At 43.7% G+C, this 144,179-nt stretch overlaps 3 protein-coding genes across 12 annotated transcripts in view; 1 reads left to right on the plus strand and 2 right to left on the minus strand.

Moving 5' to 3' along the window:
- Positions 1-24,001: 24,001 nt before the first annotated feature.
- On the minus strand, positions 24,002-67,231 carry ZNF318 (zinc finger protein 318). 5 transcript variants are annotated; one of them, XM_053304031.1, is made up of 10 exons: positions 66,888-67,220; positions 61,482-61,816; positions 37,632-38,238; positions 34,475-35,950; positions 33,193-33,292; positions 32,580-32,863; positions 30,055-30,255; positions 29,343-29,442; positions 28,838-28,956; positions 24,002-28,427 (listed from the first exon to the last, which is right to left on the minus strand). In XM_053304031.1, exons 1-10 carry the CDS (start codon positions 67,113-67,115, stop codon positions 24,234-24,236), a joined length of 7,644 nt encoding a protein of 2,547 aa, XP_053160006.1. In that variant the 5' UTR covers positions 67,116-67,220; the 3' UTR covers positions 24,002-24,233. The 5 variants fall into 5 exon arrangements, with proteins under 5 accessions (XP_053160006.1, XP_053160016.1, XP_053160024.1 ...); XM_053304041.1 differs by lacking the exon at positions 66,888-67,220 and adding an exon at positions 66,537-66,834; XM_053304049.1 differs by lacking the exons at positions 61,482-61,816; positions 66,888-67,220 and adding an exon at positions 50,742-50,776.
- A 113-nt stretch (positions 67,232-67,344) lies between these two features.
- On the plus strand, positions 67,345-118,747 carry ABCC10 (ATP binding cassette subfamily C member 10). 6 transcript variants are annotated; one of them, XM_053304082.1, is made up of 23 exons: positions 67,345-67,593; positions 68,292-68,389; positions 81,584-81,773; positions 83,589-84,951; positions 85,642-85,869; positions 87,497-87,653; positions 88,882-89,021; positions 89,185-89,264; positions 93,797-93,968; positions 94,780-94,878; positions 95,075-95,264; positions 101,948-102,025; positions 102,517-102,708; positions 103,961-104,093; positions 105,040-105,223; positions 107,037-107,380; positions 107,521-107,690; positions 108,745-108,905; positions 109,952-110,205; positions 110,410-110,555; positions 110,994-111,091; positions 112,595-112,707; positions 117,728-118,747. In XM_053304082.1, the coding sequence occupies exons 3-23, from the start codon at positions 81,613-81,615 to the stop codon at positions 117,861-117,863; spliced, it is 4,599 nt and encodes a 1,532-aa protein (XP_053160057.1). In that variant the 5' UTR covers positions 67,345-67,593; positions 68,292-68,389; positions 81,584-81,612; the 3' UTR covers positions 117,864-118,747. The 6 variants fall into 6 exon arrangements, 5 of the variants coding, with proteins under 5 accessions (XP_053160057.1, XP_053160049.1, XP_053160066.1 ...); XM_053304074.1 differs by lacking the exons at positions 67,345-67,593; positions 68,292-68,389 and adding an exon at positions 78,192-78,393; XM_053304091.1 differs by lacking the exons at positions 67,345-67,593; positions 68,292-68,389 and adding an exon at positions 78,370-78,490.
- Positions 118,748-126,656: 7,909 nt separating this feature from the next.
- DLK2 (delta like non-canonical Notch ligand 2) overlaps positions 126,657-144,179 on the minus strand; it is a 74,235-nt gene continuing 56,712 nt past the window's right edge. Inside the window, exons 7-10 of the mRNA XM_053283120.1 lie at positions 140,438-140,501; positions 133,277-133,407; positions 130,391-130,535; positions 126,657-128,056 (exon numbers count right to left, since the gene is read on the minus strand). Of these exons, the coding sequence (XP_053139095.1) occupies positions 127,288-128,056; positions 130,391-130,535; positions 133,277-133,407; positions 140,438-140,501 (1,109 nt within the window). The 3' untranslated portion in view covers positions 126,657-127,287. The remainder of the gene's footprint in view (positions 128,057-130,390; positions 130,536-133,276; positions 133,408-140,437; positions 140,502-144,179) is intronic.

Genomic DNA, 144,179 nt, shown 5'->3' on the forward strand with positions numbered 1-144,179 from the left:
AGAAATTTAAACTGCTGTATCTAAACAGTTTTTCCACAGATCTGCACCAAACTGCGGGTGCTGAAGCGGCGAGGCAGACGACTAGAGCGCAAGTGGAGGAAGTCTTGGCATGAATCTGACAGATTGCAACACAGAGCTCATTTGAGGATCTATGCTCTGGCAGTGCAGACAGCAAAGAAGCAGTTCTTCTCTGCCTGCATTGCTTCTGCAAATTCACGTCCAGATGAGTTGTCTAGGGTTGTGAGGGAGCTAGTTCATGCCCCCTCTGCCTTGAATTTGAATCTAGAACCATCTGTCACTCACTGTGATATGTTTAACAACTTTTTTGCAGATAAAATATCTTGTATTCACACTGAACTAGACTCCACAGTTACTGCAGTCTATCACGGAGGTGCCCAGCAAATCCTCTTGTAGGATTGAACTGGATCATTTTCAGTTTGTTACTTCTGATGTGGACAAACTACTTCGGACTGTATGCCTTACCACCTGTTCTATGAACCCTTGCCCAACTTGGCTTATTTCATCTGATAGTCATATTATCAGAGGGGGTCTGGTAAATATCATAAATGCTTCTCTGAGGGAGGACAGGATGCCTCGTCTCAAGGAGGCTATTATTAGACCTTATTTGAAGAAACCTGCATTGGATCCCTCTGAGTTAGCTAATTGCAGACCCATCTCTAATCTTCCTTGGTTGGGTAAGGTGATTGAGCGAGTGGGTTGCTTCTCAGCTCCAGGCAGTTTTGGATGACACAGATTATTTAGATCCTTACCAGACTGGCTTTCAGGAGGGCTTTGGGGTTGAGACTGCCTTGGTCAGCCTGATGGATGATCTCCAATTGGCTCTCGACAGGAGTGTGACTCTGCTGATCCTTTTGGATCTCTCAGTGGCTTTCAGTACCATTGACCATGGTATCCTGCTGGGTCGTTTGAGGGAGGTGGGATTGGGTGGCACTGTTTTACAGTGGTTCTGCTGCTACCTCTCTGGCAGATTCCAGATGGTGTTGCTTGGAGACTATTGCTCTGAAAAGCGAGAGCTGAAGTGTGGGGTTCCACAAGGCTCCATGCTGTCTCCAGTGCTTTTTAACATCTACATGAAACTGCTGGGAGAGATTGTCAGGAAGTTTGGTCTGGGATGCTATCAATATGCTGATGACACCCAAATCTAATTTTCCATACCACCCCCTAAGTGCCTGCCTCGAGACGATATTGGGCTGGATGAGGGATAACAGACTTAAGTTAGATCCAAGCAAGATGGAGCTACTGTATGTAGGGGGTCGGGATCCAAGAGATGGCTTAGATCTACCTGTTCTGGATGGGGTTACACGCACCCTAAAAGACCAGATTCATAGTCTGGGAGTGCTCCTGGATCCCTAACTCTCCCTGGTCTCTCAGGCTGAGGCTGTGGCCAGGAGTGCTTTTTATGAGCTTCGGCTGATACGCCAGATATGTCCACTCTTGGAGATTAGTGACCTTAAAACGGTGGTACATATGCTGGTAACCTCTAGGCTTGACTACTGTAATGTGCTCTATGTGGGGCTGCCTTTGTACGTAGTTTGGAAACTACAATTGGTACAGAATGCAGCAGCCAGATTGGTCTCTGGGTTTACCTGAAGGGACCATATAACACCAATTCTAAAAGAACTGCTCTGGCTGCTGATAGGTTTCTGAACAAAATACAAAGTACTAGTTATTACCTATAAGGCCCTTAACGGCTTAGGTCCAGGGTATTTAAGAGAGCGCCTTCTCTGTCATGAACCCTGTCGCCTATTAAGATCATCTGGAGAGGTCTGACTACAGGTGCCGCAAACTCGTTTGGTGGCAACTCAGGACCGGGCCTTTTCTTTGGCTGCCCCAGGGCTTTGGAACATGCTCTCTGCTGAAATAAGAGCATCTCCTCTGTTTTTAGGAGGACCCTGAAGACTCACCTGTTTTCCCAGGCCTTCAACTGAGATTGTATTTTAAAATGTTAATGTGTTTTTAACATGTTTTCAGCTATAATTTTTATCTATTTATGAATTTTAAATGTGTTATATTGTATGTTTTAATTCTGTAAACCACCTAGAGATTTTTATACTAGGCGGTATATAAATTGAATGAATGAATGAATGAATGAATTTTGGAGGACAACTCCCTATTGTGACCTAGCTGATGTGTGCAAATGATCATGCAGACTGGACAAGTGATTTTTATTTTGTAAGCAATGTAATATTCAGGGCTTATAATGGTGGAATGTTGAATTTACTCTGCATCTTAACTATACTGGTGCTACTGCATGTGTCTGTCTGTCTGAGTGCAGCCTTACCCAAACAACCACACATTCAACATTTGGATTTATTTTCTTTTTTTAAAGGAAGATTTCACTTAGCAATTATGAGTGATTATGAGTAAGACACTTATTGCTATGTGATTCCAGAATTACATTGAACTTGTCAAAACATCAAAGTTAGAGCATGGGTCTGCAACCTGCTGTTTCTGAGCTATACATGGCTCTTTGCAATATATCTCATAGTAATAAATCAAGATTTAACTTGACTTATCCATAACATTAAGTAATCATACTTTATTTACATCTTTATATTTTTCTTTATATTTTAAAATGAACTACATGAACCAACTGAAAGATGGAAGTCTTCAGTCCTGCCTGAAAATGAAGATCATAGCATATTCACCAAATATTTTTAAACTCTAAAGTTGTCCAAAAGCATAAGTTCCATTAAAAGGGGTAAATACACAAAAACGCATACAGAACATATAAACTGTTTTGGTAACCAGCACCAGAATAATAAGGTTATTAATGTAGCTATGAGCTACATTAAATTCCCTCACATTTTTCCCTCTCTTGTGTCAATCATAATTAATATTGAGTCATTTTTGTGCATGTATGTTACATGCATGTGAAGTGTCTCCTGAAATATTTTGAAAAGACAAAATGTAAAAAATTGGCTTTTCTTTGAAAAGTTGCAGACTCCTGGTATATGTGTGTGTGTGTGTGTGTGTGTATGTATGTATATGTATTCTCTAAGGCGTACCCATGGTTAATCCCATGCGTGGCAGCACTCGTGAGAGTTCCAACAAGAGAGAGTTGCTGGAAGGGTTGCTACAGCCGAAGAGGGAGGGAGGTCGAAGAGACATTGCGCAACGGCATCTGTTGCCGCCAAGTCTCGTGAGGACAACGGTTGAGCCGGGGCGTAAGAGTGCACCCAGGGCCATCTATGCAGGCTGGAAGGGAAGCCCCAGCTCGGCCATCCTCACATTGAGACTCTATGCTGACAGATGTCATTGCTCAAGGTCTGAGGGGAGACGACTGGCCGAGCAATTAAGTCCTAGAGCGCAGATGTTCTGCGCGGGATAAGCTAGTACTAGTTAATTGTGTAATTGTTGAAATATCCTGCCACAGCATACAAATGCCATTGCTATAACTTTACATTCTGAAGAAAAACTGCTGAAGTATCCAGTGGCTATTGGCAATTATGAAATCCTTAGACTCTCATACAGTTTCTACTTAGACTAAAATGAATTAGATTTCCACTTAGATTATAATCTTTACAATAGTTTCTCACTCACACACACAGTAACAGAACAGCCAGAAACCAGAGTAACAGTATAATAACCATTTTAATATACATGTTTAGAAACAATGATATACACATTTCTAAGATGGCACAAAAGATGCATGAGTACATACAGATAATGGCCTAGAACACATTAATCTTCACATTTATTAGCTGAATCGGTTTCTTTTACAATAAGCAATTAGCTTACTATTGTATACTTTTATACCAAGGAAAAAAACTTCACTCAATCCAAAAGAAGTCATACAACCCAATACTCACCTTGATAAAGTAGGAGTCCATCAATTCAAACAGTCTCAGGTAACCTCAGGATAGCTTCAGAGATAGAAAACTAGACAGAAATGACAGGGGCAGGCCACCTCAAGAATGCAATTCTTGTGGGTACATCGCATCATATTTGCTGTGCAGTTTGCATATGTCAAACCACACTCCATTTTTTGTGTTATCACTATTTTTGTTTCATTTACCAAGCCACATTGGAAAATTTTGATATGCAGTCCTTCCCAAGGGCTATCCTAAAGTAAACAACCCAGGTCTGTTCTACAGATTTGAGACATGAGAGATGTTCTATCACCCAGAGACATGTTTTGGGCAGTATATAAACGTATTAAATAAATAAATAAATAAATAAATGTTGTCTGGTCACAGAATGCTAGTTATCCTGCTCCTGCTTTGGAAACATCACTGCATGTATCCGTTATTGAGGATGGAAATGTAACAACTGTCAGCTGAACTGAAAGAGCTCTAGACTGCATATAAGGCTGCTACCTTTCTTTTGCTAGTAGGAACAAGCAGCCTGACAAAGCAGTGAAGCAGGTCAATCTTTTCCAGGCACAGAGAGAAGGAATAGGAAAATGACCTGTTTGCTTTTCCTGTCAGGCAGAGTTGGTATAAAGGGCAACATCTTAAGTACATAGAGGTATTTCATACAAGTTTATTGAAGTTAAGTGCAAATGACTTCTGGGAGTGACAGAATTAACAGCTAAGATACCTACCTTCTGTAGGATTAAAGTAAAGCATGATATCAGTAGTTACTTCAAGTAGTTTCTCATTCTGTTCAACATTCCTAGATATTTTTACAACTTGTCTTTGTCTGTTTCACCAACCTCTGCGGTGTTAACTGCTGATATTCAAGCTCTTGCAGATACAGAATCTCTCAAGGGCCTAAACAAATCTCTATGTGATCCTAATATGATTAAATCCTTGTCTAGAAAAGCCCTAGATGTCCTTTGGAGCAGAAAATCATTTCCATGCTAAAAACATCTAGTAGTATCTGCATTTAAACTACTTGTTAATCCAAGTACTGTATCAATCCTACTACCACCTTGTTCCTAAATACTTAACATGTGGTTGAAAATAAGTCATGATCAATGGTCCCTCTAATTTTTCTCATCTCTGTGCAGAATGAGTTTTGTTCTGGGTGGCAGTATCAAGACACTGTGTGTGCAGATGCATTCAGAGTGGGGCCTTCCTGATTCAGCCTGGGCGGGATCTAAAATGAACTAAGAGGACATCAGAAAACTTATGAGTGCATGCACGTGAGCACGCCTTAGAAGAAACAGTGGTCATTATTAAATACTTCTGACAGCAGTTCTCAAAGTTTAAGTAACATTTGCCATTTCTTGACAGGTGGTTGCTAAACTCAAAGTAACACAACACAAGGCAGATGACAAACATGATTATGTGATAATGTCCTATGGTCTTTATGCATATCCATACAGAATTGAGCCTGGGAACTGCATGCACACTAGTGAGGAAGTCTGGAAAGTTTGTGCATTGCCTCACTGCAGCCCGAGTACCAGCGTCAATATCCCCTAGGTTTGGCGTTACTGGGTATCCTTATTTTTCCCCTTTTTACATTGTCCTTAAACCTGACAGTTACAAGACACCACAGAGGGAGATGCCTTAGAAATTGTATAGATTTCTTTGAATCAAACGAAGTAATTTGCTCAATTGTTGTACTATGCAGAAAGATACTATTATACTAACAGCACAAACATACTTTAACTAGAAATAGAAAAAAGCGAACTTGAATTTACACAATTGTTAGACGAGGGGAAATCATCAAAAGGTGATTTCCCTTCCATCCTTATTAATATGAGGCTTTCTTGTGTACATGTCCCTTATAGGGTCACTTCACCTTCAGATTCTAATTAACTCATTCCCTGAAAAACAATAATATATATCTTTTCTTTTCACAGTCTATTAAATACAGGTATAACTCCCCACAAGGAGAAATGTTCCCAAAAATATTTCAGCACAGTATAATTATGGAAATGTTACCTTCTGATGACTTTCTCCAACATAAATGATTATATCAATTCATCCTCAGTTATTCTATTTGTGACAAAACAGACCCAAAACTATTCGCTAGGATTTTAATTCCCAAAAAGTGTAAGCTTAATGCACTTACAATGGGATCCAAGACAGCATTTATGCTACTGTTGTCACAGAACAGCTTTCCCCTCATCATTTGTTCTTTTAATAAGCTTTTCACTCAATTATTTGTTGTATCACCAATAATTTGTCTGTGAGCCACCCTGTTATGGGACAGCCAATAAATCATCATCATCATCATGAGGAAATGCATTAATATCAAACATAGATACAGGATACTAGATTTACACTATCACATTCTTAATCTAAAAAATAAATTTAGCTTACAAAATACTGAATGTATTTCTTTGTAAAACAAGAATTAAAAAATGGTTTCACTAAAAGGATTCATCTAAGATTTCCTTCCTTTTAAATCTTGCCACTCAGTAGCTCCACTAATACTATATCAACCTACCCCTAAAGGCTTCTTTTCCATTGATAACAAATGTGTAGTGACAGATAACCTAGCAGTCCTAATGGCTGCTGCATGTGTGCGCACATGTATGTACATGAAAGAGGAGTGTAGAAACACAAATCTTTTATTTTTATTACAATGTAGAATATAACATAGCTTTATATGAACTAATACTGGAGAATTTTCTAAATGTTCTTAGTGATTCCCTCCACCACCCTATGACAGGTTTTCTACTGCAAGGAAGTCTACTATTTAGACCTTTTGTGTATTTCATTATTTAAATCAGGTGATCCACCAGATGTGTCCCATGGACTTAACCTAGGCAGCAGGATATTTTGTTTCTGTTCCTCATTACACAAAATGCATCCATTAGTCTAGGAACAGGACAGAGATATCCTAGGAAACAGTCTAAAGTAAGAGAGAACATGAGAGATTTGAGATGAACAGGCAGAGACTGAAATGGCTTGGGTATTTTATTTATTACTAGTGTTTTCAGGCCCATTGTAATAACGGGCGCTAGCACCTTCCCCAACCCCCCCACTTGCCTCCGCGTCCGGCCCCGCAACCAACAACTGTCGCCGCCGCCAGCCTCCATGCTGCGGCCGGTCTCCCCGGCTGGGCAAGGGCCCCAAATTTCCCCCCCCCCCTGGCTCCAGCAATGCTGCCAGGCCTCGGTGGCAGCTCCGCCACCACCTCGGCCAGCTTCCCCCGCCGCCTCTTCCCCCCCGCCCAGCTTCGGCGGCGTGGCCAGGCCTCGGCCATGGCTCTGCCGCCACCTCGGCAGCGCCTCGGCCAGTTTCCCCCGCCGCCGCATACCCGGCTTTTTCGGGATGGCCGCTTCTGGCCACCCAGGATGGCTGCCGGGTGCTGGCGGTCGTGTCTCCCTTGCTCTGTTCTGGGCATGCGCTTTGCGCATGCCCAGAACAGCCCAGGGAGGCACGAACACACGCCTTGGTGTCCGTCCACGGACAGACACCAAGGCTTTTATTAGAGATGATATTTGTACACTGCCCCAAACGTCCACATCCAGGCAGATTAAAGATAAAGAGTGCCGTTGAGTCGGTGTTGACTCCTGGTGACCACAGAGCCCTGTGGTTGCCTTTGGTAGAATACAGCAGGGGATTACCATTGCCATATCCTGTGCAGTATGAGATGATGCCTTTCAGCATGTTCCTATATTGCTTTTGCCCGATATAGGTGTTTCCCTAGTCTGGGAAACATACCAGTGGGGATTCAAACTGGCAACCTCTGGCTTGCTAGTCACATAAAACAAATTAAAACAGAAATTAAAGCTTTAAAATAATTTTAAAACCTCAAGTCTAGTTAAAAGGCTTGGGTGAATAAATGTATCTTTAAAGATTTCTTAAAAGTTTTCAGAGATGGTGAGGCTTTTATTTCAGCAGGAAGTGCATTCCAGAGCCCCAGGGCGACAACAGAGAAGGCCTGTCCCTGTGTAGCCACTAGACAAGCTGTGGAAACTGCAGAAAAACCTCTCTGGATGATCTCAGTGGGCAATGGTGCTCACGGTGAAGTCAACATTCTCTTAAATACCCTTGGCCTAAGCTGTTTAGGGCTTTATAGGTAATAACCAGCACCTTGTATTTTGCCCAGAAACTTACTGGTAGCCAGTGTAGTTTTTTTTTAAATATAGGAATAATATGGTCTCTGAGATTACCCTGAGACCAACCTGGCTGCCACATTCTGTAGCTGAGACCATTCTGGCTGCCACCAACTGCAGATTCCAGACTACGTACAAAGGAGAAGCCCTACAGAGGGTGCATTACAGTATTTAAGTCTGGAGATTACCAGCATATGTACTACTGTTCTGAGGTCATTTATCTCAAGAAATGGAGGCAGCTGGTGTATCAGCTGAAGCTGACAGAAAGCACCTCTGACCACTGCCTCAACCTGAGACACCAGGGAGAAGTTTGGGTCCAAAAGCACTCCCAGACTGCATACCTGTTCCTTTTGGGGAAGTGTGAACACATCCCATGACCAATCCAATACATATTGTATTTCATACACTGTTAAGCAAGTTAATATTCTGTGATCCAAACATGAATTGTGATTTTAAAGTATTCCAAGTATCACAGTAGCTAGATATCAAAAGGTAACACAAGATAATGCAATGCTTCTATCCCTGCCTTTGATATATATGATCCTGGGTACTACACATCTAGAGATGAGAAAGCCTGGCCGGGGGGGGGGGGGACAGGAGGTTTTTTCCTCCCCCCACCCTTCACATTTCTATACGCATCTATTATGTATTTTGAATAATTGGTTGGTTGGTTGATACCAAATAATAGTCATACTTCCCTATGACTTATAGATACCAAATTTTGCATACACCATCCTGCCACTGAAATTAGTGGTGGAATGCACTACTTTTTATTTTGGAATATGCTCTGTGAATTTTTTTTTTAAAAAGCAATCTAAATACCATATTTCCTGATTATCTACAGATACCAAATTTTACATGAACAATTCTGCAACTTAAATTAGCTGAGTTTACTGCGTATCACACCAGAATGTGCTGAGGGTAATGTTTAAATGACAGGGAAGGGGGAGAACTTTTGCTTCCCTTGTGCAATAAGAACAATTCTATGACAAATACAAGTGGCCCTCAAACAGGAGTTTTGCCTATTTGCAGACCACCTCCCTATATACCTATCTCGTTAGTGTGGGAGATAATGTAGAAGATCACAGAGGTTTCTAATAAATTGGATACAATTAAAAAGATTTTAGAGGATCAATAGGAAAAAGCATCTAATGAGCCTATTGACTTAACTTACAAACAGACACAGTTGCTTCAGGGGGATGATATCTCTCCCTTAAGGCTGTCAGTGTCTAAAGAACAGAAAAATAATAGAAACCAAAGCTCAAAACAACATTCCACGAGAGTACTACATAGTAGGCAAATTACCCTTACAATTCTGGAAAACTCCTTAAACATGGGACGTTGGCAAAATAAGTAGATAATCACACGCCCTTTAACATAAGAACAGCCCTGCTGGATCAGGCCCAAGGCCCATCTAGTCCAGCATCCTGTTTCACACAGTGGCCTACCAGATGCCACTGGAAGCCTACAGGCAGGAGTTGAAAGCATGCCCTCCTGCCTTTGAGGCTGGAGGTGGCCTATAGCCCTCTGACTAGTAGCCGTTGATAGATCTCTCCTCCATGAAGTTATTCAAGCCCCTCTTAAAGCCATCCATGTTGTTCGCTGTCACCACATCTCATAGCAGAGAATTTCACAAGTTGATTATGCATTGTATGAAAAAGTACTCCCATTTGTTGGTCCAAGATTTCCCGGCAATCAATTTCATGGGACGATCCCTGGTTCTAGTGTTATGAGAGACGGAGAAGAATTTCTCTCTCCACTTTCTCCACACCATGCAAGATTTTATAGACCTCTATCATATCTCCCCACAGTCTTTTTTCTAAACTAACTAACCCCAGGTGTTGTAGCCTTGCCTCATAAGAAAGGTGCTCTAGGCCCCTGATCATCTTGGTTGCCCTCTTCTGCATCTTTTCCACTTCTACAGTGTCCTTTTTTAGATGTGGTGACCAGAATTGTACGCAGTACTCCAAGTGTGCTCACACCATAGTTTTGTATAAGGGCATTATAATATTAGCCGTTTTATTTTCAGTCCCCTTCCTAATGATCCCTAGCATGGAATTGGCCTTTTTCACAGCTGCCACACATTAAGTCAACATTTTCAATGAGTTTTTGGGCAGTCATTATGCTGGCACATTCAATATGTCGCTTTATCTTCATATGAAGTATTGCCCAGCCATCCAGATGTCAGAAGGCTTCTGTTAACCTTCTATCAGCCATTAGTCCCCACCATTTTAATTCGGGGGAAATGTTAGTTAGAATCATTAAATATCTTTGTACGAAGAGATTTTGTGGATATAACTCTTGGGTCCTTGCCACCACAGAACTGTTCTGTTCAATCAGCCTCCCTTGCTGTAGATAGAAAGAGATGGGCAAACAAACTTAGCAGCAATGAGTTACATGAAAACTCACAAAAAAATGTTAGAGCCAGGTGTGCTGGAGAATGACCAGATACAAACTGTGTTTGGTGGTGGAGACAAGAAGCACTTCAAAGAAATAACTCTGGGCATATAGCCAAGCCACTAGATAAGAACAACCCTGTTGGATAGAACGCAAGGCTGGATGATCTTCTGATAACTTTGCTGAAGTGGAAAACACTGTTGCTTTTGTCCAAGATGCAGTGTGTAACTTAACCAAGCAAAATAAAAGAGGCAATGAAAAACCAAAGAGTCTTAAATAGTGATGCTTAAAGAAGGAATTGACACTATTAAGGATACCCTGAAGCAAGACCCCAAGTTAATTACCCTGAATGGGTCTAAAGTCTCATTGGCCATAACTGAACATAATTTTCGAAACTGGGATAAATTGGATTCCATCCATGAGCACCATAAAGTGATTCTTGACTCGGAGTTTATAAAACAGGAAACATTACTACTACTTGAAAATGATTTTGAGGGCCCAGACTTTAGACTGATTGAAGGTGAAGAAGCTACAGAGCAAGAAAGCCAGACAGACTAAATTAGTAGGTCACGCTGTAGTGGAAATTGGTGACCAAAATCTGTGTCTTCCAAATTCATCTATCTTAATTGAACCCTTAACATCAACACAATTCGAAAGATAGCCCTTGTGGTCTCATTCTTTGTTAGAGGTAATGGAGGTGCCACAGAGAGATTCTGCTGGAACGAATGGACTACCTCCGTCAATTACAAGTTTAGAAGAACCAGCATCAAATAGAGAAGAAACTGTAATTCATCATTTGGAAGTAACTGACATTTAACTACTTTGAGGACTTTATCTTTTATAACATGGAATGTGGCTGGTTCGATGTCCAAGGTTAAGGATGTCTCCTTTATTGAATATATATCAGATTTTGATTTTGTGATGCTGTAGGAAACATGGTTTGATGAAGAGCTTAGTTTAGAGGGTTATATTTATTTCTCCCTGAATGCAGTTCCAAGCTTGGGGAGAGGTAGATTATGTGAAACATTTAGTGATGGCTGTTGAGATCAAACTTGACAGTGCCAGCATATCATTGGTAAATGTTTCTTTTCCACCAGGGCCGACCCACACACAAAATGATGAAATATGGGGGAAATGTATTATTTGATTGGACTGTTAAATTCCTTTCCTCATGCCCATTCTCCTGCCAGGATATTCTGTAGAGGAGCAGGTGAGGGGACGTGGGCGGGGATGTGGAGTGGCTGTGGTCTATAAGGATAACATCTCCCTTACCAGGGTCCCTGTTAGGGTGTCGGACCATATCGAATGTGTGTACTTGTGTTTGGGGACCAGGGATAGATTGGGACTTCTGTTGGTGTACTGATCGCCCCGCTGCCCAGCGGAATCCCTTACTGAGCTCATGGACTTGATCGCGGAACTTGCGTTGGAGTCTCCCAGACTTTTGGTGCTGGGGGACTTCAATGTTCATTTTGGGACCAATTTATCTGGGGCAGCTCAGGAGTTCATAGCGGCCATGACGACTATGGGCCTATCCCAAGCGGTCTCTGGATCGACGCATATTGCAGGTCACATGCTTGATTTGGTCTTTTATTCTGATCAGGGTGGTGTTCCATGGGTGGGGACTCCTACGATCTCCCCATTGTCATGGACGGACCACCATCTGGTTAAGGTTGGACTTACAACCACTTTCCACTTTTGCAGGGGCGAGGGGCCTATTAGAATGGTCCGCCCGAAGAGGTTACTGCATCCGGTAGGATTCCAAAAAGCCTTGGAGGGATTTAATGTTGGCTCTGCTGGTGATCCTGTTGTGCCCTGGTTGAGAACTGGAACAACTTGCTCACCAGGGCAGTAGACACGATTGCTCCTACACTGAGGGAAATAAGTATTTGATCCCCTGCTGATTTTGTCCGTTTGCCCTCTGACACAGAAATGACCAGGCTATAATTGGAATGGTAGGTTTATTGTAGCTGTGAGAGACAGAATAACAACAAACAAACCCTCAAAAGCCCAGTGCCCAAAAGTCAGCGATGGATTTGCATTGTAGTGAAGGAAATAAGTATTCGATCCCCTATCAACTAGCAAGATTTCAGGCTCCCAGGTGTCTTTTCACTATATGCAGGTAACGAGCTGAGATGAGGAACACCCTCTGTAAGGGAGTGCTCCTAATCCCAGCTTGTTACAGTACCTGTATAAAAGACACCTGTCCATAGAAGCAAGCAATCACTCAGCTTCCAAACTCACCACCATGCCCAAGACCAAAGAGCTGTCAAAGGATGTCAGGGACAAGGTTGTAGACCTGCACAAGGCTGGACTGGGCTACAAGACTATCGCCAAGCAGCTTGGTGAGAAGGTGACTACAGTTGGCACGATAACTCGCAAATGGAAGAAACACAAAATAACTGTCAATCTCCCTCGGTCTGGGGCTCCATGCAAGATCTCACCTCGTGGAGTTGCAATGATCATGAGAACGGTGACAAAGCAGCCCAGAACTACACGGGGGGAACTTGTCAATGATCTCAGGGCAGCTGGAACCATAGTCACCAAGAAAACAATTGGTAACACATTACGCCGTGAAGGACTGAAATCTTGCAGTGCCCGCAAGGTCCCCCTGCTCAAGGCAGCACATGTACAGGCCCGTCTGCAGTTTGCCAATGCACATCTGAATGATCCAGAGGAGAACTGGGCAAAAGTGTTGTGGTCAGATGAGACCAAAATCGAGCTCTTTGGCATCAACTCAACTCGCCGTGTGTGGAGGAGGAGGAATGCTGCCTATGAGCCCAAGAACACCATCCCCACCGTCAAACATGGAGGTGGACACATTATGCTTTGGGGTGTTTTTCTGCTAAGGGGACAGGACACCTTCACCGCATCGAAGGGACGATGGACGGGACCATGTACCGTCAGATCTTGGGTGAGCACCTCCTTCCCTCAGCCAGGGCATTGAGAATGGGTCGTGGATGGGTATTCCAGCATGACAATGACCCAAAACACACAGCCAAGGCAACAAAGGAGTGGCTCAAGAAGAAGCACATGAAGGTCCTGGAGTGGCCCAGCCAGTCTCCAGACCTTAATCCCATAGAAAATCTGTGGAGGGAGCTGAAGGTTCGGGTTGCCAAACATCAGCCTCGAAACCTTTCTGACTTGGAGAGGATCTGCAAAGAGGAGTGGGACAACATCCCTCCTGGGTTGTGTGCAAACCTGGTGGCCAACTACAAGAAACGTCTGACCTCTGTGATTGCCAACAAGGGTTTTGCCACCAAGTACTAAGACATCTTTTGTGAAGGGATCGAATACTTATTTCCCTCACTACAATGCAAATCCATCGCTGACTTTTGGGCACTGGGCTTTTGAGGGTTTGTTTGTTGTTATTCTGTCTCTCACAGCTACAATAAACCTACCATTCCAATTATAGCCTGGTCATTTCTGTGTCAGAGGGCAAATGGACAAAATCAGCAGGGGATCAAATACTTATTTCCCTCACTGTCCCCTCCGACCTGCTTCAAAATTGGCCCCTTGGTATATGGAAGATCTACGGGGGCTGAAGCGGCAAGGTAGGCGACTGGAGCGCAAGTGGAGGAAAACTCGACTCGAATCCGACAGATTACGACATGGAGCACATTTAAAGATCTATGCTCAGGCAATACGTGTGGCAAAGAAGCGGTTCTTTTCTGCCCGTATTGCCTCTGCGAGTTCACGTCCGGCGGAGTTGTTCAGGGTTGTGAGGTGACTAGTATCTGCTCCCTCTCCCTTGAACCAGAATTTGGAGGTATCAGTTACCCGCTGTGGTGTGTTTAATGAATTTTTCGCAGACAAAATCTCTCGGATTCGGGCTGACCTAGATGGAGACTCAACAATTAATTTGATGTCTGAACTGGAGGTGTCCGACAACTCCTCTTATACGATTCGGCTGGATCAATTTCCGTTTGTGACTCCTGATGATGTGGACAAGCTGCTTGGAGCGGTGAGGCCTACCACTTGTCCTCTTGATCCTTGTCCAACATGGCTTGTTCTATCTAGCAGGGAGGCTGTAGTAGGTGGCTTGGTAGAAATCATAAATGCTTCTCTGAGGGAGGGCAGGATGCCTCCTTGTCTTAAGGAGGCAATTATTAGACCTCTTCTAAAGAAGCCTGCATTAGATCCCTCAGAGTTGAACAATTATAGGCCAATTTCCAATCTCCCATGGCTGGGCAAGGTAATTGAGAGGGTGGTGGCCTCTCAGTTCCACGCGGTCTTGGAGAAAACTGATTATCTAAACCCATTTCAAACTGGTTTTTGGGCGGCCTATGGGGTGGAGACTGCCTTGGTCGGCCTGATGGATGATCTCCAATTGGCAATTGGCAGAGGAAGTGTGACTCTGTTGGTCCTCTTGGATCTCTTGGCAGCTTTCGATACTATCGACCATAGTATCCTTCTGGAACGTCTGAGGGGGATGGGGGTGGGAGGCACTGTTTTACAGTGGTTCCGCTCCTACCTCTCGGATAGATTCCAGATGGTGTCGATTGGAGATTGTTGCTCTTCAAAATCTGAGCTTAAGTATGGTGTTCCTCAAGGCTCCATACTCTCTCCAATGCTTTTTAACATCTACATGAAACCGCTGGGAGAGATCATCAGGGGATTTGGAGCTGGGTGTTACCAGTATACTGATGACACCCAGATCTACTTCTCCATGTCAACTTCTTCAGGAGTTGGCATATCCTCCCTAAATGCCTGCCTGGAAGCAGTAATGGGCTGGATGAGGGAGAATAAACTGAAATTGAATCCAGATAAGACGGAGGTACATATTGTGCGGGGTCAGAACTCTAGAGACGATTTTGATCTACCTGTTCTAGATGGGGTCACACTTCCCAAAAGGAACAGGTTCGCAGTCTGGGAGTACTTCTGGATCAACGTCTCTCCTTGGTTTCTCAGGTTGAAGTGGTGGCCAGGGGTGCTTTCTATCAGCTCCGGCTGATACACCAGCTGCACCTGTTTCTCGAGATCAATGATCTCAAAACAGTAGTACATTTGTTGGTAACCTCCAGACTGGACTTCTGTAATGCGCTCTACGTGGGGCTGCCTTTGTACATAGTCCGGAAACTTCAGTTGGTTCAGAATGCGGCAGCCAGGTTGGTCTCTGGGTCATCTCGGAGAGACCACATTACTCCTTTGTTGATGGAGTTACACTGGCTGCCAATAGGTTTCCGGGCAAAATACAAAGTGCTAGTTATAACTTATAAAGCCCTAAACGTCTTAGGCCCTGGGTATTTAAGAGAGCGTCTTCTTCGCTATGAGCCCCACCGGCCGTTGAGATCACTTGAGAAGGTCTGTCTCCAGTTGCCACCCACTCGTTTGGTGGCTACACAGAGACGGGCCTTCTCGGCTGCTGCCCCAAGATTGTAGAGTGCGCTCCCCGCTGAGATACGATCCTCCCCATCTCTGGCAATTTTCAGAAAGCACCTGAAAACACATCTCTTCAACCAGGCTTTCTAAGCTTTCTAATACTTGTTTTTAAATTGTTCTGATTATTTAATTGTTTTATGATGTTTTTAATGGTTTATGCTTTATAATTTTTGTTTTAATTGTTAACTGATTTTAATGGTGTTTTAATGTAAACCGCCCTGAGCCTTTTGGAAGGGCGGTATAAAAGTTTTAATAATAAATAAAATAAATAAATATATTGTGATTTTTATAGGGACATTCAAGATTACTATTTGTTACTCCTAATAAAAGAATTTCCTGGCCATTCATATAATTTTTATCTTAATTTGCTTTTAGCTGATATATCTGATGAAATTTCTTCAAATGTTGCCAAATTTTGTTCAAAAGCTGGGAAAGCCCACCAGAAGCTGGTATCAGTTTAATGTATAGTTTTAATGGTGGTGTTACTATTAATTCAATCTTTAATTGAATTGTGGATTTAAAGTGATTCCCCCCCCCTTTTGTTTTTCTTTATTGGGATTCTGTGTAATTCTGATCAGCGATAGAAATAAACAGTTCATTCCGCATATGTTCAGCATATAAGCTGAATAAATAAGGAAAAAGTATAGCTCCTTGTCTTACTCCTTTGCCGATCTGGAACCAGTCTGTTTCACCATGTTCCGTCTGGACTGTGGTTTCCTGTCCTGTGTATAGGTTTCTCATGAGAACTATGAAATGTTCTGGGATGCCCATTTTCCTAAGGGTATTCCACAACTTGACATGGTCGACTCAATCAAAGGCTTTTTTGTAGTCAATGAAGCACATATTGACTCTATTATCACGTATTGAAGCACATATTGGCCCTAATCTGCATTGGATGATCCTGAACATTATTTTGCTAGCATGTGAAATTAACGATATTGTGCGATGGTTTGCATAATCTATTAAGTCTCAATTCTTTGGTATGGGTATTTAGACTGACCTCTTCCAATCTGTTGGCCACTCAGTCTCCAAATTTGCTGGCATAGTTTGGTTAGAGCCTTGATTGATTCTTCTTCTGTTACCTGCCACATTTCTATAGCTATTCCATCGATTGCTGTAGTCTTCCAACTTGGTAATGACCAGAGTGCTGATCTAATGTCATCTTCCCATACTAGAGGTTCTTTCAGATAGGGAATATTTTCTAGAGTGACTTGGATGTTGAACGTCCCTGCTTTACAGATTTTCATATACTCCTTCCATCTCTGTTTGATCTCCTCTGAATCAGTTATTTATTTATTTATTAGAAACATTTGATATACTGCCCACTCCAAAGACTCTGGGCGGTGTACAAAAACATGCAAAACAAGAAAGTTACTATCTCTCCTTTGACATCCCTTAACATACCAATTTGAGGTTGGAACCTCCCTCTGAGTTCAGAGATCTTTTGGAAAACTTGCCTTGTTTTCCCATATCTATTTCCATTCTCAAGGTCTTTACAGATGTCGTTGTAGTACTGCTCCTTGTCTTTTCTAACAGCTTTCTGAAATTACCTTTTAAGTTCCTTCACAAGGTATTTATCTTGCTTGACTTTGGCTTCTGTCCTCCTCTTGGCAATTTCCGTCTGTTCTGACATCTCTTCTGCTTTATTCTGTTTCTTGGTCTTTGGCAGTCACTTTTCATATCCGTCCTTAACAACTTCTTAGATTTCGTTCCACAGTTCCTCTGGTTCCCTATCAATGAGGTTCAGAACTTCAAAGCGGTTCCTGATGTTTTCCTTGAAAATAGTGGGTACATTCTCAAGATCATATCGTGGAAACTGGATAGCTTTGTTTTTCCACTTTAGCTTGACTTGGAACTTGCACACGAGCAGTTTGTGATCTTTTCCACAATCAGCCCCCGGCGATGTCTTTGCTATTATAACTAAGCTCATCCACCACCTTGCACCAATAATGAAATCAATTTGATTTCTGTGTACTCCATCTGGTGATGTCCATGTGTATAGGCGTCAGTTTGGTTGTTTGAAGTAAGTGTTGGCAATGAAGAGATCATTGGGTTCACAGAAACAAATAAGTCATTCTCTTGCTTCATTTCTGTTTCCTAGGCTATACAGTCTGTGTTTTCCTCCTTACCATTTCCAACTTTGGCATTCCAGTCTCCAGTTACCAGCAGCACATCTTGCTTGCATGTTCTGTCAATTTCAGACTGAACTTGAGCATAAAACTCATCAACTTCCTCTTCTTCTGCATCAGTCGTTGGAGCATAGACTTGAACAGTCATGTTAAAGGGTTTTCCGTGAAATCTAATTGATATTAGTCGGTCACTGACTGTATTATACTCAAGTACTACTCGTGTCCTGAGTAGTAAATGGAAGGATTTTCTGACTGAAGATGTCCTATTCCAGTTCATTTTAATTCACCGATACCCAAGATGTCAACCTGTAGTCAATTCATTTCATCTTTCACTAGGCCAAGCTTTCCCATATTCATGTTTCTTACATTCCACATACCCACTATAATTCTGTCTTTGCAGTTTCAGTTTCTCTTTTCTCACATGGCAACATCAGCAGCTAGATGTCCAAAAGGCTTTAACATAACCGCATCATAAACACCATTAGTACTCGGAAAGATCCTCAGTTCTTCCTCAGTAGCATGTTGAGTACCTGAGGGGCCCATCATCCGGCACTAAATCAACAATCATTCTATCTCATCTATCCATGTGGTTTACCATTGCCTTATCCCATGCAATATGAAATGATGCCTTTGTCGTTGTCACTAAAGTGACCATCCACCTCCAGTACCTTCCTATATCGCTACTGCCCAATAAAGGTGCCTGCTTGCTTTAGCTGGGCAGCTAAAGGCAAGGCACCTACCTTCATGCCTTGAATGACCCTACTGGGAGTATACCTCTCAGCATACTTCGCTCATCCCTCCCAGGAAACCCCACCACCACCACCACGATGAGGCAGCATAGCAGGACTTGGGGGTGTCACGAATGTTACATCCATTATATTAGAGGGCCTGCTGGATTTCATTTATTGAACTTTCCTAGCAGTGTAATTTATGCAAAATGACTTTGCCCAGTTAACAATGGACTTTGCTCAGTCAACACCTAATAGTTGTGTAAAAAAATTAAAAGCTATACTAGTTAAGAGTGAATACAGAGAGAAAGCGCATAATACACCAAATATTTTGGATGGCAATATGATGGCAAGGGCCATCACCCTTGTGGCCATTGTGTTTATTGCTTATACTTGTACAATTACCAGTTTTAAGAATCATTTTTATCACAAATGTTATAAGCAGAAATTATTTACCACATGCAATTCATCCAGTGTGATTTATTTTATTCAATGCCCTTGCATGAAAATGTATGTTGTTAAGACATCTAGACCATCGAAAAAACATACTGGTGAGCAGCTGAGTACTGTAAAATGTAGAAGAAAAAGAGGGTGCCCCTTTGGTAGCTCATTTTTTCTGGAGAAAAGTCATAGGGATTTAGTTTGGGGCAATTGAAAAAAATACATATGGAAATGATAAAACTTCGAGAGAAGCATGGTGAATTTTGGAATTGAACACTTCAGCTCCACAGGGGTTATAATATAGGGCTTGGTTTTATATTTTTATATAGGGCTTGATTTTTTGGCCATGCTTAAAGGAAGGGTGTGATATTCCTTTAAGTTCAAGTTTGTGGTGCTAATGAATTACAGCCAGGTTGATTGGTTATAGTATAAATTTGTTTCTCTAGATGGTAGTGTCATATGCTTGTGAGAAGGCAAAGGATTCTTTGTAGAATGCTCTTTGGAACATTATAAATATAAGTTGTTATGAGTATGATGTTATTGGTGGTTCTATTTTTAATTTTCAATTTATTTTCATGAAGCAGTTTAAATGCATTTTTAAATGTCATTTTAGTGTTGCCCCTGAAGAAATCCTTTTGTGGCTGTTAACGCATTGGGCTCAAATAAATGCTTTACAGCCCCTTGCAATTTTGTCTCATTTTGCTTTTTGGCTGGGTGCTTCCTGTTTTTATTTATGTCTACTTACAGATGAGCAGACATGCAGCAGAGAAGTTGATGGAGATTTAGAAATTGCTCACCACTGGCACCCACTCCCTTTCCCAGCTCTTTCTCACTTTTCCATGGAAGGGAGTTAACTGGATAGCTCACCTTCATTCCCTGCACCTCCCTGTTCAACAGGGAAGAAAAGAGATTGGGCAGAAGTAGGAGGTAGGCTAGGAACGGGCTGAGCTGTCATCCTCTGCCAGTGCAGCACAGTAACTGTGTCTGCACAGCAGTGGTGGCGGTGGCAAGAGCCCCTTGGACAGGTATGTCAACCAATCCCACCATAGCCTCAGATGCAGCAGTAGATGCATGCCACCAGGACTGCCAGTCATGATGGCAATGCGCCCCCGAGCCACCACTCTTCCCGTCCATATACTAGCAACCATCCAGCAGAATCTCCCCTCCCACAGCAAGTGTTGTAAAGCTGAAACAAGGTGGCAAATTTGCAAATGTTTTAAGTGATGTTTGTCTTAACTCAGAACGTCTCAAGTCAAGGATTGCCTCTTCGGATGGGCAATGAGACTGTGACAAAAAGAAAAAAAATGCTGAGTGAAAGGCTTCTTGTTTTTAGCACAGTCACTTGCACTGCTAGACAGTAAGTAATATTTCCTCTAGCAAAGAGTCCAACATGCTGCTTACTCATTTGCCAGGGCATGGAAACTTCAGACATCTTTTCCTTCAGCACTTTCCTCCATTTTCTGCCCTGACAACCACCACAATGATTGAAAAAATGTGGAAACAGCTACCCATTACCCCCTCCCATGTTTTCTTTTTTTGTGGGGGAGGGCTGGAGTCTGCAGTACATCTGCATGACAGTATAGAATTAATTTTAATTCAGAAGCCTTTCAGGACACCACCCGCGCAGTGGCCATAATGTAAGGTATGTGGTGGTCCATTGTATACAAGCAAACCAGAATAGTGATCCTCAATGCAGAAAAAAAGAAAGAAAGAAAAAAGAAATTAAAGCGTTTTTGCCTTTGTGACCTTTGCCACAAAGGTTTTAGAAGTATAGGTGTGTCTACTTGCTCTTTGAAAATCTGTTTATATTACCTATACTGCTTGTGTGTAAATCATGCATGTATGTTTGCTCCAGTGTTTCATGGAGTCACCAACACCAGACTAAAGTTTGTCATGACTAAGTCTCATTGATGGGAATTAAGTAATCATGACTAACTTCTCTCATTGATTCAATGGCTCTTAGTCATGACTAACTAGTCTGGATGTTGCCCTGTCTATGTAAACTATGTAAACTACAACTTGCAAGATCCATGAATAAGGACTTTGCAAATCTGCCTCACCTTCAGTCATTTCAAAATGCAAGTTATACAAGACTGAACTGTAACAATTATAATTCAATTTCCAGATTGCAATTATTTTAGGTAAATATCATGAAAGAGGCACATTAGCTTCAAATGAATCATATCAGCACATCAATACAAGGAAAGCGGCAAAAAGAATAGTAAGCATTAACATTTTTCCAGAAGGAGCACAAAACAAGCAGATTAGGACGACTAAAAAGCAAAGTAGCAGTAACAGCCAATTTGCAACATCATACTTCTTACCTCAACAAAACCTTGTGGGCTTTAAATATCTCATTGTATACTGACAAATTACTGACAAATAATTTGTACAGTTCAGAACAAATGCTGAAGTACATTTAATGCAAAGGATACAGCCCAGAACATATGCCAAACACTCTTTTGACTTATACAGCCGCATCATTCAATTTTATGTACACCTTCACATAACAGTATGTGCAGCTTCTTACTATCCTATTATGCAGTATTTTTTACATAAGAATACAGGAACAGCCCTGCTGGATCAGGCCCAAGGCCCATCTAGTCCAGCATCCCATTTCGCACAGTGGCCTACCAGATGCCGCTGGAAGCCACAGGCAGGAGTTGAGGGCGTGCCCTCTCTCCTGCCATTACTCCCCTGCAACTGGTACTCAGAGGATCATGCCTTTGAGGCTGGAGGTGGCCCACAGCCCTCCGACTGGTAGCCATTGATAGACCTCTCCTCCATGAAGTTATCCAAACCCCTCTTAAAGCTACCCAGGTTGTTGGCTGTCACCACATCCTGTAGCAGAGAGTTCCACAAGTGGATCACACGTTGTGTGAAAAAGTACTTCCGTTTGTTGGTCCTAGACCTCCTGGCAATCAATTTCATGGAGTGACCCCTGGTTCTTGTGTTTTGTGAGAGAGATTATCTGTGTGTGTATCCATGCGCACATGAATTTGAATGTCAAAAGTTATGAGACAGGCTACTCTAGTCACTGGCTAACATCCAGACTACATTAGTCATGAGTACTCCCATTGAAATAAACTTTTTGAAGTTACTCCCACTTGAAGTAAACTTGTCCCATTAACTTCAAGAAGGCTGCTTATGAGCAGCGCGGGGAGACAGGAGGGCTTGGAGTGGCTCCTAGGAGCCCTTCAAGTACCACTAGAGCTACTAGTACCTTCTGTTGTGAGCCCATTCTGTACTGTCTGCCAGTTACAATCCTGCTTAAGTTGCTACCAAGCATGAAGAGTGTAGAACTGCACTAACACAGCAGGCTTTAAATTCACTTCCAACCACAAAATGTTATAAAGGCAAATCAATCCCAGGCAATTCCCTGCTTTTATGCAATGCTGCACCTGGCACAGTTTTACCTCCAACTTACATACTTATTTTCAGTGCAGCAACTCATGAACCATATTGCTAATTATTTCCACACTGGGGAGGAAATTCAAAAAACCTAAACCTAAGAAACTCCATGGCGGGGGGACCCAGACCTATCCCAAACATATCAGCATAATTTTCTCTTAAACTGAAAGGGCACAAATTTTCCACAAGAAATGTAAACACAGACATATAAACTGTTGAAATAATATAATTTAACTGTTAGTCTCGCCCCACCCTCCACTGTACTAGAACAACAGGAACTCTCACAAGGGAATTTCTAGTTCCTGCGAAAGCAAAGGCAATACTGGCTGCTGCTCTGTCTCTATGGCAACAGGAACAAGCAGCAAAGCTCTTCCTGCAAGCGGCATCTCGGCTGCTCGCCAACATGCATCTCCCAGGTTTCACTGGCCACCATTTTGTTCCCTCGTCTCATTTTCCAAATCCTTTTAAAATGTTTAATTCCATTTTTTACTGGCAAGCCCAATTTCAACAGTTAAACATTTACAGTATTTTACATCCCTATTTTTCACCATCTATAACTCACCCAATAAGTAATATTTCTCCAAATGTTGGAGAAAGCTTGACTACACTCCCAATCGAGTTAGCTGGAATGGAAACATGGTTTTAAGTGGTCAGATGCTCTCTATGGGAAGGCTAATTGATGAGTCCCTTCACTAGTATGAATTGTTCAATCTCCAACAGCAGAATTAAAAAACTGGTCACAGAAGCACGTGCTTGGAATAGAAACAAAGAAGGAAAGTGGACTGTGTTGTTTTTTTTAATCATCATGAGTTTATTTTAGATTTACAGATTAAACCCTTTAGATAAATCCAAGCAAACATTTACTGCATTTATCTTGACAAGCTGTGTAAGTTAAAACCTTCACATAACAGTATTTTGTGGCTCAAGGGGTCATTCAGGCATGTAACATCTGGGTACATGAAGGCAGTCCAATCCTGAGAGCAAAGTTCAGATCTTCCATTTCTTCTGAGTTGGGGAACTGCTAAATGATTCAACAAAAACAGTTACTATATCACAAAACAATGAAAGGAAATGTGATTCGAAATCACATAAATGAGCTCAATAAGCAGAGTCCAGGTGTCAGGCCACAACCTTACCAAATAGTTTTCTTTTCCAAAAGCTGGTTGGTAGATGAATCCTTTGCTCAGTGAGTTGGCATCCACACAGGTTTTATACAAAATGGCATTACAATCTTGATTACAGGTGCAATTCAACAATGTAATTATAAGTCAAAAGACAAAAAATGCAGAACACTCTTCATACAGTTTGTGCAATGAAACATGCATAATATTTCAAATTCTGCTTAAATGCTTCAGCAAGAGCCTCCATTTTCTCAACAGGTGTCCTTGCGCTTGTCAGTGTTGCACTTGGAATGTTATTTACAAAAGCTGTGTAAATCAGAAACTATTAAAAAGACAAAGAAAATCAACCACCATCCCCAAACAAAAAAACAAAAAAACAAAAACAAAAAAACCACAGCCCAAAAACACACAGTATAAGTGAGAAATCCCATTTTAATAGCAGGAGATAGAAAGTAAATGGTCAAAAATGGACAAAATTTTTTTTTACACAATCCAGTATGTACAATGGAGTCTACCCTTTTGGGCAAAGCAAGTTTACATGCTTTAGCCAATGTTCAACATGTTACAGCTTAAAGAAATATTTATAAAATTCAAGAAATAGCTATTCAAACATTAGGAGCAATTCTAGAACGCAAGCAATAGATGTTTAAACACTAGGGTCAATTTTGTATGAACTTACCAGGTGCTCTGCAGAACTTCTAATTTCATCTGATGCCCTCTTACTGTTAACTTCACATCTACCATCATTACCTTCCACCTCTGACTTGGTTATGTCCCCTGCAGATGTCTGCATCTCATTTTTAACAACATATAATTCACTGTCACCTGAGCCCCCCATTTCTACATATATTTCCTTTGGATTTGGAAGGAAGGATTCCAAGCACTCTGGAGCTTGGCTCTGCACATTTTTTCCACTACAACTCAATGATGGCATATCAGAAGTGCCACCTCTTATATCATCTCCTTGCAGTAGGACCTCAGAAACTATAGACATATCCTGTATTTCGAGGAGTGGCATACCAGTTTCTGCAGTCCCACCATTTGATGCAGGAGATACCACATCAGAAACCAAGGAACAAAGCTTGTCCTCTTGATCACGAGAAGTTAATGCATCAAAATCAATTATTTCCGGTTCCACCCCTGGTTGGTCAATGTCTACCTCACTAACCTTTTTGGAATTTAAACAAATGGGTGCTATAGTTTCTAACTTTGGGCTTTCTACAATGTCCTCATTTAGAATTTCAGATGGTAGGATACCCAAGTGTCCACGTTCTACTTCAATATCGCCCAGACTAAAATCAATGGTTTCTAATACCAGATCTGCTTTCAGTGTGGAAGGATCAGAAGGCGTAACTTGGTCAGATTTTGGAGAATCTCTCTCATTTTCTACATTTAAATTCAGAGTAAGGGTTGCAGACTGATCAAAATTAAGTTCTGAATAAGTGGTGTTCAAGTCAAAATCACCAGCTTCTGAGGTATTTAAGTCACCAGTGTTCATGCTTGTGAAGTTCAGGTTTTCTTCTTCAAGATGCCCAACACTGAATTCTGTTGGAAGAGCATCTAATGGCTCTTGAACAATCTCTGGATGAGCACTGGAAAAATTAATGTTGTCCTTATCTAGAGAAACTCTCTTTTCAATGTAACTTTGTTCCTTATCAGATTCAGAAGGCCCTTGTGTGCCATTTTTAATAAACATTAATTCGACTCTGGTACTAGGTTCAACATCAATTGTAGAAGAGATTTCTCCCAGATCTTCAGTTCCCTGTACTTGCAGATCCTTAGTTTCACAGCTTGATGTCTGCTGACTAATTTCTCTCTCTAGTATGCTGCTTAGCACTGTTACATTAGCAAGGCACTTATTTGGCATCTTTCCTGGTTCTGGGACACAGACATCAAAATCCCCACCACCTTTTGGTTGAGAATTAACGAACACTTCTTGTTCCTTATTGTTAATATGGAAGGAGCCTAATTCACCATTATTTAAAGGCCTCAGTTCTGGATCTATGCTCTGTACCTCTGAAGTTGGAGGAACTTCATCACTGATTGCTGACTTAAGCCCATCAAAGCCTACACTTTCCACTTTTAGATCCAATGGTGAATCTTTAGAACAACTACAAACTGTCATTACTACTTGAGGATTTTCCTCCTTCATTTTTGATAAGTCTATTGGCTCCAAAGTTGGTTGACTCTGAACACACATCTCTGAAACACAAGTAGAAATTGGCAGTTCAGAGCTGTCATCACTTTGCTTCTCTTCTGTTAAAGTAGGCCCTCTTCCCTTGTGGGTTTCAATCTGCATCTCAAGTAATTGAGACTTTGTGTCTCTCTGACTAATTGCAAAATGATGTCCTAATTCCAAGTGTTCTCCTTTTACATCTCTCTCATCTAAACCAGTCATATATTCTTTCATCTCCACATCACTCTGACTCTCTTTTAACTTGGATTTATCATGCATCTCCATTTTCTGCTGGTTTTGTGGCACATGACTGATGTCTTCAACACCTGTCACACTAACACGCTTGCTAAAGTCATCTTCTGGCAATTGCATTGCTAATTCTTTATCCTCAGGAGATTTAAACTCTGCTGTCTCAAGTTCCGATGGGTTTCTGCTAACTTCTTCTAAAAGAGCAACACTGTCTTCTGGCAGTTTTATCAGTAACTTATTCTCATCATGAGATTTAATGTCTGCTGTCTCAACTTCTAATGAATCCTTGCAAACTTCATCCAAAGGAAGAGCGCTGCTTTCTGGCACATACACGGCCAACTCTCCTAACTCAAGCTCCGCTGAGTTTTTCTTAATGTCTTTTAAAGGAGAAACATAGTCTTTTGACAACTGTATAGGTAATTTTTTATCATCAGCTGATTTAAACTCTGCTGAATCGAGTTCTGATGGAGTCTTACTAATTTCATCCAAATGAGCAGCTGCTGAATTGCTTTCTGACAATGGCATGGCTGAGAACTCCAATTCTAATGGCTTCTTGGTAAGATATTCTAAAGGAGCAACGCTGCTTTCCAATAACTCTCCATCATCAGAAGGTTTAAACTCTGCCTTATCAAGTTCTGATGACCTCTTGCTGACTTCATCAAAAGGAAGAGCACTGCTTTCTGGCAACTGCGGCGCAAGCCCTGATGGATTATTGCCAAATTCTGTTGGGTCTCCCATTTCTACCACATTCTGAATGGAAACAGAGGTATTTGTTGGAAGCTTGTCTGCCATTTCCTTATTTGTTAATGTACAACATTCCCTCTCAGCACTAGAGTCAATTTCAACGTTTTCTTCACAAGCTGTGAAAACTTTTATTGCCTCAGTTTCTGGAGTCTTATTACCTAAAGCAATTTCGCGGACACCTGAAGAATTGCCTATATTCTCGAGAGATTCTTGTGTAGAAGAGCTGCTACTTGATTTTGAATCTGACAGCATGTCTGTGCTTCTTTCTCTCTCAGCAGGGCTTAATTTAAAGGAAAATTTAGCTAAAGCTGCAGAACTTGCAGATCTCCCAATGCTGTTGTAGAAAATGCCATATAGATCTTTAGCATTACCTGCAGCCAGGCAAGGGTTCTTTTTCTCTAGTTTTTTAGCCTGGTCCCTAAAAACAGTTGGAGGCGGTAAGGGACGGGGACACATGGCCAATGTCAATATGTTTTTATCAACTTCAGATACACCTGGAGCCATGTCATCTGCCAGAATGGCAACTGGTTTTGGTGACGGCAAAGGTGGTGGTGGAGGAAACAGCACTGAAAATGGTCGTGGTACTGGTGGTGCTAGTGACAGGGGTAGTCCTGGTGGCAGTGGTAGTACAGGAGTACAGCAGGATGATCTCTCAAAAAGCTGAGTTTGCTCATTTGTCTTTGCTGTTCTTGTAACCTCCTGCTCCTTTGCCATAGTTGCAAGTTCTTGTGCCTTCACTTGTGCTTTTGCCACAGTCACTGCCTGCTCCTGTGTCTTTGCCGCACTGGCTTTTGCGAGTTCTACAGCCTTTGCATGTTCCAGGGTCCTTGCCAGGCTTTTGTCCTCCTGTCCCTCTGCCTGCTCTGGCATCTTTGTATTCTCCTGCGAGCTCTTTAAGACGACTACTTCTCCTCCAAATGCTTTTGAAATAATATCTGGAGGTAGAACAAGTTCAGGATTACTCTCTTTAACAACTGGGAGTGGCTTGGTGGTGGCACCAGAAGACTTTATAGACAAGAAAGTGTTTAAAGGTGCTGGCTTGCTTACTGTTGCAGTTGCATTCTTTCTGAGAACCATAATGGGGACTGGTAAATTGGGCCTGATTTTTGCTTGTGATGAAGTTGTAACCACTGGTGTCCAAGGACTAGTATGTGGTATAACTGTTTTCCCAGACAACTTAATTGCAATGGGCTTTGAATTTGATTTTCCAGATTGAGACTTACTTTCTTTTTCTGTACCTTCTTCAGCACTCTCCTCCTTAGAGACAGCTACATCTTTGCTTTGATTTTTTTCCTCTTTCTCAGTCTTCCTCCAGCTGAACTTTCCAAAAGATGATTGCTTTGATTCTTTTTGTGGTTCCTCTTTTTTTTCTTCATTTTTCTCAGCCTCGTTTCCATCTTTCTTCAATTTAAGCTTAACCCCAAATTTCTGGCCATTAGAATTCTCTTTCTTTTTACTAATCTCATTTTCATTACCAACTTCTTCTAGTTCTTTGGTACCCTTTGGTTCCTCTTTCCTTGTCACTTTTGCAGTTTTTTCATCTCTTTCCTCTTTTTGTTTTTCACACTGTTTCCGTTTCAGCCTGCGCTCTGTTTCTTGAATAACAGACAATCCTGCCTGATGGTCTAGGTTTCTCCTCTCTTCATAGAGTGGATTCTCATCCATATGTTTCTGTCGGAAGAAAATGAAAACATTTCAATACAGAATTCCACTAGTGGAACAGATCTGACTAGCTCTTTCCCTCAGCAAAATCAATTAAACCTGCCAAGAAACAGAAAAAGGGATAGTTTTCACAGTCTTAAGACTTGAAATCTCAACATTAGGAAAGCATTAAAAACCTCCTGTTCTACCAAAATAAACTATTTGAGATAAAGTTTCATTTTAATACAATGCAAATAGCAACGATCCTAGCATAACAGAATAAAGCTAGTATATATAATGGTGTGGATCCATAATCAAAATATCAAGTAGTGCTGAAGAATATCAAAAATGTGGTAAAAGAAACTTTCTTTGCTTTTTTAAAAAAGGCTACGATATCTATCCAAGGAATGATTCACAACTAGAAACTCATGAGTACTAACCTTGTATTTCTCATTATGCGAGTGACTTTTCACATGTTGTTCTGCTGAAATCTGGTCTCCAAAAAATTCATGGCAGAGCTGGCAGAAATATCCAGTGACTGGGATTAGAAATTCAGAACCTGAAATGCCCCCCCACAAAACAAAACATCACATGAAAGCCCACTGTTTTTAACCAAACGCAATTGCAACAAAAAATTGTATCACTTACACAAGCTATTTAGCTATTTAAGTCATGTCCTCCTTAACACAGTGTTTTTGCAACATTTCTTACAGTTCAAATATGAATTGCTACTGTTGCTTTTTCATTCATATGCAGAACAATTTATGCCAACCAATACAATAACTGTTGGAAACTTGCTGCAAAATGAGGTGGCCTTTTTGCCCAATGTCACAATCTCATCAGTGAGGCTAATGATCTGGTGTCTTTACTACAAGCTACCTAGCATCATAATCGCCTTCAGGAAGTTTGTTTTGAGAAGCTAAAGGAAGGAAAATGACAACATACCTTTGGCAGGAAGAGGTATTTTATCAGTGCGTTTCATCAGGTCCTGCTTTGCTTCAGTTTGAGTCTTTGTAGCCCAAGGTCTATTGTATGGATCCAGAGTCTATTTGCAGAATAACAGAAGATCAGAGACTGATATATTAAGAAGAGTTATGCTTTCCTATCAGTGTTTTATATCAGTTCAAACAACTGAGAAACCAACATATATTCAATAACTATTCTTTTTTCTACTTTAGCTTACTATAAAAATACATCTGAAAAGCTAACAATATACCAATTAGGCATGAGACTCAAGTGTCTCACACATGGATAATCAAACCAAAATGAAGCTGTGATTTAAAAGTACTTTGTCTCAGACGGGCAACCAACCAACCAGGTTTGAGACAATTACTCCAAAAATAAATTATTAGTGAGCCTCCAAAGTGCTTTTTTGCTCTTAGGAGCAACTGATTTTGTACATCACAAAACAGGCCACACAACCTCTAATTTCTCAAAGTTTTAGACTTTGTGAGAGAGTTCATTATTCCAAAGTGAGAATAGTGTGTCTCTGGTCAGAGACAGCGTTTATATTTATAAATTCAGTTTATTTTAAATTACAACACGCTTGGTGGCCAGAGTCAAAACTTTAGACCTGTGCTTTGAAAATACTTGATTATTATAGCTTATACTAGCAAATGAAAGCTGCTTAATGGGAAACTGATGGCTGGACACATACCTGTCTGTGCTTCTTATTATGCATGTGCGTGAAGAAATCAAACATGGTTCCGCAGGTAGCATTACAATCCTTGCACCAATGATTCCCTGTGTCGTAATAGTCATAAATATTGGCCAATTGGAAATGTTGTTTGGATGGTTGTAAAGATTCTGTAGGTTTGGGGCTCTTACCCTTGGGCTTGTCATTAGATGTTTTTGGTTCCTAAGTTGAACAAAAGGAAACATTTCTAAGCCAGAGAATGACTGTCAATGCCTCAGAACCAGCCTCTAGTAGAGACCTCACAAAATATATGTAACTATATATCACCTGCTTGTCAATGCCCAGGATAATTCCACCGTTTCAGTGAGCTGGCATTGCCGACTCAGATGTTGTTCAGTCAACAGGAAAGAGCTTCCAATGAGACTCAGATGCGTTGGCTAGACAGCAGGTATGTAAGTGATCAAGGAATGGAATGTACATCCCATAAAGTACATGTAGGGGTGTGCGCATGTATGTGTGTTCCCAATCCCCTGCCATACTGCGGACAACCCTCAAAGTAAATTTAACAGAAGATGGAGTAAGAAGAACCCACTGCTTAACATAACTAGCATATAATATGTTTTAGAGGGCTGCTCTTCAATGTCTGCTCACAAATTCTTTAATACATCACAAATCTTCTGAAAAGCCATTCGGTATGCACCCTATTTCCAGTGTATTCGTTATGTCTTGACAAAAGACAAGTGCTTTAAGTTCCAAGCTATCTCTGAAGGAAGCATGCAGCAGAATAATCCGGGTACCAAACCTTGAAACTGGTTTTAGAAGTGCCAGAACATTACACTTCCCATGTATAAGAAACAGGATCAGCTTTATCATGCTGTTCACACTTTTGGTTCCATAGAAACTTAATATATGTGATTCAAAAGCACCCTGTATTAGATCACATCCCTCTAGCACAGGGTTTTCTCATTCACTGCAGAGGGAGGAGAAGGACTGGCACAAGAGGGAGGTGCCTCCCAGTTTAGCTGGTAGCTAAAATCTTTCTGCAAAGTGAGACTGCCTCCTAGAGGATAGATTGGAGAGCACCAGAGTGCCTGGACCATGGGAGAGACCAAGAAAGGAGAATGAGAGTGTGCAGTGTTCAAGATAGGTCTCCCTACAGCAGGAGTGCACAAACTTGGCCCTCCAGATGTTGCTGAACTACAACTCCCATCATCATCAGCCACATTATGGCTGTGTATGATGGGAGTAGCAGTTCCACAACCTCTGGAGGGCCAAGTTTGCCCACCCCTGTCCTAGAGAGACAAAATAGCTGTAGGGGAAGCATGTACTGTTCCACAACCTTTCAATTCATTGTAAAAACTTACTGGATCAGAGGACAAAGTATCAACATACATTCCCTAAATACCAATCAACATACAGTGCATGGCTTTCTGATGAATGTTTGGGCCAGTGAAGATCTCTGTGTTTGTCTTAGGTGGTGTGGACACATCCCACTGGGACCTCTTCCTTGAGAATGTTTAAAAATGCCATGACATAATCTTCAGAATAACTTTGCTTTCTATCATTTAAGAGGTCACACCTCTAGCCTTTTCCATCCTGTCTCACTTTAAGTACAAGAAAATATGCATCTTAAGAAATACCATTTCCATGCCAAAATGTTGTGGGGGAAGAAAAAGAACATCCTTATGTGAATATACTTCTACTCCCCTTAAGTGTTCACTTTTAGAATGCAATAAAGATTAGCACCTCATTTCCATTATAGTTTTATGACTTCCCTGTTGTAGCTGTAGAGTGTGTGCCACTACATGCTTGGGATCAGCAACAAGAAATACATGCAATTTGTCTCATTCTAGATATCAAATCAGAAAAAGCCACAACTCCTTCCCTTTTTAATTTATTTTTATTAAAAAATTCAAGTGAAATAATCCTACACTTGCAGGATTTTGCAGGTCCATATGAAAATTCTGATACCAGAACCTGCCTCCTAAAGCAGAAAATTCCAACTCAAAGGGGAAAAGAAAACCATAGTATTGTATAATACAGAATACAAACAACAAAACAGATTGGAATGTATCACATTCTACACTTCAGCACTATGTAGAATTTCTCTCTCTTATGCATTTTCTTAGTCTAAAGAGGAGACTAAGGTTATATTATGAAAATCCAGTTTTCAGTAACTTCTATTACTGAATTTCTGAGGATTTCTAAGCCTAGACTATACAGAAAAGAACCTGAAATGAACAATACAACCTACATGCAACACTGTATGGCCTTTGTAAAATGCTTGGCATCCGAGTTATAGACATATTCTGAAACTCTATCACCTCCTTGCAGGAGGTCAGAAAGAGTAAGAACACCCTTAAAATCAACCCTTAAAATGTGGAGAAATGTTTGAAGGTCAAAGGTCCTCAAAGTCACATCAACATGAATGATGTCAAGCAAATGACAGTTTAATAAGTTTAATTTATAAGGAGTGCATAGTAATAAATGTCTTCTGAACACCCTCCTTTTTCCTACAGTGTTAGCATCAGCACCTAGAATTTTACCTTGATTGAGCTGGAAGTTTTCTCCTGACTTTTTGCATTTTCTGACTTGTTTTTTTCTGAAGTGTCTTTATTTTCTGTAGATTGTTTCCTGGATTTCTCAAAAATGTTAATCCCCAGGATCTGAGCTACTTTGTCTAGCTCGGATTGTTTTTTCTCTGCTGCTTCAGCATTTGTCTGCAGCTGAGCAATTTCCTTCACAATGTTCTCTTGCAGTCGGTTCACTTCCACTAGCAAGGGGTCTTTGTGTCCATCCTTCTCCCTACGTTTCTTCCGCAGCATCTCTCCTGAGCCAGTCAAAGTGGTGAAGGAGAAGCACAAGAAAATCATGTCAGCCCATGAAAGACTATTTTAGGTAAATAAAATGATTAAAAATACCATTTTGTTAGACCCACATGACAGAAGCTGCATGTATATGGCCAAATGCAGAAATCAGTAGATCTGTCTACAGTGGTATAGACATACATTAACTATTTAGGACAACACTGTAGGATGCCTAGGATAGAAAAGGTGCAAAAAATAATCCCACTCTTTTTATCAGATGGTGCAGCACCCAACATCACCACTAGAGAGCATCCCAGGGAAAGGGGAAACCTAAAATGAGAGAAAGCAGTACCTTGTTGTTTGGAAAGTCTATCTAACTCTGTCTTAAGATACTGCAGTTTCTTCTGTCGTGCTTCTTGTTCAGCCTTCAATTTCTCTCTTTCTTCTATTACCTAGAAAGGGTGTGAAGGGGGGGGAAAGGCATTAAAATGCTCCCTTTCACCAACAGTCAAAGCAACCCTGCAAGAACCACTGTCACTTCCAATCCACCTTCCAGAATCCAAATCACTCCAACCATCATTTCTCCATACTCTTTGGATTAATATTTAATGCACTCTTAACAGAGCAGAACTCATTTCTTCTGTGCTGTATCTGTGTTGATTTTTCAAACAAAAAGCACAACCAATTCCTTTTACAGTAAACTATACACTTCTGTGAAAAAATTGTCCTCTGTTCTTTAAACTGTTCTTTAAACTGTGTTGTAACTAACCCTAAGTATGTGTAAATGAAATGATCATATATTATTCTCCAGTTTATCCCTGCCTCCATTTCCCTCCCCTTCCTTGGTTGTTGCTCTTACGTCAGTGTGTAAATAGTGAACTTTTCAGGACAGAGACTTGTCTTCTAATTCTTTGTAAAATGCCATGCATGCAGATGGCACTATATAAATAAATAAGTCATAATAAATTCTATAGCTCAAATAATAAGAGGAGGAGACAGGCATCACTTGACAGACCAATTAGATTGAAGTGCGCCTAATTGTTGGATTATGGCCAGGTGAACTTTAAGTATCCTTTAGTCTAGAAGTATTTTCCTTTTTCCTTGGTAAATTTAGTAGTTTACAATTGATTACATGTTTCTCCTAACTCTTTAATGGAGTTAATGCATGTTACTCCTTAAAATGCAGTAGTATAAGATATTAGAGGTACATCCTAGTAAAAAAAAACTACAATGGCAAATACAAAATATGCTCTGAAAGCCTGTATTAACATCAACATTGTAAAATGGCAAAATTCTACATGAAGTAGTATAATCCTAAACCAGGGATCAATTACACTTACACACACACCCCTACCTAATTATGGGTCAGAGAAATTATAGGTTATAGCAAATGTATTATGTATTTTTAAACTACTACTGTACTTACTACTCTACTAAGCATGTTTATAAGGAGATAATTCAATTATCCACCTCACTAGCCACATTACAGGCAAATGTTCTGATACACTGAAAGGAGTAATGTCATCAGAATGAAAAATAGACACAGATATTCAGCACTGTTATGCCTTTAGATTATGCTACAATATTTTAGTGTTGTAAGGAAATAATTATCAAAACAAGTTTAAACTACTCACCTTTTGCTTCTGCGAAGCTCGGTTTTTTTCATCAGATATTCTTTCTGTGCTACTTTTGAAAGAAGGCTGAGGATGCTGAGGGGGCAATCTGGAGTAAGCAGTTATAGTGGGAATTTGCATGTGTACAGAGTCTTCTTTTTTGGATTCAGGAGCTTGTCTGTGGAAACTGTCCACAACTGGGATCTTTTCTGTGGAAACTGTCTCAATAACTCTGAGGTTTGGTCGTTTAGAATTTGGTGGCATTGTCAGCGTGACAAGCCCTTGTACATCTGAAAGTGCAGGCTCAGCCTGCTGGGGAGGAGCATACATGGGCCAGCCAGAAGCTGCATAAGCTATATAGTGTCTATATGCATCATAGCCAGAAGGGGGCATTGTGGGAGTTGGATAGTTTTGTGGTAACTGAGTAGTAGTGAATGGTGAAAAGCGTGAAACTGAATACTGAGAAACTGAAGTGGGAGGCAAATTAGGAAGAGAAGGTGGTGCTGATGGGATTAGAGATACTGATGGAACAGATCGTTCTGGTGTGTCAGCAGAATTATCTTGCCCCACAGTTTTGCTTTTAATGCGCTCAGATTTTGAAACAGAGGAAGTATCTTTAGATGATGGGTAAGAACCAGAAGGTGAAAGAGAGCGCTTCTGGCTTGACTCTGGAGAACGAGTGTCACTTCGACTACGGCGCAGCTCCCGAGAGTCTGTTTTACGAGAAACTACTGAATGACGATCAGGAGAACGAGATCTTTTTTTCCCATGGAGCCGTTCCTGTGTGCGGGCAGCGAGCTTACCAATTTCAGCCACCCCAATGTCAAGACCAATAGTTTTGAGCAAGTCATGGATCTTCTCATATTCTGGTCTGAACTCCTCTGAAGTGTCTGGTTTTACAGAGGGAGTAGGAGAAGATGGGGAGCTTACTTTCTGACTTAGAGGTTCTTTCACACTAGTCATCGTTAGCTTTTGAATAGAGGGTGAGTTGATCTTTTGAGAAGGGGGGGAGCTGATGTTCTGAGTAGAAAGGGAGTCATCCTCATCATCACCATAAAGAAATTTCTCTTCATCCTCAATGTCAGGAAAGCTGCGTCTTCTCTTTTCTTGAGTGCTAGTCGAATCTGCCATCATGCCCAGAATGCGTGAAAAGCCACTCCCATCCTGGCTAGCTCTTTCATGAGGAAGCAAGAAGTCACTATGCCGGTCAACAGGCTCTGATGTAGACTCATTACACTCTTTTTGTTTTAAAAAGCTTTCAAAATTCTGTTCACCAGGGAAAGTGTTTTGTTGTAGGCCAGAATATGGTCTCCAATCACACACATTCCCTTGAGACTCCGTGCTTGCAGATTCTGCAACTGCATTTTTGTTAAATTGTTTGAGGAAATTTTCCACCTCAGATGAAAAAGGGGTAATGCAGCTACGCTGGGGCAAAGAAGGATGACTTGAAAGAGCAGGTTCTTTGACAGAGGCAGAACTGCAAGGAAATACTTCAGGCTAAAAAAAAAAAAGAATAGTCACTTGTTACTACATTTTAGAAGGAGGCTAATCAGTATTCAATCAATGTTAACACAAATGTTTTCATATATAAAGTTATTACAACAAACCATTTAGAAAATGAGCATAAAATTGTAAGGAGATAAATAAGGGACTGAAGGAGACACAGTAGATGCCAAGTATGATGCTGCTATTTTTACATATTGTGGACAAGGTATGACTGTAGATGAGACAAAAGTAGGCGGAGGGGCTCTGTGTATGTGTGTGTGTTTGTGTGTATCAGTTTCAGTTCTTTAAAATTTTAAGGTTTTAATTTGTAGGTGATTTTTAAATTGTTAAATTGTTTTAAGTTTTTGTAAATATTTTAACTTGTTTAAATAAATAAATAAATAAACAAACAAACAAACCAAACAAACCAATAAATCTCCATCCATGTTTCCACCCATACCGATTCAGAATGAAGGAAAGGCAAAGGCTTTGTGGTGACATTGACACTGGAACAGTCAAATCTGATTGGCTATCCAGCACCATGATGTCATTACACTCACTCCATGAATAGCTGGGATCACAAAACAAAGAGTGTGGGGGGAGAGGCTCTGAAAGAACAGTGGAAAATGGGGGGAGGGGAGAAAAGATAGCAGCTATAGTGCAAACATCCACAAACTGATACCAAAAAAAAGTATATTTAGAAGTTTTGTGGAAATATTTTAAGCTTCCCCAAAATGGTTCACAAGCCAACATTCTGCACAGTTGTAGTTATGATAGCTGCACGAGAAACATTTATACAAGCGCACACTACAGTTTTTAGCAATCTCCTGGACCAATATTTTTGTCTGTGTTGAGCTCTAAGGCAGTAAGAGAGATGGCCAAGAGAGATGCCAAATAAAGCAACATGGACCAACACCATATTTTTTGAAAGGCGATTTGTAACACTAATATTGGGCTAACCTTAGCTTCAAGCAGATAAATGTTCTGTGCTAAAAAGCCCAAGCCTGCAAAACAAAGCTGAGAACTCTTTTGTTCACCATAACCCATATATAACCTACTGCTTTTTAATGTACATTGTACCAAGTGCAGCTATGCAGAGTTAACCCTTAGTAGTAGTGTACAACATTCAGAGATGCCAATATAGTGCTCCAATTCATCTACTATTCGTTATTCGGCTATAAAGTACAAAATATAATGTTCAGATTTAATATCCTGTTGAACAGGATAAGCACTCTGCCATTTAGGTGAAGTAGGATGTTTGAAGCTTCATGTAAAAAACTGAACTAATTTTGCATCCATCAGAAAATATGGATTTTGTTGTAAAATTTAATCCACTACATGTCACTTAACCAATTCATTTCATTCTTCTCTGAGAAACCTCTAGCTCACAACAGTCAAAATACAACTGAGGAATTCTGATATTCTGAATTTTAAAACTAGCAAAATGTGCTGATTCCGAAACAATGTGATCTAAAATGCTGGTTATACTATGAACTGTGCAAGTTCAACTCTATAACAGTGCAGGGTACCCTGGATATTGTTTTGAGAACATTTGTCCCATCATGGGTGGGTGGGTGGGGGGGGGGAGTCTGAAAAACAGACTTACATTCTATATTAAAATTTCAGATTAAATAAGCAGCAGCAAAATGCAAACTGTCAGTTTAACAAGCAGTGAGAAGAACAAAGATCAAACCTGCACAGAAGAATCATCCACTCTTTTCTTCAGGATAGATTTTTTGGGCATTGCTGGTGCTTCATCTGGTCTATAGAGGTATCGTGGTTCAGGAGACTGTACTGGGTTAGTCAAGCCAGGGATCACACAGCCACTGCCAGTCAGTTCTCGACTCAAATTTCTGCTCTGTTCCTCCTTCTCTCTTTTTCTCCTAGCACTTTCAAGTTCACGGAAATCTTCATCCAGGTATGTTGGGCTTGGGCTCCTACTACGTTTACGGTAATTTCGTGTTCCTGGCAAGAAACCCTGAGGATCTATGCTCACATCAAGCAGTCTGTCATCTCTGTCGTATCGAGGGCGTTTTATTTCTCTCCCTCTCTCCTCTGATGAATATAAGGACTTCCTAAGGACTTCACCATCCCTGTCACGTTCTCTTGATAGATCCTGTAGATTGTCATATTTCATGCCATAGTCTGATTGGTGGAGGAAAATATCCCTATTGCGATAGTCCTCATCATGTCTCATACTGAAAGGACTAGAAGGGCTTTCCTCATGAGACGGATACCGCTCAGGGCTTCGAGGATGTGAAAGACCTCTGCTAAATATTGGACCATCAGCCAAATCATCCCTGATGAGAGAAGCACATAGGTTACAACGAAATCAGAAACTTGAATAATATGCTGAGCTTGGCACAAAGTGAACTGCCAAGCTTCCAAAACCAACAAATACTACTTGCTATGAACTCAACATAGTTGGGTCTGGAGACCAGGGAGGAGAGCTGGTCTTGTGGTAGCAAGCATGACTTGTCCCCTTAGCTAAGCAGGGTCTGCCCTGGTTGCATATGAAAGGGAGACTAGAAGTGTGAGCACTGCAAGATATTCCCCTCAGGGGATGGAGCCGCTCTGGGAAGAGCAGAAGGTTTCAAGTTCCCTCCCTGGCTTCTCCAAGATAGGACTGAGAGAGATTCCTGCCTGCAACCTTGGAGATGCCGCTGCCAGTCTGTGAAGACAAGACTGAGCTGGATAGACCAATGGTATGACTCAGTATATGGCAGCTTCCTATGTTCCTATGCATATTCAGCAACAGCATCATCCCCACTTTCTGAAATATTTGAGGCAGGAGTAACCTCCCCCCCAAAGAAATTATTATTATGGCTGTCATTAGAATATAATTATTTATATCATTTTAATATGCAGTACTATATAATTTTACTCACCTAGACCCCGATCATCAGGATCTCTGCTTTATCCAAGAACTAACTCCAAAACTCTGAATGGTAACTGTTGCTGTAGGATCGCCATAGCTTCCATACTAGCAAAGGCAGAACTCTTTCCAACCTTCAGATCTCTTCTACTGAACCTGCCCAACTTATCCCTTCTGTTATCCAGATGTCTCAGATATTATTTTACACATAGTTAAATTAATGCCACCCAGTGAAGAACTTATTTAAATTAAGAATTTAAATAATTTTAATAATACCATTCAAATATTTATTCATATATATTTTTATTTTTTTATGAGAAAAAACAGGTTGCTTACCTGTAACTTATGATCTGGATGTGATCCGTTGTATTCATAAGAACTGGGTTTCTGCGCCTGCGCAGGGACCTCCTGGGCTGACTAGCTAGCTCCTCTTTGCGCCCCGCCCGTCTGCACGTGCCTTGCAGCTTCCGTTAGAATCGATGGTTGGGGCGCCTCTCCTTCAGATTTCTCGCAGACCGCCATATAAATGACGATCCACACACCAGCATCCACTAGTCCAGGCATTCTGCAGCGGGGCCGGCTGGGAGGGACTTATGAATACAACGGATCACATCCAGATCATAAGTTACAGGTAAGCAACCTGTTTATCTGGATTGTGATCCATTGTATCCATAAGAACTGGGTGTTTAGCAAGCTACCCCATAAGGAGGCGGGTGCAGATGACCCCCAGCTATGCCAACACACGTTTCAACACTGATCTTCCAAAATTCGCCTCCCTAGCCATCCGCAGATCCAAAGCATAATGCTTCACGAATGGTAGATGCGATGACCATGTCGCCGCCAGGCAGACATCTGCCATTTTAATGCCTGACAGATGTGCCGCAGACATTGCGTAGGCCCTAGTAGAGTGAGCCCGAACCGTCTTTGGCGGTGTTATCTTCTGGCTTTTATAGGCGAGGAAAATCAGTTCCACTAGCCAGTGAGCAAGTCTCTGGCGAGAGATTGGACGGCCCTTGCTACGCCCCCGGAAGGAGAGAAAAAGCTTTTTACTCTTCCTAAAGTCATGAGTTCTCTCCAAATAGTATAGGAGTGATCTACGCACGTCCAACATGTGGAGGGCCTTCTCTAAGTCTGTCTCCGGACTACTGAAAAAAGTTGGCAGCACTATGTCTTGATTTAAGTGGAAATCTGTCACCACCTTCGGCAGGAATCTCGGATCGAGACGCATCACAACCTTGTGTGGATAGAATTGAGTGTAGGGTCTATCCATCCGCAGGGCCGTCATCTCGCTCACTCTCTTAGCCAATGTAATGGCTACCAAGAATGCCACCTTCAAAGTCAGAAACTTCAGCGGAATAGTCGCCAGTGGCTCAAAGGGTGCCTCCGTTAGGGCGGAGAGTACTAAAGACAGACTCCACTGCTCCATTGGGCTGCGCACAGGAGGGTAAAGGTTATTAACACCTTTCAGGAAACGTTTACATTCCGGGTGGGAGAAAACCGTGGACCCATCCCATCCCCTGTGCTTTGACGAGATTGCAGCCAAATGCAGCTTAATGGAGACATTCGCCAATCCACTCAGTTTGAGCGATGTCAGGTAACGTAGCACATCCCGAGGGGTCGCACGCAATGGCATGACACTCTTCCCCCTCATATAATTCTTGAAGCGGTTCCACTTGCAGGCATAACTGCGTCTTGTCGACGCACGCCTACTGTTTAGTAAGATGTTGTTTAATAGTTGATTCTCCAAGCGGTCAGCTTGAGAGAGTGCACATCGGGGTGTAACACCTTTCCGTGTTCTCTTTGCAACAGGTTTGGAGCCCTGGGGAACTTGTGGAACACTGAATGAGACATTTCCAGAAGTGTGGCAAACCACGGCTGGCGCGGCCACCATGGGGCCAGAAGTATGCATTTCGTTTGGTCCCGCAATATCTGCGCAACCACACGGCCCATTAACGGCAGCGGGGGGAAAAGATATAACAGCCCCGTCTTCCAGGCCCGTTGAAAAGCATCCCCCAGGGATCCCTGGCCTATGCCCGCACGCGAACAATAATTGGCACACTTTTTGTTGGCAACCGTGGCAAATAAGTCTATCGATGGGACCCCCCAGATCTCGAACACCCTGTCGAGATACATCGGGTTGATTTCCCACTCGTGTCTTTGGTTGAAACTGATGTCCCTGCTGAGCCTGTCGGCCAAGCAGTTGTCTACACCCTTTATATGTATTGCCACTGGGTGAATTGAATGTTGAATGCACCAGTCCCATATTTTTCTCGCAAGTAGGCAAAGAGACAGTGACACTGTCCCCCCTTGATGGTTGAGGTAGGCAATCGCCGTCGTGTTGTCCAACTCCAGCTGTACTGACCGTCCCCTTATCATAGGTTCGAATGCCCTTAGGCCCTGAAACACAGCCAATAGCTCCAAGTAATTTATATGCTGAAGTCTCTGCAACTGGGTCCATGTCCCCTGCACGCATACGCTGGCGCAATGCGCACCCCAGCCCGCCATCGAGGCATCTGTCGTTATCCGGGAGGTGGGCTCCTTGGACACAAACTCGACTCCTTTGCCCAAATTGTCCATGTCTAGCCACCACCCCAGGCTGGCGAGGACATGTTGTGGTAGTGTCAAGTGCATATTCTGGCCATCCACATTGGGTCGGAAGTTGTGGAGAAACCAATGCTGCAATGTGCGCATGCGGAGGCGCGTGTGTGACACCGTTGCGGTGCATGATGCCATCAAACCCAACATCCGCTGGATTCGAACCGCTGGCTGCCGTGGAGTCCTCTGAAAGTGACGTATGAGTTCGTGCATTTGGGTAATTCTTTCCGCAGGTAAGAACGCCCTGGCCAATTTCAAGTCCAGCATCGCTCCGATGAAGTTCACTCGAGTCATGGGTTCGAGTCTCGACTTTTTCCAATTCACATTGATGCCGAGGCACTCCAACAAGGCTAGCAGCATCTGCACTTGGCGGGTCAGTAAACTCCTGTCGTGGCTCACCACGAGCCAATTGTCTAAATACGGATACAGCCTCAAGCCCTGAGTTCGCAGGTGGGCTACAACCACCGCCATCACCTTTGTGAACACTCTGGGCGCAGTAGAAAGTCCAAATGGAAGCACCACATATTGATAGATCTGTGCCCCTACTGTAAACCGGAGGAACTTGCGGTGACTCTCCTGTATCCCGATATGAAAATAAGCGTCCTTGAGATCCAGAGTAACTGCCCACTGTTCGTTCACCAGCAGAGGCAGAATTCCCTGCAGCGTCACCATCCTGAATTTCCTGGTCAGAATGAAGAGGTTGAGCCCCCTCAGGTCCATTATGGCTCTTATTCCACCGTCTCTCTTTGGTATCTGAAAATACCGGGAATAGTAGCCGGTCAGTCTGTTCGCCCATTGCACCCGCGTGATCGCCTGTTTCTCCAGCAGCACCTTGACCTCCTCCCGCAACACCTCCGTGGCCGGCGTATAGACCAGTCCAGAGAAGGGAGGCCTTGTCTCGAACTCCAACGCATATCCAGTCTGCACTATTCTCAGTACCCACCGGTCGGATGTTATGTTGTGCCATGCTGGCGCACGGCTTGCCAGTTTGATGTTGATCCTGGCAACTACAGGGCCGATGTAGTGGGTCCTGGATTGTAGCGTTGGACTTAATTGGCTGCTGCAAAACTGATGCAGTGGACGAACAGTCCCGTCAAAAGCTCTTGCTGGAAGCGTCTTTGTCGCCTTGACGAGCTGTTTTTCCTTTTTGTTTTTGGTTAAAGCCCTTACCGCGTTGGTAAGGTCTGAATTGTTTTCGGTATTCTTTGCGGTCCCGATACCGATCACTCTTTCTCTGATAATAAGTGCGGCTCCTTGCGGTTGAGCTGGAACCGCTCGAAGGCACCATAAAGGTGCGGGCAGTGAATTTAGATTTTTTTAACGTCTCCATTGACGTGTCCGTGTCCTCATGGAATAAACCTTTGCCGTCAAATGGCAAGGACTCGACTTTCTCCTTCATGTCTGTCTGCAGGGTTGCTGAGCGAAGCCACGCATGCCTGCGCAAGCTCACTGCCGTCACCATTGCTCTCGATTCCGTCTCCGACAAGTGTTTGAATGCGCTCAGTTGTTGGCGCGTTATTGCCGTTGTTCTTTCGTACACATCATTAAATCTCCATTGGAAGTCCTCCGGAGACAAAGAGGATGAATCCTGTAAAAGCGCATCCCAAAGTAAATGGTTATAGCGTGCCATACACGCCGCATAATTAGCAATACGAATTGCTAAACTGGAGGTGCTATAGATCTTTCGACCCATAACGTCCATTTTCCTCCCCTCTTTGTCAGCAGGCGTGGAATGACGGTGTCCACTCTTGGTGGATGAAGCGCAACTGACAACCAAGGAGTTCGGTATAGGATGACGTAACAGGTAAGAGTTCTCTCCTTCAGTCACCCTATACAAATTTTCAATGCGCTTGGAAGTTGGAGCCCCGACCCCCACTGAGTCCCATGCCACCTTCGCAGCCTTGTCTATCCCAGGAATCATGGTGAGGGCAACAGGATGCGAAGTCTTAGATCGCTTCATCATATTATAGACCGGGTCAGCAACGTCCGCATCCGGAGAGCTTACGTCCATGCCCAGGGCTTCAGCGATGTCCCTTATGAGGATATGGTAAGCTTTCAATTCCTCAGTTGGCGAGGTGGATAGTTTTGGTGGCACATCCGAAGGGGGGTCAGACCTACGACTGATATCATCTCTGTCAGAGGCCGGTCCCGACTCATCGTCCTCACTGTCATCAGAGGGTGAAGATGATGGTTCAGAAGGAGGAGGTGTTGCTTTCCTCTTTCTTTTCCCAGCAGGTTTTTCTGGCATCCTCGTCTGGACCACAGGTAATTGTGAATTCTCTGGAAGGTAGGTTTGAACTTGCACCAATGGTGTTTGTATAGGCAAGTTCACAGACGGCCCCTGATGGTCTGCATGCTCTGACTGCAGCAGCGGCTGAGCCAGTTGTCCAGCCTGCACAAAATTCCGCAGCCCTTGCACTGGTTGCATTTCTACCTGTGCCGCTTTCCAACGCAAGAACTCTGCATAATCATCCGGCACCCCATGGCGGAAACCGCAGGAATGGGTTGGCTGCAGCATCGTAGAGCACCCGACATCGGTTCTTGGATCCTGGACCACTGCTGGTGTCAGTGAGGCAACATGAGGCAGATCAGCCAGCTCTCCACCTCCAGGACCCTCGTCCAAGCCTGTCGACAGGAAGCCGCGAAACGTCGCACCCGAGGGTGTACTCGAACTCGACTCCAGCAGTTCTCTAAGTCCGTCCCCGTGTGTAGCCAGACTCGGAGTCCTCGGCGTCGAGGGGGACTGAGCCGGCGTCAATGCCGGTGACAAAAGATGAGGAATCCTCCTCAATGTCGAAGCCGTCAACACCGACGAAGGAGCAGTGTTCACATTCAATATCTGCTCCGGCACCGTGGACGCCGACGGAGGAATGGCATACACCGCCTGGGCAGTTATGGGAGGCTCCGATGCCGAGACTTGCAAATGCCTCGACGCCGATATCGACGTCGGCGTCGATGTCGATTCCAATGTCGACGCCTGTCCCAGACTGCCTTGGTCCAATCTCGATGTCGGCGCTGGTGTCGACGTCGAGACTAACGTCGATGTCGAAGCCGGAACCATCCTGACCGTCGATACCGGAGGTGTCGACGTCGAGGCTGTAGGGGACTCAGCCGAGTCCACGTCGTAAATCTGTGCTGCCGTCGGTGAGGGAGTTCGATGTCGAGACTCCTCACGATGGCGACCTTCCCTCTCAGAAGCATGACGATCTCTATCCTTATGCTTCCGTTTTTTGGAAACCTCCTTTGGTTTCTTAAACAGAGTGTCAACAGTGGTTTTAGACTGCTTATCAGCAGACCCACTGGAACCCAATCCCGGGGAGCTTGACGCACCGCACTCCTTCGACATCGAAGCTCCCGATGTTGAACCGGAACTCATCGACGCCGACGGACGAGGAGTTGGCGGCCGAAGTGCCTCCTCGTATAACGCAGCTCGAAGCCTGAGAGCTCTATTTTGTCTAGTTTGTTTTGAAAACGAGCAGCATATCTTACATGCCGCTGTGTTATGATTCTCTCCTAGGCACATCAAACAGGCGTCGTGATAATCAGTCGAAGGCAACTTTGCTCGACACTTTTCACACCGTTTGAATGTCTTCTTAGCTTCCATTGTCCAAATGCCGTTCCGAGTCAAATTCAGTAAACAATCTTAGGAACAAACAAAGCAGAGTCCGTAATCAAGTCCGTTCGCCGTTCCGAGTCAAAACCGTCCTGTACAAACTTCGAAGTTAGAATCAGAGTCCCAAATCAAGTCCGTTGTTCGTTCTGAAGTCAAACCAATTAATCCGCTCAGTAGAGAATAGTCAAACAGTCCGAAGTCAAAATTTTTGATAATAATTGAGGAGCAACAGCCAAGAGGTGTAAGCGCTTTGGCGGTCAAGAGAAAACTGAAGGAGAGGCGCCCCAACCGTCGATTCTAACGGAAGCTGCAAGGCACGTGCAGACGGGCGGGGCGCAAAGAGGAGCTAGCTAGTCAGCCCGGGAGGTCCCTGCGCAGGCGCAGAAACCCAGTTCTTATGAATACAATGGATCACAATCCAGATCCTAAGTATGTAGTATACCGCTCTGGGCTCCTTGGAGAAATAGCGGAATATAAAATGTTTTTTAAAAACCCATATATCCAGGGTTGATTTGATTTAAATCAAATCAGTTTAAATTGTAGTTTAAATAACTTCTCCAGAAGCCTCAATTTTAATGATTTAAATTACAACTTAAATCACTGATCAGGAAGATTCTATTCTATTTAATTATCATTTTCTAGTAAATGTGCATTCTTGTTGTCTGATGTAACCTTAATATATATTCATCACTACTCAGAGATAGATGTAGGTTTTATTTTTAGAAAGAAGGTACATGCCATGCATTATAAAGCAGGTGAGGCCTGACATTGATGAAGCAAAGTCATTTTGCGTAGAATACACTTATACGCAAGTTCAAGAAATTAAATAGATCTATTAGTACTTTTATTAATGTGCTTGCAAAAGGGAAGTAAAAGAATGGTCTGAAATGTGTAGGATTTCAACTTCAAACATTATTCATTTTATGAATAATGACCATATATGGTAAGTTTGAATTATTTTTTTCAAATTAATGGTAAATTTGAATCATAGTAGATCTGAATCTAAGAAACATTGGGCATAATGTCATGTTATAATTTTTGATTTGACTGAGTGTTAATCTGTTGAGAACAATAACAGTTAAAATATTATATTCAGGTTTTTCTCTAAAAAATACAAAAAAAGTTATTTAAACCTTTCCCAAAGCATATATTGGTGTAAAAAGTAGTGCATTCAGCTAATTTCAGTGGCAGGATTGTGTATGCAAAATTTGGTATATGTAGATCAGTAAGCATTACATCATTTTGCACAAATTCTTCAAAATATACATAACATATTTATTCTGATTTTTTAAAATTAATTTTTCATTTTAAAAAATTGGATGATTTGGTGATTTTATTTAGTACCAAAGCAGATGCCAACTTGTGAAGTCATTAGGAGGTGAACCAGCTGCAGTTCAATTAGTCATGGATATTTGGAATTTCTCATGATGTGCTAGGAGAGCCACTACCATCACCAAACAGGCTTTTAAGTTGTACTTATGTTTATTCCAGTTAGTTTTCTTCAACAAACCACCAACAAAATATTTAAACAAAACAAGCACATTTTTCTTTGAATTAACAACTATATTAGTTCTACATGTAAAGCTTTTTTAAAAAAATAAACATTAAACAGGCAATGTCAGCAAAGTCAACATGGAAAACTTAAAATATTGGGCAGTACAGCTAAGTCAGTTTCCTTCACCTTCGTCTACCTGTTTGTTCATCGTCTGGAAAAGAAAACTGCTTTTTTTTTAGTTCCCAAATTATTTCTCAATTTAGAATGAATTAATCCAAAGGGGGTGGGAATTCTCTCTACACCTGCAGAAGAGGATACCGCTGGATTACCATTTCAGGGGTCTCCAAGTCCAAATGTTTAAGTGACTTCCTCCAACTCACTGGTGTGACTTCCTTTAAGACTTTATCAACAGACATATTTCTTGAACTGGCCACTTGTAGCCCTGAAATGTACTCTCAGAATATGGTTTCTCATGATTGCATAAATGACTCCTGAGGATGTGGAAAAGCTGCTCGGAGCGGTGAGGCCTACCACTTGTTCTATTGACCCTTGTCCAACATGGCTTGTTCTATCTAGCAGGGAGGTTGTTGTAGACAGCCTGGTAGAAATCATAAATGCTTATCCGATGGAGGGCAGAATGCCTCCTTGTCTTAAGGAGGCAATCATTAGACCTTTTCTAAAGAAGCCTGCATTAGATCCCTCAGAGTTGGGCAATTATAGGCCTGTTTCCAACCTCCCATGGCTGGGCAAGGTAATCGAGAAGGTGGTGGTCTCTCAGCTCCAGGTGGTCTTGGTTGAAACTGATTATCTAGACCCATTTCAAACTGGTTTTCGGGCAGGCTACGGGGTGGTGACTGCCTTGGTCGGCCTGAAGGATGATCTCCAATTGGCAATGGACAAAGGAAGTGTGACTCTGTTGGTCCTTTTGGATCTCTCGGCAGTTTTCGATACAATTAACCATAGTATCCTTCTGGAACGTCTGAGGGTGTTGGGGGTGGGAGGCACTGTTTTACAGTGGTTCCGCTTCTACCTCTCAAATAGATTCCAGATGGTGTCGATTTGAGACTGTTGATCTAAATACTTGCCTGGAAGCAGTAATGGGCTGGATGAGGGAGAATAAACAAGCTGAATCCAGATAAGACAGAGGTACTTATTGTGCGGGGCCAGAACTCTAGAGACAATTTTGACTTGACTTCTGTAATGCGCTCTCTGTGGGGCTGCCTTTGTACATAGTCCGGAAACTTCAGTTGGTTCAGAATCCAGCAACCAGGTTGGTCTCTGGGTCATCTCGAAGAGACCGAGTTACTTCTTTACTGATGGAGCTACACTGGCTGCCAATAGGTTTCCAGACAAAATACAAAGTGCTAGTTATAACTTATAAAGCCCTAAACGGCTTAGGCCCTGGGTATCTAAGAGAGTTCTTCACTACGAGCCCCACCGCCCATTGAGGTCATCTGAGGAGGTCCATCTCCAGTTACCGCCAGCTCATTTGGTGGCTGCACAGAGACAGGCCTTCTCGGTCGCTGCCCCGAGATTGTGGAATGTGCTCCCTGCTGAGATACAATCCTCCCCATCTCTGACAATTTTCAAAAAACACCTGAAAACCCATCTTTTCGCCCAAGCTTTCTCAGCTTCCTAAATTTTTTGGGTTTTAATCTCTGGTTTATTTTTAAATTGTTTTAAGTTTTTTGTATATGTTTTTAACTGGTTTTATGCTATTGTTAACCACTCAGAGATGAAAGTTTGGGGCGGTGTACAAATTCGATAAATAAATATATTAAATGAATGAATGAATGAATGTATTCTGCTGACTTTTTGTTTCACTTTCTATTCCTCTCCCTTGCATTCATATCCATACCCCTCCTCGCTCAGATCATCCCGCAAATACATTCATTGACTTCTTTGTCTGTGCTTTTAGAAAGAGAAGTAAAGGCTTGACTGTATGCATGTAAACCAACTGCAAAATAGGACTGATCGTTATTATCTCACATCTCCATACACTCCTGTTAAGTATGTTTATAGAATATAATTAGAAGTTATGATTACTATTCATTACCATTTATTTTATCTAGGTTCTTTTAAAAGTTGTTTTAAGAAAAAAATTAAAATCCAACCTAAATAAAAAATCCAATTTAAATTTAAAAATCTAATATTTTTTATTTTTAAAAAGATTGATTTTCATCAACCTTTATATCCCCCCCCCCTCCAGTGCAATACTACTCAGGGTAGCTCACAAAATACTAGTGATTGTCAAGATCTATCTACAGTATATATAAGTTGGCTGGATATAACTATGGAAACATAGTGTAAGGTCTAATGTACTATTCCAATCTGTGGCTTTATAAAAATAAATGTGCATTTGTTCCTACTTTGAGCCCAACTTATTCCAACTGCATTATAGCTTATGTATAAGATAGATAGATATGTGGTCTGTCAAGCTCCCTCTAGGTGTAATAGGAAATGCAGTGCAAAATATAAAGTACAATCTTTACTAAAGGTAAAGGTAAAGTTGTGCCGTCAAGTCGGTGTTGACTCCTGGTGACCACAGAACCATGTGATTCTCTTTGGTAGAATGCAGGAGGGGTTTATCATTGCCATGTCCCGTGCAGTATGAGATCATTCCTTTCAGCATCTTCCTATATCACTGCTGCCCGATATAGGTGTTTCCCATAGTCTGGAAAACATCTCATCAGGGATTTGAACCAGCAACCCAGTGTTCTCTCTAACTTTTTTCATCTATGTGCAGAATGAGTTTTGTTCTGGGTGTAGTATCAAGGCAGTGTGTGAGCATGTGCATTCAGAATGGGGCCTTCTTGATTTAACCTGAGCAGGATATAAAATTAACTGAGTAGACATCAAAAAACTTGTGAGCACATGTACATGCGCACGCCTTAGAGGGAACTCTGTAGCAACCTCTTGCTCCCTAGGCAAGTTACTTCCCCGCTGCACCATTAGGTGGCTTATAATCTTTATTACTCCAGTATTAATATTCTGATTATAGTTAATTAGATCAAGTTAGAGTAAATAAGCTAGTATTTGTCACAGCTTATCTCCACTTCCCAAGCTTGAATTATAGAAATTATAATTTCTATTTCTATAATAAATGTCTATAAAATTTCTAGGAAAGGCATGATACAGATCTATACACAGAACCAACTCTCCTTCTCTGGAAGCTTTCTTAGAAACATATTGGCTTGAGAATACTTCATCACAAGCTGATGGAGGACAAAGCACTTCCATGAAGTGCACAGAAGTGAATACTAGAACTTTAGAGTTGAAATGAAATGTGCAGATCTTTTGGTCCACCTCCCTGCTCCATGCTGGGAACTGCTATAACATCCCTGGCAGATGGCTGCCCAGCTTCTTGTTTGCAAAATCTCTAAAAAAGGAGAGCCGACCACTGCAAAAAGCAGATAGTCCACTGTCAAATAGTTCTTACAGTTAGGAAACTCCTAATTGTAATTCTGCTTCTTTGTAATTCAAAACACTGGTCCTCATTCTGCTCTCAGGAGCAATAGAGAACAAGTGTCCTCCTTCTTCTATGAGACAGCCCTTTGGATATTTGAAGACAGCTATCATATCTCCCCTAGTATCCTCTTTTCCAGGTGAAACATACCCAGCTCCTTCAAGCATTCCTCAAAGGACTTGGTTTCCATTCCCCTCGCCATCTTTGTTTTCCTTTGAATCCAGTCCAATGTCCTCCTTGAAATGTGGTGCCGAAAACCAGACACAAGTGAGGACTGACCAGTGCAGAATACAGTGGAATGATAAGTTCTTGTGATCTGGACACTATGCCTCTGGTAATGCAGTCCAAGACTGCATTGGATTTTTTAGCCAATGCATCACACAGCTTGCTCATATTTAACTCATGGTCCACTAAAACACCTAAATTCTTTTTACAAGTACTGTTCCCAAGCCAGGTCTTCCTCATCCTACACTCGTGCATTTAATTTTTCTTACATAAATGAAGGATTCTACATTTGTCCAACTTAATCTCATTTTTTCTTTCTAATGGTTTTGGCCAAACATTCAAGCCTGTCAAGATTGTTTTGAATCTTGATTCTGTTAGTATTTCACCCCTTCCTAGCTTTGTGTCATCTGCCAATTTGATAAGCATCCCCTCTATTTCCTCACCCAAGTCATTTCTAAACATGTTGAACAGCACAGGGCCACAACACTCAATATCTCCCTCCAGGTTGACATGGAGCCATTAATGACTACTCACCGAGTAGACCTGCTCACCATCTGTGAATCCACCTAACAGCAGTACCATCTAGCCCAGATTTTACCAACTAGTCAACAAGATATCATGAGAGACACTGCCAAATGCTTTGCTGAAATCAAGATACAAGATAGCCCTCTTCAGGCGTGTTTTTAAAAGGACAACATACTCATGTATAGAGATGTGAAAGCCTAAGGAAAAAACAGAAACACACGAATTTTCCGGGGGGGGGGGGGACACAGGTTTCTCCCTTCACATATCTACTTATATATTCTGTCCAAAGTCTCATCCCCACCATGTCACTCACTCCCCACTCTCTCCCATGCTACTCACGGTTATGGCATTCAGCTGGAAGCAGGGGTGGGACTTCCATGGCTGCCAATCAGATAAGTGCCCTCCACTGACACTTATGGCTTTCACCTCTTCAGATGAACTCAGTAACCTTGAGCAGCATGGGAGGGAAAGTGAGCGAGGTGAGTGACATGGCAGGGACAGGACTGCCGGATCCGCTTTGAATGGTGTACGGAAGTATGCTGTCTTTTTAAAAAACATGTCTGAAGAGGGCTTATGTCCACATCATTCCCATGATCTACTAAACATCCAAGGAAGAGATAAGATTAGGCATGACTTATTCTTGACAAATTCATGCTGATTCCTAGTAATCAACACATTTCACTTTCCATGTGGCTCCTTTCCCTCATGGAAGCTGGAAACTTTCTGAGAGGATCAGATGGATGAGGCACACTGGAGGAATTTGCCCCCTCCTCATGAAATGAATGGGTTATTGGCTGGTTGTGATTAAAAGTTAAACAAAAAATAGAGGACACAAATCACATTCACAACTCAGATCACCAACAGTTTGTCCTTCATTGTTTTACTATCTGGCATTTACTCCATTCTTGAATCTTTAGTTTCTTATGCAGAAGAAATGTTATTTTAATATGGTTCTAAACCATATACATTTAGGAAAAATACTGGTCTTAAAAGTTGTGTGCACATGAGTCTCATGGACTGTCTAGGGGGGCACAAATATTTAGCAGAGTTAAAATGTGAGCAACAGAACATTCTCGCTCACAGGTATTTTTACAGTATCCCAGCACCAATACTGTAGTTGAAGCATCCGCTGCTCATCCTTCAAGCTTCTGATCATTTTCTTTCATATATTTCTCCCCCGTGTTTTCTCAGAAAAGAATCATCACAGAATTATTATTACTGAAAGTAACTTCCAAGCATGTTTCTCCAATAACAATTAGCACGTTTAACATAAGTATGTATTAATCACATTCGTCTAGCTAAGCTCTTTTCAAACATGCAAGATCTCTATGCACCTAACTTTTATAAGACATGAAGCAAAATATCAAAAAGGGAACATTTTCTTTATCAAATATTTGTCAAGAAAATCGTGACATTACTGTATGTGTGCATTTTATTTCCAGTTAATATTCTACTTAGCATATTTTCTGGTAGAAAGGCCGCATCGGCGTAAAAACCACACCATTGAAAAATGGCTGAAATTTTCTAAAATGACATCAGAAACACCACATCAGTATAAAGGCTGCACCTAAAGCACCTTCAGAGGGGAGAGAGAGCAAGGGGCCAAAATGCCTCCACACAGAGTGCAAACCGCACTCCATGGGAAATGGAAAGCAGAGGAGAGCATACAAACCCAGGGCCAGGGAGGACCAACTGGGCTGTCACCGCTCTTCTGCAACCTCTGTTCCTTCCAGGCCCTCTCAACTACCGTGGAGCCTATTGTTGGTCGGAAGGTCCTGCTGAGCTGCCACCACACTTCCTTCCCTTGCCCCTTAATTCTGGCATAAAGACTGCATCAGTATAAAGGTCACAGGTGCCTTAGAGTAACTTTTAAAAACATACGCGCCATGGCCTTTCTACCAGAAAATATGGTACTACTTTTGGTCAGATGTTAAAAGCAGCTGTACTATGGAAACTGCTCACCAAATCAGACAATAATGTCCCAATGCCCAACACACACACACACACACACACACACACACACAGCGCAATACCAAGCAATGGTTATCATGTTACTCTGATGAGAGCAGATGTATAGAAAAGCATTCTGGAGGCCTTCACAGAATGCTGGAGAATATTTGGCACAATCATGCACCTGGGGTTTGTAATCATAAATGGCTGTGAAGGTAAGGTGAGAAATGACAAGCAGGATTCAAAAAAACAGTTCTTCCCATCTCAGATTCAGAACTCTGATTTAGCTCCAGCAGCTCAAACCACTATTGGTCCTACTATATAGCGGAAGTGTGTTTACAGGATCAGACTATCAGTTGGAAAATAATTTCAATTTGAATACTTTTTCATCACCAGGATTGTATTTAGCTTGAGTAATTTAGTACAAACAGCTGTCTTAGAAGATCAGAAGATGCAGGTCTTCCTTGCTCTTTAACTGGAATACTACCCTGGCAGCAGCCAGAGGTCCTTTCTATCAACTTCGGCTAATGCGCAAGCTGCTTCCTTTTCTTGAGATAAACGACATCAAAACAATCCTTATCTATAAAACGCTTGGTGTCCGTCCGTGGACGGACACCAAGCGTGTGTCCGTGCCTCCCTGGCCTCTTCTGGGCATGCGCGAAGCACATGGCCAGAACAGAGCCAGGGAGCCAGGACCGCCAGCACCCGGCGGCCATCTTGGGCGGCCAGAAGTGGCCGCCCCGAAGAAGCCGGGTAAGCGGCGGCGGGGGACATTGGCCGAGGCGGCGGCAAAGCCGCCGCCTCGGCCAGAGGAGACGGCGCGGCCAAGGAGGCGGCAGAGCCATGGCCGAGGCCTGGCCGTGCTGCCGCTTACCTGGCTTCTTCGGGGCGGCCGCTTCTGGCCGCCCAGGATGGCCGCCGGACGAGGCGGCGGAGAAGAATGCGGCGGTGGGCCCGGGCAGCGGTGGACCAGGCCGGAGCCGCGGGCGGCGGTGGGTGGAGGGCCCGGCCAGAGCCGCGGGCGGGAGGGGTAATGGCGGCGGTGGTCTGGAGCGCAGAGCTCCCCTAGCGCCCGTTATCCAACGGGCTACAAAGCCACTAGTAGTACATATGCTGCTAACCTCCAGACTTGACTACTGCAATGTGTTCTATGTGGGGCTGCCTTTGGACGTAGTGGGGAAATTGCAGTTGGTACAAAATGTGGCAGCTAGACCATATTACTCCTGTACTGAAAGAACTACACCGGTTACCAATAAGTTTCTGGGCAAAATACAAGGTGTTGGTTATAACTTATTAAGCTCGAAACAGCTTAGGCCCTGGGTATTTAAGAGAACTTCTTCTTCACCATGAGCCCCATCACCCACTGAGATCATCTGTATGTATGTATGTATGTATGTATGTATTTATTTATTTAATTTCTATACCACCCGAAACGGAAGTTCTCTGAGCAGTTTACAAAACAATAAAAACAGCCAATAAAAGATTAAAACATTTCAACAATTAAAATCAAAAAGTTAAAACCATTAAAACACAATTAAAACAGTATCTAATTAAAAGCCTGGATGAACAACTGCGTCTTGACTGCCCTTTTAAAAGTTGTAAGAGTTCTTATTTCAGCAGGAAATATGTTCCAAAGCCTCAGGGCAGCAATGGAGAAGGCCCGTCCCTGAGAAGCCATCAGACAAGCTGGTGGCAACTGCAGGCGAACCTCTCCAGATGATCTCAATGGGTGGTGTGGTTCATAGCAAAGATGGCGTTCTCTTAAATACCCAGGGCCCAAGCTGTTTAGGGCTTTATAAGTTATAAGCAAAACCTTGGACTCTGCCCGGAAACTTACCAGCAGCCAGTGTAGATGTTTTAAGATAGGAGTGATATGGTCTCTCCGAGATGACCCAGAGACCAATCTGGCCGCCACATTCTGCACTAACTGCAGTTAACAGACTACGTGCAAAGGCAGTCCTACACAGAGCGCATTGCAGTAATCAAGTCTGGAGGTGACCAGCAGATGTACTACTGTTCTAAGGTCATTTATCTCAAGAAATGGACACAGCTGAAGCTGATAAAAGGCACCTCGGGCCACTGCCTCAACCTGGGACACCAGGGAGAGTTGTGTGTCCAGAAGCACCAGTGTGACCCCATCCAGAACAGGCAGATCAAAATCATCTCCTGAGTTCCGACCCCACACAATAAGTACCTCTGAACTCAGTCTCAGCTTGTTACCTCTCATCCAGCCCATCACTGCCTCCAGGCAGGCATTTAGGGAGATTATGCCTTCTCCTGATGATGTTGACATGGAGAAATAGATTTCGGTGTCATCAGCATACTGATAACACCCTGCACCAAATCTCCTGATGATCTCTCCCAGCAGTTTCATGTAGATGTTAAACAACATCGGAGACAGTATGGAGCCCTGATGGACACCATACTAAAGTTCAGTTTTTGAAGAACAACAGTCCCCAAGAGACACCATCTGGAATCTGCCCGAGAGATAGGTGTGGAACCACCGCAAAGCAGTGCCTCCCACCCCCAACCCCCTCAGACGCTCCAGAAGGATACTATGGTTTATAGTATCAAAAGCTACTGAGAGGTCCAAAAGGACCTACAGAGTCACACTTCCTCTGTCAATTCCCTATTAGAGATCATCCATCAGGCTGACCAAGGCAGTCTCCACCCCATAGCCCACCCAAAAGCCAGTCTGAAACGGGTTTAGATAATCAGTTTCATCCAAGACTGCCTGGAGTTGGGAGGCCACCACTCTCTCAATTACCTTGCCCAGCCATGGAAGATTGGAGAGAGGCCTATGGTTGCTGAACTCTGAGGAATCCAGGGCAGGCTTATTCAAAAGTGGTCTAATAATTGCCTCCTTAAGACAAGGAGGCATCCTACCCTCCCTCAGAGAAGCATTTATGATCTCTACCAGGCCTTCTACAACAACCTCCCTCCCAGACAGTATTAGCCACATTGGGCAAGGGTCAAGAGAACAGGTGGTAGGCTGCATCGCTCCAAGCAGCTTGTCCACATCCTCACGAGTCACAAACTGAAACTGATCCAGCCTAACCACATAAGAGGAGTCACTAACACCTCTGTTTCAGAGAGTGCAGTAATTGTGGAGTTTGAGTCCAAGTCGGCCCGAATATGAGAAATTTTATCCACAAAGAAATCATTAAACACATCACAGAGTGTAATAGATGGTTCCAAATTCTGATTCAAGGGAGGAGGGGCACTCACTAGCCCTCTCACAACCCTGGACAACTCCGCCAGACATGAACTTGCGAATGCAATACAGGCTGAAAAGAATTGCTTCTTTGCTGTCCATATTGCCAGAGAATAGATCTTCAAATGTGCTCCATGTTGTAATCTGTCAGATTTGAATCGAGTCTTCCTCCACTTGCGCTCCAGTCTACCTCGCCACTTCAGCCCCCATAGTTCTTCCGTATACCAAAGGGCCAATTTTGAAGAGGATTGGAGAGGACGCTTAGGTGCGATCAGGTCTACTGCTCTGGTGAGCTTGCTGTTCCAGTTCTCCACCAGTGCATCAACAGGATCACCAGCAGAGCCAACACTAAATCCCTCCAAGGCTTCTTGGAACCCTATTGGATCCAATAACCTTCTTGGGCGGACCATTCTAATGGGCCCCTTGCCCCTGCGAAGGTGGGGTGTGATTGTGAGTCCAACCTTAACCAGATGGTGGTCCGTCCATGACAATGGGGAAATCACAGAAGTCCCCACCCACAGAACACCACCCTGATCAGAGTGAAAGACCAGATCAAGCGTGTGACCTGCAATGTGCATCGGTCCTGAGACCCTTTGGGATAGGCCCATAGTTGTCATGCCTGCTATGAACTCCTGAGCTTCCCCAAACAAATCAGTCCCATAGTGGACATTGAAGTCCCCCAGCACCACAAGCCTGGGAGACTCCAACACCAAACCTGAGACCAAGTCTGTCAGCTCAGTTAGGGACTCCACTGGGCAGCAGGGTGATTGGTACACCAAGAGAGGTCTCAGTCTATCCCTGGTCCCCAAACTTAGGGACACACATTCAATATGGACAGACACTTCCACAGGGATCCTGGTCAGGGAAAGGTTATTATTATAGACCACAGCCAGTCCACCTCCCCGCCCATGTCCCCGCACCCGCTCCTCAACAGAATACCCTGGAGGGAGAAACTGGGACCAGACTGGGCCACCAGCCTCCCCCAACCAAGTCTCTGTAATACATACCAGGTCTGCCCCTTCATCCAGAATCAAATCATGGATAGTTTCTGACTTATTCTGGACAGACCTGACATTACAGAGGAGCAAGGTGAGAGTCTGTGGGAGGTTGGCACTGCTCCGCAAGGTCAAAGAGCTGGCAGGGCAGCCGGAAGGAGAAACAGCTAATAGATTTCTGACTTCCCATCCCCTGTAACGACGTGCTGACCTGCCAACTTTACTTCCTCTATTCCCCACCACCAGAATAGCCATCCCACAGTCAGTGGACACATCCCATCTCCCCATCCCCAGACAAACCAAGACACATCTGAAACACCCAGGATCCAAAAACAACAGAAGCCAACAAATATCACCAGACCCTCGCCCTAGTTGCCCCCTGAAGTGGCTCCCCCAAAGAGGCAACCCCCTTTGGTGTCGCCCCTTCAGTGGCGACCCCGCCGGTGGCAGTTGCCACCAGCTTATCTAGTGGCTGCACAGGGACAGGCCTTCTCTGCTGCCGCCCCAAAACTCTGGAATGCACTCCCTGATGAAATAAGAGCCTCACCATCTCTGACAACTTTTAAGAAGTCTTTAAAGACATATTTGTTCACCCAAGCTTTTTAACTAGACTTGTGGTTTCAAATTGTTTTAAGCTTTTCATGTCTGTTTTAATTTGTTTTACATTGTTGTAAACTATCCAGAGATGGAACTTTGGGGTGGCCTAGAAATAAATATTGTGATTGCTTTTCAAACATATTCTCACCTCATTTAAGATTTTCTAGTATACAAAAGTATCAGGGCGGAAATGAAAACAGTTTCACTCTTACAGTTTCCCCAAGAACAAGGCATTTTCACTTTAACTCTGAAATACGCCCAATGGTGTGCTCCACTGCTTCTAACCTTTTAGCACCCTGACTCAGATCACCAAGTGCAACACTCACTATGAAGTAGAAGCTACTTCACTGTTGAAGGCAAAAATTATCACCAGTACAAATTATGCATACTATTATTTGCCCTATAGAATCCTTTCATGTTCGTGTCAGAATGTATCACCCCATTCTAATGAAGAACTACTGCCATTACTGGCTATCCACACATGAAATAAAGTTCCTAAAAATGAATCACAAAAACAGGATGTTTGAACTGTCAACGTCCATTAGCCTCTATCTTAGCATAGTTTATGCACCTGCAGAAATATGCAAATCTAAATAGCAGCTAAACTTTCACCAGCGTACAGGAAATTTACTAAGAAGTTGCTTCATTCTTTTTTCAGCTTTTGGATAGCAAAGTGTTTCCACTTCGCATCTGTTCTCAAAGCTTAGTTCTTAGAACAGAATCCACTGAAAGCTTAGTTCTTAGAACAGAATCCACTGAAGATAAGTGGAATCCTCTATTTTGAGATGGGAAAAAATGACATAGTACTATAATAATAATAATTATTATTATTATTATTTAGTCTTAATCATTTCAGATGGAGGGAAGGACTCAGAATTGAACTTTTGGTATTTTTCTTTGTCCACCTCCCACCTCCCCTTTGAGTCTCTGAAATTCCATGTGCTTGCTCTACACTTGTCAAATCTACACGTGTATCTTCAACAGCTCTCTTTAAATCCTACTACTTATCTTAGTAGTAGGAATGTTGGAATGCTGTTGCTAATATCTAGTTTCCCACTCTGTGGGCCTGGTGTGTACATTCTACACATGTGGGCAATAGCAGCTTGCCATGGGTGTTTAGAATGATCTAGAGCTTAGTGCATATTGCTATGTGAATAGACTCTGCTCATGTAATCTGTCTGATGCAAAAAATAAGACTGTATGAATTGTTCGGTTAGTCTTACTTGCATACAAATGTGTACACACTGCCTCAATTAACGCCCTATAGTTTTATGTCCTATATACTGGAGAAACACTCAGGTTTCTTGTACTGAATGTACGACTCTGTGTGAGCCAGCCCCCAAGTAGCGAGAACTCTGCTTTTTTCACTACTCATTATAATTTGACTGTACTGTAAAATTCCAGACTGCATCTACTCTCAATACAAATGTGTACTTGCACTTCCTGGAATTAGAGATGTGCACGAACCGGTTCGGCGCTTCAGGATGAAAGCGCCGAACTGGTTCAGGTGGGTGCACTCAAGCCGGTCTGGTGGGGCGGGGATCAATTCCTTTAAAAAGGAGGATCACAGGTGCTTATCTGCCCCCTCTGCCAGCCCACCGCTCAACCAGGATTGGTGCTGCCATGCACAATACTGTGCAGGGCTGCTTCCCTGCTTCCAGCAGCCCACTGCCATTGTCCTGCTGTCAATGTGCTGCCATTGCTCTCAGCACATGCACAGCGGCCATGTGTGTGCCACTGCCTCCACATAGGCTGCTGGGAACAGGGAAGCAACCGTGTGTGATCTTGTGAACACCAGCACCAGTCCCGGATGAGCTGTAGGGTGGCGGAGGGGCAGGTAAGCACCTGGGGTCCTTCTTTCTAAAGGAACTGATCCCCACCTCACCTGCAGCTGCCAAGCCAGCTCGTGTACATCCCTACCTGGAATCATAGCAAATTTAATCAGAAGCAAGGCAGGTGGCAACGAGAGAAGGGGCTTTTAAATGGTAGCACCCTAACTTTGGAATACTCTCCCAAGACATGCTCATGGTACATTCATTGTTGTCTTCTCAGCACCAGGAAAACTCCATTCTGCTCTCTCAGGCATTTTTAAAAATCATCATCTAACTGTGGCTTTTTCTTCTTCTTTTTCTTGCTATTGGTTTAGTTGTTTATGGTTTTAATTTCCTATTATCATGTTTGTTGCTTTTAATTATCTTAAAAAAAATTAAACCTCATAAATTGTCTTGATGTGCCGAGCACGCAGGGGAGAGAGCACGCACAGGGTGGGGGGGATTGGGTTTTCTAAGATTCTAACAAGAGAACAGGGACTGCAAAAGAGTTTGGAGACTAAATGCAAGCTACAAGTTGACATCTTATTTTAAGCTTGAATTTGCTTTGTACTATGTTATCTCATGCTTTGCTTTTGAGATTGTGCAAGTCAAACTAATGTTTACTAAGTTTGGCAACAAAATGAATGTTTGGACGAATGAATGATTGTAAGAATTGCATTACAGACAGGACACATCAGAGATGGTATACCAACTGAAGCAAGCTCAGCAATTGTACACAGATTAACAAATACCTTTTAATCTGAAAATCTTGCCAAGTTATATTCCAGTAAAATATTTTATCAGAATCTATCTTGTGGATTTTAGTGAATTTTATTTTCACTAAAAAAATTAATTTAGTGAATTGTTAATGAATTTTAGTGGATTCTAGTGAATATATATAATGAAATCTGGTTTTCTAGGATTCTAGCAAGAGAACAGGGACTGCAGAAAAGAGCTTGGAGACTAAATGTACCCCTACAGACTTTATCCATAGAAAGTACTACATACATACATACATACATACATACACACACCCCATTTGCAGAAAAATTTACAGAGCATTAATCTAAACTTTGTCTTCAGCCTGGTCTGCTGAACAGAAAGGACTATTCATTTGTTACATGCACATCCTGCTTTTCTTCCATGGTGAAACTCAAAGCAGCATACATAGGGTTTGCAGTATATAAATAGTTGTTGTTGTTGGGTTTCCCAGCAATTTCCCACTCAGGCACTGACAAGGTCCAGGTTTATTTAGCTTGAGAAAATTGGTTGTATCATGTGCCTCAGAACACACACAGAGTAAAACAGGTTGTCTCTGTTAGCAGACAAACATCTTAACCGATATGTTGTCATCAAAATTTCTTTTTACAGATGTTTATTTTATATATATATATATTTCTGTTGCTGTTATTGATGTATTTCTATTCTTATCCTTCAGAATCTATGATCATTGTAGAATTTTAGTTTCTGGAATTACCCAGTAAAATTTGTTTTTAAAAAACACGAATTAATCCTAGTGCCTGGCTCTTACATGAGAATATGAACCAGAACCCAAAGGTGAAGAAAACTAAAACTCTCATCAGGAGAGTCCCCAAATTACCCATGAATACCAGTGTGAGGAACAGAGCTGCTGGGGACAATCTGTGGACCTGGGATCCAAGAGGCAGAGCAGAGATGGAAACAACTGCCTGAGACAGGTAAGGCAGCATTGGCAGGGCAACAATGCTGAAAGGGAGGTCACACAAGACCTTGAGACAGAAGTAGTTGCATCGCCTGTGCAGGTGTACAAATGCTGCTGCTGCTGAAGACCATTTGAGGAGGCTAGACATGGGTCATGGAAAAGACCCAATGGGGAGCTGACATGTTTTCCCTCCAGATAGAAGAAAAGCCAAATGAAGCCATCTGAGGGAGGAAAGAGAAGGACTCAGGTGGCAGTAAAAAACTTCCTTCTTTTCCAATCAGGGGCTAACAGGACAGGAAGAAGGCTGGACCAGAGTGCGCTGTTGGAAGTGAGTAGCTACACCACTATCGTAAAGGACCCCACATATATGCTAAGCCCAATGTAACTGGTCATTTAGCATTTTCCACATCATCTCACAGCAAGCCTTTGGTGTTCTATATAATCTACAGGACAAGAACCAAGAAGTCTGACTCTGAAAAGCTGTCTTTCAGAGAATCCTACCTGTCCACATCACTCAGGCTATCAACTGGCGAGCCTAGTCTATCAGACAATCTTCTTCGTTCTGGTGTGTCAACGCCATAACGATCATTGCCAACTGTGATCCGCAAGCCTTGTTCCACTGAAGATTCAGAGTGGCGACTTGTAGAGCGCCTGCCCGGAGAACGTGAGCGCCTGCCCGGAGAACGTGAGCGCCTGCCCGGAGAACGTGAGCGCCGTCCTGGGGAAAATGAATGCCGTCCTGGGGAAAATGAATGCCGTCCTGGGGAAAATGAATGCCGTCCTGGGGAACGTGAACGCTTGCTTGGAGAATGTGAGTGCCTGCTCGGAGACCGTCTCTAAAATAGGAGAAAAATACAATCCCATCATTCTAGTTGTTCTTTTATTAAGAGCACATATCAGAATTTTCCCATTATAGTCAACTCTGGAGTCCATGTTTAAAAAAATACAGGCATACCTCATTACCTGCAAATCCAGCATCTGCGGTTTCGCATATGCACGGTCGGGGAACTGACACCTTGGTGAGGGGAGAGTTAAATTCATGTATGTACAACTCGGGATGGTTGGGGTTGGAAATTACCTTGGAGATCATTTCCAGGCACCATTTTGAGTGTAGGGGCATTTTGTGGCTCATTAGGTTTTTTTAAAAAAATCTCCCCACCCCCCTACAAAAAAATCATGGAATAGGTGCAAAATTCAGACTTGCCGTGGGTGGGGGGGCATCGCTGGACTGCTGGAGGCCCGCGAGCATGGTAGGGCACTTTACTTTCAGGCCTCCACGAACCTAATCCCTGCAATCTCATACTTTAATGACTCGGTATTAACAGTTTCACTACCCACAGTAATTGCAGATAACAACACCCCTGCGAATACCGAGATCCACCTGTAAGTCAATATCAATACAGCACTTATATGCACATTTTAATTACCACAGAATGGAAGAGATCTGGTGTCCCTTTCCACTAGAGCCCTATTTATAAGCAAGAGGGACTGAGCAAATATTCCAATTGCTATACAGCTTTAGAGCAGAATATTATTTCTGCAAACCACTTCTGAAGGCCCCATTCTGAATGCACATGCGCACACACTGCCTTGATACTGCCGCCCAGAACAAAACTCATTCTGCACACAGATGAAAAAAAGAGCAACATGTTTTTATTACCCCAATAAAGACAATGGTATCATCAACTGACACCAATCACATTCTTATGTGTAAGTTGGTAATCAAATGGAAATGAATCAAAAGCCATTTTGTTTGGTGTTAACCAGTCATGAGAAGCTGGGTCCCTCCTGTGGGTGGTAGGGTGCTGAGGACAACAGCTGTTTGGCTTAAAATATAAACTTCATTTATTTATTTCTCTTTGTTAAATTTTAAAAAGCACTTTTCTACTCTGTAGTGCTGAGGCATTTAAACGCAGCTCAACAGCAAGCAGCTGAGGGATGATGGGGACAAAAGGCAGACTGGGGGAAAGTTGCAGGCACAGCCACAAAGAGATGACAATGAGGGCCAAACCAGATTAAACTTAAGCTATATGAAGTAGATCTCTGGTTCTCATTAAAATTCTGCAAACAGCAGCAAGAGGGCAGAAGAAGGCAGGGGACCGACCCAGACTGGGAGAATGGGGCAGGACAAGAACTCCTTCCCCTGCGTGTTTTCCCAATGAAATTCGTTCCTGCATATGCAATTTACATTATTAGGAATAATGTATGTGCATGCATATGGTTTTCCTAACCATATGTAGATCAGGGCAGGCAGCACCTGGGAGTGTCATTTTTAACAGGAAAACAGCATGGGTGGAAGAGGCCAAGTCTTCTTCCCACATCCTGATCTGGATTGCTCCATGCCCCTCCTGTATGGAAGAATTTAACAGCACCAGAAATATATTCACGTGTGCCCATTATTTTGTCTCGTTTGGATCCAATACTGTCCCACCAGGTTATAATGCAATTATGTTGCAGGATGTGGTTGCAGACAAAAGGAAGTGGGACTATGCATGAAGTCACACTGCAGCTCATCCAGGAGTGGAGTTCAGCAGAAAGCATGGCATGCAATGCATTATTTAATGTGGGTAGGGTTTCATAATCAACACCGATGTAACACAGCAGCATCACATGCTACCATAGCCATTACTGTTATATGCAACTGCTCTCTTACACCTGCAAGTAGCTTATATTCCTCCACAGTTGTGGAGTATTGTGGGTATTTCTGATTCCCCATTAGTTATCACTTTATTTTTCAGAAAATTGGGAAGAAGGTTGCTAGTTTGAAACTTTGGGTTGACCCGCATGCAATCCATTTTCTGGATTTCAGTTTCTTTGGGATCAGGGCCAAGAATGGCACAATTATTTCAGTATCGACACTGACAGGAGATCACCTGAAGATACAAGAAAAGTTGTTCTTAATTTTTCTGATCATTTCACTAGCCTTACTGATCCCATCAAATCTGGAGGAAGGCACTTGGGCAGTATTTGTGAAGCTGATCATAAGTGACTCTGTTCATTTCTAACTAAAAGATCCCAAAAGGCAACCACAAGTATTTGTGATTATATTTTGGAAAATCCCCATTCACTTTCATTGAACATGAATGTTAATTTTTTCTGATCCAACATACTGCTTTAGAGTCCTACATTAGTGCCCCATCATTGACAGTGGCCAACATCTAGACTAAGCCTAGTCACCATGCCAGAATTTTCTGTTGCATGAGGACAAGGGGATATTTCCAGCTATCTCCCCTTTCCGCTGAAGTTGCTTGTACCTCCTGAAACTATGCACCTGAGGTCTGGGGAGCCCTCAGGGATGTAATTTCAGGAGACTCAGATAGTTGCAGAGGGAAAGGAGATAAGTGAAATTCACCATACTCTCTCACACAAGACAAAAAGATCTGGCACACCAGTGCAGAGATGTTGGTCATTCTCTGCTTCATAGCTTCGTTGTCATTAAATTATCTAGCTTTCACTTAGATAATTTAAATGACTTTATAAATTATCTTTAATCTAGATAATTTAAACGACTTTATAGTCATTCAAGACTTTGGTCATATATAGCTTAGATATCACCTCCTCTATTTCCCTTTACAATTTATAAAACTAAACATGTATAATTTCTGGCCTTACTATTTGTTTGCCAGGCACCTACAGAAGCCATTTCAATAACTACATACACAGTTGGGAGATTTATTTCCCTTAAGACTTGACAAAGTCAGAGCCTAAGCATTTTCCTGAATTGCTTTAAGCCTTTTTAAAAAGTAAACATTAAGCAGTCAACAATAAGCTACTATGAAGAATTTTAAGTTTTATATAATATTTAAAAATTTAGGTTTCTAGATAGATGTGTTTCCATTATGGAAGGTTTTGTCTAAAACTGCCAAAAAGCAGCAAAGGGATAAAAATTGAAACTAAAGTGACAATGATTCTTTGTAGTTAGAATCACAGACCACAGAAAATGTACTGAGAAAATCTTATTACTAGTAAGATAAGTCAAAAGCTAATAGAAAGGACATACAAAGCAATGTGCACAAGCTCAAGCACAGTTCGGGAGCAGGGAGCGGGAATACTAAGAAAGAGGAGAGCAGGTCCTTTCCTGATCTCCACTGCCCCATGCAGTTTCCTGATGCATCCCAAGAATTCCCACGCTGCACCAGCACGCACATGGCATCTGCACATGCATGGGCGCCATTTGTGAGGTCAGCAACACCATGCTGACCATGGAAATGGCACCCACACATGTTCGGACACCACGTGTATGCTAGCACCGAGCAGGGATTGTTGGAGCACGCGCCTAAGGATCTGCTCTCCTCTTTCTTAAAGCTCCAGTCCCCGCTCCTAAAATGTACTCAAACCACGGCTCGTGCACATCCCTAGACATACATATTCATAACCCATTTTAGAAGTTACTTGGATTTTGTACCTATTGATGAAATTATCAGTGAAATACCAAATGCTAATAATAAATCTATCATGAAATATTTTCACATCCTAAATATTCACTTTAATCCCAAAGAGCCTTTGTTCACAAAGAGAACTGGTTCTACACTCTTAGCTGAAATTCTTCTCCAGTTTTTGACCAGGAGCATCTCTGAATCAGAAGCTGAAGGAAGAGTAGTGAAGTACTCTAGGATCCAATTCATTGCAAACAAAAGAAAAAGTCAGATAATCAGCTAAATACTTCCAATCCCTATATATTGTTTTATTCTTTAAAAGCTAATTTATATACAAGCATGATAACTTTGGCACAATCACTGTACAAGTTTCCAAACCTTAGAATATGCTTAACTGCACAGTAAGTCTACTTTGACAGATGTACTGCAGAATCCTAATCAAAGCAGTTTTGGAAGATTTGCTGCCCTATCACACCCATATTTATTCAGAAATAATTTATTTTTACTGGAATCATTACAATCATTATCACTTTCCACAAAAGTTCTAAAGTAGTTTACAAAGCAAAAAGAATGAAAAAATGGTTTCCTATCCCATCTTCACTATCTTGCACAAAGTAGAAAGAAACACAATGAAGGCATCTACAACAGCCATCCGAGGAAGGCTGGACTGCAGTTGAAAAGTAACTTTCCCTCTGCTAAATGTAAGAGCCACCACTTTTAAAGGTCCTAATTAGCAGGGATTATAACTTCCAAGTTGATAAAACCATGCTTAAAACCTCCTACTTTTCAAATCCATTCACTTGGTCACCAAGTGTGACTGAAGGAACTAAGATGCCCTACTCCACACTGCTAACTCCACATTGTCTAGATGTTTGAACGTTTTTTGGGAGAGAGAAACTAGCCGATCACTTTGTTTTTGTTTTGATTTTTAAGCCACGTTCACAGAAATAAATGAACATGTACACCAGCCTTGCACGTTTATGCCAAAGTCAGCCCCACTGAATTCAACAGAACCTGCACTCTAAGGCTGCAATACTATGCATAGTTCCACTGAAGTAAACTTAATAAGCTCAATAGGTCTTAAAATATAGGAATGCCCTGTTAAGTGTTATTTTTATCGACTTTATGACAAACAATTGGTCATCGAGCCCTTCACTTTTGGTTAAAATGTAACCATCACCTGGCCAAGATTGTGTTTAAAGATGCAACTGTTTGGGGATGTCTGAGATCGTTCAGCACTAGCCAGAGCTATACAGGTTGTCAGATACTTCAGGGGGGAGTCGTATTTCCTGCAGACTATTGGAAAACCGAGGAAGGAAGGGGAAGAGAGAAGGCTCCGCTTGAGCAGCACACTCAGGGCCATTAGGAGGATGGGTGGGCAGCCGTTTCGGTGGACGCACGGAGGGAAGGGAATAGCGGGGTAAATATTTCGAGGCCCGGTCCTCGAAGGTCGTCACCCGGGTATGGCAATGCTGCTGTCCCGTTACTCAGAGCCCTAACGGCTCCGACACCTCCCGGACGGAGAGCGTACCCTGCTAGTGCGTCGCGGGGACGGCGAGCGGCGAGAAGAGCGGCTGCTGGACGGCGACCGGTGGCGGCGGCCCCGGGGAGAGGGCGAGCGTGAGCGGCGCGGGCTACGGCCTCGAGTCGACCCGGACGCGGAGGTACCGGAGCGTGAATTGCGGGAGCCCGAGCTACTGCTCTCTTTACACCGGCTGGAGGATGAACGGCTCGAGCGACCGCCACTGGTCCGATACATGATGGTAATGGCGGCGACGTGGAGAGCTCAGTAGGCCGAGCTCATTCCCTCTCGAGCCCACTCATCTCCCCCTGCCTGCCTGCCTCCCTCCCACCCTGCCCGCCGTGACCCGCCCCTCAGTGCGCTCCATGCGCAGGCGCACTGGACGCAAACACAAGCTGCCCGCTTGAAGAGAAAGTGCTTTCTTCCGACAGCCTTACAAAATGGCGGAAACAGAATTCTATCACGTGACAGGAAAGAGGCGTCGCGAGAGCATCAGAAAGCAATATGAAATGCATAGAGGGGCGGAAGGAGTCCCCCCACGTCTGCGACAAAATGGTGGCGGTGGCAGGGTCACGTGTGACCGATGGGTTTGAAAGGAAGCGCTGGCTTCCAAGAAGACTATCAGTCCGTGTAAAGGGCGGAGTGTTCAATCTTCAGTTATTATCTTTGACACCAGCAGGATCCTGCCTTTTCTTTTTCTCCCACCCCCGTATAGGTAGAACATTAATAAATGAACGTTTCCCCATCACTGCTTAAGAAGCCCCCTGTTGAGTGCATGCCTGCCTGCCTTGTAATTGTTCGTGTAGAAGTAAAACAACTAACCTTCGTAGCTCCTTATTTTTATTTACTTATTTTAAAAAACAAATATTTTTATAATTTATTTTTAATCATATTTACATACAGCTTATATAACTCCTTTCTCCAGAAAATAAATTGGTTCATAATACTTTTACTACATATGAAACAAATATATCTTCTGAGGAATATGCCTTATTCCACCAATATTCAATTAACACAATCCAATCTTCCACAAATTTATTAAGCTTCTATAGACCTCCTTTCACCCTTATATAGCATGCAAATTTTACCATAACTGCATAGTTTAATAATTTTTACTCCTATTCTGATCTTGTTGGAGTTTGGGCCTTTCCCCCAATATTTTGCATAGCATATTCTTGCTACAATTATCAAATCAATTTCCTATGTACTGGTATCTTTTTAAAACAAGTTAATAGAAACAGTGCATTCAGCTCTAGTTGGATCCCTATTATTTCCACTATTGCCCTCTTCACTTCAAACCAAAATGCTCTCGCTTTACCACATATCACCTGGAGGCAGATGTGTGTGTGGAAAGCAAGTGGCAGCTATGGGTGGAGCCCTGAATTGTTTGCTCTGCCCTCTTTCCTTCTGCAGGTATAAGAGATCACCTGGAAACAAAAGCAGAAGCCTCTTCACAAAAGTACAAGTGTTCTTATCCTACACTCTCAACCTCTGGTCTGCAAGGAATTGTGGTGAGTTTTCAGACTTCAGATAGAAGCTTGTCTGCTCTTGATGGTCTGGGAACAAAAGAACCTGAGACTTGCATGGCCTGAGGAAACTATTTAAACTCATACTGCACGGGAGATGGCAGTGGTAAATCCCTCCTCTACCAAAGACAACCATAGGGCTCTGTGGTTGCCAGAAGTCAACGTCAATTCAATGACACACTTTACCTTTCCCAAGGGTTTCTGTCAACCCAACAAAGTCATCAGAGGGGCTTTGCTCCGTGAGCTTACATTGAGAGAGGCTAAATTGTTGTTGTGCACAGGGAACGTGGCCTTATGTGTTGTTGCCTGCAGGCTCTGGAATGCTCTACCAATGAATGTCTACTCGTAGACATCTGTGGCTGCTTAAAAACAACAACTAAATACCTTTTTATTTGTTCAGGTTTTTCCCCTTAGAAGTTGCTGGGTGTCTCCACTTTCCTGGTTCTGCTTGTATTTTTAATGGTTGGGTGGGTGATTTTTATTGTTTAACTGATTTTAAAGTTTTAAATGTTATTTTATTGGAGTTTTATTGTATTTTAACTTAAGAACATGAGAACAGCCCTGCTGGATCAGGCATAAGGCCCATCTAGTCCAGCATCCAGTTTCACACAGTGGCCCACCAGATGCCTCTGGGGAGCTCACAGACAAGAGGTATGTGCATGCCCTCTCTCCTGCTGTTGCTCCCATGCAACTGATATTGAGAGGCATCATGCCTCTGAGGCTGGAGGTGTCTGACAGCCACCAGCCTAGTAGCCATTGATAGACCTGTCCTCCATGAATTTGTCTAAAGTCCCTTTTAAAGCCACCCAAGCTACTGGCTATCACCACATCCCATAGCAAAGAATTACACAGATTAATTATGTGCTTTGTGAAAAAGTACTTCCTCTTATTGGTCCTAAATTTCCCAACCTTCAGTTTCATGGGGTGACCCCTGGTTCTAGTGTTGTGAGAGAGGGAGAACAATTTCTCTGTCCATCCTTTCCACTCCATGAATAATTCTATACACCTCAATCATATCTCCCCTTAGTTGCCTCTTTTCCAAGGTAAAGAGCTCCAAAGGCTGTAGCCTAGCCTCATAAGGAAGGTGCTCCAGGACCCTGATCATCTTGGTTGCCCTCTTCTGTACCTTTTCCACTTCTACAATATCCTTCTTAAGATAGGGTGACCAAAGCTGTATGCAGTACTCCAGATGTGGCTGCACCATAGATTTGTATAAGGGCATTATAATATTCACATTTTTAATTTCAATCCCCCTCCTAATGCTCCCTAGCATGGAATTAGCCATTTTCACAGCTGCCCCGCACTGAGTCGACACTTTCACTTCTTACTTCCCTCCATTGTGAAAACTGCCCATTTATTCCTATTCTGTTTCCTGTCCTTCAACCAGTTACCAATCCACACATGAACCTGTCCCCTTATTCCATGACTGCTAAGTTTACTCAAGAGCCTTTGGTGGGAAACTTTGTCAAAAGCTTTTTGGAAGTCCAAGTATACTAACTATGTCAACAGAATCCCCTTTATCCACCTGCCTGTTGATACTCTCCAAGAACTCCAAAAGGTTAGTGAGACAAGACTTTCCCTAGCAGAAGCCATGTGGTTCTCCTTCAGCAAGGCCTTTTCTCCTATGTGTTTAACATTTTGTCCTTAAGTATACTTTCCATCAGTTTACCTGGCACAGAAGTCAAGCTAACAGGTCTGTAATTTTCTCAGATCTCCCCCACACCCGGCCAGATCCCCTTTTAAATCCTAGAATTACATTACTTTCCAGTCCTCTGGTACAGAGCCTGATTGTAGGGACAAGTTACATATTTTTGCTAGGAGATCAGCGATTTCACATTTGAGTTCCTTCAGAACTTTTGCATGGATGCCATCTGGCCCTGGCAATTTGTTAGTTTTTAGTTTTTCAAGACAGTTTAGAACATCTTTCCTTGTTACCTCAAATTGGCTCAGTTCTTCAGCCGCTAAACCTGAAAAGCTCAATTCTGGAGAGGGTATATGGTCACTATCCTCTGCTGTGAAGACAGATGCAAAGAACTTGTTAAGTCTCTCTGCAGTCTCCTTAGCCTCCTTAATAATCCATTTCACACCCTCATCATCTAAGGGGCCAAGTGCCTCCCTAGCAGGTTTTCTACTTCTGATATATTTAAAGACGTTTTTGTTATTCCCTTGACACTTCTGTGCTGAAACTCTCTCTTTGCATCCCTTTGGTTCGGAATTATGGGAGTTGAAGTCCAATTACATCTGGGGACCCACACGTTGGGAATCCCTGCTTTAGTGTAACTTGGCTCTGTTCTGTCCCCATGCTGTTTAATACATACAGGAAATCTTTGAATGAAATCATCATCCAGGGGTTTGGAGTGTGGTATCATCCATAAGTGGATGACATCCAACTCTACATCTTCTTTCCAACAGATTAAGGTGAAGCGTTGGAGGTGCTAAAGCAATCTGGAATCAGTAACAGAATGGATGAGTACTAGTGAACTGAAACCCAAGCTGATAAAATTGAGGTTCTGTTGGTAAAGGATGACAGTGGTTGTCCTGTTTAGACTAGGGCTACACTTGCTGAAATAGTATTTTCATTGTATGGGATTGGTGTTGGATCCAGGCCTATCTTTAAAAGCACAAGTGGTCTTGTTGGCATGAAGTCCCTTTCAGCACCTAAGGCCTCTAAGTGTGCCACCTACAGCCTCTTCTGGACATGGGTAGCTTGGCCTCAGTTATTCACACCTTGTTAACATCCTGTTTGGGTTACTGCAACATGTGCATGGGTCTGCACTGAATATGACTTGGAAACTGCAGATTGCCAACTGAACATATGGATTAAATCTTGCCAGTCTTGACCAGATTGTACTGGCCAGTCCATTTCTGAGCTCACTGCAGATGCTAGTTATATCATTTCAAGTCATGAATTGCAGAACAGGGGTGTGGTGGAAGGGGGACGTGCAGGGATGGAGTGCTGGTACTTTGAGGCTTCTCTAGCTGTTGGGGTGGGCATGGCCATTGGGGCTGTCATGGAAAGAGCCTGCAAGGTTCTGAATCTGCAGCTACATCACTGATCCTGAGGACCTCCTCCTCCTATACAAGCCTGCCCAACTATTGAGATCTTCCTTGGAAGACCTTCTCCAGGTCCTTCCACCTTCACAAGTTAAGGTAAAGTGTGCCATCGAGTCGGTGTCGATTCCTGGTGACCTCAGAGCCCTGTGTTTTTCTTTGGTAGAATACAGAAGGGTTTTACTATTGCCATCTCCTGCACAGTATGAGATGATGCCTTTCAGCATCTTCCTATATCGCTGCTGCCCAATATATGTGTTTCCCACATATAGTTTCCCATGGAAACATACCAGTGGGGATTTGAACCGGCAACATCATGCTTGCTAGACAAGTCATTTCCTGCTGCGTCATTAGGTGAAAAGGCCCATGAAATGGTCTTTTCACTGGTGAAAGTGGGGGGAAACTAGCATGTAACCAATAACATGCTTAATGTAGCATGTACTTTGTTCCTGGGTACCACCATCTTCTGATGTAAAGTGCGTGACCAGGCATGGACCTTCTCTGTCATGGTTCCTTGAATATGGACTGTCCTTCTCAAAAATGCTCACCCTACTATCTTCTAGGTATCAGTTGAAATCTGTCTTTTTCTTCCAAGCTTTTGGGTGGATCTAAATATATAAGCTGTTTATGGCTTTGTCTGTTAATGCTATGTTTTTGTGTTTTAGTCTGTTTATTGTATACATTGTCCTTGTACTGGCCTAATTTTGTATGAAATCCACCTTTGGAGATTTGGTGGAGAGGTTGGGTATCAAAAACTTTAAATAAATCCTTATAACTGAATATGCTTAGGATAGCAATGCTCATAGAGAAAGTTTAATCCTTCATAAAATGTCTGCTTATCTCGCATAACTTAGCAATAACAAGATAGGGATAGAACAAAGTCTAATGTGAAAGGAGTCTTTGCAACCCAACTGCTGATAGCCACTAGGAAACCAGTGGTTATTTGTGAAATTCTTGGGATGTTCAGTCTCCAACTTGGGGTTTTCCATACCTTCGCCCTCAAAGTACAGTAAAGATCTTGGGTAAGTGTCAGTTACTACTTCTACTGTTAGAACGTGTTACTTGCTTCCTCTTGAGGAATTACAAGAAGGCATTCTGGACTTCCAGCCTCTGGTCAGAAACTTGTTTTGCCAAAACTCAGGAACTTGTAACTGATTATGCAGATTAAGAATAATGGATCCCTTTTGCCCTGGCCGGCATCTGTATAGCCACTTCATCTGTTCTATTCACCTGAGCAGAAGGGCTTAAAACTGCGCGTTTTCCCACCTTTGGGGGTTTGAACCTAGAAAAGCTTTTAAAAGGTGCTGTCTTCCCCAAATTAGTTATTTCATAATTCTGTTCCTGGAAAGAAACTTTCTGAGAGTTCTCAAACCCTGCTGACGTTGTAGGGATAGAGTGGTGCAACTGCCCTTTCACTGTTCCCCAGGATCAGTCCAGCTGTGCATCTGCCCTTTGAGCAGATCCAACTGTGGAGTCCAAACAACTGAAATCACTAGCTCTGAGCATGCCTTGCATGAGACACCTGCTGTACAGCCCTAACTGTTTTCAGCAACTGGAGTCCTTGGGAAATCTTTGTTTTGGGCTTACACATGAGATTATCTTTGTGTTTTGACTGCCTGAGAATTCTAGGCTCCTTGAACAGAAAGCTCAGCAAGATTCCTGAGTAGAATTCCCTGACAGAAGCCTTTGGGGCTGAGTCTTTCTGAAAGCAGGCTTGCCACAAGCTAACCCTTGTGCCTGACTGTTTGGGTACCTCAGTGCACCCTGTGATTGTTGTGAGCTCGCTTGCACATGACCATAGTCTTGGATGCTGTATCTGCACCCCATGGCCTGTGTTGCCCTCTGCCGGGAAGACTTTATGAGGGACCCCCCAGCATTCCTCCTCTGACTGTTGGGGCAGGGCATCACATGAGACAGCACTTTAAAGAAAGATAACAGAACTTTTTCTCTTCTCTTCTAAGTCTGTGTTTTACTTTTCCCTTTTTCTCCATTCCCACTTTTTTGTCTGTCAGCTTCCCTCCTTCATATATTGCCCACAGAGCAACCACTCCCTCACTCCCCCTCCCTCTTGCATACAAATCATTTGTGCTACAACAGATGGCCAAATGCTTAAACTTTGTTGTTGTTGTTGTCCATTGCTTCTCTCGGAATACCCTAATACTGACATTTGCCTGTGTCTAAACTGTGGAGTCCTTGTTACAAACAAGTTGCCATCTTCCCCGGATGGGCCGGATTAAGCTAGTGTGGGGCCTGTAGCATATGTTATGAAGGGGCCCCAAATTTAAAAAATGCACATAAATATTGAAACATAAATTATTTACTTGCATAGTAAAGTAATTCAATTATTTCATTTGCCTAGTGTGCCCCCACCAACCACCCCATGCCTCCACTCAGCTGAGCCAGCCAGTCAACAAACTTTGCAAAACACCCACACACACACACTTTTGTGACTCCTGACTGTGGGTTCTCCTTTGGAGTTCAACATAAGAACATAAGAACAGCCCTGCTGGATCAGGCCCAAGGCTCATCTAGTCCAGCATCCTGTTTCGTGCAGTGGCCCACCAGATGCTGCTCGAAGCCACAGACAGGAGTTGAGGGCGTGCCCTCTCTCCTGCCATTACTCCCCTGCAACTGGTACTCAGGGGCACCCTGCCCTTGAGGCTGGAGGTGGCCCACAGCCCTCCGACTCGTAGCCATTGATAGACCTCTCCTCCATGAAGTCATCCAAACCCCTCTTAAAGCCATCCAGGTTGAGTTATTTTCACAAAGAGAAAGGGGGTGGGGAACAAAACTCTGAATGTTTAAATTAAAAGGTTCTCAGGAATTCTGTACTTTGAGAAATCTGAACCTATTAGCAATTTTGGCACACAACAGTGGATGTTTGATTCCAATGTGTGCAGAACATATTGGATCCCAGCAGCCATCACATTAAAAGGGCCATTTGACAATATTAAGAATATATGTTTAACCTCTTGTGCAAGCCTGACAGGAAAGCAGATGTATATTTAAAATAGTTGATGCATTGCAAATGAATGAGATTATGATGAGGTGCATTAGCAACTTCCATGAAAACAGAAGTATCCAAAAGACAATCTTTTGGCAGGAGGCACAGCCTCTTTCAATCTAAATTACACTAACATGCTTAATATTAAAAGGAGGAAATGCACAAATCATTCAGTGCAACCCTAAGCATGTTTGCTCAGAAGTAAGTCCCACTGAACTCAATGAGCCTTACTCTTTAGTAAGTGTGTTTAGGTTTACAGCCTCCGTTTATCTTTGGACAATTTCAACGGGCATCCCAATGTAAAGCTTATGAAGTTGGCAACGTAGCAGTAGTTATTTCAGTTCTAGAGGAGAGGAAAGGAGCTCACCTTAAATTTGGCAGTTCCTTGAAAAGCAATGATCACAAATTCCCTCCCAACAGCACTAGATACTAAAGGAAGATATAAGTGACCTTACCCAACAAGACCATAATATGATCTCCCTTCAAGCTCCCCTCAATTGATCCACTAAACTTTGAGACTCCTCTTGCCGTGCATCTGAGTTACTTCCGGCTTTCTTTTTCCTCTTAAAGGTACACATTCTCATTGTTTATCTTTACCCTCTCCCAGTCAGTCGGAAAACGCTGGCAACATTCAACTAGCATCTTCTTTAGCTTCCTTTCTTCCGCCCGGCATTAATAGTTAGTTGTTTTTTAAATCTAAACTGCTTTTATTTCTTTTACTCTCTGTGTGTATGTTTTTAAAAACTTTTACAGTTTAAACAAATAAGGACCAACTCCCTGGTGATTAAGTTATCTTTGAGACCCCTTTGCAAGCTATCTGTTCCTATTGTTGTTCTTACTACTCCCTCCCGTGCTGCTTAACATAATAGAAACCCAATCAACACCATGGTGCCAGGAAGACCTTGCTTAAACGCCCTGGAGCGAGGCGAGCGATTCCTGAGATGAAAATGGGCAGCAGCAACAGGCAATGAGGAGAGTCAGCAGAGAGCACCAAATAGAGAGCAGAAAGAAGGGGCAGACGTTCAAGCCAGGCGTGCGGGGCCCTAGAAAACGCGAGGCCCGTAGCAAATGCTACATTTGCTACTATGTTAATCCGGCCCTGGGTATTTTAAGCACATTCCCCAGTGCCTGGTTTGCCCGTTAGTTTGCCCGCATTCCCAGATTTCATTTTTAAAAAAGAAATATAAAAGCTAAGCTCTAGCCCTTTTAGAAGCAGAGTTAAGGAACTTAGAGAAAGGTAGGTGAAGCACAGGAGGTGGCTGGGAGAGGTTCACAATAATTAACCCCTTGAGGAATGTTGCCTTGGTTTTTTGTCAGTGGCAGAACCACCATTGCATGAAGGGGTTCAAAAAACCTGGGCTGCCACATCCCAGGGGCCGTGCTTGGCACCCCGACCATGCCCTCAGCATCTGACGTCAGATGCAGGGGGCATGGCTACATTGCCTTTGGGGCCACTCGCCCCATTTGGAAGTAAAATATGGCTGGAATGGCCTCTCAGGCAAGGAGAGGTGTTCCTGGCCAGACTGGGAGCCCAGGACTGGCTAAAACCTCTTTAAAAAGGAGCCATGTTAACCATTCTGCATATTCTAAAGGTCAAATTAGATGTGATGGGGTGGGGGTAGTGACTAAATCCTTCTCTCTGATATGCTAGCTTTCCAAATGCAACTATTTGGTTTAAAATGTCCACCAGGAACCAAGTGTGGCATTCAAAGAAGCAAACTGTCCTCTCCCCCATCCCCACCAGCAGCAAGAACTGGTATAATAAAGGCATACCACATCAGTCTAGCATAGGACTGGTTCACATGTCTCTTGATTTCTGTACATCTAATAACTAGCAGCCGAGTCTGTGAATTGATCCAGTTGAAAAGCATAATGTGAGAGAGATAATATGAAGGTTCTGTCTGTACTGTTAGATTTGTGATGGCCCATTCATACATGGCACTTATCCCTGAATAGTACACATTACTCAAGTTATGAGCATGCATGTGTAATCTTTGCAGAACAGCCCGAGGAGCACTTTCCCTATCCTTTCTTCCCAAGGCATTATCACTGATACCAAGTGTCTGGTATTCTGGGGTTAGAAAATAGAGGTATCAGTAGGGGCGTAGTAAGGGGAGGGGGGGCTGTTTTCACTCCTCTCCCTGGAGGCCCCTCAGAGTGAGGGAGATAATGAAGAAAATAGGGGGGGATGGAGCCGGCGGGCCCTCAGGAGCTGTGGTGTGGAGGCTGTTATTTGAACCCATCTGCTCTACACCCCTGGGTATATCGGCATGAGCTGTGTCTTCCAGGCAGGCTTGAATTTCAGCATAGCAACAAAAACGCCTCTCAGTTTGGAAATAATAAACCATAAGAGACCAGTCACTAATTCATTTCTCCACACCAGCCTTCCATACTTCTCTCCCAGACGGCCCCAGACAATAGGGGCCACTAACAAGAAAAGATAGCTGTATCTTCTGAAAATGACTAATACACGCCACCTACTTTTATTTGAGCTCACAACTTTATACTGTAAACTTTATACTGTAAACGAGGGGTAAACGTCCTCACATTTGTGGGGCTTTTGAGCACAGTAGTTCAGATGCCGATTTAGCTAAATTTGCCTTAATTGTAACCTGAGGTAGGTTTTGTTTTGATTGTCTGTTCTCAACATGACTGTGAACTGAATTAAGTGGAACACGGACTCAGTGAAATGAGTTGCCTTGTAAACTGCCCTGAGCCCTTTTTGGGAGGATGGTATAAAAATCGAATAAATATATCTGTCTGCATCACTATAACGTGTGTACTGTGTAATATATACTTTTTGTACTGTTTATCAAGAAAGTTGCAGTAGATAGTAAAGCCACTATCAGAGAGTTGTTATAACTTATAAACTGCTATTAACTTCAGCTCTTCCTGGAATGAGGGAGACACAGGACCAAGCCAATTTGCAATAAAAGAATGACACCGTACTGCACTGCGGGATTGCCGTGAGCCTCTCGGCTTCAGTCTCCTCCCACTCGCACCCAACCCCCACACTTGGAATGCGGGGGTAATAAGATGAAGTATGTCCAAGCCGCATCATGCACATAGTATCCCTCAACTTTGTCCTCCTCCCATGTGCACTCCGGAAGAAATGATACTGGACAGTTCGTTTCGTTCTCTCTCCCCATCCCACTGCAGGAAGCATTTGCCGTTCATTTTTGTAAATATTTAAAAACTCAAAAGAAATCACTTTCTCATACACAAAAACTTGAATTGGTAAGTGCGTGAACCCCTGCCTTTAATTCTACTTGGGATTTTTTTGTGAGAAACGGAGACAGCCACTCTACATACTTGAACGTCTCTGCAGGCAACGGAAGTAAATACTGTATATGAAAAAGAGAGGTGTATTAAAAAAGAAAGAAAGAAAATAAAATACTGCAATATAAGATTACCGATTTCAAATCAGAAGTGGAAATGTCTGTTTATGCAGCTTGGAATGGGAGGAATTCACTAAGTTGCAGGAGCAATTCAAAACCGTGCCATGCAAGATAAGGGGTAAGAGTTTCTGAAAGATTTATCTTCAGGGTAAGGGTGCTGGCTACAAACGGAGAGACTGAGCATGCTCTTGCCTTGCCAGCTCTCCAGATGTTTCACAGCCGTTCAAATTTGCCCTAAGAATATACACCGTTGTAGTCCTTCCCTCTTTGTATGTCAAGAATTTTTTCGTTGCAAAATAATACATAACACAATCTGAGGTTTTTTGGCAGAACTTGGTTTTATTTTCTTCCTGTTTTGAAGAAAGTAAAATCTAGAAGCTGTGGGCAGAAAACAGAAAGCCGCTTCCTTTGATCATACTGAGCATGCTCGACTGTATTTGATGCTCAGTTGTACCGGAAACAAAAAATCTGATACAGTAGAGAAAATTATGCTACACCGGCCGGCTTTGGAGTTCCGGGACTGGCGACTGCTCCAGGTACGGGGCGTTGGGGGCGAGCTGATAAAAGAAGTGAAATCTGAGCAAACCTTGCAGTGTGAAGCCCTCATCCGTTCAGTACCAAAGACTGATTAAAGTGAGCGGAGAGGCCAAGCAGAACCGAACGATTCGGTAGTCGTAGAACAGAATAGTTTCTTTATATTGCCCCTGACTCTCTGTGCCTCTCACTTCCGCGGTGGAAGCACTGCAGTCGCCTTTTCTTATTTTCCAAAAGATACACCGACCGCACTAGAAAGATGAGTTTTCACATAGCAGCAACCTTATCTGGCCTTGGATTGGCGCCTCTCGCGGGCGCGACGTGTGTTCACTGCTGGCCGTTCTTCACGCGGAATTTAAGGAAGGCATTTGTAATGCGCGTGAACATTCGGGCAACTTAGGTTTTATGATGGCATTACAACCGAGGCGAAACAACTCATGCGTGAAAACGCCACCACCGACTTGTCCGTTTCAGTCCTTAGACCTTATTTGTCAGCGACGACTGAGAAGGGTTGAGATGTTAGAAGACATTCGACCTCTGTTTTCAGAGTTCTGTGGCAGGCTTTCACTTGAGTCATATAGCTTGTTTTTTTGCTGTTTTTGTTAAACTCTGGAACACCTGAAATTAACAACGAAGGTTAATTTGCCTCTCTGCAGCTTCCTTTTTTCTCACCATGGGATAGGATCATATCAGCCTTTCCCTTCTGCATCCTGGGATTGAGGAAGAACAACAAACTCCCCACTTAGGAATGTTAACACAGTGAGCAATGCAGCCCTTTTCTACTGAGAGGGTGGCTACAGAATGCCTCACACACATGCACACTTTTTCTGCTGTCCTTCCCAAACAAGATTTAGGTAGCAACTTGAATATCAAGTCATAACACAAATTATATTTTAGCCTACTTTAAGTACAGCTTTTTTGCCACATTTTTGTTTGTAAAGTTTAGTTTTCCAAATTTGGTGTAGAGAAAAAAAGCCTTTCCAATTAACAGTCCTTACCTGCACACTCCTGAGGCACCCTCTGACAAGGCATGGATATTTTTGCCATTGATGGATTATTCACTAAGCTGCACCCTGCATGAAGGTCCCCAGCATGTTTTCCAGTATTGCTAAATGGGGTGGTGGTGACTTGTATTTATCAGACAGAGGGAAAGTAGTTTATTTCTACTTCATCTATGTGGCTGCTATGGACACAAGCTAATATCAGTTCAGGTATTTATTATTTCATTGGTCTGATCAGTCAGATATTGATTTTTGTTGTTGTTGCTGTTCTTTAAATAAAGTTTGGCCTTACGATTTTTAAAGAATTAGGTTGTTATGCTGCCCCAGGCTCCAGTAGCCCCACTTTCCCAAACAGTGAGAAGTTCCATGGGGCTGCAGTGTGCTTTGTTTCCCTGGGAAGGAGAGTCACTGCAGATTGATGGTGTCATAATATTTGGTTTATTTACACACATATCCAGGTCGAGCATTGGATTGGGACAGAAGATATTAAATGATTCTTGAAAATCAACAACGGTTTACCGAAACACAGGAATATATTTCTAGTTCACATATGTGGCTGCTGTGGGAAAGTTCCCTGCCAGATACTGATTTACAAAGCTCTGCATCCTGAGATGCTACAGCTTTCTGCCTCAGTTGCTCCATTCCAGGCTCTGTCTAATATCCTTCCTTGAGTTTCTTTCATCTAGCAGTTTGCCTGCTCATTTTTTACACTGACTTAACACACAACACACATGCACTGCACCCCTTGCTAGGAAGGGGGACAGAGTGATGTCACCTTCAGGTCTTCCTTTCAAGTGAGTCCTGCTTGCTTTTTGCCAGATCCATCATAGTGTTGCTCATTCAGAGAGTCATTAGCAAAACATCCTCTGGGCCACCCATTACCCAGTGATTAACTTACCAAAGAATAGTCAGCTGGCTGGCTACCCTAAACTCACAGCAAGACAAGGAAGCGATTCACACGACCAGGAGAAATCAGTCTAAGGGAGCCTAGCCCAGTTTCTCCTGGTCTTCTGCTGCCATGGGAGCTGTGTGGCTCCCAGCAGCAATCTACCAAAAGTACCCCTCCCCTTAAATGAGGTTAGCAGAATGAGCCTCCGCTAAACCCGTTTGGCTGATCATGTGCTGCTGCGGCTCGGCTCCACACCATGGCAACACATGAGGAGACCCCTGCTGGGAGGCTAAAACAAGCCTTCTGGCCTGAGGGGTCTCTCCAGAATGCCCCATGTGCTCGCGCACAGCATCCTGGAACTTCCGGGGGCCAGCTGCCCCCTCCCCGCCGGCTGTGTGACGGAGCTGGCGATCATGTGGGCGACTGATCCGGCCGCCCAGGGACTGCTCCCAGCACTAACCTTAATGGTGCCTCACACCAGTTGTGTGAAGTGCCTCAAATTCTGTCCTCTCTTAGGGCTAATTGATATGGCATGGCCACTAGATGGGGGCTGCTTTACACTTATTCTCCTCATGTCAGCTACTATTGCATGTTGAGTCATGTTCACCATGGAGAACAGATGATATGCTACTGCAAGTGTCCTGCCCCCCCAAAGAGTAGCAGTAACACGGTGAAAATCACTGACCCACATGGTTAGCAGCTGCACACAAGTAGCTCATCATGTGGTGGTAACCAGTGTGTAGAAGAATTTAGGACTGGCTGTGTGAATGTGATGAATGTAAACCATTCTTCAGTTCTGGCTATCTTAGCTCTCACAATTCCATATTTTTACTTGGTTCCCTTCTTAGAAAGTATTCCTGACTTGCTAATAATAACCTAGTATAGAAAAGTCATTAATTGACCTTTGAACACAACTAAACCTTGGTACGCAAACAAACAAAATGATCATTTGTGTTACTTTCAGATATGTCTCTTAAAAATCTCCTCATACATTAAACGGAAGGTGAGACTGCTGCTTCGTTTTCTCCTACATAGTGCTGTGTGTCCCTTTCAAAAGTGGCAGCATACAGTATTTTGTTGATGAGATTAATTCTGAACTTGGATTCCCTTTCTTGTCGTGAAGAATTTAGCAGCTAGAATCAGTGAGCTGCTTTGTATATTAGTTTACAATCCTATCTACAAAGAAAAGGGAATGTAATGATTAAAAAGGGATGGTTGGTTTTCCCGCCTTCATCCTAAGAATTCTGAGGCTGGAGTATCAATTGTTTCCTCCTCCTGATTCCATGTCCTGTTTTTCCTTAGGAGCTCCTGGCTGCTGGGCCTGAAGGAGGATGGAGGAGATCCTGGCTAAGCTATGTGGGACCAGTCCAATAGACCCACTCCCTGTGTGGGTCCACTGCAACGTTGGGCACTGTTTTAACCAGCTGTTTCTAAATATTGTGCCTCATGCAATCCTTGCTGTAATTAGTGCCTGCTACATAGGAATACCAAGGTATAGTGATTAAATATTAAATATCTCTCTCTCACAATAATAATAATTAATTACTACTACACTTATATTCTGCTTATCCTCCAAGGAGCCCAGAGTGGTGTACATGGTTATGTTTCTCCTCACAACACCCCTGTGAGGTAGGTTAGGCTGAGAGAGATGTGACTGGCCCAGAGTCAGTGAGTTTCATGGCTGAATAGGGATTTGAACTTGGGTCTCTCCAGTCCTTGTCCAACCCTCTAACCACTACACCTCTTATATGAGAGTCCCAAGTTATGTGATTGGGATGCATTTTTATGCCTTTAAATATGTGAATTGTGTCTTTAGGGCCACCTTCTTGTGCATGATTGTGTCCAAACGATCATCTTCTGAGACCCTTCTTTGGATCCTCTTACCTTCAGAGATGAAGCAATTGGAAACTTGAGATGGATCCTGTTTAGTTGGGGCATTACAATGCTCTCCCCAGGGAGGCTCTCCTTGAGGCGTATTTAATATCCTCTCGGCTACAGGTGAAGAGGGATCTGGATTGGGACTGTAGTGGCGGGAGGGGGCTTTTTCTCTCTACCTTCTGGGTCCTCTCTCTCTTTCTCAATTCAGATCCCTCTTCATCTTGGGTGGGGGTCCAAGGCTGCTATTTGACAAGGGGGGGGGATTTGCAACCAGTGGAACCATTTTTTCCAAATAGAAGTCACGAAGGGAAAATCCAGATTGGGAATGTGGTGGGGGCAAAATTAAAGCCCATCCTCACGCACTCCACCCTGATGCAGTTGCACTCCAGATCGACTTCCCACAGTTGCTGTTTCATTGAGGCTATTCTCATGATCACCCAAAAGCGGGCTAAAGGAGCTCCCAGCAGCAAACCTAGCTAGGTACTCCTTCCCTTAGACAAGGTTAACGGAGTGAGCGCACCATTAACCTCATCCTTTTGCTCGTGTGTTGCCGCGGCGCACGGCAACACACGGGTAGACCCCTGACCGAGAGGCTGTAAGCAGCCTCCTGGGCTTGGGGGTCTCTCCAGGATGCCCCGCGCATTTGTGCGGGGCATCCTGGAACTTCTGGGGCCACGCAGCCCCTGATCCCCACAACCCCCGCCAGCTCTGTGACGGAGCCAGCAGTCGTGTGGGCCACCGATCCGGTCTCCCAGGACTGCCTTTGGATTGTCTGCGGAGAGTGGGCTAAGCCCACTCTCCCCGCAAACCCCCTTATGGCTCTTCACACTGATCGTGTGAAGAGCCTCACAGTGTAGTTTGATCTCTAGATAAGACCTGTTTAATGCTCTCTTCTATGCTGCTTTTTTGAATTTAAAAATACTTTACAAACTGTTTTTAACTGAAGAGTGGCACTGAATGTCTTAACTTAAAAAATGTTGTATGAGCTGTTAACAGTTTCCTTGGCATAGTCTTCATGGGGTCTAGTAGCTTGTTTGGTTTCTGACCACTGAGGCTCAGTAAAGTGCCATCTTGCAATCACTTAGGAATAAGTCCCATCGAAATATGTTTAAGATCAGGCTATACAAGCCATTTGCATTGTTGGGGAAACTCACAGAAATGTTTGAAGGATGGAAACTTTCTTTATGTTGGCTTATGAAAAAATAATCCAAAACAGCAGCATATCTATTTGCAGCATATCTATTTGCAGCATATCTATTTGCAGCATATCTATTTGCCCAAATAAGTGAGACAATTCTTGTGTATTCAAAAAGTTTGGAGAGTTGGCAATGAAACATGCAGAATTCCAAGAATTAAAAATGAATATTGCATTGATACTGGAAGAAGTGATGAGATTTCGCTCTAATGATTTCTCTTCTCTCATTTCTAGGTCTTTTAATTTTGGAAATGTCTACAGGCCTGGCTGGAAATACAGAATTGCTGCATCCTTTCTCCTTGCTGGTTTGTTCATCCTTGACATAATTCCAGTAGCTATTTGGCGACAGGAATTGGACTCCTTATACTTGGAAATACTGACAAGTGGCATAGCCACATTGGCATGGCTTACTCATTGCCTGGCACTGTTTGTTCTTTACAAATCTCCATACAGTTTTGGCCGTGGCCCTGCTCTTCTACTGATCCTTGTCTTCTTTCCAATCCCATCCCTTATTATCACACTGGTCTGGCACTTCCAAACTGAGATGAATGGTCAGCACCTCCAACCTGTAACCATCTTCAGAGTCTCTATCATCTGTCTGCAGCTGGCGTCTTTGCTTCTCTATGTAATTGGATATATCATTCCTGTTGCTTACAGGCAAGACTTTGGCGCTATCAATGATAATTGGCAGCATGAGCCCCTTATTACAGACTCAGGCATTTCTGCACCCATTTGGCAGGGAGTGGCAGAGGATGGAGAGAGTTGGCTCTCACGTTTCTCCTATGCTTGGATGAACCCCCTTATGAAGCGTGGCTACCAGTGGATGCTGAATCGGCCCCAGGATGTCTGTCAGCTACCTCAACAGCTCCGAACAGCCAGAGTCCGTGAGCGATTCTATTTCTGCTGGCAGAAAAAAGCAGCTCTCATTCAAGCAGATGGAGAGACCACATCTTCCACCAGTGATGTGAGAAGCAATGCATCCCCTTCTTCAGAATGTCCTCATGAGACTCAAAAGTCTGTGCATCTCCTTGCAGTGTTGCACGCAGCCTTTGGGCTACGCTACTACTCCCTAGGCCTTCTCAAACTGGCTGGCAGTCTCTTGGGATTCTCTGGGCCTCTGCTTCTGAACCTGCTGGTCAGTTTCATGGAGACATGCCAAGAGCCTCTAAGTCATGGGGTGCTGTATGCCCTGGGGCTCTTTGCTGGTTCCTTTCTGGGTGCCATTTTGTGTAACCAGTTCAGTTATGAGGTAAACAAGATGATGTTAGTAGTGCGCACTGCTGTCATCTCTACCATCTACCAGAAAGCCCTGCGGGTGAGTGGGAGTAGCCTAGCTGGGTTCACCACAGGAGAGATTGTCAACTTTATGAGCACTGACACTGATCGGTTGATCAACTTCTGTTATAGTTTCCATGAGTTGTGGAGTCTCCCTGTCCAATTTGCCATCACTCTCTACCTCCTGTATCAACAAGTAGGCATAGCCTTTCTGGTAGGACTGGCTCTGGCTCTGCTTCTTGTGCCCATTAATAAAGTCATTGCAAATCGCATCATGGAGAATAACAAAGAGATGCTGAAGCACAAGGATGTCCGCATCAAGGTGAGATGAGGATATGCAACTCATTGGTGTGCTTCCCTCTTGACTGTAGCTACTGCTTTGGATACAGGTTGTGTTTTTAAATTTAGTTATTTTAGTTATTGCTTTACTACAATAAGCTTTTGTAGAAAGTTTATTTGCCCAAATTTGAATCGATTCGAACAAATCCCATTCTGTGCAAGCAGTGTCTAGTCAAATTGATTTGAATTCGATTCAAATTCAAATCAATTCATTTGAATTTATTGCACATCCTTAGGATTATTCAGGAGAATGTTTGATGGAGTGTGGCCCATGCTAACAAATAGGAGTACGTACTAGTTGGATATACCACTTCAGGCACCAAAATCTGGTGATTGGTCCACTTGGGAAATGTGTAGAATTCCTTTGTAAATAGATACTTTAGACCAGGGATCCTCAACGTTGGGCCCCCAGATGTTCTTGGACTTCAACTTCCATAATCCCCAGCCAAAGGCCACTGGGCCAGGGTATTATGGGAGCTGAAGTCCAAGAACATCTGGGGGCCCAACGTTGAGGATCCCTGCAACAATCTAATCCTCCTTTATTCAAGTTCGATCCATTTGATTGGAGGAGGACTGTAGTTTAGCAGTAGATCACATGCTTTTCAGGCATTGCAGTGTGTGTGAGAAAGACATTTACTTGTGACTGGATTGTTATGCTTTCTTCTGTCCACAGCTGATGACGGAGTTCTTGTTTGGCATGCGGGTGATCAAGTTTTATACCTGGGAGCAGCATTTTGGGACTAAAGTGTATGCTTGTCGAACCAAGGAACTAAAGAGCCTGCGAGCAATCAAGTACTTGGATGCAGTGTGTGTTTACCTCTGGGCAGCATTGCCTGTGGTTGTTTCCATCAGCATCTTCATCACCTATGTTCTGCTAGGACATCAGCTCTCTGCTGCCAAAGTAAGTTGTGTGTCCATTCTAGGAAATCTCTCCACTTGGATTGTACAATTGTCATGTGAAGAGAATGTTTGTTTCAGAAAGTATTTGCAAAATGGCTGTCCAGACTGCATTTTTAAACTTCCTTTTACTCTTGGAAACAGCCTTATGATGAGTGTATAGGTAATCCCAATAGACAGAATCACTGACTAATGAAGTATTGGTGCTAATGAAAAGTTCAACTAATTTAGCTCGACTGCTGGCTCGGTGGGGGCAAATTTTGAGGACATATTTTCAGATGGCACAGAGCCTTCCTCAGGAAGAGGTCTGTGCCATCTGAAAATATGTCCCTGAGGGTCACATAGTCCTCGGGGACATATTTTTGTGTGATAAATATCACACTTCTGGGGGAAGAGGAACCATTGAAATTCTCACACACCCACACTAGCACCTGTATGTACAGTGTTAGTCTGAACTCAGGTGCTATGGTTGTGCATCTTCTATTGCACCAGTTCTTCGTTATTCAGGATGTCAACCATTCTTCTTTGGGTACTTCCTTAAGACTAAAAATTCATCCCCCTGCTAACTGAGCAAAGAGGCACCTTTTAAAAGTGGTGATGCTCTTTATTTAGCAGGGGGAAAGCAATTGGCCCTATCCATCCCCAGCACAGAATCCCTCTAGTGGGTGTTGCTGCTGTCTGTCTTATATTTCTTTTTTAGACTGTGAGCCCTTTGGGGACAGGGAGACATTTTATTTATTTATTTATAGCGCTATAAACCACTTTGGGAACTTTTGTTGAAAAGCAGTATATAAATATTCATATTACTATTATTTTGATGATCATTACTTTCTCTCACGGTAAGTGCAGCTGTCCTAGGAAAAGAGCCTAGTGACTGTCTTTGGTGCATAAACAGGGCTGGTGTAATGCTCAAGTATGGAATCTGGCATGGGGACAGAACTGCTCTGGGCTCCTTGGAGGAAGAGCGGGATATGAATGTAGTAATAACAACAACAACAACAACAACATGATATTCTGTAAATGTCAGTTTCTTTTCCATTTTGAAAATAAATTTCTAGTTCTCAGGGTTGTGAAGTATAGTTTGAAATTATGTGGGCAGCATCCAAATTCTAAAAAGTAATAGAAGATGTGGCCAATGGCCATGGTTTCCAGAAGTCAAAGTTTTAGTGCCCTCCACTGTACTTCTATTTGACCTGTTTTTACTAATTTCCCATTACCTTCCTCTAGTTTTCCACTGTTTTCCACTTTAGTTTTTGCCAGCAATAGAATCAATTGTGTAAAGAAAGACATTTTGAATCATGTTGTATTTTGGGGATCAAAGAGATGGGAAGAAGAGTTGTGTATTTGATTTTCAAGGTATAATAAATATTTTGCAAAGAAATAGATGCATAGGAATATGCTTCATTTGCTTAATTCTGAACACAAAAGTTGAGTCCAGTTCAGATGATATGAAATGTTCTGGGGCTTTTAAAATTCATTGTACATATACCTTAGCATAACCTTTCCAGTTCTACAGGGCTTCCTACATTTGGTTCTCCTTCAATACTTTCTCCTGTGTTAAAATGTGATGGTATTTATTGGGCCTGAAATGCCAGTGTTGCCTCCAATTAATTCTTCTCTCTCTGTCATAGGTATTTACAGCTTTGGCACTTGTTGGAATGCTCATACTCCCTCTCAATAATTTTCCCTGGGTGTTGAATGGGATCTTGGAAGCCAAAGTGTCTCTGGATCGAATCCAGCACTTCCTTGAACTCTCAGACCAGAATTTGGATACTTACTACAGCAGAGGTACGGAGGCCAGGGGAAACTGAGTGGATAAGCTATTAGATGAGACACCAGAGCTGGTATAGTACAGCTTTTGGTTCATAGAGGATAGATGTGCAGAGAACAAGGGGATGTTCAGAGTTTTGGATCTTTTGCTTAGCTATGGAATCTGGCATGCAGAGGCTCTTGCCTTTCATTTATATAAAAGAAGTTGGTTTTACACTTTATGATAAAAATTGGGGAATAACATATTAATGTCCATTGAAGGTTTTGAAATCAAAAGGAAGGGATTTCTTTTGAGCAATGGGTGGTGCTTCAGTGCTCTGTGTTAATCACCCATGGCTATTGTTCCCTGTTTGTACTTTGAGCTTATATTATTGGAAAGTAGAATACAATATTCTAAATCATAATACTGTCTCCTTATCCTTAAAGTCCACATCATTAAAGTCCCTCTTTGCCTCTCCACACCTTCCTACAACGCACCACCACCATCTTAAAAAAAAAACAACCACCCCACTTTGAAACCTTTTAGAGATTTTTAGATGTAGAATCCATTAGGCAGAATCAGCATATACTGTACATATATTGATGCAGGATAATAAAGTATGCACAGTGTAGCCTGAGAGGAAAATATGTGTTTCCATGTTGCAGAATTTGAATTTTTCTTAGTGCTCAGCCTGCACAGTCAGGATAAGTTAACCCAAATGGCCATTTTTTTCCTGCTGACTTCTTCCACTGAAGTCTGGAAAAGCAGGGGAAGTGAAGTAATAGATAAAGGGACACATTAACCACTGTAGGCATGCCCTGAAAGAGGCAATGATCCTCTGCCAGTCACATCAACCTAACACCACTAAACTTAAACCAGCTGACTCTCAGCTTTGCAGCTGAACCTTCTGTCTAGTTTGCTTTGGATGGCAGCTCTCTGTTGTCCTCTGTTACTCTCCAATTCCTGTCTTCTCCCAACTGTTTTTCCTTCTTGCTGTCACCTTTGAGAGTCAGGGAGCCCATAACCTGGTGGTGTTCCAGGTTCTTCTCAAAGCTTGAGATTGTGGAACCAATTGCCAGATAAAGAAAGAATTGATAACCAAGATGTTCTCATTTGTTTTGTGTTAGGCTTTAAGATGCAGCTGTGATATGTGAGAGCTGATAGTTCTGGCTAGCTTTCTCAGGAAGCACTATGAACCACTTGCCATTCTCAAATGCCCCTCTTGAAGACTATATCTGAATTTGTGATACCGCTTTTCAATTGCAGCTGGCCCCTCCGATCCCTCTTCTGCTCTGGAAATGCACCATTCCACTTTTTCATGGTCACCAGCAAGCCAGGGAAATGCTGAACAGCAGCTGACCAGAGGAAGCCTGCAGCTCTCCATTCAGGATCTTTTGGTGGCAAAGGTAAGCAAGGAGGCAAACACCATGACTCAAGACACTTCATTTTGGACTTCATTTGGCGGGGAGAGCCAGGGCATGAATAAATGAACAAATGAAAGTTTGCAAAGTGGCATAACCATGCTGAGAATCAAACTGTGAACATGCTGCTGTTTGTTTCCCTCTGCAGGGTACACTAGTGGGGGTCGTTGGGAAGGTTGGATGTGGGAAGAGCACTTTGCTTGCAGCTATCACTGGAGAACTCAGTAGGTAAATAGACAAGAGACCCTCTTCCATAACCACTTTGTTTCCCATCTCTACATCCATGATTTTCACTGGTGTGAGCAAACTCTTCAGTTGAATTAGGGCTCGCTCAAGCTCAACTCCAGAAGCTATTGTCAGTGCCAGCACTTAATCCTGGAACATGTAATGCAACAGTTTTAAGAAGTGTGCTTCTTAACTTGTACAGATAATCTATATGTTTCTGTCTTGCTCTCATAGATTAATAATAATAATAATAATAATAATAAGTTCTCCCATCAACAATATGGTGAGACATAACTTTAATAAATCTATACCGGATCGGTTATCGCCCGGGTCAACAAGGACCGCGCCAGATGCTATAGTCCCTGGACATCTGGTGGCAAGTGGGCAACAGGACTCAGGATCTTCAGTTGAGCAACCAGGACTGGAGACTGCAAGGTTACTCGAAGAAACGTCGCTTAACCGGAAAAAATATACAAAAAATGCCAACAAGGAAATAATGATCTGCTATTACAAGTCTAGTCCAACTAGAAGAGGTTATTTAAAAATAATGTACCAAATTTGGAAAGAGAAGCATCCAGATACAGAAATAACAGAACAAAGGCTAGCAGACCAGAGAAGATTCATAATAAGAAATCAAGTATTCACAGGAGTTGAGCTGGAAGAACTGCAAAGAGCAACACAGGCTCAAGATATGGAAGAAGAATTACCACCAACTGAAGCAGTTGCTCAGGCGCAGGTGGAAGAGGTGTTGGAAGTAGAGGATGCCACTGTTGCTGAACTGTTTCAAAATCAAAACCAGGCAACCTCCCCTTTGCCTTCACCTCAAAAACCCAAATGCCGTTTAACAGAAAAGCAACAAGAACTAAAGCAAAAAATAACTGAGCACATGAACCAAACAACCACCAGGGTTTGAATTCCAGCTCTAAAAACAGTTGCCAAAAAACAACTTGCTCAGGCATTAAAAGATGTCAATGCTGCACTTGCAGAAATAACAACCAAGAATTTGCAAGAAACAAACCAACTAATGTACAGTGCAGCAACAATAACAACACAAGAGCTCGGATATAAGATCAGTGGACCTGTCAAAAAAGAAAGCAGTACATCACCTAAATGGAAGATTCGATTAGAAAATAAAATCTCCAGGCTTAGATCAGATGCTAGTAAATTGAAAGATATGAAAGACAAGAAGCTGAAGAATGAAAACACCAAACACTATCTGATCCAAAAATACCACCTAGATTCAAGGAAAATTAGAGAAGTCCTGGAAATAATAAAGCAGCAAATAACAGCAGTGTCAAAGAAGATTAGCAGATATGAAGCCATAATTACACAACACAGGCAGAATCTCCAATTCCAGTCGAATCAGAGACATTTCTACCAAAGCATAGAAGGAGGAACTGCAAGAAACCTAGAAATACCAAATAAAGAAGAAACAGTGCAATTCTGGGGGAAATTATGGGACAATCCAATAGATTATAATTAAAAAGCAGGCTGGATGAAAGAGGTCAAAAAATGTAACCAACAAATGCAAGATCTAATAATAACACCAGAATTAATAAGTGAAAGAGCAAAGAAAATTAAAAATTGGACTGCTCCAGGCGACGATGAACTGCATGGCTTTTGGCTAAACACCTAACAAGCCTTCATAAACAACTATCAAAACAGTTCAATCACATTATGAAAGGCGGTGATATTGAACAATGGCTAACAACTGGGAAAACTCATCTCATCATGAAAGACCCAGCAAAAGGTGCAGTTCCAAGTAATTCTAGACCGATAACCTGCCTGCCAACCATGTTCAAATTATTAACTGGAATAATAGCAGATGAAGTGATGCAACACTTATTAACTAACAAACAGCTTCCAGTTGAACAGAAAGGAAATTGCCCGAACACCAGAGGCACAAAAGACTAGCTGCTGATTGACAAAATGATTTTAGAAAATTGCAAGAGAAGTGTTGCATGGATTGACTACAAGAAAGCCTTCGGTTCATTGCCTCACACATGGATACTAAAATGTTTAGAAACAACTGGTGTCAGCAAAAACATTCAGATATTTATTAAAAAAGCAATGAGTATGTGGAGTACACAGTTAACAATCAATGGCGAGGCACTTGGACAGGTTAGCATTAGAAGAGGCATTTTCCAAGGGGACTCACTATCCCCTCTGTTGTTTGTAATCGCCATGACCCCACTTTCACAAATACTAAACAAAACAGGCCTCGGATACCAAAAATCTAAAACGCATCCTCAAACTGCGGCCCTCCAGATGTTGCTGAACTACAACTTCCAGCATACCCAGCCACAAAAAATTGTGTCTAGGGATACTGGGAGTTGTAGTTCAGCAACATCTGGAGGGCTGCAGTTTGGGGATGCCTGATCTAAAACATCAAGTAAAATCAACCATCTGCTGTACATGGACGATCTGAAGTTGTATGGAAAGTCCCAGTCAGAAATCGAATCACTGCTAAACACTGTCCGTATATTCAGTAGCGATATAGCAATGGAGTTTGGACTTGACAAGTGTGCTGCATTAATAATGAACAGAGGGAAAATAACAAAAACAGAAGGAATAGAACTGCCCAATGGAAGCAAGATCAAGAACCTGGAAGAGAAAGAACCTTACAAATACTTGGGCATTCTCCAGGCTGATAACATCGCACACAATGAAGTTAAAAGAAAAATTGGAAGTGAATACATCAGGAGAATTAGAAAAATCCTCAAGTCCAAACTCAATGGCGGGAACACCATACAAGCCATAAACACCGGGGCTATACCTGTTATCAGATACACTGCAGGAATAATAGACTGGACCCAGGCAGAGCTAGAGACGCTAGATCGTAAGACCAGGAAAATCATGACCATCAATCATGCTCTGCACCCCCGCAGTGATGTAGATAGGCTCTACCTCCCTCGCAGCTCAGGTGGAAGAGGAATGCTGCAAGTCCATCTAACAGTAGAGGAGGAGAAAAGAGGCCTTGAAGAATATATCAAGGACAGTGAAGAAGATGCACTTCAAATGGTCAATAACGTGAAACTATTCAACACCAATGAAAGAAAGCAGGCCTACAAGAAAGAACAAGTCAAGAACTGAGCAGAAAAATGGAGAAATAAGCCCCTGCATGGTCAATATTTGCACAATATAAGTGGAAAATCAGACATCACCAAGACCTGGCAATGGCTTAAGAATGGCAACTTGAAGAAAGAAACAGAGGGTTTAATACTGGCTGCACAAGAACAGGCACTAAGAACAAATGCAATAAGAGCAAAAGCAGAAAAGTCAACAACAAACAGCAAGTGCGGCCTTTGTAAAGAAGCAGCTGAAACAGTGGACCACCTAATCAGCTGTTGTAAAAAGATCGCACAGACTGACTACAAACAAAGGCATGACAAAGTAGCAGGGATGATACACTGGAACATCTGCCAAAAATACAAGCTACCTGTAGCCAAAAATTGGTGGGACCATAAAATTGAAAAAGTGGTAGAAAATGAAGATGTAAAAATATTATGGGACTTCCGACTACAAACAGACAAACATCTGCCACACAATACACCAGATATAACTGTAGTCGAGAAGAAAGAAAAACAAGTCAAAATAATCGACATAGCAATACCAGGGGATAGCAGAATAGAAGAAAAAGAAATAGAAAAAATCACCAAATACAAAGATCTACAAATTGAAATTGAAAGGCTGTGGCAGAAGAAGACCAAAATAATCCCAGTGGTAATTGGCGCCCTGGGTGCAGTCCCAAAAGACCTTGAAGAGCACCTCAACACCATAGGGGCCACAGAAATCACCATCAGCCAGTTACAAAAAGCAGCTTTACTGGGAACAGCCTATATTCTGCGATGATATCTATAACAACTGACAATAAAATTCAGCCATCCCAGGTCCTTGGGAAGGACTCGATGTCTGGATAAAACAAACCAGTCAATAACACCTGTCTGACTGTGTAAACAAGCAATAATAATATTAATATCCAGGAGGTCACCCATCCAGGTACTGCTCAGGTCCACGCTGCTTAGTTGCAGCATCAGGTGCTCCAACAGCATTCCCTGGGCCCAGGGGCATAGCAAGATTGGAGTGGGCCCAGAGACAAGATTTTAAAATGCCAACCCCTCACTGAAGCTCAGCTCATGAAGTAAAGAAATCTTAAATGAGGCTGAATAGTGGTAAAAAAAGGCATAGTAAAATTTAGTGCCCGGGCGAGTGCACGGCTGGGGGAGTCAGTCACGTGACTTGCCTCTGGGGTGGGCCCCAAGGCAGTGGGCCCCCAGACAACTGTCTCCCCTTGCCCTATTATAGTTACGCCCCTTCCTGGGCCCCCTTGCTCTCACATCATATCTAGCTCTCATGTCACCAGGATTTAGTGGCAAGGGTTCTCAGTTGGAAAGCATGACTTGGAGCAGGGAACTCAAGCACCAGACTGTTTAGAAGTTTACTGACTAGGCACATTTTCAAAACCCTCTCTGATGACAGTCCCACCTTCCTCTTTTTGTGTGTCTTTCTGCTGCCCTTCTCTTGGATGCATGCAGTTCAGGCGACCTGGTTTATGTCTGGAATTTGGAGAAAGGGTTTGGCTTAGCCTCTCAAGAGCCCTGGATCCAGTTTACCAGCATCCGTGAGAACATTCTCTTTGGGAAGGAATACGATGCCAGATTTTACCAGAAAGTAGTAGAGGCTTGTGCTCTCTCTGATGACTTGAATGTAAGTATCCTATAATGGAAGTGTCTCATGTTGCTCTAGAGCAGATTTTGAGCATTTACACCTGGTAGTTTATCCTGACTTTGATTACTGTGGTGCCTGGTGTTAGACTCGGACAATTAAAAAAAAAATCCAAGAAATTGTCCGATGTAGTACACTGTTGAGAGAAGAACTTTAGAAATATCTCAGACTAAATATACTATATTAATATAACTAGTTTTGTGAAGTTGCAATTAATTGTGCTAGTATGTACTTGTGCTTTGTATGTGCTTTATTAGTTGTGCTTAACCCTCAGTCAATCAATTAACTTGCCCAATCAGTTCAAATCTGTTTTCTTTGAATTATGGGTTTAGTAGAAGTATTGTTATGCTGAGTATATTATTTGGGGGGGGGTCATGGTTCTTGAGGGAAAAGCTCCCCTTTTTTGGTTTTATGTTCATTTTGCCTTAAGACTCACATTTGAAGAACTTGTTTAAGTATTCCCTTGTAAACCATTGGCACCTCCCATTCCTTGCTTGTACTGTAGAGCTAACAATGCCTCCAACTGCAGCGAGTTGTGGAGGTGTCTGTTTCCCTCCCTTTTAAAAGATGTAGCAGAAAAAACTTGCCCAAACTCTTGGTCTGCTTATGGATGTGAAATACTGTCTTGATCCCTTTGGATTCTATGCAGACATTTGGCTCTTGGTTGCTGGTTCATTAGCAGTAGACCTGTGAAGCAGACTCAGGAGTCCTGGATTCAAATATCCCATATCTCTTCCTATGCTTCTGTACAGCAGCTGTAATGTTACTTACTTTTTGTGTGTTTAATTTCTAGATCTTACCAGCAGGCGATCAAACAGAAGTGGGCGAGAATGGAGTGACTCTCAGCGGAGGACAGAAAGCTCGAGTTGCACTCGCTAGAGCTGTTTACCAGGTAAAGAAAGGACTGGATGAGCAGGAACCGAGGGCACAGTACTGCACTGGATCTGGACTGAAGCATAAAGGTCTCCTCCAATTTTCCTGAGCAACCAGTGGGTCTTGCTTATAAGATGACCCACAGTTTGAGGTTCAGCTTGAAGTTTGCTGTACTAGGAACAAAAGGGCTAGAACTATATTTTTATTTTCCTTAGGAGAAGGAAATATACCTTCTTGATGATCCTCTGGCAGCTGTTGATGCAGATGTAGCCAATCACCTTATGCAGAAGTGCATTCTGGGAATTCTCAAGCATAAGACCAGGATTCTTTGCACCCACAGAACTGAGTTTTTGGGAAAGGCTGACATCTTATTGCTGATGGACAATGGCAAAATACTCAAGACAGGTAGGTGTTTTCTAATAGCTCCATTTCTCTCTTTCTGGATCCTGATCTCTCCTCAGTGGGAATTTACAGGGTGAGGCAGACAGCTCTTTTTAAATCATTATGGTGATGTGTTTTTCTGCTGCTATGTGATTATTTTACAGTTTTTATTAGTTTGAAATTATTGATTTTGTCATTTTATGAGATTTTAAAAATTGTGCTGCTGATTTTATTGTTGTTGGTACTTGGTAAGCCACCCTGAAGGCCGATTGGGCCATGTGGCAGGATATAAATACAATAAATTAAAAGAGTGACTTAACAGGGTGAATGTAATCTGGACAGAATCTGCTATGTTAGCAAAATACCCAGAGGAATGAGGGAAGGTGCAAGAACAATGCAGATGGGCAGAAAATGAATCGTTGGCACTTACCTGAAAGGTCATTTTCCTCAGAGGTATGGGTTGTATCCTCAAAGGATGCTGGGTTGTCTCGACCTCCTGCTCCTAGACAGGGCCAATCAAAGCTTCAGCTCACAACAGGAGGGAGGGGCAACCCCCTCAGACTCCAGTTCATAGCCAGCTCTAAAACGTGCTCCAGAACAAAAAAGGTAAGAAACAAGAAGAAATGGCAAACAGATAATGCGCCACAGCAACAACAGTAAACTCGGCAAGAGGCTCCATTCCATATATAACACCCGGACTAACTGAAACAGCCCGCAGGGAGGACAAACCACCCTAGGAGAGAAACCACCCCACAGTAATACGGGAGACAGATGGAGTGCGGGAAAACAGGACAGAATAATATACAGACCGGACGAACAAGCGGGTGGGTGCGGATACAACCCATACCTCTGAGGAAAATGACCTTTCAGGTAAGTGCCAACGATTCATTTTCCCTCAGAGGAGGGTTGTATCTGCAAAGGATGCTGGGACCTATCATAGCCCCTATGACCCACTGGGAGGGAGCTGTGAGATCCAGCCTCAAGAAGGGACCACCTGCTGCAGAACTCTCTGCCCAAAGGCTGCGTCCGCCGAAGTCCAATCATGGCTTTTGTAATGTCTCACGAAGGTGGAAAGCGAGGCCCACGTAGCCGCTCGGCAGATATCTACCAAGGGAGCCAAGGTGGAGAGGGCAGCAGAGGAGGCTGCACTCCTGGTAGAGTGGGCTGTAATCCCCTCTGGGTCTGAGGAAGCTGAGGTAGAGTAAGCTAATCTCATGCACTGGCAGATCCAGCGTGACAAAGTGGAAGTTGAAACCTGCTTACCCAATGAACAATCCCAAAATGAAACGAAGAAGGATTCTGATAACCCAAAAAACCTTAGTATGCCTAAGGTAAATCTTCACCGCCCTACGCACGCCCAAGGTATGCCATTCACTCTCCTTAGGCAAAGAAGGCTTGGGGCAGAACGAAGGCAGCATCAGTTCTTGAGCCCTATGGAAAACTGAATTGACCTTAGGAATAAATGTCAGATTGGTATGTAAGAGGACATAGTCTGGATAAACCAGACATAGTTCCTTCTGCACTGATAGGGCTCGCAGATCCGAAACCCGCCTGGCGGAAGTGATAGCTACCAAAAACAAAACCTTAAACGTAAGCAAACGTAAAGGAATGGACCCTAGGGGCTTGAACGGGGCTTTAGTAAGAGCCCGGAGAACCAGGTTCAAGTCCCACGTTGGGAACCTATGGACTGTGGGCGGTTTGAGGATAGCAGCCCCTTTCAAAAACCTCTGCACGTGGGGATGCTGAGGCAGGGAATAGGGCCCCTGCCACTGTAAAACTGCAAGAAATTGCAAAAACCTGACTGAAGTGTATTGGGGCAAAGCCCCTCATCCAGGCCTTTCTGTAGAAACCCCAGCACGTGGACCACCGTCGCTGACAACGGCAAAACCCCTTGTAAGCTGCACCAGTGAGCGAAGGCCTTCCAGGTAGATTGATAGATTCTCACCAAGGAAGGCCAACAAGAGGCCAGAATGGTATCCAGGACCAAACTAGAGTAATCGCACTCTGCTAAGGAGCCCCGCTCAATCTCCACGCGAAGAGATTGAGCCACTCCGGTTCCGGGTGGAAAACTAGACCCTGGCTGAGAAGGTGACTGTCGTGCCCCAGAGGAAGTGGAGGTTCGCTGGACAATTCCACCAGGTCCGAAAACCAGGGTCGGCAGGGCCAGTGCAGTGCCACTAGAACAACCTCCGCTCTCAACAGGCAGACCTGTCGAACAGTCTGTGGAATGATGGCAAATGGCGGGAATGCGTATAACAGGCCGGGAGGCCAAGGGAAGGTCAGGGCATCCACTCCCTCCACCCTGGGAGAGCGGTACCTGGAAAGGAATCGCCTCAGCTTGGTGTTGCCTGGAATGGCAAACAAGTCCATGGCCGGTTGACTGAACATCTGGACGATCCGCTGGAAGGCTCGAGGATCCAGAGACCACTCCGCCGGGTCTATCTGCGATCGGCTTAGCCAGTCCGCGACTGTGTTCATCACTCCGCTTACGTGATCGGCCTCTAGGGACAGTAGATGTTGCTCTGCCCACGCCAGCAGGCCTCTTGCATCAGGGCACGGGATTTCGAATGACCCTGCTGGTTGACATGGGCCTTGGCTGTAGCACTGTCCATGTGCACCAAGACATGGCGACCGTGAACCTCTGGCAGAAACTCTGTGAGGGAGACCTGGATCACACGCAGCTCCAACCAGTTGATGGAATTGGCCCACTTGGGCTCGGACCACCAACCTTGAGCTACGCGACGCTGACAGTGGCCCCCCCAGCCCAGGAGGCTGGCGTCCATTATGACTTGAACACACTCCACCAGAAGCAACCTGACCCCCCTTCTTGGTGGCAGGTGACGTCCACCAGTGTAGAGACCGCACTACCCAAGGCGGCAGGCTGAGGCACATTCTGGACCTGCACACCACTTGATCCTGGTACTTGAGAAGTAACCACTGGAGCGACCGAGAGTTAAAGGAACTCTTGGGCACTATGCCCAGGGTAGACACCATCCGCCCCTGCAATTGGGCCAGAGAAAGAACATCGGAACTTGGGTGGGAGATCAGTGTGCGGCAGCAGGACGCTAATGAGTTTCTGTGTTCCTACAAACTGTCCCCTGAACCGTGTTGATCAGAGCTCCTAAGTGAAGAACTTTGGTTTAAGGAAGAAGCGAACTCTTGGAACGGTTCACTATGAATGCATGGGCCTCCAGCACGGAGAGGGTCAGCTGGACATCCCGCTGGCCTCTGGACAGGGAGGCCGACCTGATCAAAAGGTTGTCCAGAAAAGGGTAAAGATGGACTTCCCTGGTCCTCAAATGCGCCACGAGTGCCACCATAATTTTGGTAAACAACCGAGGCACAGTCGATAGACCAAAGGGGAGTGCCCGATATTGGTAATGATGAGACAGGTAAGCGAACCTCAGGAAGCGTCTGTCCAGCTCGTGGATGGGCACATGAAGATATGCCTCCTTGAGGTCCACTGAAGCTAGAAAATCCCCCTCCTGAAGGGCCATTAGGATCGAGCGTAGAGTTTCCATGCAAAACTCCCTTTTTCGGAGATACTTGTTCACAAACTTGAGGTCCATTATTCTTCTCCACTCCCCATTCTTTTTGGGGACTAAGAATAAAATGGAGTAGACCCCCAGCTTTTGCTCCTCCAGAGGAACAGGCTCTACCGCTTGTATGGATATCAGATGACAAATGGCCTCCATCATCAGTTGATGCTTGGTGTCCTTGCAGGAACGAGGCAACAGAAGGTAATGATCTGGGGGTCTGGCTGAGAACTCCAGAGAGTAGCCGTGGGCTACCATCTGTCGAACCCAGGCGTCTGCATAGGTCTGAGCCCAGACCTGAGCAAACTGCTGTAGCCTGCCCCCTACCTGTAGGAGATGGGTCTCCAGAGGGCAGTCATTGGGCCCGGTTACGTTTGAAACCGGGCTTGGAAGGCTGGCCAGGCTGCTGGACCTTCCAAAAGGAATTGTCTCGAAAGGAGGATTGACCCTTAGTCCAGGAGGACCGGTCTTGCTTGTTCTGGTGAGGACGAAAGGAGGATTTGTAACCCTTAAAGCTAGAGGAGGAACATGAAGGAAACTGATGATCCCGACGCTGGGAGGAGGAGGAAGAAGTCATCACCTTTTTCTTGTCTGTAGTCTCTATCAAAATAGGGTCCAAAATCTCACCAAAAAGTTTTCCACCCTTTGAATGGAGAATTGGCAAGGTTGGACCTAGACTTTTGGTCTACTTTCCAATTTTTGAGCCACAAATGGTGTCTCATAGTAACATCTGAAGCTAGAGCCCGAGTGGATAGCTGAGCCGCGTCTAAGGAAGAATCAGCCATAAAGGTGACTGTTTTCCCCAGTTTGTTCAGACCCTGTCTAAGACTGGTCAGTTTGGGAGGCACTAAGGGCGTGAGCTCTTTGACCCATAGGACTGCTGCCCTAGCAAAAAGGGACGTAGCAGAGGAGGCCCTGAGGGACAGAGCAGTGGCCTCATGGGACCTGCGAAGGGCAGCATCACATTTTTTATCCTCCACATTCTTTAGCACATTCTCGCCTTCCCTTGGGAGAATGGCCCCTGTCACCAGCGCAGCGACCTCTGCATCCACAGGAGGAACCCTGAGCTTTTCCATGAGAGAGCTACTAGAGTTAGACATGCGTCTCACTGCAGCAGAGGGACCTTTCCCTTCTGTGAGCTTGTCCCATTCAGACTGGAACAGCTCTAGGAACAACTGAGGACAAGGCATGGCAATCTTGGGTGGCTTAAGGGAAGGGAGCACCGCCGGATCCCCTTCAACTCCCTCCGTGACAGGAGGAACCACCACCACCCCCATCGCAAGGTCTTTTTAACCTTGTGAAGGAGGACCGGGAAATCAGCCTGGGAAAACAGGCAATAGGGGGCCTGCTGAGGTACAGCAGGAACAGCATCCTCATCCCCGGACAACTCCCCCTCCTCCCGGTCTGAGTCAGAGACATCGGAAGGACACACTGGCTCCCGAGGAGGCGGCAGAGGGGCTATTGGACCCGAGGGGGCCAAAGGACGGCAGAGGGATAAAACTGGAGGCCCCTTAGCCCCAGGCGGGAGGAGAGGTGAGACGAGCGGAGCAGCGATCGAAGCTGCTGAAGAAGTGCCCAGCATGGCGGCTGGGGAATTTTGGGCGGGAAACTGAGGAGCTGGAAGGCGTGGCTGTGGAGGAAAGGGGACCGGCAGCAAGGACAGCTTCTCGAATTGCTCCGCCACCACGTGGTGCAACAGAGCCTCAAAAGCCGGGTGAATGTCCCCCTCGCTGGGCTCTGGATCTGAGGAGGACGGAGAGGCGGCCGCTGCAGAAAGCGAATGCACACGCTTAGCGGGTGGCTCGGAGTCGGGAGCACCCACCCCCACCCCGAGGGCCCTTCCCCCTCGCTGAGGAGCTCACCAGATGAAGCCTCCCTGAAAAAAAAGAAAAAGCCTCCCTGTTACCTCAACTACTAATGCCAGACACTGAAATTAAACCAAGTGCAAAGGCTAGGGAGGCAGAGGGCAAGGAAATAGGACCAGATAGGTAAGGTTGAAGGAACAGCAAAGCTGAAGAGAGCACAGAAAAAGGCACCTGCTCAGAGCAGACAGGGCAAAGAACTGGAGTCTGAGGGGGTTGCCCCTCCCTCCTGTCGTGAGCTGAAGCTTTGATTGGCCCTGTCTAGGAGCAGGAGGTCGAGACAAGCCAGCATCCTTTGCCGATACAACCCTCCTCTGAGGGAAAATGTTAGGGAGAAGGGAGTTGTTAAGGAAGGACAACCCTAAACGGCTTGGGCCCTGGGTATTTAAAAGAAGATCGTCTTCGTCATGAACCCCACCGCCCACTGAGATCATCAGGAGAGGTCCATCTACAGTTGCCACCGGCTTGTCTGGTGGCTACTCAGGGACGAGCCTTCTCCGCTGCTGCCCTGAAGCTTTGGAATGTGCTCCTTGCTGAAATAAGAACCTCCCCATCTCTGGGAACTTTTAAAAAGTCTTTAAAGTTCACCCAGGCTTTTAATTAAATATTGTTTTAATAGTGTTAAAATTGTTTTAAAATATTGTTTTACATTTTTAAATTGTTGTAATGTGTTAACTTTTTCTGTTGCCATTAATTTTGTTTTAGCTAATGTTTTAACTTTTGTGTTGTCATCTTCTTTGCTTTGTTTAAACTGCCCAGACACATAAGTTTTAGGTGCTATAAAAATATGTTAAATAAATAAAAATAGCAGTTACCCCGTTAACTTGGCAAAGAGGCACCTTTTAATGTGGTTATTTCTCTTTATTTAGCAGTTCTAATAAAGATTCTCTTTATTTAGCAGTGGGAGAGTAACTGGCCCTGTTTGTCTTACGTTTCTTTTTAGATTGTGAGCCCTTTGGGGACAGGGATCCATCTTATTTATTTATTATTTCTCTGTGTAAACCACCCTGAGCCATTTTGGGAAGGGCGGTATAGAAATTGAATGAATGAATGAATGGACAGACCTGATCTACACCAGCAGGTTCCAACCTTGAGTCCCCAGATGTTGTCAGACTACAATTCTCATCATTGTCAGCCACAATGGCTGAAGGCCATTGTGGCTGGGGATGATGGAAACTGTAGACCAACAATGTCTGGGGACTCAAGGTTGGGAACCCCTGATCTAGAGCCTCAAGTAGATGGTATGGCTTTGCAGCTGATGTGTTTTCATTTCCACAGAATATACATGCACCATTTTTTTCCCCTTTAGGAACCCCATCGGAGATTTTACCACTGGTGGAAGCTGCCCCTGAGCTTAGGGAGACAGACAAGAGAAGGAAGGACAAAAGTCAGTACTGGGTATCTCCAGGAGGGCATGTCTATGGCTAAGTGGGATCAGTGGCTATCAGACAAAATGTTTACTGTATGTGATTTAGTTTGCTACCTTTTAGAATTTCATTTGGATTAGTGGGCCATGGTGGAGGGCAAAACTAGTATGGAAGTCTAAGGAAAAGGGGGAAAGTGATTTGACCCACAGGAAACTTGAGCACGCAATCAATAAAATAGAGGAAGAGCTAGGGAATGCTAGTTGGGTAATCTCCTTACTCTAGAAGGAAACACCGGGGAAGGAATGCTGACAAGGGTGTCTGTCCCGATGTGTATATCCTATCTGGATATTTTGCTTGACAGCTGTATGAAAGAATGCACTTGGCTTGGAGTGTGCTGTAAAATTGGGGAGAGGGATTGCCTAGAGCATGGGAAGTCTTTGTAATGTAGGTCACCTGGTCATTTGTCATGGAGCTCTTCATGCATTCTCTCTTACCTCTACTTCCGCTAAAGTACCCACTGAATATAGCCAAGAGGAGGATGTAGAACCTGAGGAAGAAGAAACAAATCAAGCAAACTGCCTTCTCAATCGGGAAGAAGAGAAGAAAGAAGGGGCAGTGGCTTTCCAAGTCTACAAAGTATATTGGCTAGCTATTGGCAGCTGCCTGGCATTCTCCATCCTTCTCTCCTTGCTGCTGATGCAAGGTAAAATTGTTTCCTTGCTATCTCCCAGAAATTCTGCTACTTGTTTAGACAGATGACGCATTTACAGGAAATCTGCATTACCTGGGATGCATTTATAGGGACTAGCATGAAATCCATCCACTTGAATAAACTCCTGAGATTCTCAGTTTTCAAAAGAATTTTTTTTAGCTCTCATAGCAGCAGAAAAGCATTCAAGACTTATTGGCAGTTTTTCTTATAAATGTAGGAGACAGAGAAGATATTCTTAGGGGTTCCAGTTTGTATGGAGTGAGAAAACTTAACATAGCATAATTACTACCCCCTTCTTGTGGTCTGTGTTTCTCTGCCCTTATGCATCTTTTCCACACTTCTTGTACTTTTCAATGGCTCCCAACACTTCCTTCTCATTCTGACAAAAAGGGGCGTAGATTGTGAAAATTTGTAAAGTTTGCAAAATCAAATATATTTGAGTACATTTGCCTGTTTGCCATACCTTACATTATTGGCAGAACTGAGGGTTTCTGATCATTGAATTATAGTTCTGCTACCTCTCTCTTTCCCTCTGCCTCTCCTGGTGGTGCCATTTAAAGGTTGTTTCAGCACTCTGTTGTGACTGTCAAGTAGGAGTGCGTTTAGCTAAAATTGCCAAGGCAACATGAGTTCTGTGAGGACTGGGAATTGTAAGATGTGTACTGGAGTCTTTATAGATGTTCTTCTGCGGGCACTGTCATGATGTGGCCTGGTTCTGGCTGTTGCTTACTCCAAGAATTGAGGTATTCTGTCATGACATGATCTAATCAAACAACTTAGCAAGAGGTTGCATCATGGACTAGGACCGGGGAGACCCGAGTTCAAATCCCCATTCAGCCATTAAAAACTAGCTGGGTGACTCTGGGCCAGTCACTTCTCTCTCAGCCTAACCTACTTCACAGGGTTTTTGTGAAAGAGAAACTCAAGTATGTAGTACACCGCTCTGGGCTCCTTGGAGGAAGAGCGGGATATAAATGTAAAAATAAAAATAAATAATAAAAAATAATCCCATGACCACTGTGATGTGGAAACACTTTCTTCAGTTTTTGTTTAAGATAGTGACTAACAACCACTTACTTTCTAACAAAATATGAGGTACTTTCAGGAGAGCCATGTGAAAATTAAGCGGCAGATCTCCTTTTGCAGTGAATTTCCCATCTCAAAACTTGTTTGAATGGGTCTGAAGCTAACTTTGATCAGGTAGAGTTAAATCTAACTCACTGAGATGTATGAATCTTTGTAGCTTCTAGGAACATCTCTGATTGGTGGCTGTCAAACTGGATCTCCAGCCTTCCCCGTGCAGAAAATACCTCTGTCAGAAACCTGTCAGCCCTTCCTTCATCACAGCTGCTGCTCTTCTCCCATGGAGGACTCATGTATGTGGGTATAAGCTGAGAGCTGAATTTGGGGACCAAGCCTGTTGCTGAATATGCATGAGCAGTGCTTCAGGGTTCTGTTTTAGTAGCTCCTTTATGAAGGTGTTCTGTGGCCTGAGTAAGAGGCTGAACATTCCCCAAACAGCCACTGAATTGTACAGAGACACAAGCCCTATTCACACATTATGTTCAGCACTTGTCTGACAAGTATACAGTGAACACATGTAGAGATCTGTACACACACAACTGTACACAGTTATTCACACATTATGTGGAACACAGGTATAGCTGTGCATTTCCTATCTGTACCATGCCTTTGAGGGGCCTGTACCCGGGTTCTCTCTTAAAATGAATGCAGGTACAGTCATTCATACAAAAACATGTACACATTTACAGACATCTGTACACTCATACAATATTGGAATAGGGCTAAAGAGAAACCTGAGAAAAAGAGAGGAGGAATGGTCAAGTCCCACCAGATGCATTGCTCAGGGCAGTTGGGAATTGTGGTGCCTCTGGGTAAAGAGGCTCAAAAGAGCAAATTCTGGCAATATAAAGCTTTCCTGTGAGTTCTCCAGCTTTGTTATTGTGACCCTTGTTGTTATTGTTATTGTATTATTGTGAACAAATGACCAACTCTCTCCAAGAATCACTAAAGAGTAAAGACAGACTATTTGCCTGCCAGTCAGCCCAGAATGAAGAGCGAGCCCATACAGCATGTTGTTAGACCCCTGGGGGACAAAAGGTTAGAAGGTTGCCCAGGGGATGAGTCACACACTGATAATCAAGGCATGGGCAGAGTACATCTCATTGACTGATTGAGACAAGTAGTTATTACTGTGCTCTCCAGAGTAGCACACAGTGGGAGGGAGGTGGGCTGCCTCATGGAGACCTCTTCGCCAGGAAACACTTTGGGAATGACTGACCTGGCCTGTTTTCCCCTCAGTTCCCCAGTCATGGCCTCCACCCCTTCAAATGGCTCTTTGGATGTGAACTTCTACCTGACGGTATACGGCAGCATTGCTGGGGCAAACTCTGTCTTCACCATCCTGCGGGCCTTCCTCTTTGCCTATGGTACCATCCACGCTGCTACTATCATTCACACCCGATTGCTTAGAAGGGTAATGAAGGTAAAAGTCTGGCCCAGAGGTCTTGAGAGGTGCAACCTCAGCTGCAAATGGTGCAGAAAAAAATGAGGATGAATTGTAGATCATGCTTGAGAATGTTTATGCAAGCTTCTTGCCCTGCATCCATATGGATTATCCAGACTGTGTATGTTCTTGTGAGATTTGCTGGAGGCAGTTGGAAGCAGAAAAGCAACATTCTGAACAATGAGCTGCCAGCTCAGGCCCTCTTCTAGAAAACAGAGCAAAGCCCTGTTCAGACGTTATGTTGTGCATGCCTGCAGCATGTTCTTGTGTGTGAATGACTGTACATGCATTAATTTTAAAAGTGAACTTGGGTACATATCCTTTCAGAATCAGGTACAGATGGAAGAGTACTGCTGTATGTGCATTCAGTACAACATGTGCATGACCACCTCCAGTCTCAAGGTGGAGATGGGCCACCTCCAGTCTCAAAAGGCAGGATGGCTCTGAGAACCAGTTGCGGGGGAGTAATGGCAGGAGAGAGAGCACGCCCTCAACTCCTGCCTGTGGCTTCCAGCAGCATCTGGTGGGCCACTGTGAGAAATAGGATGCTGGACTAGATGGGCCTTGGGCCTGATCCAGCAGGGCTGTTCTTATGTTCTTATACAGATCTGTACATTGTACACAAATTGTACATGCATTGAACATACCATGTGAATAGAACTAGAAAGAGATTGCACATCATGTGCATGGAAAAGTCTAGGCCTTTTTCCCCCTTCGTTGACATGCTTTCTCAAGAACTACATCTTTCTGAGTTTCTGCTGGCATTTCCTGTTTATCAGCAGAAGCTGCCAGCCGGGTGTGGCATCTGATTGAAAGCAGGCAGGAGAGATAAGCACCATCATAAGCAGGGACACTGAGATTGCAACAGGCAGTGAAAACTTCTGCAGCTGGTAGGATTTACAGGCCCCCGAATATATGTGACTACTTGAGTAGGGCCTCTGGTTTCCAGAGGGCATAGAACTGGCATTGGATCCCTGGGACAGAGAACAGTGCCTAAGGGCTTTCATGCACAATTCAGATGCATGCTATGCTGCCATGTCTGGCTATAAATACAAATAAGGCAGCCAGAAACATTGGGCGTTTAGACAAAGGGAAGTAAGAAGTGAAAGGACATCAATCAGTGCTCCATCTGCTTCTGATAGGCTCCAGCAAATCCTTTTATTGTGGGGAGGAGGAAGGGGTCCACTGTTACAGAAGTGTTCTGGGCCCACAAAAATAGCATGATTGGGCATTGTTCATTCCTCACTATGAGAGATCTATTGAAAGGAGCTCATTGCAAAAATTATCTGAATAATTGCAGAAGCAGCTAGTGAAGACAGCGCCGGGGGCAGTGGCACCCCGCCCAGCATCCCTGTATGGCGACAGCATGGCCCTGGCCTCTGTGCCTGCACAGCGCACATGCAGAGGTCAGGGTCACGCTGCCATCCCGCACGGGATCCCGTCACTCACCAGCTGCTCCTGCAATTATTGATTCCAGTAGCATATTTTCCATCTGTAAAATGCTTTACAATTATTATCTCTACCTTCCCAACAATCAGGAGATAAGACTGAGACAGAAACTTACCTAAGGCTTTCCTCCTCCTTCCTCCCCCTTGCCCCGAAAGCTTCATGGCTGAAATATGATGGCGACTTTGTGCTAGGATGAGACCTCTTTATCACTGTTGAGTATTTGCAATGCACAAATCAAATCAGCTCTGTTGTAGGAGGAGTTGGCATTTTGTCCTATTGGACCAGTTATTTTGTTTGTCACAGCTCACTCTGACTCTGAACATTCTTGATCCTCTCTTGTCAGGCCACAATGACCTTCTTTGACACTACACCGACAGGCCGGATCCTTAATCGCTTCTCCTCGGATATGTACTGTGTGGATGACAGCCTTCCCTTCCTCCTCAACATCTTCTTGGCCAATGTCTTTGGGCTGCTTGGCATGCTGGTAATGATCACCTATGGGCTGCCTTGGATTGGTCTCGTCCTGTTGCCCCTGGCAGCCATCTACTACTCCATTCAGAGCTACTACCGACGCACCTCTCGCGAACTCAAGCGCCTCTACAGTCTCACCCTGTCCCCTATCTACACTCACTTCTCAGAGACTTTGACGGGTCTCAGCACAATCCGTGCAACAAGGGCCACAGAGAGGTGAGTTTTGCTCTTCAGCCAGGGAAGAAAGTTCTGGCTTAACAATCAGGTCCAGTGATGACTGGCAATAGGGGTGCTGGGAACTGCAAGAGAGAGAGGAACTGTTCACGATACTAACCTCGGGGCTGTATCCAGTCTAGGTTTGAGACAGAGAACCAGCTGCGGCTGGAGCTGAACCAGCGCTGTCGTTTTGCCAGCAACACTGCCATGCAGTGGCTAGACATTCGACTGCAGATGATCGGGGTAGCTGTTGTTACAGCTATTGCAGGAATCGCCATCATTCAGCACCAGAGGAAACTGGGAGATCCAGGTGAGCCATCTGACAATGGATTTTGTCACCATCCCTTCCCATTGGTATCTTCCTATTTTTTTTAAATCACAGAGTGGTTTTTTCCTTCCACCATCCTCAATGTGGATTCTACTTCTCTGTCTCCCACCCTGAGGAATAGGATAATAGAATTGAGGAGTGGGGGAGCAGGGCAGAGCGGAAAGGATCTGAAGAATATTTATTTTATTATTTATTTAAAATATTTATGTTCCACCCCTCCGATGCAATACTGCTCGGAGGAGCTCACAAAATTAGTAAAACAAACATTTAAAAACAATATAAAAATAACACTAATAGAAATTAACTAAAAACAAGGACGAGTTAAAACCAAATTTAGAAGTTGAAAGTTAAAGTTTAAAATCCACCAGATATAAGCTGCAGATTAAAAAAACAACACTAGTTTGGTACTGAACTAATTTATTTACGGTCAACAACCAAATAAACACTACAACAAAGAGCAATACAGTACAATACAATGCTAGTTTGGTAAACCAGGTGCTTGGTTCTTTACATCCTTCTGTCACAGAGTCCCCTGCCAAGGTTGATTCTGCACTGTTGCCTGGAGAGGATGGAAACATCCTTTGATTATAGTAAGGAGAAAGTTGGCTCTTTTCTAAATTCTAGGAGAGCTTTGATCAGTCATATCTATTAATCTACTTAGAAAGCTTCCTAAATATGGTGTAGATTAAAGCAAAGTAGATTCTTCCCTTAACTAACAGGTCTAGGTCAGCCTCTGGACATCCTCACTCAGTGTTTCCTTGGGGAAGCTTCTCTGATGAACTTTCTGACTGTTAATAGATGTCCCATTTGTAATCTGCACATGGTTCTCAGTTATTGCAAAATGCCAATCGGGTAACTCTCTTTTTGGGTTCTAGATTCAAAGGTGTTGTTTGGATGGCCATAATTTCTGACCTCCCTTATCTGTGAGGGAGAAATAATGTGCTTTCTTCACTTTTTGTTACCTGTTGAGGAGAAAAAGCTTTCATAAGTCCAATGTTCCTTTTTTATTAGTGTTCTTTTTTTGTTGTTGCTTCAGGTCTTGTGGGCCTGGCACTCTCCTATGCCCTGTCAGTCACAAACCTGCTGTCTGGACTGATTTCCAGCTTCACCCAGACAGAGACCATGATGGTGAGTGTAGAACGGACAGAGGAGTATTCAACAGACATCCCCATAGAGCTCCAGGACGAGCTAATCCAGGTAAGATTGCTTTGTTAGATCTCCAAGGGCATGTCAGTACATTACTCATCCAGGTGATAAGACATGCCCAAGCAGAGCATCTGCTTCTTCATAGTTCATATGTACAGGATGCTTCAGTCTCCATTGGTCACCCAACATTCTGTGGTTCACTCTGTGAAGTTGTTTTTATTATTATTATTATTGTTGTTGTTGTTGTTGTTGTTGTTACATTTATGTCCCGCTCTTCTTCCAAGGAGCCCAGAGCAGTGTGCTACATACTTTTTCTCCTCACAGAAGCTGAGATATTCCCTTTGAGGGAAGATGGTGGTCTGAATGGAGGACTCCCATCACATGCTACCATTGTGCCAGGAGACTGGCTGAAGTATGCAGATACTTCCTTTGTTGGGCCTTTTTTGCTTGGCTTTTTTTTTTTTTTTTTTTTTGCCTTCCCTGCCCACCACTGACTAACCACTTCAAAACTGGGCTCCACAACAGTCTGAAGATTCTCCCTCCATGCAAGTGACTGCACTTGCATGGAGGGAGAATCTTCAGACTATTGTGGAGCCCAGTAAAACAGAGCTCAGCTTAGGGAGATGCAGCCTGCGTTGCCATCACTGCAGCCAACTGGAAGCCTGAAAGCTCAGAAACGGTGTTCAGTTTGGTGGCATGCGCGTCTGTCAAACGAATAGTGAAGCTAGGAGGAAGTTTGGCTTGCTTCATAGCTGAAGAACGTGCTCTGAATCCTCTTTTTATGTGATGTCCTTTTTCACCCATATTGGGGTTTGTTGTTGTTGTTGTTGTTTTGCTCTGCTTTTTAAAAAAAACATTATCAACACAATTTACAAAAAAAAAGGAATAAGATAGTTATAAAGATAATATATATGTGGGCAGTGGCTGTGAGATGAGCATGTGAGAGAAATGATGAGAATGGCAGGTGAGTGCATTCTAGTTCTTCACCAGCTTTATTCAAATACGTGGGTGTACTTATGTGTTGGAAGGCTGGAAGGAAGCTGATGGGAGACAGAACTGTTAATTATTGCTTACACTTGTATTTTTCTTCCTTCAAGGTTGCACCTGATTGGCCAAGTCAAGGTCACATAGAGTTCCAGCAAGTAGTACTGGCCTATCGGCCTGACCTACCCAATGCCCTGGATGGAGTAACTTTCACCATCTATCATGGGGAGAAGATAGGGATCGTTGGACGCACTGGATCTGGCAAATCCACTCTCTTTTTAGCCCTTTTCCGTATGGTGGAGCTGAGAGCTGGCCAGATCCTCTTGGATAATATCAACAGCTGTTCTGTTGGCTTGAAGAAGCTGAGGTGGGTCACATTCAGCAAGAATAGTAGCACAGAGCAATAAGGGTACAGCTGAAAACCTATATTTTGGTTCCAGAAGTTGCCATTGGCATATCATTGCAGGGTTGATTTGATGAGGTTGTTTCAGGATATCAGCTGCTTACTACTACCTCTGTTTGCCTCTGAGCAGTTCCCTCCGATCAAGCCTTCGTCTGTTCTCTCTTGTAGGTCTAGAATGGCCATAATCCCCCAAGACCCCTTTTTGTTTAGCGGGACAGTCCGTGAGAACTTGGACCCCCAGGGGCAATACACAGATGCTGACTTGTATCAAGTCCTGGAGCAATGCCATTTGCAGGAGGTGGTTACAGAGATGGGTGAGTCTGGCGTTTGAGGAAATGAACATCATGTCAAAGTTTACTAGAGGGAAAAGGCCTGATGGGCTTGAATATTGGTCAGAGTGGTTAGCAGAAGGAAAATTCAGTAATACCCTCAAGGGTGTTGGGCCCTAGTCGAAGTTGGTGTAGATGTGTCCCAGTAAGATATAGACCTTACTGGGTCTAAAGGGAATCTTCATATCCTTTCATGCAAAGTGTGGGGCAAGGTTAGAGAGCTTCCAATTTCTCTGTTTCTTGCTGAGGGCCCACAACATTCTTAACGCTTCTTGTTTAACATCTAGATCTCTCATACATTGAGTATGAAGTTCATATAGACTAGTGTTGAGTAGTGATGAACTTTAGAATGCTGTCAGGCCCTTGACTAGGTGGCCAAACTCAGTAACCCTAATTACATCTTCATTCTCTTGAGCCATGCAGGTGGGCTGGATCGTGAGCTAGGAGAGAGAGGAAAGAGTCTCTCCGTGGGACAAAGACAGCTGGTTTGTCTAGCAAGGGCCCTCTTGACCCAGGCCAAGGTGAGGTTTCATGGGGGGGGGGACTTATTTCAAACAGGTTCCCCAAATATGACTAAGATTTCTGGTTTGGGACAACCATTACCTCTTGTTGACTGGAGAAGATTCACATTGCAGTGCTGGAAAGATATGAAGAGGTCACTCAGTTTCAATAAAATATATTGTAGAGCTGGGAATACTTCAGAAACAAGCAACAAAAATGATCAAATGGTTGGAGTACCTTCCATTTATAAGGGAAGGCTGAACAGTTTTTGGCTTTTTAGTTTAGAAAAAATGATGATTAAGGTGTGAAATGGTGGAGGTTTTTAAAATTATGGGCCAGTTCTCACAATCAAAGCAATGTCAGTAATGGCAGGAGAGAGGGCACGCCCTCAACTCCTGTCTGTGGCTTCCAGCGGCATCTGGTGGGCCACTGTGCGAAACAGGATGCTGGACTAGATGGGCCTTGGGCCTGATCCAGCAGGGCTGTTCTTATGTTCTTAAACAAAAACCAGAGATCCTGGTGGCATGCACGCTCCTGTGGAGAGTACTATGTGAATTCAGGATTTTACATCAATCTCATATTTGTGCGATGAAGCCCCATTTTAACCAAAATAATTAATTTGAACTTGTCAATGTTGGTTAAATATTAGGTTTTCGTTGTGCAAATGAGATCATCGAAAAATCCTGAGTTCACACAACACACTCCATGGAAGCACGTTCACTGCCAAGATCCCTAATTTTCATTTAACTGACATTCCTTTGATTGTGAGAAGCAGCCCTAAGTACAATATGAAGCAAGAGACTTCATAATACTAGAACTTGGAGTTGTTCAGTGAAACTGACTGGCAGCAGATTCAGAACAAACAAACAGAAGTGCTTCTTCACAAAGTGCAACATTTATAGAATTTTCTGTCATACGATGTGGTGATGACTTAAAGGACTTTAAAAAGAGGAGTAGACAGATGCTTAGAGGTAAAGGTCTCTCAGTGTTTATTGCCATGATAACTAAACAAAAGCTCAATTTTTAAAGGAAGTTGATGTATATAGAGATCAGTGCTGTGATTCTTCCAAGTACTGTGTCCAATACATTTTTCTATTATATTGTTGACTATCCAACTGCTGGACACTGATGCAACAGTGGAGTTGGGCAACTGCCTTCATGTCCTCTCTCTAGGCTTCCTGAAGGCATCCGATTGCTCACTGTGAAAAGCAGGATGCTAGACTTGCTGGGGTCATCCTACATTCTTAAGCTGTTTGGATTCTAGGACGAATGTTTAAATTAGACATGTTGTGAGAATTAGTAGTAGGACCGAGAGTAGGCATGTTCATTAGTTACATTTTTATACCACCCCAAATCAATGATCTCTGGGTGGTTTGCAGTCCTCTCTCTCTCTCTCTCTCTCTCTCTCTCTCTCTCTCTCTCTCTCTATATATATATATATATATATATATACACACACACACATATATATATCAGCAGCACTCTTCGTTCCTGAACTTATTTATTTTTCCTGTCAATGGTAGGTTCTGTGCATTGATGAGGCTACAGCAAGTGTGGATCAGAAGACAGACAGGTTACTCCAGCAGACTATCCGCCAGCAATTTGCCGACAAAACCGTGCTGACAATCGCTCACAGGTGCTGTTTTGTTTCTCTTCTCGCCTGCCATTCTCAGGTCTCCAAGTAGTGAAAAAATGGAGTGTTACTCAGCTATGAGGACTCACCTTGCTTCGAGTTTACAATGTGTTTTAAGGCATTTGCATCGCCATCTCCCTCAACAGGCTGAACACTGTTTGCTAGGGGTGTGCACGGAACTGCGGAGCTGCAGTCCGGCACTGGGGTGGGGGGTTCCATTAAGGGCGGGAGGGGCTTTACTTACCCCTCCCAACAACGGCGCCGTATTTAGTTGAGCAATCGGGCGGCAGGATACATCCCTGCCGCCCGCTTCAATCCCCGCTTGGCTCCTTAAGAACTAAGAATCGGGCGGCAGGATACCTCCCTGCTGCCCCCTTCAAACCCCGCTTGGCTGGCGGCCGCCCCCTTCAATCTCCCTGCCGCCCCCAATCCCCCTGCCGCCCCCTTCATTCCCGTTTCTCCATTGAAATCGGGCGGCAGGGTAACTCCCTGCCGCCCCTTTGCCAGCTTGGCTTTTGAGCAGGCAAAGGGGCGGCAGGGAGTTATCCTGCCGTCTGATTTCTAAAAGGGCTCCTTTTAGAAATCGGGCGGCAGGGTAACTCCTTGCTGCCCCTTTGCCGGCTTGGCTGCAAAAGGCTTCTTAAAAGCCTTTTGCAGCCAAGCCGGCAAAGGGGCAGCAGGGAGTTACCCTGCCGCCCGATTTCAATGGAGAAATGGGAATGAAGGGGGCGGCAGGGGGATTGGGGGCTGCAGGAAGATTGAAGGGGGCGGCCGCCAGCCAAGCGGGGTTTGAAGGGGGCGGCAGGGAGGTATCCTGCTGCCCGATTGCTCAACTAAATACGGCGCCGTTGTTCGGAGGGGTAAGTAAAGCCCCCCCCCGCCCTTAATGGAACCCCCCACCCGAATCTTGCTGGACCAAACCGCCTGTGTCCGGACCAGTCCGGAGGCCTGTAGAATGGCCTCCGGACCGGTCCTTGCACATCCCTACTGTTTGCTGCAATAATTGGAAAGCAGATGCAGTCATCTCAGCTATGGGGCTTTTGATTTTATTTATTGTCAGCTCTGAGTCCATGGAATAGGGAAGACTCAGTCAAATAAACAAATAGATGGAAAGTTCAGACTAGAATACTATTATGGGTGGAGTCTGCCATACGCTTTTGAAGGATCTTGAACTATTCACTGGAACCTGTGTGTTTTATCTTTGCCAACAGGAACATAAAGTGCAGCTGACGCATGAATTATCAAATTGTGCAGGTTGCACATCTGAGCAACTTGGGCTGCAATACTGCACACAATTAGCATACCTAAATCAATTTAAAATCAATGGGACGTAACTTGCCTACCTGTGCATAAGAATGCAGCCTCAGTCTACATTTATCTGGAATAACAGCCCTTAATGTAGCTATGAAGATATTTAAAGCTTCACAAAACCAGAGCAGAACACAGCAGAAGCAGGGCTTGCAGTGACATGCAGTGGGTGGAATCCTTCCTCTGACAGAGGACAGATGCTCCAGCTAGATAGTGATTGGAATCAATGATACAGGAAGTTGGCTGAGAACTCTTTTGCTAAATTCAAGCACAACTTGGCAATATGTTAAATACTTCTTGGCAGGTCTCCTTCTGTTGATTTCCTTCCAACAGACCTTGTTGAAAGGAAATGGACCCCAAGCACAACAACTTATGAAGGATATCAGTATTGCCAGTAGCGCAATAGATAAATGTATTCAATACAGTACTTGGAAGAATCACAGCACTGATCTCTCTATACACCAACGTCAGAGAGCTTTCTGCTAAGGCTGTTCTTATTTGTCTTTTGGAGAGGGAGCTAATAAGAGGCATAAAGATAGTGCTGGCCCATGACATTTTGTTTCCTAAAGCAGAGCACTCAACAGTGCCCCCTTTGTTTCTGTTCAAACCATACCCCCAGCTTCTTCCTTCATTCCTTCCAAATCTCTTCCCCTTCCTAATAGAAGAGGATGGGATGGGATGAGGAAAAGTAACATGGTGCCACTTTGCCTTCCTCCTTCTGCAGGCCACCCATTGGGAGGATGGGTTGCTGTACTGCCCTTGAGAATCTGCCACCTGAAGTTACCTGCCTAACCCTGCTTCATGGTAGGGCCGGCCTTGGATACCAAACACTTAAGTTAGAGGTGCTTCTAGAAGTTATTTGAAGGGTGTCTTGCTTATAAGTCCAGGCGTTCAGGCCATGCAGTTTTGTCACTTATTTTCACAGACATAACTGAGCATAGCCATATTTTCTGGCTATTCTCTTCAGCAGGAGTTCCACCAGTTCCTGTGAACTAGCTCAACACCTTTCTGTAACAGTGTATGGTGGACCTTCACAATAATAGCAATGTTCCTACTACTAGTTTGATGTTGCTCTGGAGATTTTTGCAGTCACTGGATTTCAATTTTATCTGTGCATTTTGAATTTTTTCTTGTTTCATATTGGAGAAAATATGGAGAGTTGATTGATAGTTCTCTTCAGAAAAACAACAATCTGTCATTCCTTGAACATCAGACCAAAAAAATCAAAATTATAAGGCCTTTGCCACATTATGCTCAATGCACGTACAGTGAGTGAACATACAGGTCTGTATGCACATACAGTTATTCACACATTATGTTCAACACTCATACAGTACAATGCACATGCAGTAGTACACTTACTATCTATACCAGGGCTGCTCAACTTCAGCCCTCCTGCAGATGTTGGCCTACAATTCCCATAATCCCTGGCTATTGGCCATTGTGGCTGGGAATTATGGGAGTTGTAGATCAAAAACAGCTGGGGGGCCTAGGTTGAGCAGGCCTGATCTATACAATGTACCCTGCATTTGTAGGGGCCTGTGCCAAGTTTCACTTTTAAAGTAAATGTCATTCACACAAACATGTACATGTATACACAGACATTTGTAGGCTAAAACCTGGAACAGAACAACGATGGGGGTCCTCTAGTTCTGCCCTCATTCAGAACCTCTTTCAGGTCGTGCCTCAATTATGTGAATTCATCCAAGGAATTTCACAATGTTTTTGAGGAGCAAATAGAGCGCACATGTGTACAACCTGGTCTGTCCAGCAGAGGGTATTGCAGAACAACCAGAAGTGAAGAAGCTAATCTCTAGAGAGCTTGAAGATGGAATAAATTAATGTTCCCTTTAAAGATACTAGTATATTTTTAGCCTGATCCTGTGGCACAGATATTCACATGCAAATCCTTCTAAATTCAATGGGACTTAATAAGTATGCACAGGATTGCATTTGAACAAATAGGAAAGCTAAGATTTAGGTCTAGTTTTTACAAACAGCAAATTAAGTGGTAAACCTGTTTCTGGACTGCACCATTTCAGACTGCAGGTGGGGGCTCACGACTGAAATCTTCTCTGCAAAGCTGAATGCTATATTTAACATAAGGCAAGCATAAGAGGACAATTGCATATCCGATATTAGATGCCTATGTCAGTAGCAATGAAGCAGTGAATTCTCCTCCTTTCCTTTTACCTACTCAGTGCCAGAATGAAGGCAGGGCAAAGGGGGCACCTGCCCCAGGTGTACTGCTGACAGGGACATCAAACAGCCAATCAGACTCTGCTTGCTCCAAGATAAGAATCTGACTCTTTTCTTGTGCCACCACTTTGCCTTGCCTCCACTTTTTTTCTCATCTCATCTCTGTTCAAAATTGAGCATGTGGGATGTTGCTGCACTATTTTGACCCTTCTTTAATTCCAATGAGCCTGAAAATCAAGAAGTGACATAGCAATGCAGCAGCAGCAGCATATACTCTGCCAAACAAGAGGAGGAGTAAGATGAAAAGGGCAAAGTGGTAGCACGGCCTGTTGCCCACCTGCTGTCTGACCAACCGAATGGCCAACATGACTGCTGGACCCTCTTCCTCCATGCCACCTTGCAATTCTCATCCTTGTTGGGCAGCAGGGACAGCAATGCCAGCAAGAAACTGTTGAGCAAGATAAACAGCAAGGGTGTGTATGAGAGAGAGAGACCGAGAGAACGAGCAGTGCAGGATGGAAGAAAGCTGAATGTAATGTTGAAAGACATTATAACAGTTGTTGCCATTTTATGAAATGATCAGAGAGATATCTCTTAGTTGGAATCAGTGGACTTGTTTGTTAGAAATTTAGCCCATTCTTAGTAACAGCACAATAAGTCCTCAGAACTAAGTCTCATCTGATTTCTTTATTATTTCTCTGTGTAAACCGCCCTAAGCCATTTTTGGAAGGGAGGTATTGAAATCAATCAATCAATCAAATAAATAAATAAATGTGTATAAGAGGACTTATTCCCATCTAAGTGTATATATGTGTATAGAAATGCAGCTTACAAAACTTTGAAACTTTACTACCGGTTGGAGCAACTGAAAACTCAAGGTTTGATGCACAGAATCAGCTGCTTTTTAACTTGGTGTAAAACAGCAGCGATATAGGAAGATGCTGAAAGGCATCATCTCAAACTGTGCAGTAGGAGGCAGTGGTAAACCCCTCTGTATTCTACCAAAGAAAACCACAGGGCTCTGTGTTTGCCAGGATTTGAAATTGACTTGACAGCACACTTTACCTTTAAAACCAATTACACTGGGAAGAGGTCAAATTTAGTTGAACTTAAGTGGATCTTCCTGATTTTTACATGGGTTTTACACAGAACTGTATGTGCAAGTCTTTCCTGGCTAGAGTCATGTGTGCCAGCAGCAAAAGAGAAAGTGGTGTGTGTGTGTGTGTGTGTGTGTGTGTGTGTGTGTGTGTGTGTGTGTAAAGGTTGTAGTGCTGTGGCTCCTGGCTCTGCATCTGAGGGACATTTTTGTTGTAAACATCATTCCAGAATCATTCCAGTTTGGAATATATTATGGGAGGTCAGTACTGTAGATACTGGATATTCTGTTGATCACCAGGATTCTGTCATTCTTCAAACTGGGGGTATAATTCTGAATATATGCAAGTATTTTAATAAAAAGTAAGGGCAAGACATGAGGTGCCTGCCCTACTTATCATGTTGTATTTATTTCTGCCAGGCTTAACACCATCTTGGACTCGGACCGAGTGCTAGTGATGCATGCTGGGAAGGTGGCAGAGCTCGATTCTCCTGATGTTCTCAGCAAGAAGCAGGACTCCTTGTTTCAGCACCTCCTGCACAGTGGGCAGCAGTGATCTCCCTGCAGAGACGCTGAGACTTGGCAGTTAGTCAGGTCTGGGCTCATGACTGTGAGCTTTCCTGTCTGCAAAGTGATCCCTTCCCCCTGCGAGTCTCCTCCAGACCGAGCTTAAGGGAATATGTACTCCACACCTGCTGGATATCCTGTTTATTACATGGGAGCAAGCAACAGAACATTCTCCACCAATACAAGGACCGAAGCATGTGTCAGCAGATGTATCCTGCACCACAGACTGAAAAGAGTGGGGCCTATGAAGAGCGGCATTCCCCTGTGCATGTGGATGGAGAATTGTGACTTCCACACAAGAATCCAGGCAAATTAGTGTTCCCTTGTTAAAGGGCCTGTGAGTTTTTAATCAATATATTTGATATCCTTCTTAAGAACCATCTTCCCTCAAGAATAATCAATACTATTTACCATTACTACTTACCACTGAATCATCATTACTACTTACCACTGCTGGTCATCTTTTCCTCACATTTGTCCTTTCTTCCCCACCCATTGTGCTCTGGGGCTCAGTAACTCTGGAGAAAATCTAGCAACTTCTTCCTGAATTTGGCTTAACTGGCAGAAAACCTTTTTACTAGGAGCTGTTTAATACCCTCTTGATACAAAATTTGTAAGGTAAAATCTAGTGCAACAACTCTGACCTAACCTAGTAAAATGCTGAGGAGTAAGGATAGACTGCACCACTTCAGACTTGCAGGTAAGACATATTTCTGAATGTTCCTCCACGTTAAACGAAACTCCCTGCAAATAGAAATCTAGTACATGAGAGAGAGAGATTCTAGTCTAACCATTTCCTTTGTTGTGTTTGTTTTCTTAATGGAAATTTATTTTATTTTTAATGTAGGAAAATATTAAAATGTTATTCCCCTCCTACAGTCTGAAGTGGTACATTTCATTTTGTCACTTTGTTCCCACTACAATCTGCTGCATTTGTAGACCCAGAATTTTTGTCTGGAGCTAGCATGGCAACAAACCCAGCACTAAACTAACAGAACAGAAGACTTGTTTGCACTCACTCCCTTTGCACTGTTCAAACCCATCTGCTGTCAGCTGCCCCTTTCCCATTCCTTTGTGCCTTCTTTTATGCTGCTTCCTATGACTGGAACAGCCTGCCTTATCTCCTTTTCTCTTCTCCTTCAGCCTGTAAAAATTCCCTCAAAACCCATTTTCACAAGGCCTGTTCTTAGTTTCCATAGGACTCTGTACGTTTGGTGATTTTGGAGCAAAAGTGCATATACTGGAAGTTGGTACCAAGTGCAGAATGCAGCATTTTCCCCAAAGGATCTGTTCTGGATATAACTTTTTTTAAAAAGCAGCCCTTAAGCCTGCAAAGATAAATTAAAAGATAAATTGTGTGCACAATCCTCACTGCATCATTCCCAGTTCTTGTTTTGTTTTTATTTTTTTAATCTGTCAGAGACTGTAAGCCCTCCAAACACATGCTGTGATCCAGAGCCACTTTTGGTGCATGTCAGAGCTTCTCACCACTTCTCATGAAGGAGCAGCTTCTTGTGCTACTTCAGAAACGGCTTTGGAAACTTGCCCAAGTTTCATACATACTTCGTCAGTTGGCACACAGGGCTATGGATGGGGAAGGAAGAAGGTTCATAAGCCCCGGTATGCTTGCAGCATCCAGTCCTCTGAATCATAGGCCTTGACTGTGATTTACATCTGTGTTTTGAAGGTGCCTATCATGGTGACCTACAAAGATAAGAATCGTTCGGACAATAGTTTTTCCCGTGACACTCTTTGGATGTGAAAGCTGGACTTTGAAGAAGCAAGATAGAAAAAGTATTGACACTTTTGAACTTTCTTGCTGGAGAAGGCTTTAGAGGATACCATGGACAGCCAGGAAAACAAACAAATGGATCATGGAACAAATCCAGAATTTTCACTCAAGGCACAAATGACGAGGCTCAAACTACACATTATGCGAAAACCCAGCTTCCCACTATAATGCTGGGGGAAGTTGAAGGAAAGATAAAAAGAGGATGACCAGCAGCAAGGTGGGTGGACTCGATTGTGACAGCAATGAATGCACCACTGAGAGACCTTAAAGGCCAAGCTGAAGACAGATCATCCTGGAGATAATCTATCTATGTGGTCGCTGTCGACACTGACTTGACGGCACTTAATCAATCAATCAATCAATCATGGTGCTAGGATCACCAAAACTTTTGAGTGTTCTAAATATACCACGTATATTGTCTCAGTCATCCTTTCAATAAATATGTAAAGTAGGCTAGAATTATTATTCCCCAAATTACAGATGAGTGAGGCTGAGAGATAATAGCTTGCCTTTCTGCAGTCTAAAGAATTCATAACTTGGGTTAAATTATAAACAGGGACTTACCACTCCTAGCTACTGCACTACACCACACTGATTCTCTGTCTACAAGAAAGAGAGGAGATGTTCGCTATGGAACACAGCCATCAGTCACTTTGACCCCTTCAGCAATTAATTATTTCAGCATTTAGGGAGTCTAGGATGGCCATTAAGAGTAACCACAGTTTAAATAGCACCACACTGAAATTAATAATATATAAGCATGTGTCAGCAGAAGAAGCATTTCACTCCACCATTACTGGGAAAAGTAATTTGCTACTGCTTAGGATGGTCTCATCTCTTTGATATACAAAGGCATCCCAAGGCAAACAAGCTTTTGTTGTTTAACGTCATATGAGCACAGAGTTGGCAGAGGGAGTAGTCTTCAGAATGTACCAATTTGGCACATTCAGTTCACATGCACATTTGCATGGATGCTTTGCTCATCCCCTAGTAGCTCCCAAGGTAAATTCAGAGGAAAACAAAAATTATTTGGAGTGATGGGGCCTGTATTGGAGTGGGATATGATACTTCATCTGCTACAGCTACTTCCCCCTCCTCCAGTGCAGTCATTAACCCCAAGCACATCTGTTCTTCATGCAACTCCTCCCCCTACAAAGAAAGAGGGATGCCTTCCCTCTAGACTCTTAAGGATTGGATGGTAAATCCTGCTTAGTTTAGTAAAAGCAATCACTGTAACACTAAGCCTTAACCTGGATATGGCTATTTTGTGTTAGTAGTACGTAACATGCCAAGATGGGAAGGAGAGAAGAACACAGCCATTGTTTCATGACAGGACTGGTCTGTTCCTGGAACTGAAAAGCTTTTCTCAGTTCTGAAAGAACAGGACTTTGAAGAGATGATATCACGCAGCAGCACTTGTCCTACCATTGTCAAATAAGATCTCTTCCCACTGTTGCCTTGCTATCCATATTGAGGTATAAAGGCTACTGTGTTGTGCTGAATGGTTTGCCAACATTAGCATAATTGTGTGAACCCACACCAAGGCAGGAATCTGAGTCATCTCGGGCCATAAACCATCTTGGTGTGGGTTAACATAAGAACAGCCCTGCTGGATCAGGCCCAAGGCCCATCTAGTCCAGCATCCCGTTTCACACAGTGGCCCACCAGATGCTGCTGGAAGCCACAGGCAGGAGTTGAGGGCATGCCCTCTCTCCTGCTGTTACTCCCCTGCAACTGGTACCCAGAGGCACCCCGCCCCCGAGGCTGGAGGTGGCCTACAGCCCTCTGACTAGTAGCCGTCAATAGACCTCTCCTCCATGAAGTTATCCAAACCCCTCTTAAAGGGTTCACACTGTCATGCTAATGTCAGTAACCCATGTTAAACCTACATTTGAAAGACTGCATGAACCAGGCTACTCTAGCCCTCTTCAGAAGCTATAGAGGGCAACCATGCCCAGGCTCACAAGGGGAAGAGTGGGAAGAAAGTCCCACCCTGCCACTGTCACTCACTCCCTCACACCGGAAAACATGTTTATGGTGCCATTTGTCTGAAAGAGGCGCCACCATAAGCATGTTAGTTTGGCATGAGGGGGTGAGTGACAGTGGTAGGGCAGAACTTCCTCCCCACTTTTCCTCACGTAAGTGCAAGCGTGGCTGCCCTCTATAAAGTGGACGGGGCTTCTCTCAACTTAATCTGCTTCATAAAATTGTTAATGACTACCCTAGGTAGGCAGATGCTTGACTAAATAGTCCAGGAGGGTCAATCAGTGTTCCTTAATGGCCAGGAGATGTTGCTTAAGATATCCCTTAATGAGAGTTAATGCTTGTGGGACATAATGAGAAATGAGCAGAGCAGAGAGCTGCCCGAAGGCACCTTTGGGATGCAGGAGTGTCTCTGGGAATCAGATATGATCTTCTCTCATTTGGGAGTCCACATGCTGTTTGCCTTTATGATGCTGTATAAATAAACCAAATATTATACAGGGAAGTAAATAAACCAAAAGCCACCTAATGGCGCAGCGGGGAGGAGACTTGTCTAGCAAGCCAGAGGTTGCTGGGAAACTGTAATGTTGACTGGGAAACTGTAATGTTTCCCAGACTGGGAAACACCTATATGGGGCAGCAGCGATATAGGAAGGTGCTGAAAAGCATCATCTCACACTGCGCAGGAGATGGCAATGTATTTTACCTCCTGTATTTTACTAACGACAACCACAGGGCTCAGTGGGTTACAGGAGTTGACACCAACTTGACGGCACACTTTACCTTTTAAATAAACCAAATACTTTAAAGATACTGTACCCTCATTCAAATGTTACAAAATTGCCTCACTGTAGCTGTGTGCAGCAGGGTGAAGGGGAAGGAAGTCCCACCCCCACGGCATCAATCAGCAGCGTGCCCTGCTGCTCACATTTACAGTGGGGCTTGTCTGAAGAGGGAAAAGCCCAAAGCATGTTGGTGGATGCTCCCATGATTGCAAGACTGTCTTGCAATCATGGATTGGGCTCATCCCTCTTCAGACAAGCCCCCCTATAAGTGTGAGTGGCGGGGCACATTGCTGATTGCTCTGGTGGAGGGCAGGACTTCCTCCCCCTTTGCTCCGCTGTACATGGCTACGGTGGGGTGATTTTATAATGTCTGAATGAGGCTTGTCTCTAGTGATCATCTGTCCAAAGGGAGGGAACACCTAGGTAGTGCTTGCCTTCTGGAACTACTCACGGAAGTGAGGCGCATGCAAGAGTACAACTGAGATAATAGTACAGTACCTTGTACATACACAAGTGTTTTGGAGATGACTACACTCCTCCCTCTCCCCTCCAAAAGATTTTAGGGCTCTAGCGGCATCTTCAGGCCAGTTTCCCTCCATCATTCTGGGTTGGAGGTGAGCTCAAGGGTGGATGCTAGGAAAGGGTGGGAAGTGATATCTGGGGGTCTAGGGAAGGGTGAGAGGAAGGCACTGTTTGTGGCATTTTGGTTCTTGTGTTTATTTTATAAAGTTACATCATTCATCAACTGTATTAGAAAAATAATCTTTCTGGAGAAATCCTCACCCCTCCCACCCCCTTTTCTACTGCTTAACTCACATTGCATCTCCGGACACACAACCTGTAGCTCCTTGACCATGGAAGTGGAGCACTTGTGTATTTCTAACATGGGGGGCGAGGGGGAAAGAGCCGTGGTGATGGGTGAGAAAATGCCGCATGCTTTACCTTAAGCTAGAGCCTCTCGGGGGCCCACCATGGGAGTCAAGCCTCTGTATCTGCATGGTGTGTGTGAGAACACTTGAAAGTGGAATAGGAAGGACTAAATCAGCTGCCATAAAGTACACTTCTCCCTCAGCTCCTCACTATCAAATGTGTCTCAAACTGATACAGGGACTGATTTAAAGGCAACGTAATATTTCTAGAGTGCAGCTGAATCAGGTGGGAGGGAAGTTGCAAACATTTTTATGCTCTTTAAAAAGCCTCCACTGTTTTCACTTTTTTGAGGGAGGGCAGCTGAAATGGAGCTTAGGTATTAATGGGGGCAAAGGAAATCTGTCTCTGTTACCTTGGCAACAGGCCTACACTCCTAGTTTTGCTGTGCTTCAGCCATGAAGCTGCATTGCCCTCACCCTGAAGCCACAATTTAATTCTCATTGTACTAACTAGACTGCATAATACTGGAATGTATGTTCAGGAACCCCGGGAAGAGTAGAAACCCAGGTAGAATATAGATGAGCGGAGTGGGGGGTCAGGCCTGCACCTGCTTGCCTTGCCCAGGACCCTCCATGCATTGATCATAACTTCATAACAGTGGCCTACGCACGTAACAGGCAAGGTGGCTGGCCAGTAAGGGGCCCTTACTAAGGACAAGGGGGCTATGCACTCCTCCCTCCCTGAAACAAAAACAATCACAGGATCCCGCAGAGTATCAGACTTATCAGCAACCATAGGATTTTCCCAAGCACGGAGCTTTCTCCAGTCCCTTCTCCCCATACCTGAAACTTCTTGGCTGGAGCAGCTGCTAATCAGCTTCTGATCCCTAGTGGGCAATTCCTGGCATTGCCCACTCAAGGAAGTAAAAAATTACATTGAAAATACTTCCCCCAGCCCAAATGAAGTGTATTTTTTCCACCCATTTTACTGCTTTTGGGGGTGTGTGGCCAGGCTGGTGCCCCTTAGCAATCAGACTGGCTGGAGCAGCTTGATGGGCGGGCTGTTCCAGCCAGTAAGAGCAAAATAGGAAGTTAGGGGGAAGAAGTGTTGGCGGAAGCTCTTTGATCAGGAAAGTTCACTGGCTGTTGTAAGTCTGATCTTCCTGGGCTTGATTTTGTTTGGGGACTGGTAGGGGGCAAGAGAAAAGTGGGGAATTGGATGGCAAGGCTTGGAGAGAGAGAGATCAAAGTGGCTTGGTAAGGGGGGGCTTGGTTAGAGGGGGAGAAGCTTGGTGGGAGAGAGGGGAAACTTGATGGAGGGGCTTGGTGATCAAGAAAGGAAAAAGAGGCTTGGTGAGAGGAAAAAAGGCTAGGTGATGGGGGGTTGATGAGAGAAGGGGCTTGGTGAGAGAGAGGGGGAGAATAAGGTATGGCCAGGGTTGGTGAGAGAGGCCACCCTTGGACATCATGACAAACCTGAGGCAAACTCACCCCAGGTTGTCCCCTCATGACATTTGCATAGTCAGAGACATGGTTCTGGGACCCAACCGCAGCTCCAACTCCTACCCCCAGCCTCCAGATGAACCCTTGGTTGTAAGAAAGGCTCACTTACCAAACCAAGGGTCCGGAGGCTGGAGTGTGTCTGGTTTGAGCAACTCGTTAAGCGAGGAAGCTCCTCTCCCCGCTGTTCAAATCCCCTTGGCTGGCATAGCTTTCCTTCCTGGATCCCAGAAAGCCTGCACAGCCAGTTTCCGCCCCCTTCCAGGCCCGGCAAGCACATCTCCAGCTCATCTGGGAGTATGTCAGGGGACAGAGAGGAGAACAGCGGGTTCACTGAACCCGTGGTTCAAAACTACGTCCAAATGGGCCCAGAGGAAAAAAGAGAGGTTGGGGGGGGGAGCATGTGTGTGAGAGAGGGGGGGGAAAGGAGGGGTGTTGGTGAGTGAGGGAAAAGATAGGCTTGGTGTGTGTGTGTGAGAGAGGGAGGGAGGGAGGGAGAGAGGCCCACAATTGGCTCCACTTCTCATTATCCCTGGCTCTGCCCATCACCTGCCCTGCCTAACACTGCCCCCGCCCCCTCATCTCAGGAGCCACTAGCTGCCACTGATAACAGCACAATGAAAGTAGGCTCTGAACACAGTTTTGCAGAATATGATCTGTGTATTCAGATCCTAGAGGCCGTGGGCGGAATTTATGATTGATGGTGGTCAGGGGCAAGGCAAGCAGATGCAATCCCAACCCCCTCTTCCAGACACACACATTTAGCCATTTTGGCCAACAGTGCAAAGCCAAGGAAGCATCCTACTTAGAATGATATAGTCCTGGCAACATGCTCATTTTGGTACGCATCCTATTCCAGACTAGACTGCTTTGCACTGGATGTGAACCTGAATGCACTTTTTGATGTAGCCATGGACACTTCTACCTTTATTACCACATAAGTGAAGGAAATGCTGAAGCAGCAGCAAATGAGGGAAACAATGGAGAGGAGAGCTGGTCTTGTGTTAGCAAACATGACTTTTCCCCTTAGCTAAGCAGGGTCCACTCTGGCTGCATATGAATGGGAGACTAGAAGTGTGAGCACTATCAGATATTCCCCTCAGGGGATGGAGCCACTTTGGGAAGAGCAGGTGATTTCAAATTCTCTCCTTGGCTTCTCCAAGATAAGGCTGAGAGAGATTCCTGCCTGCAACCTTGGAGAAGCCGCTACCAGTCTGTGAAGACAATGCTGAGCTAGATAGACCAATGGTCTGACTCAATATATGGCCACTTCCTATGTTCCTATGTAATGGCTACAAACTGATGCAAAAGTCAGCACATCAGGATAATTTGGGGTGCTTTTCGCTTTGAAAAGTCTGCACAGCTCTAGATCTTTCTGTCCCCGCAAAACCTACCCCAGTACCTTGTGTTAGTTGTACCGTAATTCTGTATGAAGAGTCTAACCCCTCATGTAGTCTTGAAAAGTGCTATAATGTTTGCTTTCAGGTCACTCCCAAATTGATTCTCTCAAAGGATAGGCAAGCCTTGGAACTGAGTTTACTATGGAATTCGCCAAACCTCAATTTCCTGCTTCATACACATGCTTTTCCATTCTGACAAGCAGGAAGAATCAGTCCAACTCCAAGGAGGAATACTGGATTTGTGCCTGCACCACACCTGCTTTTGCTCCTCCCTGACACTATAGGAATGAGGGTTGAATGAGGTCCAGGAGTGGTGAAGGAGAATATTGTGAAATTAGGACACAAACCTGCTGAAGTGGTTTGGTAAAAAAGAGGGGGTTGGAGAAAGACATGGGATTCAGCTCAGTAGTACCAACAATTTGCAGCCATATTAAGGAAGGACATGACACAAGGTAAAATGGGAAAAACATGATCAATACAGTCAGGAAACCAGCTCATGGCATCACAAGGCCCAGAGCCTGCGGTGTCTGAAACAGATTGAAAGCGTCTAGGCAGTTCAGGGAATCCCATATTGTTTATGCCAGAACTCCATAGGTGGGGCATTCACAAAGCAGTTTCTGAGCCCCGCTCAATAAAGTTAGGTCATATGACACTTCCAATGCTTCTGACCAAGAGCTACCAGATGCCTGAGGGCCTAACCAAGTTTTTGCTCCTACCACCTGCTCTGGCACACTTAGTCTTGTTTCTAGCAATTTCCTTTAGTGCATATGGAATGGCATCTATCCCTCTTGCTTGCCGTTTCCAACACTGGGATATCCTGACCCAGCATTTCCTTTGGGTTCCTTGGTAAGTTGACATTACTATGCCAGTGGCTTAAGTTGCACCCATTCAAGGACTCTGTTTTCAAACAAGGATTTGCAGCCACATGAATATCCTCCTCCTTCCAGCTGGTTCACACACTTCAGTTCCACCAGAGCCCTTCAGCGCTTTGGAGATGTGCGGCCAGAACAGCTCCCAAGACAGGGCTTAAGGGATTCATTGGTGGGTGAATCCCACAAGTCAGCCAGGCTCTGACTTGGGGTCCTTACAGCTCTGTTGTTTTCCTGGATTCTATCAAGACTGTACTTAACATTCCCACTTGACACTCTTGGTCCTGAAGTTTCCTTGCAGACTGAGAGGGGCTTTGGCACCTCTGGCGCCCCTTCTGCCAGTTCTTCAGCAGCAGCAGCAACACAGTTACCAAGACCAACACAGCAGTGAGCAGCCCAAATACCAGCACTAAAATCAGCTGTGACTGACTCAGCCCTGAGCCCGGTTGTGTCACCACCTCTTTCACTGAGATTAATAGCCCTCCCCCATTTGATTTCTCACTGTAGTTAGTGATTCGCTTCCCAGTAACCACAGCCCTGATTGGCTCAGACTGTGTAGTCCAAGGGTCACTGATGGTTGTGCTTTTCATGGCCCCATTGTGCTCCTCATGATCCGGCTGAAATGCAGTGACCCAGGTTGGCTCTGGAGCAGAGAACTCACAGGTTTTGCCAGCAAGGCCATCCGGACACAAGCAATCAAAATCACTGATGCGGTCATAACACTTTGCCCCATTTTTGCAGGGCTGGCTGGCACAATCATCAATGTTGACGGTGCAGAAACGCCCTTCAAAGCCTGCCTGGCATTGGCAGGAGAAGCGGTTGATGCCATCGAGGCAGGTGGCACCATTGGCACAGGGACGCATCAGGCAGTCGTCTACATCGATCTCGCAGTGTGCACCAATGAATCCTGCCAGGCACTTGCAGGTGTAGTTACTAGCAAAGCCATTCTTATCCTGGCACAGGCCACCATTCTTGCATGGAAATCTGAAATGAGAGAAAAGACCATTATGCTATGTTTTATACACACACACACACACACACGTTAGCCTTTTGACAGGCAGATACAGTAGCAGAAGTTATAGGCCTTGCAGATTTTGCAGCTCTCACTTTTGGTAATTTGGGTTTTTAAGGCTTCTCCATTATTTATTAAATCATTTCACATGGTAGCATATCAATGCTCATTTGTGGATTACCTTGGAAAGCGATATAGTTTTTGCGAAATTTGCATATATTTGTGGTAGCATCTGTTTGGCAAGAGCTTGTGCAAGCTTTGCTTTTCCACTTGTGTTTGAACCTTCTAAATGTTGGGCAGGTGGATGTGGCTGGTGTTAAAGGTAAGACTGGATCAGGATTCAGTATTACCACCATTACAGTGTATCAGCAGCCCTGGCCATTATTATTTATTAAATGTCTATGCCACTTTAACAGGCAACTCCTCAAATCATTATTGGAATTACAGCAGGCCCACACTCAAGCACTTATGCCTCCCAAAGCAACTGCCCACAAATGCCTCCCGTGACAGATCTGAAAGTATGTCTTGACTAGCCTAAAAGGCAGGTTGGCCCACGCTTCCTCCCAGTCAGTATAATGTATCAGTATAAGCCACAGCATCTGCCTTCTTTTCATGTTGATTAATGGTGCTTGGGGCCAGTGTGCAACTCCCTGTTTATCCAAGATGTTTCCTCACAAACTACAGATGCACTTGGCACAGATTGGCACTTGGCACTTCCCAACCGAGACAAATCAAAGGGAAAAGGAGTTCCTTTTCCCTTTGATTTGTCTCGGTTGGGAAGTGGAAGAGAATACTGTACTACATGTCTAGTCGTCTGCCTTTATTTTTTGTTTTAGGGTGTATCCTTTATAGAAGCTTCCCATGCTCATGAATTTGCATTGACTGAAAATAGGTGGCCAGGTAAAAGGGAGGGGGAAAGCTGCATTTGGCAAAATCCCTTCTTTTACCCAGCTATCCAAGTTGCAGAATTCCCTGTGCACTGTCGCATCTGGCAACTGGGTGATTACCCAGTTGAAGGACGCAGCAAGCCTTTCAGCTCTCCTGCAGCCATGGGGTTTTGAGCACTTGAAAAATGTGCCATTTCAAAGTTAAATAGTATTAATAAATAATGCTCAACCCTGACTCACTACAATCTGTGTTACAGAGAGTAGCTGGAAACCCAGTCCAGATTGCATATCCTATCCTGTGGGAGAAGCATATGCTGCATGTGCACCAAAACTTTCTTGAAGGCACAACCTTGACTACATTTGGGGAAGGCTCAGACCATATTTTCTTCCAGGTAGCAGGAGAGACTCTAGAACAAAGGTGCACAACTCAAATGCCCCAGTGAGCCAGAACAAACCAAGGCATGGCATTTGGTGACCAAGGCCAATTTCCAGTGCATTATTACATTAACATCATCATTAAAAATATTAATGAAAGTAATTATTAATTACTTGTGGATATTTTCCCCTTGGCAAGAAACCCACAATTTTAACTAAGGATAGTGGCCAGAAAAAAGGCCCTGTACCTGCTCAGTCAATGGGCAACCTGGAGTGCCTGCCAGTCCCAAACATATTTCAGGTCCTCTCCTCTCCCTAAAGTGCTCTTGCTTCAGGTTGCAATCCAAGGCAGGAGTAAGCCCCACTGGGAACACTGAGAATATTTCTGTGTAAACATGTATAGGGTGGTGCTGTAAGGTGGTTTCAGAGCAGGCAGAGGATGGCTCCCTTGGAGAAGAGGGAACTGACCAAAAGAATGACCCTCTGCCTTTCTGGGGTGCTGTTGCTTCATGAGTTTTTCTACCTGTGGGCCAGCAAAAAAGTCCCTGTGGTCTAGATCTAGCCCCCGGGCCTTATGTTGTGTAGGCCTGCTCTAGTACAACTTAGTCTGGGACAGCAAAGGGGGAGCCACGAGCATTATTAAGAGAGTCAAGATTTTTCTATACATTAAATACTTACAGAGGTAATAAAACTAATGTAATTAAGGTAATTCATAAGTATCCCACCTACCTGGCTGCACTGACTTCCATACCATTTTTTGATATACAGGAGTGAGTGAATCAGGCTTGTTTAAACAATTGTGTTTTTTAAAAATAATTAATTCAAGTTATAGGACCATAGTGTACTATGACTAATCTCTGACACTTTGCTGTAAACGAGTTCCAGCCTGGTGGATAGGGGACCATGAAATATTTTGTGCGGAGCACCCACTACCCTTTGGAGTCGTCCCCATCAGGCAGAAAATTTATTGTGACCACATTGGAGAACCCCTCCCTCCTATGATCATTTTGCCTATCTCCCTCTATTTCTGCTAGGATGTCTCACCCTGCCTTCTCACATGGCCCTGTCTTCAGTTCGCAGTCCTTTCCATGAAACCCTTCAAGGCACAGGCAGGAGTATTCTCCATCTCGATCATAGACACACTGGGCTCCATTCTGGCATGGGCTCTGGTGCTCACAGATGTGCACATCTGAAAGAAGTAAGGGGGGGGGAGACGGCAGGTCAAAGATGAAGTCATTCAGGGCTCATTTTTCATTATTATCATTATCATTAATAATAATAATAATAATAATAATAATAATAATAATAATAATTCATTCATTCATTCATTCATTCATTCATTTGTTCATTTATTCGATTTCTATACTGCCCTTCCAAAAATGGTTCAGGGCGGTTTGCACAGAGAAATCTATATATTTAATTTTCCTGGGTGTGCCTTGGAATGTGCGTCCCGGCACCAAGCTGATTGGCTGGGCAGTGGAGGCACCTGATTGGCTGAGGCAGACCCAGGAGGATTGGTCACCGCGGCAGCTGCAGGCCCGGCCGCAGAGGCCAGAGGCGGTGGCGGGCCTGGCCCGGCCGTGGAGGCAGGCAAGCGGTGGTGGTGGGCTGGCCCGGCCATGGAGGCAAGGCCCAGGAGTGGGGGAAAGAAAGTGCGGGGGCAGAAGTGGCGGTGAGGAGGAGAGGCGGCTGAGCCCGGCACGGCTGGCCATGGTCAGGAAGCGGAGACTGGGGCAGAAGGCAGGGGGGAGGTAACCGACAGCCCCAAAGAGCGCACAGATGCTCTGTGCGGGGTCGGCTAGTAATACATAAACAAGATGGATCCCTGTTCCCAAAGGGCTCACAATCACAGTAAGATAGACGCCAGCAACAGTCACTGGAGGTACTATGCTGGGGGTGGATAGGGCATATTTTCATGCCAAACAAAGAGAGACAGAAGTGGTATGTTTACTGTTGACTCTTGCTACTGGGCAAAGTGGTGCCTTTTAAAGTGGTAGCTTTCTTTTATTTAGCAGGGGAAGAGTTAGCAGGGGAACTGCCCATATTCAACCCAGCATAACATCTTTTCAGTGGCTGTTCCTGATATCTCCCATGTGTTTCTTTCTAAATTGTAAGGCCCTTTAGGACAAGGAATCTCTGTCTATAATTTGCTAGGATGTACCCGTGGCTAATCCTGTGTGTGGCCGCTCTCGTGAGAATTTGTGAGCAAGCTGCCGGGAGGGGAGAGAAAGCGGCGGTGGCCAGAGGAGAAAAAAGGAGGAACTAGAGGCACAGATGCTCTGTGCCCAGGCCAGATAGTTATTTAATAATCTCTCATTCCTTTTGCTATGTAAAGTGCTTTGTGAACTTTTGTGAACTTTTGCTGTTGTTGTTTTAAAAAGCAGTATACAAATATTCTTAATACTGAGTATTAGTCATTGGGGTTGGGTCATTTTATTCAGTGTCCAGATGTTTTAAGATTTTTTCCACCTGTTCCTCTTGTTCTGACCTACAGTATGGCTTCAGCAGTTATAGATGAAATTATCTGTTTGGGGCAGTTATTGTGGCTGCCCATGTTTTTATGATTTTTGTAGGTTTTGTTGTACACCACCTTGGGTTGCCATTTGGCAAGACAGCTAGGGCAAAACTCTTTTAAAAGAAGTTAAATGAACTCTATTCTCCTTTGCATCTGGTTACTCAAATAAAAGAGGCAGACTCAGTCATAAGAACTTACACTCTAAGGGCTGCCTACAAAAGCTATTATCCTGAGATCCTCCAAAGCAAATCAGAGATACAAATGAGCAGAAAGAGAGCCAAGAATCCAGGAAAGATTAAAGGCTCTCATGACTCACCCTATTTTCATAAGTGTTTGTGTAAACAATGATTGCAATTTCATCTCAGGGGGGTATTCACTGTTCTAAAGATTAACAAGTCACAATATTTATGATCAGATAATCAATAAGGATGTGTGTCTGGAGCATTCTGGAACTCAACAGAGAGCTGCTGTAATTACAGGCTAACAACCCTGAGGCAACACCTCTGAATCTTGATTATGGAAACAAGACCTAAAGAAGATAAAAGTCAGGAGGTAGAAATAAAGATGCAGAAAAGGATAAAGATTTGGCCAGGTTATTTAAGCAAATCAGCCAGAGAATTAATGTTGGTCATCATACTTTGCCCTCTGAACCAGCCTCTCAGTAGCAACAGTTTCATCCGAGCATTACAGACACATCCCAAGATACGTGAAGCCCGAATGCTGCTGTGCCGCATATCCCTGGTGGGATCCAGATCCCTTATAAATCAAAACCAACCATAGCAAGCGGGGGGGCAGGGAGGAGGGAAGGCTGCCAGAAGCCCCCTCCTCTCTCCTTGTGCTCCTTGCAGGGTTTGTAAGGAGTGTGAAGAGAGATGCTCCTTGCAGATCATGCAAGGGTCCTGAGGAGCTGCTCCAGTGGCAGTGGGGGGTGGGTGGGTGGGGGGCATGGAATTGCCCTTTTATAGCAATGGGCATAAGGGTGAGTATTGTTGAGGGGTGTGAGAGAAACAAAGTCCTCACACAGCAGAGTATGCTCTGGTGATAAAGAGGTTTATCCTAAAAGATTATCTGGAAACATTAGGTTGACTTCAAAAAACAAAGATTTATTATGAAAATTAACATCACATACTGAGAGAGACAGAACAACATACCCAAACAGGCACTAGCCTTCAATAACTGAACAATTCGAACTGACTCTTAACTGACCAAGACAGACATATTAACATTTAATTATGCCCCTAGTGGCCAGAACAAGTTACTGTGGTGCTAAGAGCAATGCTTTCGAATTCTCACTTCTAACAAGTATCACCTAGACAGAGAGCTGCTGTCTTTCATATTGTGTCCTCTTAGAGCGCCTTTCCCTGCCCAGGTTTTAATCAAAGTTTCCCTACCCTGTTCCAGCTGGAGCAACCTACCTTTGTCACAGAACTTGCCAGCCCAGCCACTTTGACAGATGCATTGCCAGGGCTGGTGGCACGTCCCATGTGTACAGCCCAGCATCCTCACACACTGTTCACAATATTTCCCTTCCCAACCTGGATCACACCTGCAAAACAACACAGGACGATCAGAGTGAGCAGAAAAAGCATCACCACATTACATACAGCAAAATTATAACAAACTGTGCAGTATTGTAGTCCTACAGGGCACTGAGTTTGCATTTAGTAAGTCCTCAGCTTCAGCATGGCAACAAAGTTTGACAGGCTTTGAATGGGAGGAACCCACATGCCTTTTCAATTTCCTTTGCATAATATGTACAAGCACCTCACAAGAATACTAGGAGAATTCTTAAAGTAAGCTATGGCAGACAACTGAGAAGGAGACTGGTGAACAAGAAGAACTAGCAGTGAGGTTTTGAGTATTTGGGGATAGACCAACCAACCAGTGCCTGTCTTTTTAATCCTGAAGCCGGTGAACAAATTATCGTAGTTTGATATGATGTGGATGGGGCTCATTCCTGGATCCGTTTAACCAATCAGTCAGACACAAGGAATGGGAATTGAGGCTTTATTGCTCTGCAGTCAGCAATAGGTAATCAGTAGGCTCATGCTCTCAAACCGATTACCGTTTGGTTACAGGTGCATCTTACATTTATACAAACAATCTAAATGACACCCTAGACACAGTAGGGTGGTCCAAGTATCTAGTATGCATGCGAATGATTTATTGTTCATCTGGTGATTACTCCTTATTTGGTTAGATCCTGTTTTCTGGCCTGGGAAGCTCAGCTGTCTTAGCAAGTTTCATAGATACAATTTAGCTAGAGAGAGATAATGACGTTAATCATGAGAGGCAGTGATGTCCCTGAGTTTGGGCTAGGTTAAGTTAAAATAAGGCTTTCTAGGCAAAATGGAGTTTCTTTGGTTTTCTAAACTCATCAGATAGATGAGGGGTGGAAACAGCAGAGGACTGCAGCTTCCTCGGTGTTTGCATCTGGCTTACAGATTTGCCACAGGTCAGCGACAATCTGGGGTGTACATCTGATGTGCAATGTCAGCAGAGTCTGCTTCTATCCCTGTCATAATCCCAGTTTAACTAGACATTTGGGCCAGATTATGACATGCTGAGGCTCTGAGTTATGACAAATTTAAAAGGCCCCATTGCATTACAAGTGTAGGAAATCCTGCCCCAGTGCATCACTCACCCCTGCCCCCTTCGCCACACTGCTCACAGTCACAGTAGGGTTAGTCTACAGAGGTGAATGCTGCCTGTAACTGTGATGGCAGGCATGGGTCTAAACCAGGCCCTGGGCTGATGAAATTTTGATTTAGCTTACAGTTATTTCTGCACAGATTTATAAAATTCAGTATAATAAATAACTGTGTAGTCATAGAAGTATATTATCAAAATTATAGTGTCTGTTTTAGAGTCTTTCCCCCCTTTATTTTTCAACCAATTATGAAAAACTTGAAATGTAGTCTTTTTTTCCTTTTCCTTTTTTTTGGGGGGGGGGTGTGTATTCAGAGGCCCCAAGCTATAGCTTATTTAGCCTACACCTAAATCTGCCAATGCATTTGGGACAACTGTGTGTTTGTTAAGCACATGCTTGTTCCATTCACCTATAACATACTTTTAAGTGCTTTTAATTAGCAGAAGAAGAAGCAGCACCAGGAAAATATTGCTAAAGCTAAATAAACAAAGAAGGACGACGATGCTATCCTACTGGACAGAATCTGCTTCTTTTCTAAACAAAGCACAGTTTTTACATTTGTATTTTGTGTGTGTGTTGTATCTTAACAGGTGATGGATGTGCACAAATAATCCCTGAAATAACTTGTTCTTTTAAATTTGTGTTTAAGGTCTTGTGGTCATTTAATTTTAATCACTTTAAAAGATGTTTTGTCCTGGGACTTGTTTTCTAATTGAAGGTGTATTTGTAAAGGAAAATGTAAACTACAATAAGTATATGTAAGCCTCCCCAAGCAGTATTGTACTGGAGGGGTGGGGCATAAATATATTAAATAAATACATAAAAATTATTTATTTAATACCTAAAGAAGGACATGAGACAGGGGAGTTAAATCTGCACTTCCCCCACCTTGCCTCACTGCACCCAATTGTTTCAGCTATTTTTTCCCTGCCTGGCTCATTCTGGTATGCTTAAAAGAAGCAGAGTAAGCTAATACAGAGGAAGGAGGCGGTTTTCACTCCCCTCTCTCTTGTGCTCTTTCTGGCATAAAAAGCAGACCATCCCACCCTGCGCCTTACAGGCAAGCACATATTTTTTTAAAACACAGTTTGGCCCCAAAAGGGGCATTCGGCTAGCTCCTTTTTGCCTGTGAAATTATGCCAATGCACAAATGTAAACAGTATTGTCTATATTTTCAAACTAATAGAAACAATCTTGAAGGGGAGAGCAAAATGGAAGTTTGCCTCAAAGGAGTACCATTGTAAGTGTTGGTCAACATCCTCCCATGCACTATAGGGCCTTGCACCTAGTCAACTTCACTGCTGACCTTGCAGTGTGCCAAAGGTCAAGCTAGCACACTGATGATTCAGGAGAACTTCACCATATTTACGTATGCCTGTTCATCTGTTCCTTTAACAGATGAGGAGGCGATTCCCACGATCACTGGGAAGCGGGCTAAGGGAGCTTAGCCAGCTTCCCAGTGATCGTGGGAACCACCGGGCTCACAGGCAATCCCGGTGCTTCCAAGGCGGCTAGCCCGCCTAATTCCCCCTCCCCTTAAATGAGGTTAACAGAGGGAGCGCTGCACTTTGATCCTCTATCAGGAGAACAGGCTAACAGCCCACTCTCCCTGCATACCAGACAGAAGCTCTTCTCATGGATTGTGAGAACAGCTTCATTAAGCTAGATGCAAGCACTGTGTTTTTCTAGCAATTATTTATTCCATGACAAAAGGCTGTGCCCAGGCTTTGATGTGTAGTCTTCTTTACATGCCATTCATGACAATGTATGGGTAGGGATTTTGCTTGTTTGACCCTTCCCTAGATTAATATTTGCAAGGAACACACAACTGCACATCCAGACCCTACTAGAACGCAGATGCTCAGGCTTGTGTTGCTGATCTGCACAAGACATACACCTTCCACAAATCAGGGGGTGGGGAAGAAAGGATAGTTGCATATATCATCATTGTTTGTTCCACACAGAAAGGACAAAATCAACATATAAAAAGTCTTCCAAGTCCAGGACAGACCAATTTGGTCTACACAGGGCAACCATAGCATCCAAAAACAGTATCCACAAGCAATTTTTGCCTCCATCCTTCTTTTGTATTATGTTCTGATTGGATGGAGATGGCTGCCCTTCTTCAAATGGGATATTTTGAGCTGAACAGATTCTGTTTGTATCTGTACCAAGTCTCAAATCTCAGTGCAGCACAGGGCAAGCTGACTACAATCATGTGATTTTCTGTCTTCCCCCTCAACACTGAAATCCTGCAGTTCCCCAGCATTTTAACTTTACAAATCAAGAGTGCATACTCAAGATCTCTTTACAGTTAAGACATTTCGGATCTGTGTTAAGTGATCCTGAGTATGTGCTCTTGCTTAAAAACAGAAGTATTGCCTTTCAAAAGTAGGCCAAGATCCAGTCCAGCAGTGTCAGATATAGCCAGAGTAAGCATGTATACCACAGTCTCTAAGCTACTGTTTTTGCGTCTGAAAATAGACATGTAAGAGGCAATATGCCATTGTAAGCATCCGAACATGGATGCATTTCCTATTGCTAAATCCAGCATTAGGTTGGATTTCTGCCTCTTCCAAGCATGCAACCCAGGGAAGGCAAAGGTATTTTCAGTATGAAATCTCAAAATACTGTTTGAACCCTTTTGCGGTGTTGAAGCAGATTATTTACCCGATGTTTCTTTGATAATGCTAAGCTGTCTTGCAGGCAGTGAGCCCTTTCAGAATCCTGGGATTTAACAGGATCTAAATGATAACATATTCAAAAGCCTTGCCATTCTTCTGCCTAAGACACTGATTTCTAAACAGAACTATTATTTATCACATGGCAAACAAGTCAAAAAGCCAAATATGGCCTAACCGCTCATATCTCCTTTGCAACTTCTAAAGATCTGTTTATGTGGTATTAAAAACATTTGCAATCTTGGAAAAACAGTGTACACACTCTTAGCGCAGGTTATATATACACTATCATACCTACTTATTTTGGTCATGTGTATTAAGCGTTATGTGTGGTATAGTTTATAGCACTTCAAAGTCCTATAAAAACTATACAAAGCTGGAGCAACCACAGCACAAGCAGGCACTGTACAGGCAATTACCTTTGACACCACTCTTTGTCAGCTGCCTGAGGCTGCAGTGCCCTGGCTACGCCAATTCTGCAAAGAACCTGGGCTAGAATTTGGATACTGAATGTCTCAGCTTTCATTATTTTTAAAGCAACTTTCTAGCCTTCGTGGTTGTAGGGACACCATATGAAAATGCACAAGCAATGTCTGCAAAATAATCCACTGTTAATAGTGCAATCTTTTCTCCTCTGCTTTCTGTCCTAAGAATGCAAGCAACTGGATCTGTGCCTCCTCACAGGTACTCATACTGGTCCATCTAGCTCAGCACTATCTACTCCATGGCTGCTCAACTTCAGCCCTCCTGAAGATGTTGGCCTACAATACCCATAATCCCTGGCTATTGGCCACTGTGGCTGGGGATTATGGGAGCTGGGGACCTAAGATGAGCAGGCCTGATCTACTCTGATCGACAATAGCTCTCCAGGATTTCAGACAGGAGTCTTTCCCTGTTCTAACTGGTGAAGATGGGGACTGAACCCGAGACCTTCTGCACAGAAAGATCTACCACTAAGCTACAGCCCCTTTCTCTGACATAGTTCTCGATCATGACCCACACAACTCTACAACTTACCAGTTATCCACAGTAGGTTGAAATCCCCACTCAAGCCACTAAACTTGCTAGATGGCCTTGAGCAGGGGTGTAACCAGGGGAGAGGGGACCCGTGTTCGCCCCTTACCCTGGCAGCCCCTCAGAGTGAGGGAGATAATGAAGAAAATAGGGAGGGGTGGAGCTGGGGAGCCCTCAGCAGCTGGGGGGCTCTGAACCCATCCCCTCAATTATCCCTGGCCTTGAGCAAATCTCTCTCTCCTAAGACTAGCCTGGCTCACAGACTTTTGTCTGTGAGGGGTCTAAGAATGACCAAGTATTTCATACACTGTAACATGTGATAAAAACTATGAATGAATAACTTACTTTTCCCCCAGGCTCAAGCATGGGAGTGGGTCATAGCTCAGTGGCAGAGCATCTGCTATGCAACAACAACAACAACAACAACAACGGATATTTATATAGTGCTTTTCAACAAGACGTTCCCACAGCAGTTTACATAGAGAAATAAAAATAAATAAAGATGGATTCGTGTCCCCAAAGGGCTCAAAATCTAAAAAGAAACATGAGACAGACACCAGCAACAGCCGTTGGAGGGATGCTGTGATGGACTGGATAGGGCCAGTTGCTCTCCCCCTGTTCATTAAAGAGAACCACAGGGTGGAGCCACACTGCTGCGTCTGATGTTGGATGTGGGGGGCATGGCTAAACGCTCCCTGCGTCTGACATCAGACGCAGGGGGTGGGGCTAAGGGGGCGCGGTGGAGGCAGCACTCAGGCTGCCGCTTGGCTCCCTCCGCGCTGGGAGAACCACCACTTTTAAAAGGTGCCTCTTTGCTCAGAAGATCTCAGGTTCTGTCTGTGGCATCTCCAGGTACGGCTAGGAAAAACTCCTGCCTGAAACCTTGGAGAAGCTGCTGCCAGTTAGTGTATTATTTTATTTATTAGTGTTCAATTTGTATACCGCCTTTCATAAAACATCCCAAGGCGGTTTACAAACGTTAAAATACAATAAAACTCCACAAATATCACACTTAAAACCTTAAAATCAGTTAAACAGTAAAAACTATAAAACACCAAACAACAACCATACAAAAGACAGACAGAAGCAGGAGAGCTGAGAGACCCGGAAGTCCCTAAGGGGTAAACCCCTGAGCAAACAAAAAGGTCTTTAGTTGTTTTTTAAAAAGCAGCCACAATCACAGAGTGGACATTCACTGCAATCTTCATTAATTTTTGAGCAGAGGCCTCTTTGGCACAAACAAACAAAAACACCCCTCAATGTGAGAGCCATTTCTCACCATGCTGACCTTCACACAGTTCTGCACTTTTCTCAGTGCTGGGAAGGTGCTTTAAGAGAGACGGAAGAGGTTTAGGAGGAAAGCACTGGGAAGGGCTACAACTCTGTGCAAATCTTCCAAGATGGTGCAGGGGCTCAGGAAGGCTCTATTTCCCTTAGAGTGCCCTGGTGTTTTGGCAAAGGGCAGCACGGTAGGAATGGTCACCTCCACATGATGCCAGGGGGACCGTGCAGAGTGCTCTGCTCTGGCTAAAGCTTCGTACAGGCCCAACAAACAATCAGTCAGAGAGCCACACGTAGGGCTGATGGGGGCTGCCACTGGCCTCTAGGCCTTATAATGAAGAAAAGTGATGTAGACAATACTGAGATAGATTGACCAATGCATATGAGGCAGCTTCCTATATTCCTTTACATGTTGAACAATACTATGCAAAATAAACAGAATTGGCACAAAGCAGGCTTGTAAAAATGCCACTCATCTGATTGCATATTTCAAGCAGCAACAACAAAAGGACTAGTAACTTTGGTGAACTTGTCTGAAAGGCTGACAAACTCTGCCTCTGCATTGCTTTGCATCATCCATTAAGACAGTTCATATGCAATACTTCTTAAAATATGGAGATAATCTCCATATAAGAAAATATATGTATTCTATGTCATATGAAATGTAAAGAAAAAATCTATACTCTGCATGGAGTGGGCAGTTGCTGTATACAAATGGCTCTCTCATCTATGGAGAAACTGTCATGTCATACTCAATAAATTATGGCGTGAACATTTTTCATGCACAGGGATTCTTAATATAGAAAACATGTGACCTATGAAGTGACATTGGAATACAGTATTGTGAATTACTGGGCACTGAATCATGGTTTCTTTCACATATCATGTGCAGGCTATGGAAGGATACCATGTTTGAATGGGAATCTCGCTGCACCCAAATATTGTTTTACCTGCATTTGCCGCTCTCTTCACAGCTGCCATGGGCCAAGTTACAGTGGTCACTGCAGTCATCACCTGTAAGACAGAAGGGAGAACAGGATTTAGTACCAAGGAAGTCAGGGTTGCAGGCTTTTATCAGCGTACATAAGCATGTTTAAGTTGTTTTAATTTTTGTTTTCATGGGTTATTTGTTTTTATTAATGTGAACCACTGCTTTAATGGGTTATTTATTTTGTTTTTATTGTTCTTATTCATGTGAACTACCTAGAGCCATCTTGGTTAGGTGGTATAAACATTTAATATATTATAATAATAAATAATATACAGGACAGGAAAGTCAGTTCCTCTTATGTCAGTGTCCCCTACTTGAACACTAACATAATGTCCCATAATGTCCCAGGTTCACCAATATAAAAGACACTGGTCCAAAGTTGTGTGTATACTAACATGAACATGCTCCTTTGTAAGTTCCCCATTTGCTTCAATGGAAGGACTGCTAACTTGGCAAAGAGGCACCTTTTAACATGATGATTCTCTTTATTTAGCAGGGGGAAAGTAACTGGCCCTATCCACCCACAGCACAGTACCTCCAGTGACTGTTGCTGGTGTCTATCTTAAGTTTCTTTTTAGATTATGAGCCCTTCAGGGACAGGGAGCCACCTTATTTATATGTTATTTCTCTGTGTAAATCGCCCTGAGCCATTTTTGGAAGGGCGGTATAGAAATTGAATGAATGAATGAATGAATGAATAAATAAATAAATAAATAAATAAATAATATGTTCCTGTACACATATGGGACTCTTTTTTCAACTGAAATAAATGGAAAAGCACTTGCAAGTGGAAATTTTTGTGCTCATAAGAAATTGTTGTGTTGGGAATGAGTATATAAAATCAATTTTCCTTTCACACTTACTTTCCCCAGTCGTGTATTATTCTCTCATAGCCCTTGATTATATTCAGCACAGTCAGTTTCTAATGCAATAAATGCACATCTATTTGTTGCATGCACACCACGCCAGATGTCTTCCCTTATGGTTGTAGTTCTGAATGCAGAAAGGTACTGCATTTTTCCAGCAATGTATGCACTATATTTTGTAGCTGGGAAAATGCATTTTTTAGACTTAATTTTTATTGCAGTTTTATTATTTGTCATTAATAGATTGACAAGAGTGAGAACAGATATAGCCATATATAGAACAAAACTCTCCTTTAAAAAAAAAATCCTAATACAGAAATGTCAACATGCCTTCAGACAAGAGTACATAACTAGCACTAACAACAAATTTAAAAAGCAACAAGAATCTCTCCAAATGAGCAACTTTCTCTTCCCCCGTATTTCAATAGATCAATAAAACAATGACTTCATTGACTGGTTAGTGTGTGTGTGGAAATGAAAATAGGATGACTAGATAAAGGAAGCCTAGACTCTCATACAGTTATTTAATTTTATTGTCCAGTTTGTTCCATATCTTCTTATACTACCCATCCTGTTCTTAATAAACTCAAATGTTTATTAACTCTCTTATAGTGAACATAAGACTTTGAATGTATATGAATACAGGAAGTTGCCTTCTACAGAGTCAGGTCCATCTTGCTCAGTATTGTCTACACTGACTAGCAGGAGCTATCCAGGGTTTCAGAAGAGATGTTTCCCAGCCCTACCTGAATTGAACCTGAGATCTTTGGCATACAAAACATGTGCTCAACCACTGTGCTATGGCCCTGTCTTCACTGCATAGCTGAGGAGCTGGGTGTTGAAGAACTGATCAACTTTAGGGAGAGGAGAGCTGGTCTTGTGGTAGCAAGCATGACTTGCCCTCTTAGCTAAGCAGGTTCTGCCCTGGCTGCATATGAATGGGAGACTAGAAGTGTGAGCACGGTAAGATATTCCCCTTAGGGGATGGAGCTGCTCTGGGAAGAGCAGAAGATTTCAAGTTCCCTCCTTGGCATCTCCAGATAGGGCTGAGAGAGATTCCTGCTTGCAACCCTGGAGAAGCCACTACCAGTCTGTGAAGTCAATCGCCCTGAGCCATTTTGGAAGGGCGGTATATAAATCAATCAATCAATCAATCAATCAATCAAATAAATAAATAAATAAATAAATAAATACGGAGCTAGATAGACTAATGATCTGACTCAATATATGGCAGCTTCCTATGTTGCTAGGGCTTTCCTGCTCTATAGAAACAGTAATCCTTTTCTAATTTCTTCTTTGAACATAAGAACAGCCCTGCTGGATCAGGTCCAAGGCCTATCTAGTCCAGCATTCTGTTTCACACAGTGGCCCACCTGATGCCTCTGGGGAGCCCACAGGAAAGAGGTATGTGCATGCCCTTTGGCACCCTGTTTCTGGAGAGAAATGGGGCGGGGAAGGCAACAAAGGAGTATGTAAAGCAAAGGAGTAAGTAAAGGAGTAAGATGCAAAGGCTTGCTTGGTAAAGGTTAAAGAAGAGATTGTGTATACCTCAGAGTAGCTGGAGCTAAGCATTCTGAGTTCTAGGGGAGGCTCATAGGAATCTCACTTATGCCATAATGGAAATCAGTGGGTCTGACTTAAACCCAGACTACTGAAGAGGCTGCCGGTTCAAATCCCTGCTGGTATGTTTCTCAGACTGTGGGAAACACCTATACCGGTCATCAGAAATATAGAAAAGATGCTGAAAGGCTGCAGGTAGGAATATCTCTCAGCCCTATCTTGGAGATGCCAGAGAAGGAACTTGGAACCTTCTGCTCTTCCCAGAGTGGCTTCATCCCCTGAGGGGAATATCTTGCAGTGCTCACACTTCTAGTCTCCCATTCATATGCAACCAGGGTGGACCCTGCTTAGCTAAGGGGACAAGTCATGCTTGCTACCACAAGACCAGCTCTCCTTGTGGTAGATCAGCTACCACAAGAACAGGTTGCTGGTTCAAATCCCTGCTGATATGTTTCCCAGACTATGAGAAACACCTATATCCGGCATCAGCAATATAGAAAAGATGCTGAAAGGCATAATCTCATACTGCGCAGGAGATGGCAATGGTAAACCCTTCCTGTATTCTACCAAAGACAACCACAGGGCTCTGTGGCCGCCACCGACTCGACAGCACACTTTACCTTTACTGAAGAGGCATGTAACAAATTGATATTTGGAAGTGTGTGTGAAAACTTAAGATAGAGTGCCTGTCTTCTGGGGGAATCCCCTAATGCATTGCGCACATCATGTGGTGCATTGTTGGATATATGGAGGCTGGGCCGCAGAGAAGGGGGAGAGGTAGAAGAAGGGGAGGCAGGTGAGAATGGAGAGAAATGGGAACACACAACATTGCCAGGCATAACATAAACCACACCTCCAAACCAGGTGAGGCAATAGCACTACATTTCTTCAGACTTGAAAGCTTTCTGCTGTTGCTGCAATGGAAGCACTAAAAATCATTATAAACCAGCATCTCAAAAAAAGGGGGGAACGGGACAAGACTGCAACAACAAGAAGAGTACCATCTGGAGTCTCCTGGCAGGCTACCTACAGGCAGCAGAGAAGAAAGGAGGCAGAGCGGCCAGCGCTGGCTGTCCACCAGAGCCCAGTGCACACCCTCTACCCTGCCCTACTGTCATGTGCTGAGCTTGTGCCTTCCTCCTCCTCAGAGCCAGCAATGGAAGGTATAGGATTTCCCTTCTGTGGGTATTCCCACCCCATGTATATTTATGGAATGGCTTGCTATAGGGCTTTGATATTGAGCATATATGTAAGGCAGGGTGAGGGGATTTGTAT

This window comes from Hemicordylus capensis, chromosome 1 (assembly GCF_027244095.1).
Source record: "Hemicordylus capensis ecotype Gifberg chromosome 1, rHemCap1.1.pri, whole genome shotgun sequence".
NCBI lineage: Eukaryota > Metazoa > Chordata > Lepidosauria > Squamata > Cordylidae > Hemicordylus > Hemicordylus capensis.

Coding starts and splice junctions, on each gene's coding strand:
- ZNF318 (XM_053304031.1), bottom strand. CDS start 67,115: ATGTATCGGACCAGTGGCGGTCGCTCGAGCCGTTCATCCTCCAGCCGG. Junction 61,817..66,887: donor CCCCGCGACGCACTAGCAGG/GTACGCTCTCCG, acceptor CTCCTATTTTAG/AGACGGTCTCCGAGCAGGCA. Junction 32,864..33,192: donor TAGACTTTCCAAACAACAAG/GTACTGCTTTCT, acceptor TGACTGGCTCAG/GAGAGATGCTGCGGAAGAAA.
- ABCC10 (XM_053304082.1), top strand. CDS start 81,613: ATGGAGGAGATCCTGGCTAAGCTATGTGGGACCAGTCCAATAGACCCA. Junction 108,906..109,951: donor TCCAGGACGAGCTAATCCAG/GTAAGATTGCTT, acceptor TCTTCCTTCAAG/GTTGCACCTGATTGGCCAAG. Junction 111,092..112,594: donor CCCTCTTGACCCAGGCCAAG/GTGAGGTTTCAT, acceptor TGTCAATGGTAG/GTTCTGTGCATTGATGAGGC.